General features: G+C 34.3%; 5 protein-coding genes and 1 non-coding gene across 7 annotated transcripts; 4 read left to right on the top strand and 2 right to left on the bottom strand.

Annotated features, from left to right (window-relative positions):
• Nucleotides 1-27824: 27824 nt before the first annotated feature.
• LOC116114202 (homeobox-leucine zipper protein ATHB-6) lies at nucleotides 27825-30054 on the bottom strand. Its single transcript, XM_031400358.1, has 4 exons — nucleotides 29476-30054; nucleotides 28837-29213; nucleotides 27982-28727; nucleotides 27825-27930 (listed from the first exon to the last, which is right to left on the bottom strand). The coding sequence occupies exons 1-3, from the start codon at nucleotides 29537-29539 to the stop codon at nucleotides 28221-28223; spliced, it is 948 nt and encodes a 315-aa protein (XP_031256218.1). The 5' UTR covers nucleotides 29540-30054; the 3' UTR covers nucleotides 27825-27930; nucleotides 27982-28220.
• A 24570-nt stretch (nucleotides 30055-54624) lies between these two features.
• LOC116114211 lies at nucleotides 54625-54731 on the top strand. The gene has a single exon (XR_004125521.1). It is a non-coding gene; the product is annotated as a small nucleolar RNA R71 (small nucleolar RNA).
• A 31742-nt stretch (nucleotides 54732-86473) lies between these two features.
• LOC116114208 (bifunctional riboflavin biosynthesis protein RIBA 1, chloroplastic-like) lies at nucleotides 86474-93170 on the top strand. The gene is made up of 8 exons (XM_031400366.1): nucleotides 86474-86610; nucleotides 86745-86970; nucleotides 87004-87084; nucleotides 87162-87383; nucleotides 88273-88595; nucleotides 89683-89812; nucleotides 91716-92012; nucleotides 92428-93170. Exons 1-8 carry the CDS (start codon nucleotides 86558-86560, stop codon nucleotides 92695-92697), a joined length of 1602 nt encoding a protein of 533 aa, XP_031256226.1. The 5' UTR covers nucleotides 86474-86557; the 3' UTR covers nucleotides 92698-93170.
• Nucleotides 93171-124033: 30863 nt separating this feature from the next.
• LOC116114193 (ATP-dependent RNA helicase DEAH12, chloroplastic-like) lies at nucleotides 124034-132521 on the top strand. Of its 2 annotated transcripts, XM_031400347.1 has the most exons (4): nucleotides 124814-124956; nucleotides 125808-125859; nucleotides 126126-129255; nucleotides 131184-132521. In XM_031400347.1, exons 1-4 carry the CDS (start codon nucleotides 124946-124948, stop codon nucleotides 132395-132397), a joined length of 4407 nt encoding a protein of 1468 aa, XP_031256207.1. In that variant the 5' UTR covers nucleotides 124814-124945; the 3' UTR covers nucleotides 132398-132521. The 2 variants fall into 2 exon arrangements, with proteins under 2 accessions (XP_031256206.1, XP_031256207.1); XM_031400346.1 differs by lacking the exon at nucleotides 125808-125859 and having other exon boundaries at nucleotides 124034-124956.
• A 160-nt stretch (nucleotides 132522-132681) lies between these two features.
• On the bottom strand, nucleotides 132682-134739 carry LOC116114200. Its single transcript, XM_031400355.1, has 3 exons — nucleotides 134668-134739; nucleotides 134365-134460; nucleotides 132682-133266 (listed from the first exon to the last, which is right to left on the bottom strand). Exons 1-3 carry the CDS (start codon nucleotides 134737-134739, stop codon nucleotides 132682-132684), a joined length of 753 nt encoding a protein of 250 aa, XP_031256215.1.
• Nucleotides 134740-141663: 6924 nt separating this feature from the next.
• Nucleotides 141664-143373, top strand: LOC116114210 (RING-H2 finger protein ATL52-like). Its single transcript, XM_031400369.1, has one exon. It carries the CDS (start codon nucleotides 141796-141798, stop codon nucleotides 143089-143091), a length of 1296 nt encoding a protein of 431 aa, XP_031256229.1. The 5' UTR covers nucleotides 141664-141795; the 3' UTR covers nucleotides 143092-143373.
• The last annotated feature ends 806 nt before the right edge of the window (nucleotides 143374-144179 follow it).

Genomic DNA, 144179 nt, shown 5'->3' with positions numbered 1-144179 from the left:
AAACTTTGACTATCACCACTCACCCCGCCCCCTGCCACCGATCAACACACAGACTTAACCTGTCTAAAAGATTCAATCGCCCTTCCTACCCAACCGAGCCAGCACATTGCAACAGGTCGGCTCCTGTAACGAAGCTTACACTCCCATGCTTCACGTCCAAGAGATTCTCCAAATCTGGGCGATTGGCTAGGAGTAGTCTCGCACTTGTTCATCCTCGAGGTGATCAAGCCAACGAGTCTCGTCCATTCAGTCTTCCATAGCAGACGAGTGGGCAGCCATGGGTCAAATGTTTGCGCATTTTGTTTGGCCTTTTGGCATCCAGTAAAAAGCGCCGTGGAGTCACAAGCGCAAGTCTTACGGTCCAACAAGCCGACCGAGCCGATTTCATCCCACTCGATCACCCGAGTACCCCAACCGAATGAACCTTTAATTTAACATCGTCTCCAACTCATTGACCCGACATACCGAGCGGATACCCCTGTCATGGGATTTTAGTTCATTTCTCCAGACTGCAGGACACACCGAACGAGCACGTGAGCCCTAGAAGTCTCGTTATCTCAGTCCCTTCGACCCTTCACACCGATCGGGCACACCCTCTTGGGGTGATTGCACATTTCGGATCAGCTTTGATACCGAGCGACCCTTAACTACGAATCACCTACATCAAACTGGTCAGCTACGCCGACAATCGGCCGTCCAGGAAGGGAGACTGAGTGCCCATCGATCACTTCCTACTCTCTGACTTAAGAAACTCTTAACTCAGAGAGTGGGGGGCAAACTGTTAGGGCCAAAAATTGTCATTGGCCCGAATAGGAAAACGGGCTCGACACTGAAGAAGAAGCCAGGCCCAATCCTGATATGACCCAACCAGATTAGGCCCATTCGGTACAAGATATAGCCAGCCCAAACCACGTGGACACGAGCCTCCTAATCCTAGTCCATTTCCTAGGTCCATGGGCGAATCTAGAGCCCACAACCCCCTCAGAATACTTTCCTACTCCTGATCAATCTCCCATTCAAGATCACCTTCCTATTCCTGATCACTTTCCTACTCGGAGTTACTCTCCTAATCAGAATCACCTTTCTATCCGAACACTGGTAAGACAGCTTACCATGACCCTAATTCTTCTAGGGTTTGCATCAGAGTCATACTAGGACTCCTACTTCTACCAGGATTGGGATACCAGACGACCACTATATAAGCAGAGGCCAACCCTCTCACAAAGGACAGATGACATTACACCTTCACACTGAAAACTCTGACCTGAGAGCTCCACATCACCGCCGTAGTCACAGTCCCCGACTAGACTTCCGATAACCTCTACTCCCTAACCCTCACTATATTAGCCTCTCTCAGCCTTGCTGACTTGAGCGTCGGAGTGCCTACGGCAAACACCACCCCGGTGTTTCCCGTTCGCTTCATGCATGTGTTTCTCTACGTGTGCAGGTGCAGCGGATCGCTAGTGGCCTTAACCTCACGGGATCAGACCCCCCTTCTGTACAGGTAGATTTTTACGTCTACAAAACCCCCCATTATTCACAAATATTTCATTGGAGCCCAGGTTCCAAAACAAATTCCAAAATAGGTTCCAAAAATCGGTTCCAAACAGGTTCCAAATCGGGTACCCGCTACAGGTTCCAAGTCAGGTACACGTTTCAGGTACTTTTTCCAGGTTCCGGTTCCTGCACACATAAGAACCGGAACCAAAACCGTACAGTGTCAGTTCCAATAAAATGGAACCGGGACCTACCCGCACAATACCGATTTCGAGTAGGTTTCGGTTTCGGTTCTACCCGCTACCTGTGCTCACCCCTATCCATTGTGCAAAGGGTAGAGTTTCTCTCCACCAAGTACTGATTCGCCTGAATATGGATCGCCTTCACCTCTGTGTCCAGAGCTGTGAAGTCCTGTTTCAGCTTGGTATTCTCTTCCCTCAACTTGTGGAACCCTCCAACAGAGTCCATATCGATCTTTTGTTAGGCCATATGCAAGGCGAGTAGGGACTGCATGAGAAAAGAAATAAGAGTTAACCTCCATTTTCCCGAAAATCATAAAAGTTAGAAAATCCTCGGCAGGAACGAGCTGTTTTACCCGGCTTTGTAACTGAAGCGCAGTAGCCACCAAGTCCGCAGGTCGGGAAGCCACAAAGTCCTCGAAGGCCGCAGCTAGTTGGCACTCCAACAGAGTATACACCACCGGCTGTAGGTGCTCCGGGAGTTGCCCCATGGAATCCAACACAGGCGTGTCTGACCCTAAAGGAACTGGCATCTTCTCGACTGCGACCTCCCCTTCTCCTCTGCGCGAGCTCTCAGCGACCGTCGAAGTGTCAGGCGCCCTCCTCGGGGGCACCCCCGAGCGGAAAGCTTGGTAAGGTTACGATCCCCTCGGCGGCACCCCTAAAGCCCTCCGGCTCAGACTCCGATTCCTCCTCAGCAAGCAGCTACTTCCTCTTATTGGTTTTCTGGCCCATAGTTTTCTGCTTAGCGACACGAGTAGCTGCAACCCGAGAAGCTTCCCCATATCGCTCTATGGGGGTTCGCCTTTCGGTGCCAATCTGTATCCCTCCTGTAGGGATATCGTCGGGATCGCCTCGACTAGCTCAGTCAAGGCAACCCGGGGAAATACGAACCCCCTAGTCCTCGTTGACGGCCTTGGAACCTAGGGTGGCATGGTCGCTACGCGCCATGAAAGCATGTTAGCAAAAAGGTCACCTAAGGCAAACGAAAAGAGTTCTAAGTGTGAAGATACTTACGAGCTAAGTGTTTCAAAAATGCTTTCGGATTGAAAAAATCGTACTTTCTTAAGTTGGCAGTAGTAACGAGCAGTCTCACGTCGAAACTCTATTTGGGTAGACAACCAAATGTCACAATTCGGTTAAAATCTGTCAGAGCCGTCAATCTGGCCATCTTATTTCCTGCAAAGAGACAAAAAATTCGTTAAATACAAGAGCTGAAGAAAAAGGAATAGTTCGTAAATTGAAGGAAAAGAAAACCTACTTGGCTCCTTAAATTGGCAAACGCCATCATATTTAAAAAGGAAAAATTTGGTCTCATAAGCCCCAACGTTACTGGGGTAACCAAATATTCCTCCCTCGATCATGGATCGCTTCAAGAGGTAAAAAAAATCTTTATCTTTGCTCTTCTTCAAATAATAAGCGCATGCGAGCTCCAGCGCTGTCAGCTCGCAAAGACCATTTTCGCCACACGTGATGTACATAGCAATCGCTATCATATAAGCATTAGGCATCAATTGTAATGGCGCGACCTCAAAGTGGTCGAGGCTCGATCTAATGAAGCGGTGAAAAGGTATCAAGGCCCCACATTTAAAGATCGCCTCGGAGATCGCAGCCATTCCCTCTAAGGGATTCCAAGCTATGTACATCATATGCTGGTAGACATCCACGCTAACTGCGAACTGGTCCATCACTTTCTTTATCTCGTCCTGGGTAGCCACTGATAAGGCCTCTTGTACGGGACCTGCTGGAGCACCCGATGCTTGTGAGCTCGTCCTCTCGGCTACTCTGGTCGCTAAAGTATCCATTGCTCTTAAAGTCTTAAAAAGGGGCGACATGCAGAGATAACTTAGTCTCTGTACAGTGTTCCGTATGATGACGTGGAAAAGAAAAAGAAACCCTAATTTACTTTCCTTAACCCCTAGAAAAACCCTTGGTAATGAATCCCCAAGGATTCGTGCCCTAAGTTCTCAGTTTTTATAAAGAAAAAAGTTCACTTCTTACCACTGTCCAAAAATACTCACCATGTAAGCTTACCAGGAAATTCATAGCCACCATTACCATAAAGTCAAGCTATTAACAAAATAATAGAAGAAAACGAAGGAGAAGTCCTCCTTACCTCTTGACTGTTGGGAACGAACTTCATGTTGTAACGGAGAGTGCGCATCAACTAGAAGAAGAATGGACTGATTTTGCGAGTGCAAGAGTTTTGTTTTTCTCTCTGAAAATGTGAGTTATGTGATAAAACTTGAGGCGAACCTGGGGTTTTATAGGGGGGGAAACGACAATTGGTTTCCCTAAGCAAGCGACGCTTGGGCGGGATACATTTCTCGCCATTGATTATGACCACGTGTCGTTAATCTGCGAGAAGAGTAACCTTCATGCTTCGTTGATGCCAATCAACGTTTCCCTCTGTTGGAGCAACCAAGCGTCGGCGTGGTTACCTCCTCCACATTAAATACGCCCTCATTCGCATTTAATGCTCTGAAAGGAAATGTCGTTTCAGCATGACTTGCATTTAATATGCATGGCTGGCACTTATTGAGCAATAAACACGTCTATCAGAATAAATATTATTTTATTGACCAGACTAGCTGTCAAGCACAACGGATAACATTTGGAGAGGTCGTTCGATTAAAGCACTCTTTGCCATGTATCGATTTCGAGACAATGTGACTCCTTGCTTTCGGTAAAAATGTGCTAAGTATTTTCAAGTCGTGAGCTACGGATGAAACTCAAAGCAGGTTGGTATAGCACTGAGTAGGGTCCGACCCAGGTCGCTGAATCTGTGGGGGAAAGCCAGCTCAGGTCGCTTGTGCTAGTCTTAGAGACCTATGCTGCGACCTCCTTACAGCTTGATGGTCGTGTTAAACCGCTAGTTTCACATTATCTTAACTGTTTGTCTCATACAGCTCGATCAAGCGTCATTCGGGATAAGTAAGTCACGATATAATCATGAAGTTCTCAAGGTTCAATCCTTAAACCTTAAAAACTGGGGGGCTTCTGTTATACCTAAAAAATCAGGGCTGACGTAAGCTCACGCTAGCAAGGGCCAATCAGAGTTCAGGAAGGTTTAGTGCCATCTAAACGTTGCCACGTCGCGCAAGGATGGAAGAGGTAAGGCTATCATCAGTGTGGCAGGTGAATGCTAGGCTTGTGAATGGTTAGAAATTGTCCACCTACCCAAGCCCTACGCGATTAAAGGATGTCTCCCGTGTAGACAACCAATGGGAAGTGGGTTAGGAATTGTATCACACATGCCCGACTGCAGAATCATGATTATTACCTTGAATCCCCCAACTATAAATAGAGGGCTCCTCTCTCATTTACGAGATTGGCTCATCTTTAGTCTTCAAGAAGCATACTCTCTCTCTCTCTCTCTCTCTCTCTCTCTCTCTCTTAATATATTATAATATATATATATATATATATATATATATATATAATATATATATATATAGATATAAGTTCTCTATATTGTAATTCAGCTCGCTATACGCGACCTGACTGTAACCATCTATTAATACAATCACAGTGGATGTAGGATTCGCTTTTGAGCATCCGAACCACTTTAAAAACCGCTTCTTATTTATTCTCTCATTGCATATTTTCATATCACGTGTAATTTCTAAAACCCTCTTACCACTTTGCATGTGTGAGTCGTTAGTGTCAAAATCAAGCATCAACAATCTCTAATCTCCACATCGCATGTAAAGTCCATCATTTCTTCAGTTTTCACATTGCACCCTACTCACTCAACCAAAGTACCAGTTAACGCACGAATCAAAATCAGCAGCATTAGAATTTCATTGGAGGTAGGAAACTGGTATAAAAGTTATTTTTCTATTGAAAGCATGGGAAACATGTAGATTTAGAATTCTAGAGACTCATGAGAGTTTCAAGCCCTCGCTAAGTTCCTAAGACCTTCTATAGCGCCACTACTCCTCCAAAACCTCACTAAGTTCTTTCTTCTCTTATTTCTTTATTGTTGGTGTAGGGATAAAATAAAGGAGAAAGAGATTGATTTTGTGGTATTATTCATAGGGTTGAGTACGAGGAGGCTAGTGTTGATAGTAGTATTGGAATTTGGTGATGTAAATATGGGTGAGGAAGTGAGAACATCTAGGAAGGAAAAGCAAAACTATGTTTGATGAACTCTAGGATGGAGTTCTAGAGATGGTTCTTTTTTCTTTTTCTTTTTTTTTCTTATTTAAATTTTAGTCTAATAGTCTCTATCGACATTAGAGCTGAAGGGTGGTTGTTGACTATTTCGTATACAAGTTCCATAAACTTGATTATGAAACCTAAGGGTTAGCTTGTGGAATTCTCCTTTGAATAAAATTACTGCTAATGACAAATCGGCTATTCACATTTCTCAAAAAGCAGGAAGACTATTTAGGCCCAAGTCTAACATTACACGACTAGGCAAATTTAGAAGTATTCATTTAGTATCACTATTCGGAGTTTCAAATGAAAGTGTACAAACTTGAAAGTGTCGCCATTCGGAATTTCAAATGAAAGTGTACAAACTGAATAAACCCAACCTTAAAAGGCCCAAGTTTAAAAGTTATAAAACTCATAAGTAGCCCAATCTTTACAGGCTTAAGTGTTTTCAAACATTGTGGACTTATGTCCGTCGATTCTTGGTAATAACAATTTTTTATGCAATAGCCTCCGTTATTCACATCAATTCATCAACAGGGACATTACTTTAAAAAACCTTGTCGTCAATAACATTCCAATAAGAAATAATTTTATTCTCAATGCATATATATATACAAAACGAAAAAGTCCCTACAGAAACCTTTACATAGTGAAGCTTTTTCTGTGGGGGAAAAGGGCTTTTTTATTTGGTTTGTACATTGTCTTTACCATAAATAATGTTGAGGGTTTTTAATCACTTCGCTAATGTTAGATAAAATAAAGTTTACCATATTGATTTTACAATAATGAAAACTTGAAAATCATTGAATAAGGTAATTGATCCAATATGAATAAGGGTTTAAATTCAGATTGACTGTTATGATACCAAAAAATGAGGTAGCTAATGGGTTGAAATCAGAAGAAATGGTGAATTAGTGATGCCCCTACTGGGATAAGTTTAAGTTTAATGGTTGGCCTACCAGTTATCTTGTAAGGGAGCTTTCAGCTTTTAGTCCATTCCATTCAATATTGGAATTATAATATTCATAATCAGTTCAACAAATGGACGAAGTTTGATGAAGCTTTCACCATTTGGAAAGCAATTTCAGTTTGTACTTATTTGTCAAAGTAGGCCCAACCCAAATGATTTTCAAATATACATGTACTCTGGATTACCTTCGCTTTTTCAATTTCAATTTCCGTGTTGGGATCATTGTTTCATTCACCGTGGTTAAAGTGTGCTGCAATTCTCCAAGTTATTATTTAAATGGACTAGATTTTATGCATATTTTGAAGTTGTTTAATCCTTTTCAGCTACTTGGAACACAGAACTTTGGTTTATGTTTTGAGTAGACTATTGAGCTTTTAAGTGTTGCTTCACCAATATAAATTAGGATTTCAGTTCTACAATTTTAAGTGAGAACAAAAATTGTCAATAAAACTGAATTTCAGAAGAATATTGTTTTAATTATCAATAAAAACATTATTCGGGTTTTATAAAGGATAGCAAATCATTCCAATTTATCTTTTATGCTTAATTTCATACGTCTAAATGGTAAGCAAGCTTTGAGATGAGTATTCCCCTATTTCTATTTCTCCAAAAATTTTGCCAGTATAACAAGAAAGCCACAGACTCTCTATAATGGAACGACTAAAGTTTTGAGAATTTAAAAGAAAATCGTAATGTGACAATTTATTTATAATCGTAATAGGTGTGAATATAATGATGTATGCAATTGAGGTATTTCATATTTTATAGTTGGTATATAATGCATAATATAATTGTATATAAAGCTAAAATTATCTTTAATTTGATAAATATATATATGCATATATATTATCCCTTATAATATAAGGGAGAATGGACCAGGTGTTTAAAATGCGTGTGGTTTAGCTAAACCTAAACTTTGAACAAGGATATAAAAATAAAAAGAAAAAGAAAAAGAAAAGAAAAAGGAGCTGGGTGGGTTGGCTTATGAAATGAAGCCAGCCAAAAAAAAGGAAACAGTGGGCACAAAAATCAAGGGGCAGCTCCAGATGGGTATTGGGATCTGTGCTATAGAAAATGATAGCTTATGTATGAGTCAAACATGTGTGACTCTTTACAAGATAAGATTATTACTCTATATTTTTCATGGGTCCCGTCCCCTCCCACTCTGTCTTGTCTTCTAATTGATTTTCCATTTTACGACTTGTATTACAATTACGGGGTATCATGTAATAAATATATTGTGTTCATGTTATGGAAAATGTGTTATAAATTAATCACATTTTTTTGCTCTAACAATTTAATGTCATATGAAACCATTCTTTTTTTACATATAATTTAAATAAATAGGAAACAAATATCTTCAATTTTGATATAATTAGAGTATATATAAAACTATTGATGAAAATCAATAAAACTTAAGGGAGATGAAAATGAAGTAGGCGAATGCAAACAAATTAGAAAAAAAAAGAGTTGATGTTGGGTGATTCAAAAGCCAATATCCTCTTCATCTTCATCTTCAATGTCACTATCATATGTGGATTGTGGGCTCTACTTCCCACCAACCATTTCATCCTCACGCGCCTCTTCTCAATTTCTCCATCAACTCTATTCTTTTTTTAACTCACGCGCTACTCATTGCTATCTGGATTGGAATTGTGGGAGGGCAAGCAGGAGGCGTCAGCAATAGCTTTCATTTGGGCCCTTTTGTCCGGGCTTCTTGGGCGCCGTGGCAGGTTGGGGCCCATATCGGGCCCACAGTAAAAGTACCCTTTCTAAAAATGAGTAAAGTCTCTGACTGGCCCAACCCCATAATTCTTCTTCGTCCCGTCACCACTACACTTGTTTAAATTTTTCAAAATGGTTTCTATACAATCAACACTTAAATAGTTATGGAAACCATAGGGTTGTCTAGAAATGAAAGATGATGCAGATTTAAGAGAAAATTTACAAAGAATATTATTTTTATTTTATCTCAAACCATGTGACAGGTAAATATGGTTAAACATTAACGACAATAATTATTTTATCTATCATCTTAATTAATTAAGATGATTAAAGTAATAAAATTCAAAAGTGAACCTAAACCATCACTTTTGGGTACCAATACCATATATAGTAAATTTACTGGCCCTTATTTTGAGTAATTTATCTTCATATTTTAGTAAGCTTTGTGATATTTTCAAGCAACTTACCACTTGCTTGGCCATTAATATTTTAATCTGGAGTTAGCAATTAAAATTAATTTCATATATACCCGTGAAGATTCGGTGACACAAAAGTCAAATTTTCATTTTATTTTATTATATTTAAGCTATGGTGGAAAGAAAAGAAAACATATGACATATAATTTAAATTAATAGACCCTTGTTATGTTATACTTGTCTTCTCTGCCTAAAATATTGTCAAAATTTTTAAAAGAGAGAACCTACCGCCTTAACTCATTAAATTATATTAACAAATGCTTAAACTAATTATTTATTGTTAATATATATTTTTAAAATCGAATTGGGTTTTAATTAAATCAGCCTTCACATGGGTGTATATGTTTGAAAATTCCAGAGAATAAACCTGGGATCGGCTGCTACATAACACTAAGATGTATTTGTCAGAGAATATTAGCTATTAAAATTTTTTTACTCTTCCAATTAAATATCAGTTTAACAACAAATCCAAGACAAAGCAAAAGATTTTATGCTTTCTAAATAGATCCTCCAAGCTTATACTGTCATATTATATACTTGAGAATTGCCAGTAACGTTATCATTTTCTGAAAATGAAATGGATAAACATATTATAAATTATTAAATTCCCTTATATTATCCTATACAAGTATGATTTGATTTATAAGCAAATATGAAAACAATTCACCGACAAGTAGGAATGGGTGCACATGTTTAGTTTGGTACGTAGGTCGGCAGCATGCAAGCATCAATATTTGAAGTTATTAATTAATTAAAATGCGAGACATTTTGTTCACATTACACAAAGATTTAACGTTTATAGGAATTTTAACATGTGCATCTCTTCAAAATGTCAAATTTGATTAGCTTAACAACCGGAATTGTTATTATTTTACAAACCAAATTGTCCGCTTCCTATGACAATAACTATTTAAGTTTCAGATTATATTATAGTAATCCTAGTTATATAATATTATTATAAAATTTTCATTTTATGATTTATATTATATCACAGCTTCAAGGAGGGAACTCTGATTATTTAATTAGAGTGGGGTGAAGTCTGAAGTTGTACTAAGATTAAATTAAATGAATATTTAGTAAAGGTAGTACAAAAATCTGAATCCTGTTGACATCTGGCCATACTCATATTAAATGGCATTTATAACTTAAACTGATGTATCAAATATATTTAAAATAGGTCAGGATGATGGATATTTGTAGGTTAATTTCTTACTTTAAAATTTTAAGAAAAAAAATTATATTTTCAACTATATTAATCTAGGATATAGAAATGGCATTATATATTTATAGATGTGAAGCTGGTTAAAAGGTCCATTAATTAAGCTTAATTGAAGAACCTTGGTCATTCTAAAAGAGAAATAGACACGATCTTAAGCAAGTATATATAATAATGAATCGTAAATCAAATCACAAAAAATAAAGAAAAATGAAGGGACATATCACATTGGCAATCAAATCAGATGCTGCCATTGCCAACCAACATTACAAGTATGTAGACTACAGAAAAAGTGAACACCACATAGTGTTTTTTTGTTTTTGGCAGTGTTATAAATATTTCTCTATCAATAATAATGAATCTTGAAGTTAAAGTGTGAACGACCTGAAAAGGGAAGTTGTGTGTATTGTCATGTCGCTGTGTTTTTCAATTGCCAACTTAACAGATAATATCCTTTTATTAACTTGTACTATGTGACTAAGAGTTCATAATTTTGCATGCTATTTATGATAATAACTCGATAGATTATAAGAGGCTCTCAACAATTTCTAATATTTAATTATTAGCAAAAATATTGAAAAACCCATGCAAGATATCCTTGGAATATAATTTTATTTTTGTTATATAGTTTAGGGTTCGTTTATCATGCTTATTCAAGTTAAGGTTATAAAACAATAACTTATATGAATAGAGCTTATGAAAATATATAACTTTTGTGAAGATTTTGTTATTGTCTAGTTAGGAGAATATGAAAGAGTTTTCTAGTTTTAATTTACTAAAAAAACATTTTAATATATAAAAATAAATTAAGTCAAATTTATAAACTAAGATAGGAATCTTTTGAAATTTCAATACTTTATATAAGCTCAAAAAGAATTGATGAGAGATGCTCAAATTAAATGATGGCATAAGTTGTAAAATAGTTTATTTAAACACTTTTGAAATGCAACCAAATAATCTACAAAAATTTCAGAAATGCTTATAATTTCAAATTTCGTTGACTCATTCTCTTTAAAATCAAAAAAAAAAAAAAAAAAAACAAATTGGAAGGAATAAAAGACTAATTTTCTTTCTTGTGTTTTTTTTTTTTCGTAATTGTTAAGAATTCAGCGTAGAAATTTAATTTCTGAAAAATAAATAAAAGGAGACATAGTTGAGATGCTGGACGGTGCATGCAACCAATGTTCTAAAATTCAATTATAAGCTAAGCCGAGCTTAATTAGATTAGCTCATGGCTTAGTTGATCTCTGACAATGACACATTTGATGGAGACCTTAGTGTTGCTTTCTCTAATCGTTTTTTAAATTAAATTAAAATTTGTTCTTCTAACTTTTCAATTTCATGTCCCCACTCCACATAGGTTAACTTTTAAATTTTATATAGTCGAATCCCAAACAGGGAAATTAAATAATTCTCAGTTTAATTAACCTCAATCGTACATCAGTTTGATTTATAAAATTATTAGCCAACGTTATTAATGCAAACGAATTCTTTTCTAAAAGAGTTTTACTATAAATTACTGAATGTAATTACTTTTTAAGTGGGTGAGAATGAGAGGTAATAACTTTTTCATTTGCAATACAAAAACAACTCAAAACGTGCTTAGTAACAAGTATTTTAAAAAGTGATTTCAAAAAAATCCAACAACACAATTTTGATGCTTTTGGTGTCTCTAATCTTTATTGGAAGTTGGAACACCCAATATTTTAACAATTTTAGTACAAACAATAAATTAAGAGCTAGTGAAAATGTTTCAAACGTCTTAATCGAGCTGTAGGTATTGATTTGGCATAGAGGTGCCATGTGATGGAGCAGTGGGAATTCAACTGAGGAACCAGGGTCCGAATTTGTGATGTTATATATGAAGGACAAATTGAATCAACTGATAGAGAGATTCATTGTTAACTGGACAAAGGTTGGTTGAGGAAGTGATGACAACTTTTAATTTGATGAATTCTATGGATGGTTTGGATTATAACCTGTCAATTACTTTGGCACCTTTGTTTGAAAATTATAAGATGTTAATTTTAACGTGTTCTAGCTTCTAGAATATAATATNTTATTGGAAGTTGGAACACCCAATATTTTAACAATTTTAGTACAAACAATAAATTAAGACCTCGTGAAAATGTTTCAAACGTCTTAATCGAGCTGTAGGTATTGATTTGGCATAGAGGTGCCATGTGATGGAGCAGTGGGAATTCAACTGAGGAACCAGGGTCCGAATTTGTGATGTTATATATGAAGGACAAATTGAATCAACTGATAGAGAGATTCATTGTTAACTGGACAAAGGTTGGTTGAGGAAGTGATGACAACTTTTAATTTGATGAATTCTATGGATGGTTTGGATTATAACCTGTCAATTACTTTGGCACCTTTGTTTGAAAATTATAAGATGTTAATTTTAACGTGTTCTAGCTTCTAGAATATAATATGAACCATTTTCTTGGTGAATTCAATGATATACTAACTGTGTGTAAAGTTTTATGCTTGTACCTAGCACAAAAATAAATGGGCGACGCGAAACCTTCTTCTACTTTGTATATCAATATCGATTATAATAAGCCAATTCATATTTGCAAGGATCAAGTCAAGGGTGGTCATTCCAATTAACTTTTTAATTTTTATAATTAATAGGGCTATCAAATGTAAATTAGTTTAAATTTCCAATGTGATTTCGGAAAATTTCAACTACATCATGAGTCACTACCACTTGAGACTTCTCTATCTTGTTTTCTCTATAATACCTAAGTCTCTTTAACCAATGGAGATTAGGAGAAGAAATTTTTATACACGTCTAATTAATTAATTATGAAATATTTTATATTTTTTTATGTTTATATGACATACTCTCATTGATTGATTATTTGTATGATATACGTAAATAACAGTTTCTGTTAAACAAGGATAGGACTTAAAAAAGTCACAATATAAGGAGATTAAGTTCCTTCTGAAATTGATTAGAGTTTGGTAGAATTAATTTGATTTAAGTGATACAATAATATAATTTATATATTAAAAAAAAGTTGGGCAACAGACAGGAATTACCCGAAGTCAATGGGAGTAGAAATCAAAAAAGGTACCATTGAGCACGTGGCGAAGAAAGAGTGGTGAAAAAAATGAAGCTTACTGATTAAAAATATAAAGGCCCCGCAGGAAATGATGGTGATGGTATAAAGAAGAGTTGATCCAGAAACAGTGTGATTTGTCTTGAACGGCGACGTCTTACTCAACTTTTGTGAATCTATCAATTATACTGTCACTATCCAACGTTGTACCCTCTTCCACGCCTCTGTGGCTGAAAGCTCACCGTCCACTCTTATTTGTCCTTTTCGATTGCCCTATCACGAGTATCACGTATAGTATCATCCTTATTGTTTCCACCACATTTTTATCTTCGTCTTTTTACGACTATGTAATATTTTGTAAAATTATCTTTCGAGGTAATAGTTAAAGATTTAATTCTCCAAAAATTTGATTAAATAATAAAAATTTTCTATAAGCTTTATGAAAAAATGTATAACTATTTGAGCTTTAGATGTTCAAACAAACAATAATATTAACTCAATAAGTTTTTATTAATTCATAATAATATAAGTTTTGATGAATAAACGGTTGACTTAGAACAATAAGATTGTTGTTATTTTAAAAAAATTGTGAGATTTTTTGTTATTATATAAATTTCAAGGGTTGATGTCTTTAATTCTTATTGTTTAATTATAATTTTGTTCTCTGACTCACCATTCTTTTTTTAATAACAAAAATTCAAATGTAATAGTAAGTTATTGTTATGATTAAGCCATTAAGGTTTATTATTTAATTTTGATAATTTAATTAACTATATAATAATACTATGGAACTCAAATTTGTATCTTCCAATTTTACATTGAAATTTATGTCCTTAATTGTGATTGTGATATGAATTATATCATTGTTTGAGTCATGGTCTGTTGGTTTGAAATCTAGATTAAGGACATTAAATACAATATTCTTAAATATATTAAATATATGCAAGTGAAGAAATATTAATATGTCTAATTAGTAATTTGAAAATAATTCTCAAATGCTATAATAAATAGATAAAAAAACCAAAAAGATTTATTTTGTACAAATATTAGCCTATCACTTCAGAATAAGGTATGATAGGAGAAAAGTTTATAATTGCAAACCTTAATTAGTTCAATGAAAAGAGAAAAAAAAACCTTTGGGGAATTTTTTACATTTCAAAATACATTCGATATTCATTAAAAGAAATCTGAAATCAAATTTCTTTTAATATTAATTTCAAGTATGAAATAGTAAAATTAATTAATTTAAAAATAAAAAAAAATTAGATGCCAAAATTATTCTATTCAACAACTCATCCTTTCAAATAACCTAATTAAACATCTGTTAAGATTTTAGGGTTTATGAAAACCTAAAATCAGTGGTGAAATAAATCTCTAATCAACAATCAAACATATGACAAATGAAGATATAAGAAAAGCAAGTATAAAACAGGACACAGAGAATTATAGTGGTTTGGCTTTGCAGCCTACATCCAGTCTCCAAGGCTTACAATAGGGGATTTCATTATCAATCAATATAGTATAGAGAGAATGACTAAATCAGAACATAAGAGATTACAGACAAGGAAGGAACACACCAAATCCGTAAAATCCTAGATTTCTCAATCCGAAATCTGCCCATTCCTTTAGCATCAGCATGTGTTAAATACACATGCTCCACTTCTGGATCATCATCTACCTGTCTCTGATTCTCCATAACCGCAAGATCACAAAATCAATTCTTGAACTTTCTTTAGGGTTAAGAGCTGTCGAACCAAAACAGAAATGAGAGAGAGAGATGAAGTCTGCGCAAAAGTGTGATAGCCTAATCAGATAATACATTAGGTTTGGCCAAAACGATGTCGTAGGAGTATTTGACTTTAACAAAAAAATAAGTTGACTTCCACCATGGCAAATGAGAAGCCACATCATCACAATTCTCTACCTTGGCTTCTTGATTTGTCACCCCCATGTGGCCTTGGAAATTCATCAGTTCACTCTTGAACTTGAAGCAGGCTCATACAGAGCTTGTGTTTTTCAAATGGAACAAATTTAGTGAACATATCAGCAGGATTATGAGAGCCATCAATTTTTTCAATTTCGATTTCTCCCCTTTCGATCATTTCCCTAATGAAATGGAGACGAACATCTATGTGTTTGGTTCTTTCATGGTAAACTTGGTTTTTGCAGAGATGAATTGCACTCTGGCTGTCACTATTAATCTTCACTGTCTGTTGCTTAATACCCAACTCATATATCAATCCTTTCAGCCAGGTAGCTTCCTTTGCTGCCTCAGTTAATGCAACATATTCTGACTCAGTTGAAGACAGGGTAATCATATGTTGCAGCTTAGATTTCCAACTGATAGTGTTTTCCCACAGAGTAAAAACAAATCTAGATGTAGACTTCCTTCTATCTAAATCTCCTGCATAGTCTGCATCACAAAAACCCTCAACACAATCATCACAACTTTGGTTTTTCTTAAAAACAATTCCTGCTGATCTGGTTCCCTGCAGATATCTCATAATCCATTTAAGAGCCATCCAGTGAGTCTTTCCTAGATTGCTCATAAATCTGCTTACCAAACTTACAGCAAAGCCTAAGTCTGGTCTTGAGCACACCATCAAGTACATTAAGCTACCTAATGCACTTGCATAAGGAATTTCTGCCATTTCAAGCTTCTCTGTTTCAATTTGTGGGCTCTGCTCATGTGAAAGTTTTAGGTGAGCACCGAGAGGAGTCTGAACAGATTTAACATCTTGCATATTGAATTTCTTCAGGACTTTCTCAGTATAATCCTGTTGTACTAGTTTCAGACTTTCAGAGACTCTGTTTCTGATTATAGAAACACCAAGAATTTTCTGAGCCTGACCCAGCTCTTTCATTTCAAACTTGGTGTTCTGTAACCTCTTTAGTCGACATAGCTCATATTTATCTTGGCATGCCACAAGCATATCATCCACATACAACAGTAAGAAAATATGAGTCAGTTCAGAGATTCTTTTAAAATAAAAGCAACTGTCAAAATTACATATGTTAAACCCTATTTCTATCATAAAAGAATCAAATTTCTTATACCACTGTCGTGGTGACTGTTTCAAACCATATAACGATTTTTTTAATAAACAAACTTTACCTGTAGCACTGTTGTATCCTTCAGGTTGTTCCATTAGAATGCTTTCTTCCAAATCCCTATGCAAGAAGGTTGTCTTCACATCAAGTTGTTCTAATTCCAGGTCGAACTGAACTACAAGAGAAATCAGGACCCTGATGGATGTATGTTTGACTACAGGAGAAAAGATTTCATTATAGTCAACCTCATCCACTTGTGTGAATCCTTTTGCAACTAACCTAGCCTTGTATCTAGGTGCATCCCGAGTTGTTAAACCTGGTTTCCTTTTGAAAATCCATTTATATTTTACCATTCTACAATCTTCTGGTTTGTTAACCAGTATCCAGGTATTGTTCTTCATAAGGGAATCAAATTCTTCTTCAATGGCTTTCTTCCATTCCAATTTTTCAGATCCTGAAATTGCTTCTTGGAATGTCTTAGGTTCATCATTCATCTCTCCCTCCACCTGAAGTGCATATGCAACCAGGTCTGCATATCCTAGTCTATTGGGAGGTCTGATTGTTCTCCTAATTCTATCTCTTGATAATTGATAATCTATCAGGTTTGAAGTATCAACCCCTAGAGTATTCTGGCCTACTTCATGATCAGTAATTGGTTCTTCCTCATGAGTACTTAATTCCTCAACTCCACCTTGATTCAAGCTTGAACTGAAACTAGAGTTCTTCACTTCTAGTTCTAAATGTCCTACTTTTGACTGGGAATTCTCAAATTCATCAAGGTTGCTTCCTAAACCAGGTTGGGTGTTTTCTCTGAAGATGACATCTCTACTCACAATGCATTTCTTAGAATCTAAACTCCAGAACTTATAGCCTTTAACCCCATCTGGATATCCTAGGAAAATGCATTTAATGGCTCTAGATTTTAATTTTTCATCCTTTGTATGAACATAAGCTAGGCACACAAACACTCTAAGGTTTTTCAGGTTTACAGGGTGACCAGTCCACCTTTCAAGAGGAACTCTAAAACCTATAGCTGAAGAAGGTGCTCTATTTATCAAGTAGACCACAGTATGGGTTGCTTCTGCCCATAACTTAATAGGAAGTTTAGAGCATGACAGAATGCTTCTTACCTTTTCTAGAATAGTCCTATTCATTCTTTCACAGAGACCATTCTGTTGTGGAGTGTGTCTCACTGTCTTATGTCTAACTACCCCATTGATTCTACAGTAGTTATTGAACTCCTCATTAACGAATTCCAAACCATTATCAGTTCTCAATTTTTTTAGTTTCTTTCCACTTTGTTTTTCAACCCTGATTTTCCATTCCCTAAATCTAGGAAAAGCTTTGTCCTTGGTTTTAAGGAAATAAATCCAAACATGCCTAGAGTAGTCATCAACTAAACTTATAAAGTATCTACACCCCCCAAGTGAATAATGCCTAGATGGTCCCCATATATCAGAATGCACATACTCAAGTGGTGAGCTAGAGTAGTGCTGTCCAGTCCCAAATTTTACCCTGCTTATTTTCCCAAAAACACAGTGTTCACAAAAACTCAGGTTCCCTGTTTTATCCCCACACAGTAGGTTTTGTTTACTAAGTTCTCCTAAACCTTTTTCATTGACATGGGCAAGTCTTTGATGCCACAAGATAGTCTTATCTAGTTCCTCAGTTGACCCAAAATTAGCCACTCCACTATCAGTCCTACCTTTCAACACATACAGCCAATTCCTTTTTTCAGCCTTCATAACAACCAAAGAACCTTTCAAAACACTAAGACTCCCATTAGCAGCCTTATAACTCAGACCTATAGAGTCTAAAGTTCCAAGAGAGATAAGGTTTCGTTTGAGGTCAGAGATATACCTAACATCAGTAAGTGTCTTAGTTAAACCACTATGGAGATTCAGCTTAACAGATCCTATTCCCTTAATATGACAGACATCATTGTTTCCCATCATCACTGTCCCACCATCTAAGGGTTGAAATGAGCTAAACCACTCCCTATTAGGTGATATATGATAGATGCAACCAGTATCTAAAATCCACTCATTACTAGTATTGCTATCTGAAATAACTAAAACCTTTGAACTCTCATAACCCTCTGACACTGCCCCTACACTACCTTCATCATCCTCTTTCTCATATTTCTTCTTCTTTCTCTCAGAACAGTCTCTCCTAAGGTGACCCTCCTTATGACAGAAGAAACACTTCCATTTCTCAGGTTTGGATTTGGACCTATGTCTACTCTGCCCTCCCTATTTCCAGTTCTTCTTCTCAGACCTTCCTCTGACTATAAGACCCTCACCATCACTCACATTTCTATCCCTAATTCTATTTTCAGTATCTTTAGCTGAGATAGCTTCTACTACTTCTTCTAGTTTCAGAGTCTGCCTACCATATTTCAAAGTCTCTACAAAATTCGAATAGGTTTTGGGTAAAGAATTCAACAGGATCACAGCTTGATCCTCATCACCAATTTCAATAGAAATACTCTCTAAATCTTGTATAATCTTAAGAAAATCATTCTTATTATCTTTTAGTGACTTTTGTTCATCCATCTTAAACCCAAACACACCCTGTTTTAGAAATAACTGGTTAGGGACAGTTTTTGACTAATAAAGCGAATCTAACATGCTCCATATCTCTACAGCAATCTTTTGTTTCTTGACTTCTCGAAGCACTTTGTCACCCAAGCCAAGGATCAGAGAACTTTTGGCCTTGTTCAACATGTCTTGTTTTTCTGTGGTGGTTAAAGTATCAGGTAACTCTTCTTCTCCCTTCAAAGCTAATGCCAAGCCCTCTTTAACCAATACTGCCTCCATCTTCATTTTCCATAAGCCGAAATCGTTTTCACCTGTAAACTTTTCAAGCTCAAATTTAGTTGACATGTCTTTCCCACAGATAAGAAAAACATTCAACAATAGGAAAGAGATCAGTTTAGGGAAATCCTAAACCTGTATTTAGACATGACTAAAAATAGAGAAACCCTAACTGGACCTTCAATCAAGATCTGATACCAATTTGTTAAGATTCTAGGGTTTATGAAAACCTAAATCAGTGGTGAAATAAATCTCTAATCAACAATCAAACATATGACAAATGAAGATATAAGAAAAGCAAGTATAAAACAGGACACAGGAAATTATAGTGGTTTGGCTTTGCAGGTACATCCACTTCCAAGGCTCACAATAGGGGATTTCATTATCAATCAATATAGTACAGAGAGAATGATTGAATCAGAACATAAGAGATTATAGACAAGGAAGGAACACACCAAATCCGTAAAACCCTAGATTTCTCAATCCGAAATCTGCCCATTCCTTCAGCATCAGCATGTGTGTAAATACACATGCTCCACTTCTGGATCATCATCCACCTGTCTTGATTCTCCATAACCGCAAGATCACAAAATCAATTCTAGAACTTTCTTTAGGGTTAAGAGCTGTCGAACCAAAAACGAATGAGGAGGAGAGAGAGTGAAGTCTGCGCAAAAGTGTGATAGCCTAATCAGATAATACATTAGTTGGCCAAAACGACGTCACAGGAGTATTGACTTTAACAAAAAAATAAGCTAACTTCCACCGTGGCAAATGAGAAGCCACATATCACAAAATCTAATATATTTTTTAAACACAAATTAATTGGTAAATGGTTACAGATTTTAATCGAGACACATTAATCACGAGCTCAACACAAATTTTGGGGGCCAAAATCACATAAATGAGAGAAAATATGAATGTATTAGTGGTAGGATCTATTTGAAGAAGAGTTTTGTTTTGAAGTTGGAGCTATGAACATTCTAAATGAAATCGAAACCAATCCTTATTTATTCTGCTTAACTAATGAAGTTTGATATAACAATAGGAAGTCAGAATGGGTGAAAGTTGCTAAATATAAAATTAAATAATAGAAGAGGTTTAAACAAACAAACTGTTAAATCAATTAAGAAAACTTGACCATTGCTTGCGCAAGTAATGGGCCAATAATTTCGGAAATTGAATAATAATTCTAATCACTTTGATTTTGATGGTCTATGGAGTCGTAATCGAAGTTTAATTTAAAAGCAATGCTTCATTCATAATGCCTCCTCGTTATAAAAATAAAAACCTCAAGCAAGATTCTCGATCTTGTAAATTATTTTGAAATGTTCTCTTGTGTTGGGTTTGATCTAGAAGATATACGTGGATCGATATTAGCTCAAGCTATGCTTCCTTATTGTTTTCAGAGCATATCTTGGGGGGTAGGGGTAGGGGTAGGATATATGACCACAACATCACATACCTTAATGTTTTTCTGGCTTAGAAAACGACGACACCTCATGTTCTTCTCTTCATGTGCGAGGTTTTAATTTGGGTTCATATTTTTTTTTCTGCGTTTACTCTTCCTTAATAAGGACCAGCAATGACTTATCAATTTAACAAGTTAAAATAATTATTTGAATATTAATTCACATTGACTTTTATACATATATAAGATTCTTTAGTGCGAAATAAGATAATGAAAACCATTGAGAGATAAAGTATGAATCATGTGTATATGATCAAATTTAAGAAATATGGACAATTTTTATAATCTACAAATTATAACTCATTCTACGTGGATGAATTTCACCACAAAGAAAGTATCGCAATAAATGATCATCACATACTCTATATCAATTATAATATGAAAATTGTTTTGTTAATCCGTCGTTTTTAAGGTTTGCCCTTGAACAGTTTTCTTGATACAAATTAATGTCTCAAAAAGATTATTTCAAAAAAAAAAAAACATATTTCGTTGTCACACTAGTCCTTATATTTCGATGCAAAATGTAGGTATCGATGAAGATAAATGACATGGCCATAAAGTTGTTGCTTCTATCCTTGATCAAATTCTTACTGAGTTTTGCTTTTACAAGTAACTTAGATATATTAAATATAAAATCCAATATTAAAGAGAAGTAACCTGGGAATTACATCATTCAACAAGCTATATTTTAAATCATATCACGGCTGCAGCCGAAAAATTAATAACTGACATGATATATTTTACAAGAAGATTCCAACCTTCTCTTATGACATCAAACTTTACCAACTTTTCAATCTCAAAATTCAAACTACAATTCATTTCATCCTCCACTTGTTAAGATAAGGAGTTTCTTAAATCATTCCATTTCACCCATCCATCAACCTAGTTTTGACTTCATCTCCATATATACATCAGTATAATCTTATCTTCTCAATTGGGTACATTAATTATTATTATTCTCATTATATTTTTTTTCTCAATCATTAGATCAGGCTTATTTATATCTGATGATCACATCGTTGGTTTTTTCCCAAAAGATTTAGGGTTCGAAACTTCTCATGGGCACATATAGCCAAATACTATTGTTTCTCATTTTTCAGATATTATGGAGTTGGTGAGGACTCCAATTTCCACTTTTGAAACCGAAAACAATACATCTAAAACCAAATAACATAAAATATATATATATATATATATATATATATATATATATATATATAGAGAGAGGAGAGAGAGAGAGGAGAGGAGAGGAGAGAGGAGAGAGAGATGAGAGAGAGAGAGAGGAGAGAAGAGGAAGAAGTGGGGGGTGGAAGAAAAGCACTCGAGCTACCTATTTTAGGGTTCTTTTTTTTTTTTTTTTTTTCCATAAGAGATTAATGATAAATTATGCATGGATATTGCATAATCATAATCAAAACGTAATAGTACGTTGAATTTAAAATTAAAAAGCAAATGAAAAACAAAAGCAAAACACCAAAACATAAATGCTTTTGTTAGCAAAGAGGTCAGACGTAGTATTCGTTGTATGAACAAAGTGGAGCATGCCACCTTATGTGTTAGCTGCCTCCAAATATGCCACTTTAAAGTATCTAAAGTAAGTTATCAATAATTAAATCATCATTAATTTATTATTCATCTAATTAAAGTTGGAATTTGTTTAATTTATTTCGAATTTTAAAACTAAAGAGTGGAGGTAGAGAGGTGTATTAAAATAAGTTAACGTGAAGCACCTGAAGTCCTGAACCCATAAAGCGCCATCAAAGAGATTCCCCATTTCCAATTTCTTTTTAATTTATGTTGCAAAGCTCTAGAAAAAAAAAATATTAATCTAAAAATTAAGAAATTTGTTTGATATAACCCTTTTTTTAGTGTGAGTTGAGATATAGCTCGTTTGTAAATGTTTAAAAAAAAAAAAAATTATTTTAAAATTTTAGAGCTAATTAAACTAAAATACTCTTTCTTAACCAAAAATTCTTACTGGAACCAATTAATAAGGTATTTATCGATAAATGGTTATTGGTTTTTATCGATTAACCAATAAATACTTATTGATTGGTTATCGATAAATTGGGTTTTGGTTTTAAGAAAAAAAAAGATATTTTGATTCAATAAATACTGAAATTTTAAAACAAAGTTAGGTTGAGACCCAAAAAGGGTTATTTCATAAAAATTTATGTTATATAATTCCATTAATTTAAATTTAAATTATTCTATTTTGGGATAAAAGTAAAGGAGATAGGGTTTCACCAATGGGCTGTTGACAAAGAAGCAAGGTATAGACATTCCAATCGTCCAGCTTTGCTGCAAATTTTGATGTGATTGTGACCTTCGTGAAAGCGACTTCTTTGATGCATCAAGGGACCTACCTCACATGCCTCCACCAATAACTTGCACAAAAAGAGAAATTGAAATGGGCCCCACTCTAAGATGTGGGGACCACTACTTTTGGTGGTACCACAGCTATGATTCTCTATTTTCTACTCTCTACTAATAAAGTAGTATTGACGTGTGTTCACCTTAAATTAAAAAATATTTCTTTAAAATATTGAAATAAAATAATTTTTATATTTTCGTAATAATATTTAGAAGAAAGACTTTGATAACATTATTCTTCTCAATTGTTGAAACACTGTCGGGTGTATGTCTCTTTATTTTGGGTAATATTTTTAAAATTTTATTCAAAATATATATTTATTTTTCTTTTTTAAAAATCTAATTATATTATATTTAATTATTTTTAAATTTTTTAAATTTATTAATTTAACTAAACACTTCCAACAAAAAAAAAAAAAGTTTAGAAATTGATAAAAACACTGTAATCCAACTCAATTTTTTCAACAAAGTCCAGAAATTGACAAAAAATTTTAATGTGTGAGTAGATATATTTTTGTTAATTTTTAATATTTTATTATAACAGTGTTTAGTAAATTAATAAACCTAAAATGATGTTTCTGTTAATTTTTAAATTTTATATTGTAATAATTATTCAACTTAATTTTTTTTTAAAATCCTACCTAAAATAATAAATAAATCATAATTTTAAATTTAAAAAAGATAATCTATATTCACAAGCAAGATAACGTGTTAGAGATATATCCATGCTCTTTCAAAAAGGAAGAAAAGAAAACAAATAGACGGTGATTCTACTGTGCTCCCTAGAAGAGAGGCTAGACTAGATTGGTTGAATAGTGAAAGGGGAGGGACCATTTCTCCATTGTTCTCCTTTACTTAAACTATTGAACTAGGAATTGAAAAGTGAACCACCTTGTATAAAAAGTAGTACCTCATTGTTTCTAGAACCTAATTTAAAATCAGCCTCTTCCACACTTGTTAAATTTCAATTTGAATTAACTTAATAACAAAGCATGAACATTATTTCTTTAAACATATTTGTGTAATTAAAAGATTATGCACGTGATATATAACCAGCAATTACCATAGTTTAGTGTAATTAGCATGGTTGTTACTACCCAACTCTACAAATATCCAACGAGCGACCCTTTTTCTATTTTTTTTTTTTTTTCAAAAATTGAATTGGTAGTAAAATCTCTTTATAATCATAATGATGGGATCAAACTGATTTATTACTATAAGGAAATTATAACTTAATAAAGTTGTAGTTACAAAAATTATTGTTTTGATTTCTTATTTTATAATTCACATTTTAGTAATATGTATTAGGATTTCAATTCATTATTTCAGTAGTATTAGAATTTCTTATTTACTTTTAATATTACTATATTTTTTATTTTATTATTCATGTTTTAAATAAATATTTTATTTAATCTTAAACTAATATAACATATATTTTTTTGTAATATACAGATAATTATTACTATATAGAGACAACTTTCTTAAGAAGAGAATTAAAAAAATGATAGCTTACATAATACGGAGTTTATTCTTATTTATTACTATTCTAAATTGGGACTATAATTTTTTGTGACTACATAAATGTTATTTATATATAGAGAATTACTATAGAGATGTTTTATTATTAATTTTTAACTTAATTTGTTGTAATCATTTTCCAATAAATGATATTGAAAGTTGCTGATTAAAAATAAAAAATATTAAGGATTTATTTCATATGCTTTTTATGGGACTATTTAATATAAGTGTATTCAAGCTTTTCGAAAATTATAAAAAATAATTTTTTTGTGATTATTGTTGATACGAAAGCTCATACCAACCAGAGAGATCCGATTGATTTTGACAAAATCAGAACCTTTATTGTAAACCAATAATGCAATGTAAATATGCGGTAAAGTTAATAAAACAAGTGAAATTTTAAAGGAGTTTGACAAGTCAGAACTTAAACTTACGTCCGTTGTTCTCTTATTGCTTTTGGACAGCTTACAAGAGAAATAAATTGAATGCCCGGAACAAATTGCTAACTCCTCTTTCATAGTTTGAGGGGGTATTTATATAAGTTTTAGTAAAAGAAAAGAGAGATAAGTTTGGAATTGCGATCAAATTTTGTATGCAATCTCATGATCTTCATGATTGAGCGTTGAGATTATGCTGCCAACGGTGTTGATCTTATCTCTTCCGAAATACTTGAGATTGAAACTTATCCTTGGTCTGTCGAATAACTATTAGGATTGGTCGCTATGACAAACTTCAATTGGATCAAACTTACTCTAGATCGTATAAATTTTGGGTCGAACTTGTTTTAGGTCATATTTGATTCTGGGTTGAACTACAACTTTGCGAACTTCTGCGATTTACGAGCTTTCTAACACACAACCATTATTATTTTATACTTAGATTAGTAAAAATCCTCCCAGGTGCTTTCAACAATTATAAAAGGATTTATAATAGTTTTCGAAGACTTTAGAGGTACTTAAGATTAAACGACCCTACAAAAATATGTAAAAGAAACCCTAAATTACTATGTAATTGAAATAATTAATTAAAAGGATAGAAGGAGAGAGATTTGATGATGTAAAAAGAGGTGATCAGAGTAGTGAGATATGATGATACATATTTGCAGGGGATCGAGGGACAGAGGCCCCATCACCGTACACGTGGTGATTATAAAGTGAACAGAGTACGAAGGCACAATAAAAAAAATACGTCAGACGATGATCAATAAAAACCAGGCCCCATGTGCCCTCCTGTATTTCCCATCAGTATAAGCGGTTATTCCGCTTATTGCCAAAACCATACATTTATTTAAATAAAAAAATATATTAAAAAAAAAGCTGATTTGCTTTTTGAAGAAGCGATTTAATGGAATTCGGAGTACGTGGGAGCAGGTTCACATGATGAAATAGTCTTCTCTTTTGGGGTTTAATTGTAATTAGTAGTAATTAATAAAGTGAAAGATGAAGCTGCGGCTCCAAACAGACACGTGTATATTTTGGTATCCAATCATGTGGCGTGTCTTTTTAGATACTCCTTTAATCGTCTTTTCTCTTGTCTTTTTCTTTTCGGCATTTCATCGAAATTTGTTACATGAAATCAAATTATTATTTACTAAAATATATTTATAAGTTTTTTGAAATATTTTTAATTTGTTTGGAAATATTATTTATTTAAACAAATGTTTTTCCAAAACAAAACATTTCTTTTCACGGAAAGCAAATGTCTTTGGAAATTCAATCATTTCGATTCACCTTTTCTTAATCAACCCATCTTATTTTTCAAACTTACTGTTTTCTTTTTCAAATTCATCATCACATTAACTCAATATTTTTTTTTAAAAAATATCTAAATTTCAGACATGTTGTCTAAATAATGCTTAATTCCAAAGTTTTATACACTACTTGAAAAAAAAAAAAAAAAATTGGAGATTAAAGAGGCATTTATTATATATCTGATAATTAATGTGATTGATAGCTAGATTGATCAAAATGTCTGTGATTAATTGATGGTTTTCGATTTCTTATAAATGTTATATTATAAGTATTATCAAGCTTGCTTTTACAAATCATAGACATCTTTTTGAAAGACAAAATTTTTAAATATCTTAAAACTTTAAATTTTGAATATAAATGCCTTAATTTTGTCATGACTATATTTAAATACCATTGAACTCATCTTTAAATATCATTTCAATACAATGATTATAAACTAGTTGTAATAGATAATAACAATAACGAATAATAGATAAATAAATATGATTTTATTTCATTAGTAAGTGTAATAAGTGAAATTTAAAAAAAAAATTCTTTTATTTCATTGGTTTTTACCATTAAAATGAACATAAACTTATTATTAGTTTTAAGTACTAAATTTAAACTACCAATAAATTTATTAATATGAAAATTTAACTTTTTTATTTTATTTTTAATATTAAGAAATATAATAACAATTTCCGAGGTAAAGAGGAATATGAGGACCAATAGCATTTCCATACAACTATGGACAGTGTATTAATTGTATATATCAAAATATGAATTATGATTTGACAATTAAATTTATAAACATTAACATCCATTTTCAATTTGCTAGGCTATCACTACTATATAATAGTAAACAAAATAGATTATTTTTGTTGATCATACAAAATTTTATCATTATTTTTGTGATTGATATATTTCTTTTTATTATTTAGGATAAGGCCAACTTAAATGTCAATGTTGAAATGTTTTTTTTTTTTTGAATTAAATTTTTAATCTTTTAACTTGATGTAAACATATACCCCTTAGAAAATTTGAAATATGCATACTCAACCATATGTGATATGTAAACTCATATATTAATTACATTCAATTGTAAATCATTTTTATCATATCTTTGCTTATAAGTCATCACTGATTTTTTATTTATTTATTTTAATTATATAACTTAAACCTAATTTTTTTATTTTTTTTTGATTAATTGAAGTGTTTGGACAGTTTAATCGTACTTCAACTAATCTTTAAGAAAAGCTATCTCACAGTAAACCTAAAAATTTTCATTTACCTTCTCTTATAACTTATGAATTTAAAAAATGGAACATTTATTAGCGTTTTCCTAATTAAAATATATAAACTTGAAAACAATTTGAATTTTTGTCAGGAATTCATTTTTGCCGAGCTTGAAAAGGGAAAATAAAGATGTTGTTCATCATAAGTGATAACCCAGGTTTAGCAAAAGAAAAAGAAGCTGAGAAACATAGATGCATAAAACAAAAGAGAAAGTAACTAGAAAATGATTATTTCTCCATTAACCCGGTGGGTTTGAAAATATTTTCAATCTTTTTCATCTTCTTTTTTTTTTTTACAACAAAAGAGCCTCTTTCAATTACGACCTAATCATTCCCACACTCCTCTCTGAATAATCCTCTCCTTTCAATTACGACCTAATCATTCCCACACTCCTCTCTGAATAATCCTCTCATCCATCTCCCACGTGAACCTTCTTCCCCTTCTTCATCTTCATCTTCCTCATCATCACCTCTCTTCTCTTTTGTCTCTTCTTCTTCATAATAATATTCATTATCCTCCTTCATTCCTTTTTCCACTTATGCAATACCTTCTTACCTTCTTTTCTTAGATCATTCAAATCATACATACTTTTTTTTTTACTTCTATTCTAGCTTTATATGTCTAGCTCAGTACAGCACCATTGAAGAGTTGGAGGTTGGTCATCGCAGAAGAAATTACAGGCGTCCTCTGCAAAGAAATTGTGCTCTTCCATTTTCACAAACTGAGTTTGATAAGTTGGTGCTTTTGAAAACTGGAAGCAAGATAGTGATTTTAATGAAGAAGATGCCGGAGACATCAAGAGACTGTGCTGCTGGTTTTGAAGGATCCCAGATGAGGAAATGGCCGCGTTTGGGCTATTATCTTCGTTCAAGATTGCACTTGAGTCACTGTCTGATGACCCGTCTTTGAAGTCCGGGAAGATTGAAGCCACTCCTCCATATTTGAGAACTTCTTGATCAGTCTCAGACACAGCCAGTGAAGAAGTTATCACCGGAGGCGGTGGCTTACTTTCTTCAACAAGTGTTTTGTTTTCAGTTTCAGGCACAATTATTTCTTCTTTCACAGAAAGATTATTGCTTTCACTGTTTTCTTCATTCAGCTTTGATTTCAGTTCTCTTATCTGCAACATACATATAAATATAAACTCAGAAAGATGAAAAAGAACTCTTTCTCTAGCTAGGTAGAAACTTGGGCACATTGACCAATGATTTATTAAGTACAGATTTTACCTCTTTGAGTAAAGCTTCATTGTCGTGTTGGAGAGCATCATAATTGAGCTTAAGAGCATCATAGTTGGCTTTAAGAACGCCATAATCTCGTTCTAATTGCTTTGTTTTCCAGCGAGCTCGACGGTTTTGGAACCAAACAGCAACTTGTCTCGGTTGCAACCCAAGTTCTTGAGCAAGTTTAACTTTTCTTTCAGGTTCAAGCTTGTTTTCAACCTCGAAATTTTTCTCCAAGGCCTTAACTTGATCTACGCTTAATCTTCTCTTCTTCTCTGTGATGTGAACCCCGCCTTCGTCTATGCAACCTTCTTCATCTAAACCATCCAACATGGACTGAAATTCTCTGCTGTAAACATGATTGGTTCTTGGACTGTGGTCATCTGAACCAATGAAAACAAACAAACATGAAAGAATCAGTACTACTACTGGATCAATCAATCTTGAAATAGAAAAAGAACCGAGAAAGGAAAACTGATTACTTTTGAGTCCACTTCTCAAAAGTTATTGTTAGAGAAGACTATTTTAAAGTGATTGATCATCAAAGTAAAAATATATATACATATATCTGAATCTTTGAAATGAATAAATATGAATTAGAATTGAATAAATTAAAGTTAAGTTAATGGGATTCTCTATAACCACCTGTTGTTGGGCAGATTGACATCAAAGCACCCAAGGAATCTGAGCTGCCAAGTGATCTCTTCATGACTGAAGTAGTGAAACAAAAACTGTTCAACAGATGGATCAAAACCTCTTTTAGGTCTTTGTTTAGTGTTGTTTGTGTGTGTGTTTAGAATTTTTCAGTGGATCTTTAAGAGCTCAAGCAGTGTTTAGAGCAAGATTTTCTTTTTCACTTATACAAACAACTGACATGTTTAAAACTAGACCACCTTTTACAGTTGTTTTGTATACTAGAATTGTACCACAACAACAACTCTCTCTTAGCTTCCCCATACTTCTTCTCCTTTTTCACAACCTCTTCTCCCTCTGAACCCATGCAAAAATCAAAACTATTTATTTAACAAAACCCAAAACACACACAAAGAAAACAATAAAATCAAATCCAAACCCACAAGAGAAGTAAACCCACTATTTCTCTATTCACATCATTACTCAATTCAATAGTCTATAGACTGTTTATCTACAAACAAAAATAAATATGAGAGAAATATTAAGAGGAGAAGAGAGATTGATGAACCAGTTTCACAACACAGCTGGCCTTGGCCTTGCTCTCTCTTTAAATAAAACAACTTGGGTCAGGTTTAGGGTTAGAATCTGACTGGGGTTAGGTACACTGCAGTTTGTTTGCCCAAATGAAATTACCCCAAAATTCAATTCAAATGCAATTTTTTGATTACCGGCTGTACCCAGTCACCTTCTGGTTTTTGAGACGAGACTGTGCGATATGAACGTTGAACCAAGAAATTGGTAAGGGCTCATACGGCTCCGCTTTAGAGGCTCGGCTCCGCTAAAGCTCACGAAGATTTTGCTGGCGTCACCATATCATGCCTCTCACTACGCCCTGGTCGGTGCGATTAATCGCCGATTTAATAAATATTTTTTAAGGTGAATTTGCTAAGATTTTACGAAATTATTTTCATAAAGTAAATTTAAAACAATAAAAATATTTTAAATTTTAAAGAATGAAACATATGATAGAAATAATATTCTTGATAACATATTTATGGCTTTTATCAATTACTACCTATGTTTTTCTTTTATTTATTCTTTAAATTGATACAGTTTTGTTAAATTTGTGAGTGAAATAAACTATATATTTTATCTACATAATTAATATTTGCTATAGATAAAATAAGACAACCACCAAGCACTCCTTAAGTTAAAAAAATGAAATCACTTATCTTATTTCATATGTTATTATAATCCTTCAAGAGGTTAATTATGGAGGTAAAGTAGTCATTTCACCTACTGGTCTTAGCATATATTTGATGATTTTCTTAGATCTAAGCGGTTGATTGATTAAAAAATGTGTAGTTTCTGCAAACTTGGCAAATGAAAATGAAATTAATTGATAAATCTCCTTAGATTGTGGAAACACATATTTATAATTAAACATTATAATAAAACTTAAAAATATTCAAACTTTGATAATTTAGCAATCTGTGTTCTTCACTGTTGTATAAAAATTTTGTTTTGTATTTATAGTATTCAAGAACAAATTTTGTAACAATTTCTCAAATATTCTCATTAAAGCTTTTTTTTTTTTTCACAATTATGTCCATAAAGTTAAAATCTCAACTTTGGATCCCAAGTATTAATACCATATTAATTAGAGTATTATCATTTAATAGCTATAAGCAATAAGATAAAAGATCTCCAGCAAGCATGCTTATGAATTAAGAAACATTTATAACTATACAAACTGTATCATTTACATTTTCATACAAATTTTGGTATAAAATCTGTTAAATCAACTTGTATGATCTGGTTTGGCGGTTGCTCGATCTGTTACATATCGAATTACCTCCAAATTTTAGATTCTTTTTTCTTTTTACGATGAAGCAAGCATGAACCTCGGTTTTCTATGTGGTGGTGGGAGTTCGGGTTCCTATGATTAAGTTTTTGGAGCAAAATTGGCTTAAATGTTTAGAAGATTTCCTAAATTTCTGGTTCCTTAATGTACAGTCTATATTTAAGATGAGTAATTTCTTATTAAAAAGTAATTTTTGATCTTCCAAACTATATTATAATAGTAGATACACAAATTAATTAATAAGGTATAGTATGTGAGAAAATTAGTAAACAAATATATCCTTTATTTCTTAATTTCTTAATGTTACATATTGTCTTGTGAAAATAGTGCCACCAATTAAAAGGTCGTCGTTTGTCTCTTGTTATGATTGTTTGTTTCATTGTGTTGTTTAATGTTAATTACCCTTCCTTTATGTTATATTTATGTTCGTATTATATATTCAATATATTGTTTGATTAACATTTTTTTTTTTTTTTTGATAAAGGGATTTATGGCGTTACAAATTAGTAGGGCATGTGATTGTGAAATTTGTCAACAACCAATTTCTAAGTTAGCATAAATGGTGTACGTTAAAACACAACAAACACCTTTTGTAGATCAATAACATTTTTTGCATTTAATATCAAAAATAAAATTTATCCGTATGTTTGAATGTGTGACAATATATAGAAAATATATGATACAAGATTAAGCTTCGTCAATCGTCACTGTACCAATTGCACAACCCCGCAGCCTACTTTGACTTCAAAAGTTTGGAGTTAGAAAGATATTACATTGAGATTTACAACAGTGTCTGTTTTCTTGATTGTGAAGATGCATTCTGTTCAGATTTTTGTTATTTTGTACTTATTTATTACATATTGCAGTTAGTTAATTAAACATCATACACAGTTGAATAGAAAATTAGCGAGTTTGTATCGATCACCTACAGTTTCTTCTTATTATTTCTCTATATATTTCCGTTTTATATGTGTTCTTATTGCTCTAAGGTTCTGTCCTTTATATACAGGATGAAATAAGTTCATTCCTCCTTGTTTTCTTGTATTGTTGATAGGGCATCTCCAACCTAACCCCATTTTGGTGTAAATGGTGTAGAAAATGTACTCCAATCTAACACCAAAAATTACACCAAATTGGTGTAAATAGACAGCCAAATTTGATGTAATACTATTCATCAACACCAATTTGGTGTGGTACTATTCATCTACTATAAAATATATTTTATTTTCTTATTTTTAATTTTTATTATTTGTATTTATATTAATTTGATTATTATTTATAATAATTATATAATTCAAAAAATGATGAAAAATTAAAAAAAAACTTGATTCAATGCAAATATTAAACTACAATAACTCAAAATAAAAATTAATACTAATTTAAAAACACTAAAATTAAAAGAAAATACAACATAAACTAAAATAACAATTTAGCATTCCGGTATATTAGTTCCGGATCCTCTAAGATCATCAAAATATTGAAAAGAACTAGAGCTATTTTTTTTTGTGGCATTTTATATTAGATGTAATGTTTTTTTTATATTAAATTCAATATTTATGTGATTAAATAAATGCTTAATTTTATTAAATTAATATAATTTTTAAAGTAATTATTATTCAATAAAAATATCATTCTCAATATTTAATTAATATATACAAAAATAATTAGTAAAATATATTAATTGTTGATTATTAATAGAAAGAAAAAGAAAGAGAATATTCTAAGAAATATTTTTTTTGGTGTAATATTTGACGCAATGGGTTGGAGATGTAATAGTAAAATATACCAAAAATTACACTAATTTAGTGTGAAACTTGCATTAATTTGGTGTTTATGGTTGGAAATGGTCATAGTGGAAATTATTGAATACTTGTCCAGATTATAGCTAGCTAGCTAGCTACTAACAGATTAAGTGAAAGTACTTCTGGTAAATACAAATACAGGGAAGCAAAAAGCATTTTAAATATACCTTAAAGCAATCAATATAATTGCCATTAATATTCTCAATACATCCCAATATTAAATGTAGTGTGAGAGATGGACGAAGAAAATAAAAACAAAAAAGTTTCCCTGGTTATTCACATGAATATTTTTGTGTACATTGATTGTTTCAATTCTTTCAGCTAAGTTGAAACAAAAAGGAACATATAGAACATGCATGACCTCAACTCGCTAGCTCTTTTTTTGTTTGCTTCTCCTCGTGACCATATTTTATTATTTATTTATTATATCTACAGGTGGAAATTATTATTATTCTTTCATGTATATTGATATTATACACTGAGGAGAAAGGTTCAATTCTTTGCTATAATAGATGATTCACAACACCACCAGGTCCACCACCACCACCACCGAGAACCTAATCATCACGCTGTTCCCTTTGCATATATATAGCTACTGAAAACCATGCCAAGAGCTAAAATATGTTACGGATGGGAAATTATGATAGTGTTTTATAGAAAAAGTCTTTGATATTACAAACATGTAACGGAAATTCCATCTAACTATAATGTTTATCAGAATAATAACATAACTAGTATATATAACGAATAGATCTTGGGCTTGTTTGATTGACATCTTAGTAGCCTGAAATGTGTATTGACGTTTTCAAATGACATCAGATAATCTATGACTAGATTCTGATATATATTAGTTGTTAGGATCAAACGCTTATTACACTAAGCTAAAAAGTTACAACTATTAGTACTGACACAATCTTATTTCCTTAAATCATTTGTCTTGCACCCACAGTTTTAGGTGACACAATCCCTTGACCTCCATCATGACAAAATATTGGCCTATCTACTCAACGATATATGATATATCTCGATCGTTTGCAATTCTATTAATTAACATAATTTGAGTCTCGAGAAGAAAAAAAAAAAAAAAAAAAGTAAAAAACATTAAACCAGTATAACAACGTAACCTAATTATATCGAATACTTAACATATTATGCGTAGTTCCCTTGAGGCCCACTACAATTTCACCATAAAGTTCCAACAGATCAAATCGATCCATTCGGGAACACCTTGTGGTGAACAGGAATCCATGAGTTGCTATCATAGCAAGCTCTTGTATATGATATGTATGGTCAATTTATACATACTATGCTAGCTAGCTTTATACACTTTATATATATATTTTTTTCTTTTTTAATATTCTCTCTAGAAAGTCCGGAGACAATGTAAAGGCATATAGGCAAATTCAATTTCCCAGTTCCCAAGCTGTGTCAAGTGGGATTTTAGCTGTAACATGGTATGGAGAGCAGAAATAAGAGCCCACCACACCTCCACTGTGATGAATTTGTTGCCTCAAATATATGCTATATGCAAGTGTAGCATTGTCCCACAATACTATTTTTTGATGACAACAACACGTGTGAGTTGGATTCTTTCAGGTTCTTAAGTTTCAGGAAACCCCACACAAAGGGTTACTGATGAGTTGTGTGCATGTGGGAACTTGCAGTAGTCCTTAAAAAAAGTTCAAAAATCGAATTGCTTCGTATCCAGGAAGACACTTTCACAGAAAGCTATAGCTAGCTCCTTTGTCCTGACGTACTGATGATCTTAATTTGAACATTATTATTCAAAATAATACAAATTTTAATTTGTACCACTGATTTAATGAATTAACCTTTTCTTTCAATCACTAATCTTATCTTAAATGAATTTTATCACGAACAGTTTTTTTCGTTTTTTAATCAAGGCTTCAATGATTAATAACAGGAAATAGTGTAATATCTTTTTCAGCACAGGTTAATCCAATACTTTCATTGTTTTGGGAGAATATTATACAGTCATGCTCCGTTTTGTCTCCCTTTTTCACTATGGGAAAATTAACTCCCCTGTTGAGAGTAAGCTAGCTAAAATACAAGTACATGGTATTGCTTTTGAAATTCATGATTCAAAGCTCTTCCAGAATTTAAAAAATTATCATAAACCCACCTTAAAATTAATAGAGATCTAGACCCTCCATATATATATATATATATATAATATAACATGTACCATAGAGGTAAACCTTTTGTAATACAATTTATCAGAAAATCTTCCGCAAAAAAGGTTTTCTGCCAATTTTGAAAATCGAACTATATATCTTCTCTTATAATTGGATAAGTTAAACCCCATAGAGGTAATTTAGCTGATTTACTTAAGTTTCCCCTTCTTTGCAATGATGCCTAAAATGCATTGCATGGCATGTCTCTGATTGTTAAATTTTAAAATCAATCACTATATGATCCACTGTACACACTCTCTTTCCCCTATTGTCATAAAAAAATGCAGGCAAGGCATCGAAAAGAAACCAAGTAGTAATAATAATGTTTTTATTTCAGAAAATGGTTGCTCTGGATCAAGATCAAGATCTACACATGATACAAACACAACTGCTCTAAATTTATACCCACCGCCCCCCCCCCCCCCACAAAAAAAAAAAAAGCAGTAGAGGATAAGAGCTGAAAAAACTATATATAAATTGGTATGGAAATTGGAGAGAAGACTTTAGCCAGATGAGAAATAAGTATGGGACATATTTATTGATGTCGCTGACTTACAAAAATAATGCCCAGTGCATAATAATCTTTGATAAGAAACGCACAACTTGTAAACACACTTTCTCTTTAATTAAAGTGATGATTTAACCTTGAAAAAAAATATACAACTAGAAAATGCCTGCCTGTCCACACATAATGATTTATTTCCCGAAGATATGGTACTGCCCAAAACCCTAAAACTTTTGCTGTTAAGCTCTGAACACATCACATTCACTTCATAAAGCAATTTATACTGATGAATTTGATGAAAATGTGTGGGGCTAGCTCACGAATTATCCAATCTTTTCTCATCTTTCTGAAATTGCTCACAGTAATTGGTCTTTTGTTCCAGCTTGAGTTTTAACACATTAATGAGGAAGGATCAGAATTTTTTTTTACTTATAATTGATGAGATGCTTTTCAATAATCGAATTCACATGATGCTGTATTGCTTCCAAGAAGATCCAAACTTTAATTTAAGATAGTTACACTGCAGTGGCTTCTCATTTTAATTATTTAATGTCTTTTTGATTAAGGAACTGAAAAGTAGACCTCTTCACAATGGATTTGGCGTTTTTAGGATCTTAATATATCTAGTATCACTTTTTTGAAAATAGTAATATGATTATAGAGCAGAAAAAAGGCAGCCTACGTTATAATTCTATTTGAAAGATATTTAGGAAAAAAACTATTTCTTTTGTAAAATTTTATGAAAACAAGAAAAAGAAAAAAGAAATGACATAGTACTTTAGGACTTGCAGAAAACAGAGAACAACATTTTTCATTTTCCTAAAAGGTTTTCTAAATATTCACTGCAAAAAATGTATCATATATATATATATATATATATATATTTAAAAAAAAAAATTAAAATGTTACTATCCTACATCAATTAGACATGTTTAAGTCCACTGATTTATAAGTGGAGATAATTCTCTCATTCAATAAAGTCTTATTGGGTAAGAAGTCAGACCCACCTTAAATTCTATCATAAAAAAGATTCAAAATCGGCAACTAAAAGCAAAAACCAATGAAACACCCTTGACCTAATTAAAGATAGGCAAATCAAAGCGAAGCTTTAATTAGTTAAACAAGTACCTTTTTCTATTGCAAATTAGTTTGTAATCAACCACCGGTCAAATTAATTTCACACATTGAAAATGTTCGAAGCTTGTCGGGAATCAATTAGTGGAAATTAGTACAGCAAGTAGAGATTGATACTATGAATATTAACTTTTTTCTTTACGGCAGCCAGCTAAAGTAGGCCCAAATTTAGTACCTCAATATTGAATTGATTATTGTCATCATCCGTTGATGGAGGTTTTGTGCTTAACCTCATTTGATTTTCTTGATCTTCTATATTCAACAAAAGGGTCTTTAAAAAAACATCTCTGGAAAGTGAAAACCAACCCATGAAAAGGATTGAATTTATATCGAGAGTAGGTAATAAATCTTTAATTAAAATAGAAAAAAGTGGACTTGTAGTTTCTATAAAGACGTGCATGTAAGATTCTGTAGTAGGTTTCCAATGATATACTAACCCAATCATACATTTAAGAAAGAAAAGATAATATTATAATCCCCCTTTATTAATAATATGTAAGACATGTCAAACATCTTAATAACAAAAGATATATATATATTTTTTTAAATAAAAACTAATTCTTTCTATTTTAATCCATTATCATCCATTATGGATTGGTTTGAGTTACCTCTTTTGTTTTAATCATAAATTATAGTAGTTAAAATGAAGAATTCAATTCTCTTCTAATCTGACATTTTAAAAGTTTATAATTGATAGTTACATGAACAATAATGCACAAATGTCATGAGATCCTTAAAAGTTTAGGTGAGCTCAAATCAGGCTAGGATCCTTATCTTAAAAGGAAATATAATACATTTGTTACACTCATAACTCTTGTATAGTTAGCCAAAACTAAATAAAATTATGAAACCAAGGGTGATCATGAGGAATCATATATATAACTCTATTGAGAGGGCAATTCTATTTGGAAAAGAAGTAGAGGATGGATAGGCAGGTTTGAGTAGGCTGTTTGAAAAGTGATCGATAAAAGAGAGAGGTTTGAAGAAACACTTGAATATTGTTTCCGGTTGCCATACTTTAGTGTTTAAAGAGTAGGAAAAAGAGAGTTGGTTGTGTTAATTTCTGTTTGTGTTTTGGGGCTATGAACAAATTATGCGCATGGAATCTAAGATGGTGTAAAACAAATAAAAAAAGCAACAAATAAGAGTAAGATTTTGGTTTGGTGGGGTGAGTTTTTTAGAGTGTAGACCCCTTAGTGGAAGGCAGCTTTTTTTTTTTCTTTTTGGGTTTTGCTTTCCTAATTTTAATTTGAGTGCTGTCCAAAAGCTGTTGTTGAAAAGTATGGAAAAGTAGAATCTTTCTAAGACTTTTGTGTTCTTTCTACCTCCTTTATACATCAAAACATATTGACGACTTATGAAAGAAAAGTTCTATTTCCAGAATTTTTTTTCGATATTATTATTTTGATTTATAATTCCATAGTTTCCCTAAATTAATTTTGAATTATTATTTCAATATATACAATGGCTAGGTCTCGAGCACATGAGAGTGGTATATTTTCATTGATACTTCATTTAAAAAGAACTGTCCTACTTTATTTCTTTTTTAAAGTGAGGTTATATAGTGTGTTTTGAGATACTCACATCTCTCAATCATTTAAAAAAAAAAAGTATAAAGAGTTAATTACTTTTCATGACAAACAACCATTTCATGTTAAATATGGACTTAAAAGAACTTAATTTGTTAAATAAAAAATATATATGTTATACTATATATGATAAAGATATAGTGATTTCTTATAAAATAAGTAGACTTTTAAGAACTTCTCAAATGATATTTATAAATGTTCCAAATCTACACTGAAGCAACGCTAGGAACAAATCATGAACACAAGAAAAGGACCAAAAGTCCCTTAAGATGAAATTAAGTGTGCCGCAAAATAAAAAAAGTAAGACCGAATTTCCTAAACATGAACTCAACGTAATAATCATGAAAGCAACTAATTACATGTTTCTTTAATTACATATTTCACTATTCTGTTAAAGCATAAAAAAATGTCCAATAATTCTAAGAGTAGACGATTCAGTATATTGTTACAATCTTCAGGTTTCTCCCTTTGAGATTAAAAGAAAAACAGGTTGCTAATTCGTTGTAAAAACAACCAAAAAGTTGCATTTCATCAAATATTTCTAATCAAACATAACAAATTTAAGTCACTAAGTAGAACCCAACGAGAAGAGCTCTCATCCATTCCCGTTTTTTCTCTGAACACTGCATATTTTCTCATTGTCCTTGATGAACCATCTAAATGATCACCAGTTGGAGGCATCTGTATTTGTGACATAGATAGATTCATGACTGTCTTCTAAATCATCCTCTATGTTTTTATTGTTAAAACTTCAATTAATATCTTAATGTTGGATAGCTAGAATGAGTGAGTTTGAACGAACTTCAAGGTAACTATAAGCTACAACCATGATATTGTGATCTGTAACCAAGGTCTATTGGCAAGCTCAATTAGGTGATTATTTTCTGCACCAACAAAGTATTAGTGCTAAAACTGAATTTTAGCTTCTCTTGTTTACCAAGAAATCAGAAAATACAGTGTAAGAGATTTAAAAGAAAAAGGGTTTACATTCAAGTAACCAGAAATATGCTCCAATTAACAACTCGTACTATTAGCTACACATTTCACACTTAGTCATTCAATCAAAATATTAGGTTTGAGTTTTAAAATTTGATTATCACTAATTAATGAAATAAAATAAAATAATATAAAATAGCTTTCTATGGTTCCGAATCACTGAATTAACCATAGCGAATTCAACTTCTGTTATCTATTCTTACCAGTCATACGAAGAAAGGCAACTCTTAATCAACACTCTGTCCTACTTATATATGATCACAAATTCTAAGTCATTTACTGTTAATAAAAATGTTTTAGAGCATAACATGGAAAACATGCCCGTTTAATTAAAGCCATAAACATAAAGTAAAACAACAAACTCAGTCAGTTTAAAAAGTCAAATAAACTATGATAAAATATAATATTGTAACAACTCTAAACTCATTGGACAAAACTAGCAACGGCTTAAGAAAATAGGATGAATAAAAAATGTATTAACCAATGAAGCTGGACCTAACTAACAGTAGATTGCTTTAGACCATTAGCCCAATTTTATAAGGCTTAATCTCGGGCAGCCAGTAAAGCAAAATCTAGTGCCACGCCAGAAAACAACTCAACCTTCGCCATGAAGTTCACTCCACCTCAATCATTTAATTAGAAAGGCATGTGAAACTACCTAGCAGTGTTTTGAAAGCCAGATCGGCTGGTCCAATTGGTCGACTGGGTTTTGTGGCCAACTCCGAGCCAAAAGCAACATAAACTCGGTTTTATGCAATGAACTGCTTTGGATTGCTGTTGGACTGGCGTAATAGTGATGGACCGCTAGTCCAACTGGATTGGTGGATAAACCGGTTCACTTTAAACAAAATCCCTAAAACCCCAATTCCAATTCCAATTCCACTTCCACTTCTAATTCTTCAAATAAAATCCCAATCCGATCAACGTACTCACTACTTAGGCCATCTTGCTCTTCAAGGGTGCTCTTCTTTCCAGTTTTCAGGTGTATACAGATATTAGGTATACTAGTAGTGAGATACAAGAGACTTCTTATCATGCTCCTATACAACTTTGTATCTACTTAATTTCTTACCATGTTCATCAAGTTAATTTCAAGGTAGTGCTCATTGGAGTTTTAACATGCTTAGCATTTTCAAGATCAAATCTTTTCAACATATTTTGTTTGAGAGTGAAACATCCCATTTTCAAGTTGTTTAACCTGAAGTCCTAAAAACATGCTTAATCCCCCAACCATACTCATTTGAAACTCATTTTTCATCAAGGAAACAAATTCTTGAGACTGTGTGAGACTGTGTGTGGGATGCGGAACCATAAATAATATCATCTACATAGAGTTGTGCACACAATACACCATCATCAAAATGCTTAATGAAAAGAGTTTTATCAATAGCACCTCTTTTTAGTCATGATAAAGAAGAAAAGAGGTAAGTCTTTCATACCAAGCATGTGGGGCCTGTTTCAAACATAAAATGGTTTTCTTCAGCTTGTATACATGATCAGATTTATATGGATCTTGAAATCCAATAGGTTTCTCCATATAAATTTTTTCCATCAACATTCCATTTAGCAAAAGCACTCTTCACATCTATTTGAAACAACTTTATTTTCAACTAGTAGGCAACTGCCATTATCAATATGATTGACTCAAGTCTTGCAATTGGTGTAAATGTCTTGTCAAAATCAACACTTTCTACTTGAGTATATCCCTGAGTTACAAGTCTAGCCTTGTTCCTTACAACATTTTTGAATTCATCAGACTTGTTTTTTAAGATCCACTTGGTTCCAATGACATTCATATCCTCAGGTCTCGAAACTAAACTTCATACGTCATTTCTATCAAAATTTTCAAGCTTCTTGTGCACGACAGCAATCCAACAATCATCTTCAAGAGCTTGTTTGACATTCTTGGGCTCTGCAAGAGAAACATAGCATAAATGATTAATTTCACTCAATCTTTTCCTTCTTGTAACCATTACCTCATTGGGATTTCCAATCACAATTGATGGTGGATAAGCCTTCTTGATCAAGATGGGTGGTCCTTTTGTGCTTGAAGTCTTTTTTCTAGGTAAATTCATCAATTAGATCAACAGTTAGTTCATGTTGGATATGATGTATACTTCCCTTAGCCTTGACAAATTGTCTGCTTATAGCGACTCATTCGGGGTTCCTTTCACAGTAAGCCCAATGTCTAATTGAGTTTAGAATTAATTTACTAATATTTGAGTTTGGTCAAGTTAGATTCAGGTAAACTCAAATGGGGCTAGGTTTCTACTATATATTTTCTATAATAGTGAAAAACCTAAGTGTGAAAAAATAGAGAGAAGAGTGAACTATCGTTGTAATTGCTATAGAGTTTTGATACTTAATAAAAATTCTTTGTTTGAATACTGGACGTAGTTCTTTAATTGGAACGAACTAGGGTAAATCCTTGTGTTATGTCTTTATTTTATACTTTACTTGTGACATGTTTGGTTTTCGGTTTCAACATTTGGTGTCAGAGGCAACGATTCGTGGTAGGGGTTTTTGACTTGATTGAAGACAAATCCATCATTTTCTGGAGGGATGTCGATTAGTCAAGCGCATTTGGAAGTTAAGAAGTTTAATGGACATAATTTTGAGTTATGGAAATTGAAGATGGAGGGTTTGCTCGTTGATAGAGATCTGTGGCATGTTATTGAAGATCCGAAACCAACGGTAGAAGAAACTTTGAAAGCTACAGAGGAGTCCATGTTAAAGGAGGTCACATAAAGCCAACAAAATGGGATCGACAAGATGAGAGGGCATGAAGCACGATTAGAATGTGTCTAGCGGATTATGTGTTGGTGAGTGTTTAGGGTCAATGAGCTGTAAAAGATCTCTGGAACAGAGTAGGAGCACTTTATCAAAGTAAGTCTCTCGTCAACAAATTATTTTTATGAAAGAAACTGTATAGTTTGTGTATGAGAGAAGGAGATAATTTTTCTGCACATCTGAATGTGTTTAACACGCTAATGGGTCAGTTGCAATCGGTAGGTATAAATTTTAAGTGATGACGATAAAGCCATTACACTGTTGTGTTCAATACTAGACTCCTGGGATAATCTGATTGTTGCTGTTGGTAATGGAAATAGTTCTATGTCATTTGAAGATGTTGTTACAACTTTGTTAATTGAGGAAATTAGACGACAGTCTATGGACAGTTCATCCAAAAAAGCTCTTGTTGTTAGAGGGCAATTTACTGATAAACATAAGAGAATTGGTGATAGGGAAAATCGAAAGGAAGATCTAAGAGTAGAGACAAGTTTGGAGTAAAGTGCTAGAAGTGTGGTAAGTAGAGGTGGAACATTTAGGCCGGGTTAGGCGGGTCAACCCTAACCCATCCCGTAAAGAAGCGGGTTGAACCTGGACCGCCAAGATGGCGGTCCGGGTTGACCCTAACCTGGCAGCAACCCCCGGGCAGGCCAGGTTGCACAATGGCAACCTCCAACTTGGCGGGTTGCTGTTTTGTCTCTTTTGCAAGAGACCCGCCAACCCGCCAGGTTGGCCAAAAAAAAATAAAAAAAAATTTTATTTTATTTTTCAAATTACCCCTTTACCCTTGAAATATAGCCGTTTTATAGCTGTTGGAGGGGTCTTTTTCGTCATTTTTCTTTCCCATTTTTTCCTATAAATTGGCTCTAAACTCTCACATTTTTCTTACAACTCAAATGCTCTCATTCTCTCATATTCTCTAATCTCTAATCTCTCAATTATTTATTTATTCTCTTAATCTCTTTGTTATCAATTTGCTCGTATTTTAAATTTTATTAGTTTTTGCAATTTTTAATTCATATTTCCAATTTTCCAAATTCCAATTCTCTTTCTTTAATTTTTATTTCTTCTACATCAATTTTTTTTGTTTCAACTACAATGGATAGATATTTCTCTCCCATCAATTCAATGATGACGGAAACTACTATCCTAGTCCTAGTCCCGCTGATTTTCTAACATAAATGCAGGAGAGATTCAAATAGTCCTGCTTTCCCATTCTCGAATCCGATACACCTCAAAATATGCCCCCGATTCCAACAGCTCCCAGTGGTCTAGAAGTCGTCCTCGTAATCGTCATGCTCGTCCACTTCATCTCAAGCTGAGGCGGGATCATCAACTGCCGTCGAAAGTGAAGACAGACACACATCAGCGTTTGGGTGCATTTCGACAAGTTTTACGAGACAGAAAATGGCGTTCAGTCGAAAGCGAGATGCAATACTGTGGAAATATTTATAAAGCTGATTCAGGTAATGGTACTAGTACTTTAAAAAGGCATGCTAATAAACATATATCACATGGAAATAGAGAAAGCAATCAAACTCAAATAACTAATATGGGTACTAATTGGCGTTATAATTCTGTTGTATATAGGGAACAGTTAGCTTTAATATTGCTGCAACTGATCAACCTATTAATGGCTGAAGATAAATATTTTGAAAGATTTGTTCAAAATTCATTTTTTCCAGGATTTAAAAGTTATTCTAAAACTGCAACTGGAAATGATTTAATAAAATTGTTTAAAAAAATGAAATTAGAATTAAAAAATAAAATACATACTTGTCATGTTAGTGGGCTCTAACTGCCAATATTTGGAGTGGTAGAGCAAACAAGTTTATATCTGTGTGACTAGTCATTATTTTGATAATGAATGTATTAAATAAATCTTTATTAGGATTTAGATTAATGGATGTTGATCATAGGTGAACAAATTTATAAAAATTGTTGAAGTTTTAGAAGATTATGATGTTGTTAGTAAGTGATAAGTTTAACTTTAGATAATGCAAGTTCTAATAGTAAAGCTATAGATTATTTTCAAATTAATTATCCTTTATATAACAATTTGAAGTTTTTTCACCAACGTTATGTATGCCATGTTATAATTTAATTGTGAAAAGTGGTTTGAAAATAATTAAAGAAAATATTATAGAATTAGAGATTGTTTGCTTGGATTACTAGTAGTAATAAAAGAAATGCTAATTTCAACACGTTTGTATAAAATCAATATTTCTCCTAGAACTTTTGCATTAACATGCCTGTTAGATGGAATAGTACTTATTTATGCTTGATTCATGTTTACCTTATGCTAATAAATTAGTTATTTTGTAGAAAATAAGAGGTCCTCATTTTTGTAGAAAATGATTGGCAAATAGCTAAAGTATTTCATTCTTTTCTTAAAACTTTTACCAATCCACTTTACAACTTTCTGGTGTGTATTATCCTACAGTCCATTGGTAATACATACAATTATAAAAATTTTCGAGTTTTTATAAAAAACAAAGATAATGTAATTTTAAATGCACCAATAAGTAATGATTTTTTTTTTTTTAAAAATATTGGAACCCATTCCTTTTCTTTATTGTTAGGTGCTATATTTATCCGAGAATTAAATTAGCAGATTTAGAAAATGGTTTTGACAATTTATGTGAAAATTTACAAACCGAAGCATATGCCTTAAAATAGGAGGTAAAAAATACACTTTTCGAAGTATATTTCCGGTATGAAAACAGGTTGAACCCGCAAAGAGGCGAAACATCTAGGGAAGCTGCATCAAAAGAAACAAAGGAAGACTTCTACCGGGGGTGCACTGAATAGGCCGAAGGGGACTCAATCCGAGCACAACGTCCTCTTCAGAAGCTCCACACAACACAACACTAATGTACTGTCTTCCATGTAGTCGCAGAGTAATGAGCTTCAACAATATTTGGCAACTCCTGAAATGTTACCAGTAGATCCACAACAAAGAGCCAATATTGATCTCTTAGACTATTGGAGAGCTAGAAAATGTATTTTTTCCGTATTATCAAGACTTCCTTGGATGTTTTCGCTGTTCCTGTCTCAACCGTCTCATCTGAACAAACATTTAGTGCAAGTGGAAGAATTTTAAATGAAAGAGGACTAAACTTTCACCACAAATGATTGAAGTCCTCACATGTCTTCGAGATTGGGAACGGTCCGAAACCCATCAAGGTCAATACGAGGTTGTCGACGATACTTTAATAGAATCATTTTAATTTTGTAATATAGATGATACGGATGAGGGAGGTCCTAGTGAACCCCAAAATTAGTTGTTTTGTAAATTGTAACTTGTAAATTAATTGTCAATTATTGCACTCTTTTTTCCTTACCAAGTTTTTGTCCTATTGGGTCTTTCTTGGTGAGGTTTTTAACGAGGCAATAATTATTGTAATTTCTTATTTTATTTTTTAATAAATGAATAAATTTAATTATTCTTATATTACAATTTTAATGTATTAAAATTGAATTAATATTTGGAATGTTAACAAAAATAATAATAATTTAATTTAATTATTGATATTTGAAAAGAAATTAACAATTAACTAAAAACAATTACATTTATTCATTTATAAATTGTTAATTATTCATTTGAAAAGAAATTAACAATTAACTAAAAACAATTACATTTATTCATTTATGAATTGTTAATTATTCATTTGAAAAGTTAATTAAACATTTAAACTTAAACAAAATAAAACAAAAAAAAATAAATCAAAAATAAATAAAATCAAAAAGCGGGTTAACCCGGCCCAACCCGCGGCCTAACCCGGCGGGTTAGGGTTGGCGGTCCGGGTTGGGCCAGCCAATTCCCTAATATTGGCGGGCCTAACCCGGCCCGCCAATGTTATCGGGCGGGTCAGGACCGACCCACCATTAACAGCAACCCGCCGAGGGCCGGGTCGGGTTGGGCCGGGCCGGTTGCTTTTCCACCTCTAGTGGTAAGACTAGGCATTTTAAGGCTGATTGTTGGAGAAAGTAGGATAATACTAGAAAAAGAAATTCTGAAGCATCATCATTTGACTAGAAAAATAGAGAAGATGACAGTGATATAAGAGATTTATATTTCATGGCTTGTCTTGAAGAGATTGATCAAGATGCTTAGATCATCAACATTGGTGCTTCCTTTCACATGACACCTAACATAGACTAGCTCTATGAGTATGAAAGCTTCAATGGTGGAAATGTTCTATTGGGAGATGATTTGGTAGTTCGGATTATTGGTCGTGAAAAGACGAAACTAAGGATGCATGATGGAACAATTAAGGTGCTTCCTGACGTGAAGCATATTTCAGATTTAAAGAGAAACTTGATATCAGTGAGTGCAATGACAAATGCTAGTGTTAACTTCAGTTGTGATAAAAATTTTTGCAAGTTAACTTAGGGTTCAATTGTAATAGCTCAAGGTGTTCGTTCTGGTTAAAGGAAGTACAATACCAGGTAAAAGGAGCAACAGTCTTGTAATGGAAAAAGTCAATAGTGAAGATGAATCCTCAATGTTGTGGCATCAACAGTTGGGCCATATTGGGGAGAAAAGGTTATAGCTACTTTCCAAAAAGGAGATGGCCGTAGGAGTTCCAAACTGTTCTATGGGATTCGGGTTTTGTGAACATTGTCTACTTGAGAAACATAATTGGGTAAGTTTTTAGTCAACTGGTACAAGGGCAGAGGGGATTTTAGATTTAATCCACAGTGATGTGTTTGACCCTGCTCCAGTTAGTCTCTTGGAAAATCTCTTTATTATGTTTCTTTTACTAACGATTTTTCGAGATATTCGTGGATATTTTTCATGTAGAGTAAAGCTAAAGTGAAGTGTTTGAAAAATTTAGAGAGTTTAAGGCTTTGTTAGAGAATTAGAGAGAGAGAGAATTAAGGTTTTTAGGACAAACAATGGTGGAGAATTTTGCTTAGAGAAGTTTTACAAATTTTGTGTTGATAATGGTATTACACAACAGAAGACTACTCCCAATACCCCATAATAGAATGGAGTGCCAGAACATTTGAATAGGTCAATCATGCAAAAGGCAAGGAGTATGCTGAGTGGTGTTGGTTTATCAATTAATTTCTAGGCTAAAGCAGTTGCTACTGTGTGTTATTTAAAGAACAAGTCTCCCTCATCAACATTACAAAATTAGACACCTTTTGAGGTTTTGTTTGGAAAAAAATTGAGTTTGTCCCATGTCAAAGTTTTTGTACGTGATCATATGTCCACGTACCAAAAGAAAAGAAAAGCAAGCTTGATAGTAAAATTACAAAGTGTGTCTTCATTGGGTATAAGGATGGAGTCAAAGGGTACAAGTTGTGGAATCCAAAAACCAAGACAGTGGGTGTAGCAAAGATGTGGTATTTAGAGAATTTAGTCAAGAGAAGGAAGTTCATGAGCTTGATCAACCAGAGACAGTTTAGTTTGAGTTATCAGAGTCCACTTAGAGTGCAACAGAGGAAGAGTCAGATTTTGATTCTGACAATGATGAAGTTGAAGCTCAGCAATTTGACAAAGATGTTAAGGATTTAGTGCAAGAGTCTAATTCTGAAGATGATACCCCCACGTGAGCCAATTCTAAGAAGATCTACTAGAACTAGGAGGCCACCTGAAGATACACACTTGCTGCATGTTCTGAAAATTCAGTCAATGATGATCCTAGTACCATTAAGGAGGCAAGAAGTTGGGATGATGCAATTGAGTGGGAGAGCACTAAAGGAGGCAATGAAATCTTTACATTGGAATAAAATATGGGATTTGGTAAAATTGCCTAAGGATAGAAAGACAATTGGGTGTAAGTTGATATTGAAGAAGAAATTTAATGCCAATGGAAAAGTGGAGAAATATAAGGCACAATTGGTTGTGAATGGATACTCACAGATAGAACTGGTTGACTATGGTAAGGTTTTTTCTTCTGTTGCTAAATTAAATTCCATCAGATGTGTGTTGTCTATTGTTGTTGCCTATGATTTAGAATTAACAACTAGATGTGAAGACAACATTTTTGCATGGAGATCTGGAGGAAGAAATATTCATGAAGCAACTTGAGGGGTTTGAAGCCAAAGGTAACGAAGACTATGTGTGCAAATTAAAAAATCTTTGTATAGGCTCAAACAATATCCATGGATGTGGTATTAGAAGTTTGATACATATGCTCTTTAGATTGGATTTCAACGTTGCAATGTTGATCACTGTATTTACATAAAAAGGTTAGGAAATGAATTTATATTTCTGACTTTATATGTTGATGATGTGCTATTAATTGGAAATAGTAGGAAGATGATTAGCACTATGAAACAATTATTGGCAAAATAGTTTGACATGAAAGATTTAGGGCTAGCAAATTTTATTTTAGGGATACAAATAAAGAGGGATCATGAGAAATGAAAATTGTGGTTGAGTCAGAGGGAATATATTGAAAAAATTCAATATGTCTTATTTTAAGCTTGTGAAAGTTCCTAGGTCTCTGGGTTCAAAATTATCTATAGATTAGTGTCCCAAAGGTGAAGAGAAAGATGAAGAGATGAAATGTGTGCCTTATGCTAGCGTAGTAGGGAGTCTTATGTATGCAATGGTATGCACAAGACCTGATATTGCTTAAGCAGTAGGAGTCATTAGTAGGTTTATGTCTAATCTTGGGAAAGAGCATTGGACAACAGCCAAAAGAATACTACGTTACTTGCACGGTACTTCAAATTTTCAATTGTGCTATGAGGGAAAAGAGAACTTTAAAAATAATAAAGTTCTTGATCTTAAAGGTGTAGTAGATGCTGATTGGGCTGGAGACATTGAAAATACTCAAAATAGGAGATCCACAAGTGGATTTGTCTATTGTTTGTTTGGTGGTGTTGTGAGTTGGATGAGAAAGCGTAAGCGTCAAAGTACAATTGCTTTATCATCTATGGAAGAAGAGTATATGGCTCTCACACATGCGGAAAAGGAAGCAATTTGGCTTCAAAGATTGTTCCAAGATCTTGGTTTTGTGCAAGGAGCAGTAATCTTAGGATGTGATAGTCAAAGCGCCATATTTTTGACTAAAAATTTGGCATGCCATTCATGTACCAAGCAAATTGATATTCCATTTCACTCCATCAGAGAGAAGATTGATGAAAAGTTTTTTTGCATGGAAAAAGTTGGCACGACAACCAATAGTACATACTTCTTAACCAAAGTGGTAAGTGCATCAAAATTCAAGTGGTGTACAACTAAGATGGGTTTGATGAAGAGTGAAGGTAGCAAGGCTAGTGCATTGATTTCGAAGTATTCACCAAGTGGGAGATTGTTGGATATGGTGTATACTTCTCTTAACCTTGATGAATTGTCTGCCTACGGCGACTCATTCAGGGTTCCCCTTCACGGTAAGCCCAATGGCTAACTAGGTTTAGAATTAGTTTACTAATATTTAGGCTTGGGTCGGGATAGATTTGGGTAAGCCCAAATGGGGTTAGGTTTCTATTTAGTATTTTCTGTAATAGTGAAAAACTTAAGTGTGAAAAAATAGAGAGAGGAGTGAGCTGCCATTGTAATTGCTGTTGTTGTAATTGCTACAGAGTTTTGATACTCAATAAAAATTCTCTGTTTGAATGCTGGACGTAGTTCCTTAATTAGAACGAACCAAAGTATATCATTGTGTTTTGTCTTTATTTTATACTTTACTGGTAACATGTTTGGTTTTCGGTTTCAACAGTCCAATCCCTTCATTATGTGAAAACATTCAGAATTCGGCTCTACTTCTAGTTGAGCTCCAGTTGTGTTCACATTTGATGAAGATGTTGGCACATTTTTGTGAGCTTTTGGTGCTTGAGGTTCATATGTGTTCACATCCTCTTGACTTGTGGTCACATTTTGTGGAGCAGTCATGTTGATAAGAGCTTGAAATACATGATTATTTAGTGATTTATTAAAATTATTTGTGGGAAAACTAGTTTAAATCATGGAATTTGAGTTAATTATTTCATAAATATCTTTTATGGGATAATGGGGCTGTTTTGAGTGTTTTTAGGTTGAAAATGGTTGAAAAGGATATTCAAATAAAGAAGAATGATGTTATGGAATTTGTGACAAGTAGAAATGAACGGTGCAAGAATTGGAGTTGAAACGCGAAAGTTATGGTGTGTTGAAGATGGGAATTGGATCCTAGAATTTCTTCAAGATGAACATACTTCAATGTTTTGATCATAACTTGAGTTGTAGACCTCAGAATTGGATGAATCTTGTGGCGTTGGAAAGCTTATGCAAAGCGCTACAATTTTTGTGTTGATAACTTCATAAAATTCTAAATATATAGGGCTCATTGGATGGGAAGAACGATCGCCATGGTGACCATTTCTGTTGCTGCAGCGATGGAGATTCGGACTAGGATAATTTAAACTAATTTTCCCATAAATAATCTCAATAAATCACTAAATAATCATGTATTTTCAAGCTCTTATCACAACCCTCAACCAGCTTCTTCCTAGTCTTTAGTAAGCTAAGCGATAAAACAAGTCTTTTAGCTTGAAAAAAAAAAAAAAAAAAAAAAACTAAAACCTATATCTAAACTATCCTAAATCACTTCCGTAGATTGTCATGGTTGCATTTAGCATATGCAATAAGCCTTTAAACCCCTAGATAGCCCTAGTTGGATGAGTAGTAGTCTCGTGAGGGTTTCCAGTGATGATATCCACAAACATTCACACTAAACATAACCTAGACTCCAAAAATAAAAACAAAAACTAACAAAAATTCTTGGATCAATTATAAAGTTGTCTAAAAAATTGCATATACACATAACAAAATAGAATAATTAAAAATCACCTAAACCCACAGACAATGCAAACATCAATTCCATTTTTGTTATTGACCCTAGAGCATCCATACAACCTCAAACCATTAGACTAAAAACCTGAATGATTTTATGCATAACATTCATAGACAAAATTTTGATCTCTATATTTGGCTTATGACTCAAACATGAATCATGGAATCAAACTCCATAGGCTCACTCTTCAAACCACTCTTCACTAAAGTAGAATTTCACACTACCTTGGATCAATAGGTTTTTGTAATGGTTGTAACGTTAGGCCAGGGTATGGATTCATGAAAGAACATAAATGAAATTCAACAAAAATTAAGAGACTTAAATCCTCATTCCTTCTCATCATTATCACACAAACATGCATATATCTCCCCTTTTCACTCAACATCTTCCCAACCTTTATTGAGCTCTTTCTTTTCCACACTCATACAAACCCATTTACATATTTTTCACATTTTTGCAATGTTTCTCAATGCTCACTTCTTCCTCACTTTTCTTTTCTTCCTTCTTCTTTCAATTTTTTTTTCTTTTTCAATTTTTTTTTTTTTTTTGGTTTCATAGGAAGAAAGTAGACAGCAACAAACAGCCCCACTTTGATCTTACAAGCACTCCACAACTCCCAACCTATTTCTTTGCATTATATCCTTGTTGTGGTACAGACTTTCACATCTTTCCACCTTTTATCAAAATTCTCACCAAGCTTTGTATTCAAATCAAGTCTTTTAAAATAAGACGGGTAAGGATCTGTTTTATGCTCATAATCAATGTAGGTAATAATAAGCTTTATGAAAGGAAAAAAAGGCTCAAATGTGTTTACAAATGGCTCAAAGGGTTAACTAAGTGTAATTTAATAAATGGTTGGCTTGAACGGCTCAATCGATCCAAAAATAGCCTAAATCATTTCCTAAGTAATGTGAGTCCTAGGATTTTGCCTCAAGTGGTTCTCAAGCAAGTTTTAGAGTTTGTTGAGATCGCAAAAATGTCTAATGAAAAATTCACACATAAAACTTCTCTAAGTAAATAGACTAACCACTTTCAATCCACAAATTGCTAGGGTCTCAAACTAGACGTAACTAATATTCACAACCATCCCTAAGCAAAGGCAAAAACTAACGTCTTCTACATGTTACATATTATTGCAATTACAATACTGTCATTGACATACAAGTTAGTCCAAGAAATTAAACAAAATTCATAACAAAACACAAAAAATTTCCTCATAGATCCATAAATTCCGAAATTTTTGGAAGAGACTCCCCTTACCCCCAACCTAAAATCTACATTGCCCCCAATGTACAAATGTATACAAAAGGAAAAAGAGAAAAATAAAAGTTACCCCCTTTTGCAATAGTGAAGTGCGAATAAGCGTGAAAGTTTAACCACCTTTCTTGTTTCATACCATCATTGAAATCAAATTCCTGCAAAACAAAGAGACTTTCGGTGTACCTTATCGGCAATACACATCACTAGTTAAAATTCATGAATTTAGAGAAACTCACACAACATCACTGTTAGTCAAACTAAAAAAAATGCAGAAAATAAGAATGACTCAAGTATAAACCAACACAAATTCAAAATAAAAAAAAATCAAAAGCAAAGCAAAGAGCTTAGGTTGCCTCCCAAGAAGCATTTAATTAGAGTCGTAAGCTTGACTTTTCTTTATCTTTAGTCTGGATTGTCAAGGAGAATCACAACCCACTCATCTTCTATTCCACCATCTTCATAAGGGTTCAATTGTTGATCATTCACTCTCTCATTTTCAATTTTGGCCTCTATAGTCCTAGAGTTAACTAAAAAATTTTCTAGGGTTGTTTTCTTCTAAATTTTTAGCCATTATGTTATCAAGAACACTAATCTCAAAGCATGTATCTAACTCGAATGGGCACTTCATGGCATCGAAAACATTAAATTCTACTCACTCATCTTCAACTCTTAAGATTAGTTTCCCTCGATGAACATCTATCAATGCTCTACTTGTTCCTAGAAAAGGTTGTCCTAGGATTAAAGGTTTTTCTTGATCTTCCTCCATGTCTAATACTATAAAGTCTACTAGGAAAATTAGTTTATCTACCTTAATTAAGACGTCTTCCACTACTTCCCTAGGGTATGTTATAGACCTATCTGCCAATTGGAAAGAAAATGTGGTTGCTTCACTTCTCCTAAGCCAAGTTTCTTGTAAATTGAGTAAGGCATCAAGTTAATGTTTGCTCCTAAATCACATAAAACTTTATCAAAATAGCAACTACCAATAATGCAAGGAATAGTAAAACTCCTTGGATCTTTTAGTTTAGGTGGTAGTTTCTTTTGTAGCAACGCACTACATTTCTCAAGGAGCATGACCTTCTTGTGTTCTTCAAACTTCCTTTTGTGGGTGAAGATCTCTTTTAGAAACTTTGCGTATTTTGGCATTTTGGCATTTGTTCCAACATGTCTACAAAAGGAATATTAATTTGCAAGCTCCTAAACATGTCAATAAACTTACCAAATTGTTTGTCCAGCTTCCGATTCTTCAATCGGTATAGGTACGGAAGGGTAGCTTCACTTTTTCCATTGACATGAGAGTCATTGGATGAATTCTCTGCAAATTCACGCTCGCCATGGTAACAATTTTTATCACTGCGGCAATCGTCATTGACTGAGTCTTTTTTGTGAAATTTTTCACGCACTGCGTCGTCATGGCGTGAGTCATTTTATGCACTTTCCTGTTTTGCTTCTTTTACTTCGATTTGGCTTTCATCCCTTGGTTCTTCTAAATGTTTACCACTTCTCAAAATAATGGCATCGACTTGCTCCTTAGGATTCTTCTCCATATCACTTGGCAAAGATCCTTGAACTCTCCTCGATAAAATATCATGAATTTGCCCCATTTGAGTCTCAAGTTTTCATATGGATGCGGACTGATTTTGCAACAATACTTCAAACTGTTGGAGTCGAGTTTCATTCTTGTCAAATCTCTTGCCCAACTCCTCCATGAATTTAGTGAGCACGTTCTTTAAATTAGATTCATCCTCTTGAACTTGAAAACCGGGAGGTGGCTTAGGATCATTGTTATTATTCCAAGAAAAGTTAGGATGATTTTGCCATGTTGGAGTATCGATTCCCTTGCCCTCTTTGAAAATTGTTAACATAATTCACTTGTTCGGGTTGAGCAAACAGACTCCCTACTTGACAAGTGATTTCTTGCACAAAATTCACAAGTTAGATAAGAAGATTCAATAGCATTAACTTTGAGAGCTACACCTAATTGCTTTTGAATGGCTGAAAGTTGAGTGGCTAATGCTGTGTAGACATCGACTTCATGCACTTCCGCTATTTTCCTTGTTAAATTTCTCTTTGAAGGCGTCACATAGTTATTGCTAGCCATCACCTCAATCAAGTTGTAGGCTTCCTTAGGTGATTTATTGTTCAAAGAACCCCCACTCACTGCATCTATCATAACTTGCATATTTGGAAGCAAACCATTGTAAAACATTTGCACTAGCAACCACATCGGCAATCCATGGTGTGGACACTTCTGTAAAAGCTCTTTTTATCTTTCCCAAGCCTCATAAAGCGACTCCATATCTTGTTGGAAAAAATTTGTGATGTCACTTCTCATCTTAACAGACTTAACAGGTGGAAAGTACTTCTTAAGGAATTCTTGAACTAACTCATCCCAAGTAGTAATGCCCGTTAGAATAGGTGCCCTAGAGCTAATGCATTTTGTAATATTGACTATTGTAATAATGTTTATAATTAATAAAAGACATTTTCTACATTATGTAATTCATATTTATTGTATGTTATAATGTATGTCCTTAGAATGGTAAAAATGTGACGAGGGTATCAAGTGTTTCAAATAATGATTGTGAGGGCCCTATGATCATATATGATGGTTATTCTAGAAATGTTCGTAGCCCTGATATTATTCTGAATAAGGACACATATAATACAGTAAGATTATCATAGTGTTGAATGACCTTGTCGAAAGACAGTGACTGATTTCACTTGTTAAGGTTGTTTGTCGACAATCTGGTGCAACATATGGGTGCTTGTCATAGGCGAGTTCACTAGACAAACCCACCAGAGGATTCCACATAAATGGTAACCCTAGTGTCTATGGAATAAATTCTCTGACGAATGGTGATGCATGTGATCCTTAGACTTGAGATCAACGAAGCGCCTTGAGCACCAATTGGTGTAGTTTGACACTAGCCCAACGTAGTTCTATTCTGAGTTATCAAAACAGTAGTGATTGGCTACATGGAGAAGTGTATCAAGACTATGGTAGATTGACAAAGGATTCATCACTCTCAGGTACAGGACAAATTATCTCACTAAACAATTCGGTAAATGGCAATGACACTAAATCTGTGGCCACAGTGGGATTGAGTTGTAGCTAAAATCCAATCTAATTCTGGTAATTGGTCCAATAACTGAATACTGAGATATCAAAGATATCCAAGGTTGACACTACTTCTGTACCTCGGCTTTGATGAGATAATGGATGATGAAAGGATTAAATTACACGATAACCATATTGTTGATAGGTAAACTGTTTCACTAAATCCGAATCTATTGAGTGGCTATGATGCTTTGCTAGAGACCAATCTTGGTCTGTTTTTAGTACACATATTTTTTTTAAAACTTAAAAAAAGCAATAATTAAATATAGATAAATACATAGACATAAATATATAATTATGACATTAATTATTGACTCTAATATTATTGAGAATCCAAAAGTCATATTCATACTAAATATCTATTTCTACTTAAAAACACGATGGTTACAAAATGTAGTTTTGAAGTTATTTTTTAACTTTTGTATTAATAAATAACTATTCCAAATCTGCTGCACATTATCTGAAGAGTTGTTTTAAACATCAATAATCAGTGTGTTCTTTAATGAATAGTTGTATGTTCATATTTTGTCTGTTCAAATCCTTTGTTTATGAAACGTCATTCAATGATATTCATTTTGCAATGATATTGATCACCATGCTGAACAAATTATTTGTCAACTGCTGACAAAAAAAAAAAAATATATTGTGTGGCGAACAATTTTGCTCAAAGGTTACTATAGACACTTGCCGAATGCCGAACCATACTGACAGCATAAAATCCTATGAATTTACTAATGCAATACATTATTTACTTATTTACTATAATATTGCAAAAATATAAACTACCATTTAATTTGCTATTGATTGTTTAGAACGTATGCACAACAATGTTTAATTGAAATAAAAATGTTACCGAACCAAAACTACAAATAAAATGAAAAGACTAATAAAAAATAACAATAAAAAATGGTTATGCTTCTTGGTAGCATAAACATTACACTGTTCAACAAGTTTATAACAATATAATAATTAAAAAATGAGATAGAATAATACTTTACCATAATATGACATTGTGCAACGAATTGTTACAAATTTCTTTTCTGAAATATTGAACAATTGTTAAATCAATCAAGTTATTATAATTATTTCTTTATAATATAGATTTTATAACGTTTATATCTAATTCATTATTAATAAGAATTTATCTATGACTAACTATATTGCATAAATTTTGTACATATATTCTTTTAAAAACCAGAAAAAAGTAAAAATTAAATATAGATAAATACATAGACATAAATATGTAATTATGATATTAATTACTGACTATATATTATTGAGAAACCAAAAGTCATATTCACATTAAATATCTGTTTATACTTAAAAACACAATGGTTACCGAATGTAGTTTTGAAGTTATTTTTAACTTTTGTATTAAATAAATAACTATTCAAATTCCGCTACACATTATCCGAAGAGTTGTTTTAAACATCAACAATCAGTTGTCTGTTCGTATTTTGGCTGTTCACACACTTTGTTTATGAAAAGTCATTCAATAATATTTATATATATAAGGACAACCCAATAGAATTTTTGATACATTCAACAAGTCGTACACGTTCAAATTTTTTTATTTTTTTATTTTTTTATTTTTATTATTTTATTATTTTTATTATTTTTTATTTTTTGTTTCATTCACATATCATTAAATAATGGCACACAAAAAACCAACTATTGACAATCCAAAAGCAAAGAAAGCAAGAGCATACGGTAATTTATGTTGAACAATTTCTCTTATATTTCTTCAGTACATCTACTCTGATATCTATATATGTAAAACTTTAATAAATTAATACGATTTCATTGTTTGTTTTCCTCAATCGAAGCGACAATGTTGGATAGACAGGTTGAACTCAAAGATGTTCTAGAAAAAGTTAAAACCAACTTAGAAAAACTGACCGCTGCTAGAGAAAAAAATAGAGATACTATGAATGGTTTGTTAGAAATAGCGTATTCAATCATGAATATTATCTCAGATTTAACTCGGCGAGAATTTCTGATTGCTGCCAACTCGACGAGAATTTCTGATTGCTGCCAAGGAAACGTTGTTCGATATCCGTCAGACAAAAATAAACAACCTCCATGTACACATTTTATTATGAATAAAATATATAAAATATTTACAGTATATTGCTTTCCATGAATTACAATATGACACAGTAATATAAACATTCTTTACTCTACAATTGACAACGTAAAATAACTGTTAAATATTATATGGCAAAAACTGAATACCTAAAGTACGATCAATAAACATATCAAAGGAAAAGTTAATGCAACAACAGGAATTAAAGAATTTTTAAAGAACTTACAAACATAATATATTAAACAATCAAAAACATTATTGTTCAGCCTGTAAATTATCATAACTGACTAATGTTTGAAATATTTGTTTTAATTATATTTAGTTTAATGCTATCATCAATATAAAAAAACAGACCCTACTAATATCATATATTAAGAAATTAATTAGTATAACACTGAATTACAAATGAAACCTAAAATTATTACAATGTCCAAACTTTCATTTAAAATACAATTGTTTATTCAAAAAGCAAGTCTAACAATGTGTAGTTGAAAAAAAAAAAAAAAAAAAATTAAACCCACCAAAATTTAAAAAAATTAAAAAATAATACAACATACAAAAAAAAAAAAAAAAAAAATCGTTAGGCTTCTGGTTTCATAAAAGTTACATTATTCACCAAAAATATAACAATAATATGTTTGGCACATGAAACAGAATAATGCTTTTCAATAATATAACATTGTTCATTAAACATTTGTCAAATCAATCAATTTATCACGTTTATTTCTTTATAATTTCTATTATGTAACGTTTATATTTAACATATCATAAATAATAAAAATCATATATATTAAATATATATATATATATGTTCCCTTGGTATGTGTTCCCTTGGTATCAGAGCCGCAGGAGGCAGGATTTAGGATTGTTAAAATTTTGTTTATAATTATTTTGAGTACCGAGTCATTTTGGTTGTGTAGGACTGTAAGATTTAACCGTTGTAAGTCCCTTAGATCAACCATTGTAGGAAACGAAATAGGTGATATACAAATGAAAAACTTTTCTAGATCAATGTCTACTTCCAGTTCAAATACTAGAGATAAACAGATTGTTCATCAAGAAGAGATTTGATAAAACAAATGACAATATAATTGAAACAAGTCATGCTTATACACAAAAAGATAAACAGGTCATAAGACCTCAAGATTTACAAAAACATTTTGATAAATGGAATATTCCCAAAATTTCGGTAACAGATGTTTACAAAGAAGGAAAATTATCAAGTCTCAATAGAGTTAACCCTTTAAACACATCGAAATACATAATTAAAACAGAAGAAAAAACTCTTAAGATAAACAATTCTACTCAAATAACTCAATTATTATCTAGGAATAGGTTAAAAAATACAAAAGAGTTATAATTACTCTCATATAGGACTTGTCCAAATAGGAATCAAACCTCTAAGCATTGAAGGCTTGGACACTGCCATCTTTGCTTGTTTAAGAGATTGTAGATGGCTGAGATTTAGAGATTCTTTATGAGGAACAGTAGAATCTAGCCTGTCAAATGGACCAATTTATTTCAATTGTTATCCGATTTCACAGTCTGCTTGGATGACTAAAATATACTAGACGTTTTAACTTAAATATTAAAACGTTTAATTATGACTTAAAACCAGGAACCATCCCTATAGCAGCCATTTATAGGATCCAATATAAAGTAATGCAATCAGATTTTGAAACTAGAGCCATTAATCATGACAAAAAAGGCCACACAGTGTTATTTCAAATTGATTTAACAAGATCAAACATAACAGTTCCATAAACAATCATTGGGACAAATAACTTTACCAAAGGATTGGGGATTAGCTAACACAGTCATTCTTTAGAAATGAGAATTCCTAAACCTTTAAACCCAACTAATCCAAAATACAGAAATCGAAAACATAACTGAAAATTCTGATGGAAGTGTTCGATTAGGTTTAGTAGGCCTCCAATAATAAGTTTGATGACTCACACTTATCCTCATCCAGATTAAATCCCAAAGAACCTCTAGAACAAAGAAGATTTCTTGTTCAGTAAGATACCCCCTAGACCTAGCCAGGTTAAAATAAATATTCAAGGAATTGATAATCCTCAACAATACCACAACCTTATAATTAAGTTCAAACACCCTCCCAACAAGATGGGAAGAAACATCACAAACATCACAAAGAATGTCTCCAACTATTCCAAATGACAGATTTGCCAGAGTTAAACATTATTGAAAAATTGATATTGATAAAACCTCTTAAGAAATGATTTTTATTCAAAAGATAATCAAGAATTAAGAGAAACATTCTTCAAAAACTTTAAAAAAAAGAAAGAGATCTAATTCAATAAAATATTACAACTTTATGAAACACACCAAATTCTATACCTTTCTTCCAATGGTTTGATAGTAACAACAATCAATGTCCAAACAAAAACAAAACGAGGAAAATAGCAAGAGGAAAAGATAATGAAGAGATAGAGTCAATTCATCCACCTTTAATAGAAGTAACGATTCCCTATAAAGGAGTAAAATTGAGGCTCACCTTTTAAAGTCAAAGAAAATTTAAGTGAAATATCAGGAAATGATATAAGAAATATTTATCAACAAAATAATTATGCAAACCAATGTTTGAATACTATTAGCGAACAGGAATAGAATTGAAGACGTTGTAGCAAAACCCATCCTAAAACCTATTGACGAAAGGTCAAAACCACTAAAAATGTTGATAACAAACCTTTATTATTCCACATGAAATCCCTCCAAACACACTAAAACTTTAACAACAAAGAAGAATTTATGCAGAAAATGAATAGAAAACTCAACTAGATAAAAGAAGATTCTCTAATGTTGTCGCACCAGACACCCCCCAAACTTCTAAACATATAAATTTTATTGGTAAATAGATTCATCAAAATCATCAGAAACTGATGATCAAAATACTTCCTTAAGTGATAATTCTATTCAAATCAAAAAATGAATTGGAAAAAACCTCCGAAAGTGTATTATCCAAGAGATTCAGCCCCAGATTTAGTTTTGGAAGAATCCTCTCAAATACAACAAAGAAAATACAATGCCAATTCTATCTATGAATGGAAAATAGATGGCATGTTTGATTAAATTATATATGTCTTACAACAAATGACTATGGTCAGTCAATAATGCTATAGGACTAAACATAGTTCAACAGACCAAGCCATAGCCCACTTGTTGGTAATGGCTTCACTGGCTCTCTCAAATCCTGGTGGATAGCCACCTACAAGAACAAAACCAAAGTGAAATTCTTACCGCAATCAAAATTGATGATAATGGAATACCAATTTTGGATGAAGATGGTAATGAAATTCAAGATGCTGTTAATACCTTTTTTTTTGCGATAACTCTCCACTTTGTAGAGGACCCTGCAAATGTAAAAGACAAAAGTCAAGCTGCACTAATGAACTTAAAATGCAAAACCCTTCATGATTATAGATGGTATAAGAAACATTTTTTGTTAGGGTATGCAAATGCCTAATAGTAACAAAGCCTATTGGAAGGTTAAATTTTGGCCGTTTACCAACATCTTAGCTGAAAAGGTTAGAGAAAAAATTAGGAAACAATATTATGGTACTATACCACTGATAATTACTTATGGACAATTACTTAGTTTTGTCCAGAAAGTTGGAATGAAAATTTGCAAGATGAAAAACTCGCCTACCAAAGGCAGAAAGAAAAAAAAAAAAACAGTTAGAAAAGAATTAGAAATTTTTTCAACAATGTGACAATCATCACAGAAATTCTTTTAAAGAAAGAAAACCAAGAAAACAATAACCTGCAAAGGTCAATGTGATAAAACCATGAATAATCGTAATAAAACCATGAATAATCGTACGAACCATACATACAAACCCCATTTAGGAAAAAAACCTTTTCAACAAAGCAAATTTTCTAAAACAGACAACCCACAAAACAATTCAGTGCTTTAGATGCGGTAAACAGGGTCATATCGCTAGATATTGTAAAATTGGTAAAGGAATTAGAGAATTAAGCCTTGATGATGAGCTCATACATAAAATTGAAATGATCATGATACAGTCCTCTGATTCTGATTCAAGTGAAAAGAAATGTCTAACGACAACCAAATTGATGAAATCGAAACCTCCAATGAAAATGAAATAAATGTTTTAACCAAAGACCAAGAATTCCTCTAGAAGCCGTTAATAAATGATGATCCTCTTTTGAGAAAAGGTATCTAGAGAGACTAAAAATACCTTTGAAAAAACTGATAGGAAAATAGAAACCCATAAGCTTATAGTTTTCAAAATATTATCGAAAATTCAAAAAACAAGAAAAAGGAAAGTAACACTTGAAGATTTAACAAAGAAATCCACAACTAAAATTGAAGTTAAAGATTTAAAGACAACAAAAACAACATTCGAAATTACTTGTTGCCAAAGAAGAAGATAAATTTGAAGAATCTGAAGATGATGAAGATCATAATGAAGATTTCATAAATATGCTAAACCCAAATAACTTATCAAAAATGGCATATTAAGATAAAACTCTTAATCATGATGAATTTACCCTAGAAACAATTGCTCTATTTGATACTGGAGCAAACTTCAATTGAACTAAGAAGGATTAGTTCCTACAAAATACTATGAAAAAACACTAGAATCTGCTAAATCAGCCAATGGCTCAACACTTTTTATCAATTACAAATTCAGATGTTAAAGTTTGTAATCAAAATATTGTTTACACACCTCATTCTTATTAGTAAATTTTTTGAGAAGAAGTATGATAATAGCGAAACACCTTCATTAGTTTAATACAACCATTTAGTGTAGATGATTCGGGGATATCCACTAAATAATGGGGGAAGTTCTTATCTTCAAATTTATACACAAACCCATCCAAAGAAACCTTAATATCTTCCAAGAATACTCAACGTCAAAGAATGAAATTAATCACCTTATCCTACATAAACAAAAACATAAATACTTCCTCCAAGAAGAAGTTAAAACTAAATGAATCGAATCCCAACTTCAACAGAACGATATCCGCACAAAGATAAACAAATACAAAAAACTATGAAACTCAAATTTGCTCTGACCTACCTAATGCCTTTTGGGATAGAAAAAACATATGGTCAGTATGCCTTATGAAAAAGATTTTGATGAAAAAGAAATACCACAAAGCCAGACCAATACAAATGCATAAAGAATTAGAAGAACATTGTAAAAAGGAAATCGATGATCTTCTCAGAAAAAATTAATTAGGAAAAGCAAGTCTCCTTGGAGTTGCTCAGCCTTCTAGTCAGTTAAAAATGCTGAACTTAAAGAGGAGTTCAAAGGCTTGTATAAATTATAAACCTCTTAATACAGCCTTAAGATGGATAAGATATCCAATCCCAAACAAAAAGATTTATTACAAAAACTATCCAATTCAAGAATCTTTTCCAAATTCGACATGAAATTGGATTTTGCAAATCCAAATAAACCAGAAGATAGGTATAAAATTGCATTTACTGTACCATTTGGTCAATATGAATGGAATGTAATGCCCTTTGGTTAAAAATGCCACATCACAATTCCAAAGAATAATGAATGATATATTCAATCCATACTCTCAATTCCTTATTGTCTATATCGATGGTTCTTATATTTTCATCTAGTATAATCAAACACTTTAAAATTTAAAAACATTTACTCATATTGTCAAAAAATGGTTTAGTGTGTTTCAAAAAAAAAACAAACCTTTTCTAGACAAGATCCGATTTTTAGGACAAATAATCTACAATGGTACAATTATACCTATTCACAGATCATTGAATTTGGTAAAAAATTCCCTGATGTCATCAATGATAAAACCCAGTTACAAAGATTCTTAGGAAGTCTTAATTATGTAATGGACTTTATCCTAAACTTAGTCAATTTGCAAACCTTTATATGAAAGGTTGAAGAAGAATCCAACACCGTGGACAAACCAACACACTAATACAATCCGACAGATTAAAGCCCAAATCACCATTTACCATGTTTGCATTTAGTAGACCCATTAGACCTTCAAATAGTTGAAACAGATGCCTCAGATTTAGGTATAGAGGTATTCTCAAACAAGTACAAGATAACAAAGAACAAGTTATCAATTTACTTCCAAATTTTGGAGAATGAAACTCAACAAAAATACTCCATTTTATCCATTGTCCTATGCATTTCCAAATTTCAAAGTGATTTACTCAATCAAAAATTTTTACTTCGTATTGATTGTCAAACTGCTAAACATGTTTTACAAAAGGATGTTCAAAATATTGCATCAAAACAAATTTTTGCATGTTGTCAATCAATTTTATGTGTGTTTGATTTTGACATTGAATACATCAAAGGAGAGGCTAATTCCCTGCCTGACTTCCTCACAAGGAAATTCCTTCAGGGGAGATAACCATCATGCCTCCCAAAAAGACCAACCCTCCAATCACTCTAGAACAATCAAAGGCTTCTTATACCTAAAAGCCCACAAACACCAAATCATGGTATGAACTCGTATGTGAAGAAGAAGCCCAAGAAAGGGCCCAACAATCAAAAGGATAAGGCATAGCCTCAACAAGCTCTTCTCAGAGCCCGACAAATACAGAGCAAATCCAGAATTGGATCAGCTCTTTTCAGCAAAGTCCAGAAGCAGCCTTAGCTATGATTGGGTTAACACCAAATTTACCAAAAAATGAGATTTTGAAATTTAAAGAATCTCAAACTTTTCCAAAAAATTCCCAAGAATTTTCCCAATGTGAAAAAATTTCACTAAGCACATTGCAAAAGGCAGCTCAAATTGCTATTTCAGAAAACAAAGAACTTATTCCTGCAGCTACACCATTAAAAGCCCTTAAACCAGAACAAAAATATATTAAAAAAGGAATTGCAACTAATCTTTTGGTTTTCGAAGAAGGATATGATTTTGGAAACCCTAAACAATTAGTTCAAAAAATTTTTCCAAAAAAATTTCATTTTATCCCTGAAGATTTAAGGAAAACTCAAAATTTTTATGAATTTCTTCTTATTGATTCTGACTCTTGTGAGTTTAAACACTATGAGGATAAAAACCAACCAGGATTTATCACTCATTCAACCTTTCTTATTATGAAAATCCTTAGTCCTTCTGGTTGGGGATCCAACCCAAACCAATTCAAAAAATTTTCCCAAAATTTTGATCCGCCTGGATATAATTACTGGGACTATCAAAGGGCCTGGAACAGATCACTCTTTCTCCAAAATAGTCATCACAGGCACTTCTGGATGATTTACTTCAAAAGGAACACTTTATTCAAATTTCCCAATTGGTTTTCCCAATGGTGGGATCATTTTGGATTAATTCCCGAAATCCTACCCCTAACTGTCCATAAAGGATTCAATGAGTTCAAGCTCAAGTTCAAAGTTTCCGAAGCAGATTCAAACTTCCCTCCATCACTTCATTTCTCAGCAAAGTTCTACCTGTCGTGGATTTTACAATGGGAATATGAAATTGTCCAAAATATTAGCAATCTCCCTAATTTGATCCGAAAATTTAAAGTTAAGTGGTGGGATAAATTTGATGCATCCCGTGTGTCCAGAGAAAAAATTCAACTTTGTCTCTCAAGTTCACCTCATCAAACTCAGGCAACTACCCCTGAAATTGCCATTTTTTTACAAAAAAAGACTGTGGCATCAGTATCCTTAGCAGGAGCCAAGACAAAACAAGAACATAAAGACCACCTCAAGACTATTCTTTCACAACTCCAAAATGAAGAAGAAGAAGCACAAGAAGAAGATGGAGAAGAATCTTACCGAAGCTCTAGTGCCTCGGTCAATCTCACCCAGAGCAATGAAGATGACTGTTATGGAATCATCTAAGTTATTCGAAACAGTTCGAAATTACCGCTTCTCTAAAAAAGAAGACTGGCCAAAAAACCGACATCAGCTTCAGAGAATATCTGGCATAATATTGAAGAGTCAGAGATTCCCTGCAAAAAGAGACATTTAATGCTTTTTTAAAAAAAAAATTATTCTTAAAATATTTACTCAATAGTATTCATGTGATGCTATAGTGAGATAAGGTTTCTATAAATTAGGAGGAATCGTGTAATGTGAACCAAGCTTTACAAAGCCAATTCTAAAACTTTCTCTTTCACTCTCTTTTGATGTAAACCTCTCAAAGCTCTCCAAAAAGAAAGCTTTCATTGTAAGTTCAATTTCTTTCAATAATCATTCAATGTTTAATCTTTCAAGTTCTTTGATTATTCTCTTTTAATCTTTCAAGTTCTTGTTCTTTTATTAATCTCTTCATCATTCATCATGTTTGGTTTTAAAGTTTATTTAAGTTTTTATTTGTGTTCTTTGTTTCTTTAAATTTTTGTTCATCACTTAATCTGGTTCTAATGCGGCATTGCCGCCGTTACCTAGTTCAGTCTTAAATTCAACAACATGACACATTGGATCTATGATTGTCATGTTGTTGAATTTTATTGGTGATTATGTAGTCAATATTAATTGCTGCATTGGTATTCCAAAGTCTAAATAAATAGACATAAAGATGGATTACATAGGTGCATTGCATTATTTGTATTAATAATTAATAATAATACTAATTATATAGGTACATTGCATTGACATTCTAAAGGTCTAACCATAATAACACTTTGGATTTGTGATTGCCATGTGGTTGAATTTTATTGGTGATGATGTAGACAATATTAATTGCTACATTGGTATTCCAAAGTCTAAATAAATAGACATAAAGATTGGATTACATAGGTGCATTGCATTAGTAGTAAAAACAAACCTATTTATTAATAATTATACAGGTGCATTGTATTGACATTGCAAACATTTCTTCTTATTCAATTCATATTTAATTGTGTTGGCATTCGAAAAGTCTAAATAAGAGGTTATAAAAGGGACGTATATTCAGTTGTGTATTATCACAATATGTTAGTTGGTGTTAACAATACGTTTGGTCTTTTGTTAATTGTTTATAGGTCATGTTAGTATAACACCCACATCAAGGTACGTAATTTTATTTATGCCCTAATACCCTTAGTAGGATTTCTTTGACGTTACCTTAGACAAATGTGAAGGAAACTCCTTAAAACTTCATTAGGGGTAAAATGGTATTTTCACTCCTAATTAGATGAAAAAGTGGGGAGTGAAAGGAAGCAAAATAATGTGAAGAAGATAATAAAAATGAGGGTATTTTGGTAATTGACTAAAGGATATAGATGGGATTTCATAGAAAGTGCAAGGGCAAAATGGGAATACATGGATATATTATTAGATATAAGGTTTCATTAGAAGAAACCCAAACATATATTCAGCCCTTGTACATGCCACCCTTACCCCTTTTTCTCTCAATTTTCTTCACTAAATTTCAAAGGGAACTCATAGGATTTGGTTTGGATTTTTATAGATTTTCAATCCTAAGCATCTAAAGGTAAGATTCTAGCACAAGGTATATGATTAACCTTTAAAGTTTTAAATTCTTATGGTTTTTATATGATCTAGGTCCAAGAAAAAGAGACTTTTAGCAAAAGGAAGTGATATCACAAATTCAAGGTAAGCAAACCCAATTTTAGCCTTGATTTGAGTAAGACTTGTGTAGAATGATTCTTGCATGTTTGTATGTGAGAATTGTTGGCTGTTTTTATGTTGAATGATGTGCAATTTCCAGTCATGAGAAGTAGTGTATGAGTATTTGGTGATTTGGTGAAGTTATGGAAGAATTAGTGTCGAAATTTTGAAGTGTTGAGATTTGTTGAAATCGGCTAGGTTTATGGCTATAATTAGTGAGTTTTTGTTCAAATTTTGGTGGATTTAGAGAGATGTGGAAGTGTAGCCAACTTAGTAGTTGCATGTGCATATGAATTATTTGATGAAAATCCAAAGAGAAAATGCATGCATGAGTTGGCTAAACCCTATTGAAGAAAGGGTTAGAGAAAGACAATAATTGAAGTAGAAAGATTATGTCGGGCTTAACCAAGTGTAAATGTTAGTATTCAAGAGAGCATATTGTTATGCCAAAATTTAGAATATCACTTGGTCATGTTAGTTCCATAAGAGAAATGACCCTTCGTGCTTGGTTCTATTTACTTGAACCTTTACTACTTCTTGAATAGCACATGAAAGTGTTAGAAAAGAATTGTATGTTAAAGTGTTCCTTTGATATGGCATTGTTGATAAAATAGTAGAATATGTTATGACATACCATTATGCCATAATGAATTTTCAAGGTTGTGTATGTGAACTTGGAAAGAACATCAAAGAATGGGCTTGATCATGCATATATTGTGCATGTGATTTATTTATATATAGCCTTGATTTGGTAAATGAGAATATTAAAGAAAATGTTAGCAAAGAATGAGAAAAGAAAGAAAGAAAATGGCTTATAGATTCTTTTTAAGCTAACATGCAAATATGTATATTTTCTCATTTACTAAAGAATGCAAGTGTAGAATTTCCATAGCTTGGAAATTCATTTAGAAATGTGTATAGTATCTCTTTCTATTCTCTTTCTACAACATGTTATGTTATAAGGTTGTTGCGATGGGGAACTCGTGAGTGACAGAGATGCAGAAAATTCCCACATGCACGCCGCCATCAATAAGCGGCCTCAGCATAGAGAAACAACATTTGTATAGTCCGTCAGCAGTGCATGTGAATGAGGACTGTACCTAGCAGAAAATACATACATGCATGCCGTCATCAGTGAGCCACCTCAGCATAGCAGAACAGAATTAGTACAGTTCGTCAGCAGTGCATATAGATGAGGACTGTACCCAGTATACACTCACATGGCCAGGGTTCCAAATCCATGCCTTAACCTAGTCCGATCGGCAAACTAGAACAGAATAAGAAAGAGAAATAGAAAAGGAAAGAAAGAGAAACAAAATAAGAAAGAGAAACAGAAAAGAAAAGAAAAGAAAGAGATACATCATAAGAGACAGAAAACAGAAAAGAAAATTCTTTTCTCAGAAAAGTTTATTATTCTGCATTTGTATTATGCTACTTACAGGATTTAGTATTTCTTATGTGCTCGACAATGTACAATTTTATAAATTGTCTTTGCACATTAGTAAGTAGCAAATCAGAATATCATAAAAGAATGCAGAATAGCAGAAAAGAATGCAAAATATCAGGAAAGAATGTAGAATATCAGAAAAGAATGAAGAATATTAGCAAAGATTAGAGTGAGAAAAGGAAAGTCAGAATATGAGTAACAGAGGAAAAACAGTAGTGCAGTTTGGTTTACTTACTGAGCAATTAGTGCTCACTCCGTTATTTTACTGTTTTGCAGGTATTAGATTATTTACGGTCGGGTGGGATGTTAAGAAGCGAAGGAGTTTGGCAGCATTGTCCAAGATTATTTTGTACTTATTAAAGTATATCAGTTATTTTGTGTATATATTTATAGGAATTAAAATTAGAACTTTCGGATTTTACATTATATACCTATATATATATATGTTTACAAAAGTTATTTAGTGGATTTTTGTCATATATTTCTCAAAGAATTATAGCTAGAGAAAATATTACATTAGTTTGTGTCAATAATATATCTGTTTTTCATGATTTTGTTAATTGATGATTTTTTATTTATTTATGTTTTTGTTGTTGTTTACAGGTCAAAGATTCATGAATTGGCATGGAATAAAGGAAGGATGTCCGATTGACATTGTCAAATGAGTTGTTATTTTGATTTGTTCTTCTGAACTGTAAGTATATTTTCTAACTATTTTAATACGAAATTGTAAGTATATCTCCTAACTATTTTAATGGTATTATTTCGTTGAATGATTGTTTTTATTCGGTCAATCTATTTGAATGATTGATTGTGTTAGTTGTGCCGAACGGTAAGTGTATTCCTTAACAATTTTAATATAAAGATTAATTAACTTTTGTTGATTTCGTTTTCAGGTAACAGTTGTTATACGAATGAATAATTGTTCCTTAACAATCTTAGCATAAAGATCGATTAAATTTTGTTATGTTTATTTTCAAGGAAATGTTCATATACTTTACTAAGATCAAATCGAGGATGATCTTATTGTCAGCCGAACTGTGAGTATGTGTCATATCTATATTAGTAGAAACAGTTCATTTGTGTTGAATATGTTTTTTGCAAAAAACATTCGTGTATTTTAATTTGTTATATGAATGATTAATTGTTTATGTCCTACAGATGTGCGAGTATATATGTTAAAAGAATTAATTTTGGCTGATTCCGTTTTCCAATTACTAGGTGTTATTTGAAATATTTCTTATCAGTCCTAATTGTTAGAGTCATGAAAGTGACTCTATTTTGTTGATAAAAAGATCCTATATGTAATTGAATTGAAGTTATACTAAGACAAGAGAAATTATGAATTTATGTATAAAAATCATATTTTGAGTTTTTCTTGCTAATTTAGCATATTTGGGATGAATTTGGAAATTGTCTAAGTTGATATTAGGTTGTGGTTTATGGATTAGGGGTGATTTATATTGTTTAGGGGGTAAAATGTCATGTTTCAAGAGGTTGATTTTGTCACTTTTTAATCATACAGGGACCAAATGGAAATTTGCCACATTTTGTATAAAAATGCAACGCATGGTCGCAGATTGGGTGGCTGCCGCCCACCAAAACCCTTCACCTTCTCCAATCAAGTTCCGATGACCCTTCGTATTCTGCTTCACCTATCATCTCCATCGTCCCGGATCACCACCGTGATAACGCATCTCCACCAAAAATCACGTCGCGTTTTCCGGCGAAGCTTCGCATTCCATCCATGTTGGGCCATTTTTCGATGACGGTTGGGCTCCCCAAGACTTGATCTTCCTTCCCCATAGCCGGATCTAGCACTTCCAAGCTTCAGCCGCCGCAAAAACTGTCGAAATCTGCCAAATAGCTGCCACGCCTCTTCATCTTCCAACCAAGATCTCACTCATTTTCGGTGACCTTTCACCTCCCCAGGACCTGATCTAAACTCCCTATCACCAGAGATTTCCATCGGTACCTTCGGATCCCATTTCTGCCACCATTTTTCGGAAGACCCGCTGGAAAATTAACGTTTTCCAGCGAGTGCGACTGTTCGTATTCCAGGCTGTCCGTTGGTCGTTTTTGCCCCTTTTTGCATCATATCGCTATCGGTTACTTCCTCTCTGTCATGATTAGCTTCGTTTCCACCGTTTCAGCCTTCGTCATCACCATCATGAGCGGTTGAGTTCCCGGTTGTTTGTTACGGTGTAGGAGAGATCGAGATTGACTCCATTGATCTCCTCATCAGCTCTCGACTAGTTGGATGAGCCCGAATGTTGGACATTTGGTTAAGTTTCTTGTATTCAGATTATATTTGTTTTCGTTTAAGTTTGTTTGCGATGCTTTAATACTATTCTGATGCTCGACGTGCTGAATTGATAATGTCCATTGAGAATGTTTATCGATATATAACTTTTTGCATAATTGAATATCGGTTTGAGATTATTGAATGTTGATTATGACTTTAAATTGCTTCGGTACTGATTGCAATCAAGTTGTAGTAGTGTTTAATATCATTTCCACTAGGAATGCATTTGTTGTGTAATTAGTTGATTGGATGATACAGGTTGATAGGTTGTACTTGTTAACGTTGTACCAACTAGTGGTGTTTAAGGGTTTAGTGTTTTTCGGTTAGTCGATGATAGTCTTTAACCAATCGATCTGTAACTAAGACGACGGGAGACAGGCTACTCAAATATACATTAGGTTGTTAGTCTTGCTCTCTGTGCATTCGACCTTGCTTATCACTAACTACGGCATTTAGGTTTAATTTTGTGGCCGTGACGACCGGTTCGACACTAATATGATAATCCCTTAAATTAGGGTCAAGTAAACCATTCATTTTATCATCATATGCATTTCGATTTCCACTGAACAATCAGTAGTAAATTGATCATAACTTGCTCAATAAAAATCCAATTGATGGGAGGATTGAATCTTTAAAAACTAGACAAACAGTGCTTTAATTTGATTTATTATATGCTTAATTTGGATAACTATAGCCCCACCGCCGAACCATTCCTTTCACCATCACACACATTTCAGCTTCTATTAAACAGTCAGTAGTGAATTGACCATAACTTGCTTAATACAAATCCAATTGATTAGAGGTTTGTATATTTAGAAACTAGACAGTTAGGGCTTTAAATTGATATGTTATACACTTAATTTGGATAACTGTAGCCCCACTTTGGAATCATTCCTTTTATCATCACACACATGTCAGTTTCTCTTGTTTCTTAATTTTCACTGAACAGTCAGTAGTAAACTAGCCATAACTTGCTCAATAAAAATCTAATTGATAAGCAGTTTAAATCTTTGAAAAATAGATAGATAGATCTTTAATTTGATATATTATAAACTTAATTTGGATCACTGTAACCCTACTTTCGAACCATTCCTTTTATCATCATATACATTTCGGTTTCCACTAAACAATCAGTAGTAAATTGACCATAACTTGCTCAATAAAACTCTAATTGATGAGAGGTTCAAATCTTTAGAAACTAGACCGACAGGGATTTAATTTGGTATATTATATGCTTAATTTGGATAGCTGTAGCCCCACTACCTAACCATTCCTTTTATCATCATACACATTTTGGTTTCTCCTATTTCTATATTTCCATTGAACAATTAGTAGTAAATTGGCCATAACTTACTTAATAAAAATTCAATTGATGAGCGGTTTGAATCTTTGGAAACTAAAAAGATAGAGCTTTAATTTGATATATTATATGATGAATTTGGATAACTATAGACTTGCGGCCAAACCATTCATTTTATCATCACACACATAAAACCAATTCAATTTTAGTGATGACAAAGGAAAACAAATATTGATATATAGTTTTAATTGTATTTGTTCTATCTCTTTTTGCTGATATTTTTTTATGTTACATACATATGTCGAAAATAGGGTTTTGTTGGATATAACAAATTTTATTTGTATCACAAATATCATATGATGTTTGTTGTCGAACCATGTAGCTTTAGTAGACCATTCATAATATGCTGAACCACTATTATTATCCTTAAAGGATAACAAATATTGATATGTAGTTTTTATTGTAATTGTTCTATCTCTTTTTGTTGATATCTTTTTATGTTACATACATATATCATGAAAAGAGGTTGTTGCTGAATATAACTAATTTTATTTATTTAACAAATGCATTTCAGTTTCCACTGAACAATCAATATTAAATTGACCATAACTTGCTCAATAAAAATTCAATTGTGAGAGGATTGAATCTTTTGAAACAACACAGACAGTGCTTTAATTTGATATATTATACGCTTAATTTAAATAATTGTAGCCCTACTGCCAAACCATTCCTTTTATCATCACACACATTTTAGTTTCCCCTGTTTCTCGATTTCCATTGAACAGTCAGTAGTAAATTAGCTATAGCTTGCTCAATAAAAATCCAATTGATGAGCGATTTGAATATTTGAAAACTAGACAGATAGAAATTTAATTGGATATATTATATGCTTAATTTGGATAATTGTAGCCCCACTACCGAACCATTATTTTTATCATCACACACATTTTGGTTTCCACTGAACAGTCAGTAGTAAATTGACCATAACTTGCTCAATAAAACTCCAATTGATGAGATGTTTGAGTATTTTGAAACTAGACATATAGAGCTTTAATTTGGTATATTATACGGTTAATTCAGATAACCTTAGCCCCACTATCGAACCATTCCTTTAATCATCACACATTTCAGTTTTCACTAAACAGTCAGTAGTAAATTGACCATAACTTGCTCAATAAAACTCTAATTGATGTGAGGTTTAAATATTTAGAAACTAGACAGATAGTTCTTTAATTTGATATATTATACACTTAATTTGAATAAATGTAGCCCCACTTCCAAACCATTTCTTTTATCATCATACACATTTTGGTTTTCCCTGTTTCTTGATTTTCACTGAATAATCAGTACGTAAATTGGCCATAACTTATTCAATAAGAATCCAATTGATGAGCGGTTTAAATCTTTGGAAACTAGAAAGATAGAGCTTTAATTTGATATATTATACGATGAATTTGGATAACTATATACCTACGGCCAAACCATTCATTTTATCATCACACACATAAAATCAATTCAATTCTAGTGATGACAAAGGAAAACAAATATTGATATGCAGTTTAATTGTATTTGTTCTATCTCTTTTTGTTGACATTTTTTTATGTTACATACATATATCAAAAACAGGTTGTTGCTGAATATAACAAATTTTATTTGTATCACAAATATCATATGATGTTTTTTGCCGAACCATGTAGCTTTAGTAAACCATTTATAATATGCCGAACAATTATTATTATCCTTAAAGGAAAACACATATTGATATGTAGTTTTAATTGTAATTGTTTTATCTCTTTTTGTTGATATATTTTTGTGTTACATCCATATATCATGAAAAGAGGTTGTTGCTGAATATAACTAATTTCATTTATTTAACTAATGTCAACTGATGTTTGATGCTGAACCATGTAGCTTTAGTAAACCATTCATTTTATCATCACACACAATTAGGTTTTCACTGAACAGTCAGTAGTAAATTGACCATAATTTACTCAATAAAACTCCAATTGATGAAAGGTTTAATCTTTAAAAACTAGACAGAAAAGGCTTTAATTTAATATATTATATGCTTAATTTGGATAACTGTAGCCCCACTATAAAATAATTGCTTTTATCATCACACACATTTTGGTTTCCATTGAATAGTTAGTAGTAATTTAACCATAACTTTCTCAATAAACATCCAATTGATGAGAGGTTTGAATCTTTAGAAACTAGAAAGATAGGGCTTTAATTTGATTTGTTATACACTTAATTTTGATAACTGTAGCCCCACGATCAAGCTATTTATTTGATCATCATACACATTTCGGTTTCCACTGAACAGTCAGTAGTAAATTGACCATAACTTGCTCAATAAAAATCCAATTGATGAGAGGTTTGAATATTTAGAAATTAGACAGACAGAACTTTAATTTGATATATTATATGCTTAATTTGGATAATTTTAGCCCCACTATCAAACCATTTCGTTTATTATCACATACATTTTGGTTTCCCCTGTTTCTCGATTTCTCAATAAAAATCCAATTGATGAGCGGTTTGAATCTTTGAAAACTAGAAAGATAGGGCTTTAATTTGTTATATTGTACGATGAATTAGGATAACTATAGACCTGTTCCTGAACCATTCATTTTATCATCACACACACATAAAACAAATTCAATTTTAGTGATGACAAAGGAAAACAAATATTGATATGTATTTTTAATTGTATTTGTTCTATCTCTTTTTGTTGATTTTTGGATTGATTTATGTGTTTTACAATTATCGTCTTTCTTTAAGATGCTATCATCAAATGCTTTTTTTGCTATAGGTGGTGGTCAATTCTAATTGCAGCAAATAGATTTGTGTCATAAGATCTTTATCTTCATGACTTCTTAAATGCTTCAATTAAGTTGCCTTCAGATTATACTATTGGAGTTGTTGTTGCCTTCTATGTGAGTTCTCTTCTCAACATTCTTAACTTTTTTTTTTAATTTCTAAAATAATAATAATAAAAATAATTCATTTTCTCTTCTCAACAATCAAAATCAGTTTTTTCCTTTGGCTTTGCAACTTTTAATCAAGGTTTCTCTTTCTCTGATTGATTTATAGACTTATCAATAATACATAGTGGGTTATCCTACAAATTTTTTTTGCTTTTCTTGACAAAGATTTAAACTTTGGTTGCAGATTTTAAATGGTGACATATTTGAGAAGAACCATGATGATATAAACTTTGAGTTCAATTTGTGGATGTTTTATTTATTGATTTTTTTTTTAATTATCAATTCAATATAAAATGAACTTCAATATAGAAAAAATATATTTAAAACACAAAAAAACCAATAATAATGTAAAAAAAATATATAATAAACATACTCGTGCAACGCAACTTGAAAATGAATATAAGTTACAGAAATTGCAGAAGGTCAGTACAAATTTTAAGTTTAAATAGTTGATCTTGATAATATTTAGGTAATCTTAAATATCATACATGATTCATTATAAAATACTCACATCGAATATCAAAGATATGTCTACAAAAATAATATCAATTCTACAAGGTGATGATTATGAAAATATAATTAGACCTTATAATATTCAAGTGATCTTCTCAAGTTGGATGAATGATTTAATGACATCTACTTATAATTGATATTAATAATTATATAGGTACAATTATTAATTTTATTTTAACACAACTTTGTATATATATAAAATTTGTATAATTTAACAATTATTATGTTTTAATTTAATTAATTTATTTTGTTAGAACAAATTTGTTTATAATCTATTTTAAAAACATTGAATAAACATACCTACAAAACGCTCGAACCCCATGTGTAGTTGTATATATATTCTTTAACAAACTAAAACAAACAAAAAATTAAATGTAAAAAATAGATAGACATAAATATATAATCATGATATTAATTACTGATTCGACATTATAAACAATCCAAAAGTTCCTTCAGCAAACACAATTAGAGTGTGAACTTTTGATGTTTTTTAAACTTTTATATTAAATAAATAACTATTCAATTTATCCTACACATTATAATATTAATTATTATTCGACATTATTGACAATCCAAAAGTTTCTTGAACTTATTTAATCTAGAACCATCCACATAAATATAAACTCTTCATATTCACATTAGAAATCTATATTTTGTGAAAAACAGACCAATTACAGTGTGTATTTTAGATGTTTCTTAAACATCTATATTAAATAAATAACTATTCGGTTTCCACCGCTCATTATCCCAAGCATCGTTTTAAATATCTTCAATAAGTGTGTTTATTCATGAGAAGTTGCCTGTTGGTATTATGTCTATTCAGTTTCTATTGTTTTCTATATAAAGATAAGAAAATATAATTTGAATTATCAGACAATTACAAATATTGTTTTTCTTTCAAGTCTTCATTTCGCAATGGCAGAGAGACAAGAAAATCTCGACAAACAACAATAAAAAACAACCACAACATTCGGTAATAAACATTGAACAATTTCTAGTATATTCATTTTCTATAAATCTATTCTCATAATTGTCTGTTATTTACAAATGAAGCAGCAGTGTCACACACAAAGGCGGAGATAAAAAAAAAATGTTAGCACCAACATGGACAATCTAAACGGTGCTAGCGAAAAATTGAAAGATATTATCCATAGATTGTTGGAAATAATTAATTCAACCATGGATATTATCTCTGATTTAACTCGACGTGAGTTTTGATTGCTGCCAAAAAAGTTGAACTCCAAATCCGGCAACAAAAAGATTAGACAACCGCAATGTACATATTTCTTTATCAATAAAGAAATAAAAATAACAGTATATTGCTTTCCATAAATTTCGATACACAAATCTAACATAAATAGTCTTTACTTTGCAATTAATGATTTAGAAAGTCATCAACTCATACCATAAGAAATAACAAACTGATAATTCAAATTGAATCAATTGATTTCAACCACAAATGATTTCAAGAAACAATGCAAAAACAACTAAGAGCAAAAAAATAAGACGACAACAACAATGTACACGGTTCTTTATCAATAAAGAAATAAAAATAACAATATATTACTTTCCATAAATTTCGATAAACAAATCTAACATAAATATTCTTTACTTTGCAATTCAAGATTTAGAAACTCATCAACTCAAACCATAAGAAATAACAAACTGATAATTCAAATTGAACCAATTGATTTTGTTAAATGTGAAGCCTCAAAGCGACACCGTTTAACTTAAGCCAAGAAATTCCAAAACGACACCGTTGTGACTTAAACCGACGCTCAATCCTGATCGTTGGTTTGAATCTAGATCTAACGGTTGAAGACTTAAGCAGAGTCAAACCTATAAAAGCTGGTGACTCTTCAGTTTTTCATGAACGCGTTTTTTCTCTCTGTTTTGATATCTCTCTGAGTTACAAATTAGGGTTCAAGATTAGGGTTTGTTCGTGTGGGTGTAAATCTGCGGGAAATCTGTCCATTGAGTTGTGTTTCTTAGTGGGGAGGGAACCTGGTGTAGTGTTCTTATCTCAGATTGTAGGTTTACTGTTGTTGTTCTGACAAATCCTGGTTGATCTTGGTTGAAATCTTGTAAGAGAGAGAGGTTGAGGGTTGTAACCGTTCTTGATCGAAATAGAAAGTATAGCGAACATCCATATTCTGGAGCTCAACGTGGACGTAGCTTGTTCAATATTGAACAAGTGAACCACGGTAAATACTGTGTGTTGAATCTGTTTGGTTTGTGTTGATTGTGTGTTTGTTGGTTGATATTTGCTTGATTTGTTTAAGAGTATTTACAACAGTGGTATCAGAGCCTTGTATTAGGTCTAAGGTGTATCTAGGTTTAGGAATCTTGACGAATTCGAAAATTAGGGTTTGGTAGAATTTGGGGGTTTTTTGATTTAAAGGTTCCTAGATCATTAGGACTTCAAATCTTGCTGAATCGTGGGGTTAATTCTTGAGATTAGGTCACAAACACAAGGGATTGACGTTTTTGGGCAAAAATCAAAATTAGGGTTTCGCTAGAATTTGGGGGTTTTCTTTCAAATTAGGGTTTCGAATCATACTGCATCTGTTTAAGAGTATTTCAGCTGGAACACCAGTGACCGCCTTAAAAATTGCCTGGTAGTACTTGGCAACCTCTGGTATAACAACGCCACATACTTCTTAAACTATTTTTCTTTTTGTTTTGCCCTGTCATTACAGTATAATGAGCACTACTCGTATGGAGATCTCCCAATACGATGGGAAAATCGACTTTAATACATGGAAAAAGAAAATGAAGGCTTTGTTATCACACAACAAAGTTGAGATCGCACTTGAAAAGGATGAGTCCAAATGGCCAGAAGAAAAGAAAAAGAAAAAGACAGAAGTGGATGAAGAAGCATACAATTTGATCATTATGAACGTGTCAGACACTGTGCTGCGAAAGGTGGATGGTGTGGAATCTCCAATTCCACTCTGGGGTAAACTCGAGTCTCTGTATGCTCTTAAATCTGCCCCTAATTTAGCTTTCTTGAAAGGTGCTTTATTTTCTTAGAAGATGGATATAGCTAAATCACTAGATGACAATCTTGATGAATTCTTAAAAATGACCCTAACCGTAAAAGGTACTGACTAGGAACTAGGAGATTCAAGCCTTGCTATGATTCTGTTGAATTCACTACCTGAAGAATATTTAGTAGTTAAGAATGCACTCCAGTATAGTGGGACAGTACCTAGTGTGGACCTGATAGGTTCTGGACTAAAATCTAGGGAATTAGAATTAAAGATCCAGAAGCGTAATGGTAGCAACTTGTTTGTGAAAGGGAAAGTTGAGGTTGGGCAATCTAGTAAAGACAATGGAAAGACTCATCAGAGAAATGTACACTTTAAAAATAAGAAGAACAGTAAAGGAAATGGTAGAACTAAGGGGGAATCTAGGAAATGTTTCTTCTGTAACAAGGTAGGACACCTAAAGAAAAATTGCTATGATTGGATTAAAAAGAACAAACATAATAGTACAGAGACAAACCTAGCCGGCTCTAGTAGTAACCTAGAAATATCAGAAGCCCTTACCATTTCTAATACATCCAGAGGCAGTGAATGGGTACTAGACTCAGGTTGTAGTTTCCACATGAGCCCTAACAAGGACTGGTTTCAAAGACTTAAAATTGGGGAGCAGGAAACTGTTTTTATGGGGAATAACCACTCCTGTGAGGTTCAAGGGATAGGGGATATAACCATTAAGCTGAATAATGGTAAGTTAGTATTACTAACTAGGGTCAGGTTTATACCTGAATTAAAACATAACCTAATTTCCTTGGGAACCTTGGATGAATCAGGCTGTTCTTATAAGGCACAAAATGGTTGTATGGAAGTCTACAAAAATGGAAATGTGTTAATGATGGGGGTTAAGAAAAATGGGCTCTACATATTGTGTGGACAGTTCTATTCTGATGTTTCTAATTTTGTTTTATTGTCTACTAACATATCTGCTGCAGCAAAATGGCACTTGAGATTAGGCCATATAGGCCAGAATGGTATGAATGCATTGAAACAGCAAGGTTATTTTGGTAGTGATGTTGTAACATCTCTAGATTTTTGTGAAACCTGCATCCTTGGAAAACAGCACAGGATGAGTTTTCAAAAGGGGACTCATCATGCTGCAAACTGTCTAGACTATGTCCATGCTGACCTTTGGGGTCTAGAAAAGGTGAAGTCACATGGAGGTAACATATACTTCCTCTCCATAGTGGATGATTACAATAGAAAGGTATGGGTATACCTCCTTAGGACTACGGATGAAGCCCTAACCAAGTTCAAAGGTTGGAAAACCCTTGTAGAAACATAATTGGACAGAAAGGTCAAAGCCCTTAGGACTGATAATGGTCTGGAGTTCTGTAACCTAGAATTTGACACCTACTGCCAAAATCAGGGGCTACAAAGGCATAGAAGTGTCAGGGCAACCCCTCAACAGAATGGGGTTACATAGAGAATGAATAGGACTCTCCTAGAAAGGGTCAGGTGTCTTCTGTTCACTGTTGGGCTACCCAAGACTTTTTGGGGAGAAGCCCTAACTACAGCTGTTTATTTGATCAATAGAAGTCCATCCAGTTCAATAGGTTTTAAATGCCCTAAAGAGAGATGGTCTGGAAGGAAACCTAACCTAAACCACTTAAGGGTCTTTGGGTGTGCAGCATATGCACATACCAGAGAGGGTAAACTTAAACCCAGGTCTCTAAAATATGTCTTCCTAGGGTATCAGGATGGTACAAAAGGTTATAGGTTGTGGGAGAGAAATGCACCAGGAGTTAGGATCATAATAAGCCGAGATGTAGTATTTAATAAGCTAACCTTCCCTTGTAAAGTGTCTATTGATAATGCAGGTAACTCAAAAATAGATTCTGAACTGCTTGATCAAACAGAGAGATCACAGTTTGAGGTGGAGCCACAAAACCTGCCAGAGCACTTAGAACAACTTGGACAAACAGAACCAGAAAATGACACACTGCAAAACATTGGGGATCAATATGAAGAAACTGTGCAGCCTGAGAACAATGAAGAAGAACAGGATGAGAACCTAGCAGATTACCAACTAGCCAGAGACAGGGTCAGAAGGGAAATAAGGCCCCCAAACAGATACAGTTATGTAGATTTGATCTACACAGCTCTTGTGGCTGGGTTAGAAACACTGAGATCTGAACCAGAGACATATCAGGAAGCTGTGAGTTCAAAAGACAGTAAAAAGTGGCTGGAAGCAATGAAGGAGGAGATGAAATCCTTAAGACAAAACAATACTTGGACTTTGGTCCTAAAACCTACTGATCAGAAGCTAATTGACTGCAAATGACTTTATAAACTGAAGGAAGGTCTAACAAGTTCAGACCCTCCAAGATACAAAGCAAGACTGGTGGCAAAAGGCTACACACAAAGGGTAGGTATAGACTTTACAGAAGTTTTCTCTCCTGTGGTTAAGTTTAAAACAATTAGACTTATGCTAGCTGCAGTAACTCAATATGATCTAGAACTAGAACAGTTAGATGTTAAAACAGCCTTTTTACATGGTGAACTGGAAGAGAAAATTTATATGAGTCAGCCATTAGGGTTTAGAGACAGAAACCTACCTGAGCATGCCTGCCTGTTGCACAAGTCCTTGATGGACTCAAACAATCTCCTAGGCAGTGGTACAAAAGATTTGACTCCTTTATAGTGGGAATTGGGTTCATTAGGAGTGCTTATGATAGCTGTTTGTATTGTGCTTGCTTTAATAACATACCCATGTACTTACTGCTATACGTAGATGATATGCTAATAATTAGTATGTCCAAACCTCAAATAGATGAATTAAAAGCAAAAATAAATGCTGAATTTGAGATGACAGATCTAGGATCTGCAAAAAGGATATTAGGGATGATGATTGATAGAAATAGAAAAGAAAATAGACTGAAACTACATCAATTCCCATATCTGCAGAAACTCATATCTAGGTTTGGTTTCATTGGTGCTAAAATTGTAAATGTACCCTTAGCAGGTCATTTCACCTTAAGCAAAGTTCAATCCCCCAAAACTGATGTAGATAGGATTAAAATGGAAAACATCCCCTACTCTAGTGCCATAGGATTAGTGATGTATTCAATGATAAGCACTAGGCCTGATCTTTCATTTGCAATATCTCTATTAAGTAGGTTTATGTCAAATCCAGGAATAGAGCATTGGGTTGCCTTAAAATGGACACTTAGATATATTAACACTACAATGCATGTTGGATTAGAGTATTGCAAAAGAACTCCTGCACTTGATCTTGTTGGGTATGTGGATTCTGATTTTGCAGGAGATCGTCATTCAAGGAAGTCCACCACAGCTTATTATTTCACTTTAGGTGGAAACTGCATTAGCTGGAAATCCTAGCTTCAACCATTAGTGGCACTGTCCACAACAGAAGCTGAGTATGTGGCAGTAACTGATGCTTTCAAAGAGGCAATCTGGCTACAAGGGATTTTGAAAGAGATAAACTTGATGAATGGCCCTGTGACTGTATATTTTGACAGTCAAAGTGCCATTCATCTAAGTAAAAACCCAGTATACCATGAGAGGACGAAGCATGTGGATGTAAAGTATCATTTTGTCTGAGATCAGATTTCAAAGGGAACTGTCAACCTGCTAAAAATTCCAATTGAAGAAAATCCATCTGATATGGGAACCAAAGTTGTAACTGCTGTAAAGTTCAAGCACTGCTTGAACATTCTTCACATCAACTGAATTCAACAGAGCAAAGAAGGAGTATGAGAACTGCTTGCTGCACCTGCTGGTTACTGACAAAGGAAAGAATAAGGCTTCAAGGTGGAGATTGTTAAATGTAAAGCCAAAGCGACACCGTTTAACTTAAGCCAAGAAATTCCAAAACGACACCGTTGTGACTTAAACCGACGCTCAATCCCGATCGTTGGTTTGAATCCAAATCTAACGGCTGAAGACTTAAGCAGAGTCAAACCTATAAAAGCTGGCGACTCTTCAGTTTTTCATTAACGCGTTTTTTCTCTCTGTTTTGATATCTCTCTGAGTTACAAATTAGGGTTCAAGATTAGGGTTTGTTCGTATGGGTGTAAATCTGCGGGAAATCTGTCCATTGAGTTGTGTTTCTTAGTGGGGAGGGAACCTGGCGTAGTGTTCTTATCTCAGATTGTAGGTTTACTGTTGTTGTTTCAAATCCTGGTTGATCTTGGTTGAAATCTTGTAAGAGAGAGAGGTTGAGGGTTGTAACCGTTCTTGATCGAAATAGAAAGTACAGCGAGCATCCATATTCTAGAGCTCAACGTGGACGTAGCTTGTTCAATATTGAACAAGTGAACCACGGTAAATACTGTGTGTTGAATCTGTTTGGTTTGCGTTGATTGTGTGTTTGTTGGTTGATATTTGCTTGATTTGTTTAAGAGTATTTACAACAGATTTCAACCATAAATGATTTCAAGATGCAATGCAAAAACAACAAGATATTGAATAACTGCAAAAAAACACATTAAAATATAAAAATGTGACAAAAACCGACAACACAATATAAATTTAAACTTGCATAAACATCAAAATGTCCATCAATACAAAAGTTAAAATGTCGTCAAACATAACAAAGTAAATCAAATAGGCAAATATCTTACACACAAATGAACTTCAAAATGAAATATATTGGCTAAAATCTCTGTTTTTTTTCTCCCTCTTTTTGACGGTTTGCCTCTGCCTCTGCATCCAGTTTTCACATTTTTTTGCTTCAGTTGATATATTTGCTGCATTTTTATCAAACGTTCTTTGATATGAATAGAAAAACATATCCTTCATTTGCTGCAACACTTTTGAATAATATTTTTCAGCCTACAATAAAAGAAATCATTTTAAAATTATATATCAACAAATTAAAAGTTAAATAAGAATACATTACATTTAGAAACACATACTGTTTCAAGTTAGCCCTGCAAATTTTCTAGATTCAAAGCCAGCTGATGTTTTTCATTTGCTAAGCTTTCCATCTGTGTTTCAATTAAAAAAAAAAAAAAAAACATAAAAAATACTTGATAAAATATGACATTTAAAGTCATTAAAAAACAAACATATTCTAAAACAATGTTGATACCTTCTTTCGTGAATCAAAATACAAGCTTTTGTATTTTGCATGACAAAGACACACATCCTCGTGAGGGGAATATTTTGTCTATTGACTTTGTAAAAGTTCTGTTAAGTAGTCGACTTTGTCTTCCAACCTCTTCTTTTCACAAACTGGTACATCCTGTGCCATTTCCTCAAATACAGGAGTTTCATTATCTCTCTCACTTTTACTAACAACAACTGAATCAATCAAACGATCAATATCCCACTACCAACTATGTGAAACTGAACCTTCAAGCCTTACAGAGCGTCTAACATTAACACTAGGGGTGTTCGGTTTTGGGTACCCTGCACTTTTTGAAGGAACGGGAACCGGAGTCGGAACTGGAACCGAAACCAGAATCGGAACCAGAATCAGAACCGGAACCGGAACCGACGGTTCCTTGAAATTTGGAACCAGAACTGGAACCAACGGTTCCGGTTCCTAGGTACCCAGAACCAGAACCTGTAACAATGGTTCCGGTTCTGATTCTGGGTACCCTGTAAAGTTTACATGACCCCCTAAAAGTTTTTAAAATGGCAAAAAAACCCTTAAAAACTTACAAATACCCCCCCACCTGGCACTTGTTAACAAAAATAAAATTACAAATTATAAATTCAAAATGACAAACTCCATTACTTTATAAAGGTAGATTCTCAAAAGTCAAACCAACTTACTTTAAATATTATGAAATATAAATATAAATGTATTCACATTACTTTTTCTACAAAAGTTTTTATTAACCCCCTTAATCTTTAATTTTATTTTATATTAGTCTTGGTTCCTGGTTCTTGGTTCCTGTTCCAAAAATTTGGAACCAGAACCTACCCATCGACGACTGGTTCTGGGTAGGAACCAAAACCAAATCCAGGGTACCCGCCGGTTCCGGTTCCAACCGGTTCTTTTGAACACCCCTAATTAACACTAATGCCTCTCTTCTGTTTCCTTTTTTAAGAAACATTTCCAAAATGAACTTGAACTTTAGGTTGTGAAATTACATTATACACAAACTTTTTTCTTTGCTCGATTCTATCAAGATTAAAACTTTATTAGAAACACACACACACACACACAAAAAAGAAAAGGTCCAACAACAATCAAACTTCCCTTAATTTGCTTACAATACAAAATCCCAACCCTCTATTTTCATTCAGCATGAAAAGGAAAAGAACGGTTCCATTATCTAGGATTCTCTTCAAGGTTTCTTTTTAACAAATTCAAAACTTCGAATTCACAATCAAACTACTCTCTATAATCTGTGCAGTTAACAATAGTAATAAAAAACAAATCTAACCAAAGTGTGTAATATAACAAAAAACACGACAAAACTTAAAACAAACAAAACACAAGAAAGGAAAAAGACAAACACTGTAAGCATCTTCAAAGTAAATTACAACAGCAGCACGAGACGAAGCTAAAATAATCTTCACAGAAAGAACAATTTTAACAGTGAGAGTGAACAAATGAAAGACACAAAACTAAAACATAACAAATAAAACCCTAGACAAACAAATAAACCAGTTTAACATCCAGTAAAAACAAACCGGCTTAACACTTATAAATAACTTGAATAAATGTAATATTAATTATTTTGTATAAAATATTTCCACAGCAATACTAACAATTGCATCCCTGAAATTTAGCTTTAAGTAAAGTAACTTTAATTTAATAAATTTTCTAGCAATGTTTTGGTCATGATGATTACCTTTCGTCCTAAAATTTGTCAATAATAATAAATTAAAATGTAACTGTCAACAACCAAATCTTACTAAAATATATTTCTCCTCCATTGCTAATATGATAAATTACTTCTGACAACCCGCTCATAAAAACAATAAAAAAAATTAAACCAAATTTCAAGGACGAAATCTTATATTCCAATTCATCAATGCCGAAGATAGTATAATAAATTTTGTACACTGAGACTTATGGTTGTTTCTCTTCCCTTTCTTTACTGGAAAAGCAACAATTAAGAGCATGTTTGCTTAACGAGAAACTTTATTTTAATTTTCTTTCTAAAATTGGATAAATTTAATATTGCTTCTTTTGTATATAATATTTCCATTATTTATTATATATAAATCAACAATAATGAAAATAAATCTTTTTTTACACCAACAATAAATATGTACTATTTATTTTGGATATAATATTTTTATTATTGATTTCTTTAATTATCAATTCAATATATAATAAACTTTAATACGGACAATATATATTTAAAGTAAAAAAATGAAAAAATAATTACATAAACAAACCGAACAACGAGCAGACTTTAAATCTAGTTATATCATATGGATAAGCGAGTTTTTGTATTTGAGTGATGCTTAACTGGGCTTTTTGTAATTATCCTAACAAAAGGTGGAAAGATTCAAAGATAAGAAATGAGTAGTGCGGCGGTGGAGCTGGTTCTTGAAAGGATGATGCATATAAAAAATGGGTAATGTTATAGTTACGAATAAATCTTATAAAATCTTAAAGTGATGGGTAAAAAGTGAATATATAATGAGTTTCACTTTTTATTTTATTCTTTTATTTATTTTTTATTACCTTATTTTATTTCTTTGTAAATATAATATTGTGGATAAAAAATAGCCAGCTAAAAAACTAGATACATCTCCACACAATCCTAACTAGACTAAGGGTCTCTTTGGTTGGTGTTGCTGTCCTGATGATGATGGCCGTAACGCTCAGCTAACGAAACTCAGGTTTAATAGACTCTACGGTTTCCATTTTCAATTCATAATAATGTCTTCCTTCAATCTCTCTTCCTCCTCCTCAATGCTTGCCTCCTCTTCACAGTAAGCTTTCTTTTTCAAATTTTCACAATTCAACATTTCTCTTTATTTAGTAATCTGCATCTCTTTATTATTAACTTTTGTTTAGAATTAGACCAATTTTTTTTCTTTTAAATTGTTTGTGTTGTATTCTTTAGAGTGTATGGTGGTTCGCGTTCTGTGAATTTATTGTCAGCAAATGGATGCACGTCGGATTTGTTATGGAGTCGAAAACTGTGCTTGAGTTTCAAAAATGTTGGTAGAATTACAGCTGCTTTGGTTTCTGGAGAAGGAGAGATATTATCTTATCCGACGAACAATACACAATCATCTGGTGTTGAGGTACAACCTGATGCTCTTGGTTTCGGGACTCTTGCGGCTGAAATTACTCCGGCGACTAGTGGTTTCTTTGTCGGTGATGATGAATATGACCTCGATCGCCCCACTGAAGGGTTTGCTTCCATTCCGGAGGCTATTGAAGATATTCGTCAAGGCAAAGTTAGTGGAATTTTGATTCATCATTTTGAAAATTTGTGTTTTGAGATGAGGTGTTACTAATTCTGGATTGTTTGTAGTTTGTAATTGTTGTAGATGATGAAGATAGAGAAAATGAGGGAGATTTGATAATGGCAGCGTCATTGGTTACCCCTGAAGCTATGGCATATATTGTCAAGCATGGAACGGGGATAGTGTGTGTGAGCATGAAAGGTGAAGACTTGGAGAGGTTGGAGCTTCCACTGATGGTGACACAGAAGGAGAATGAGGAAAAGCTTCGCACTGCTTTCACAGTGTCAGTGGTATGTGATTTGCTCTGATTATGTTTAGAATCTGGATTTCGTTAAAGAATTTGGAAATATTTTTCATTTTCTTCATTGGGGAAACCATGATCGGACTCCCATTCTTCTTTCCCCGTCCTAGTCTAGGGAAACCCCTGAGTGAAGGCTCTCGGAAGGACAAAAAAGTTAATGTAACTTGCTTTGTGGTTAGATATATACGATTTTCTTCCTTTTCCTGACGTTTCCCATTTCTTTTTAAGAGCATTATTAGTCCACCTTTATTCTTTCTTCGTCTTTTGAGTTGTATTGATTGCTTTTCAGTGTTGAAATGGTTGAAATAGGGTCCAAAACTTACTTCTGATTTCGCGTGTAGAGAGAATTGCAATAGTTTACTCTGTCATTAGTATTTAAAGACTCCTCGAGTCACTGATCAGTAAGTTTCACAATGGAGGTGTAGGTATTATTCACATGGAAAAATTTATCAAATTCTGTTAGCATGTTTTGATGTCTAACTTGCTGATGGTCAAAGTGTATTTATCTCAATATTAGACTTCCTGGCCTGTATGTTCCATACTAGTCCAATAGTATTATCTAAAGTTTGAGAAAGTTCTTGGTTAGACCAAGTGACCTGGCTATATTTTGAAGAGACAAGAGAAGAGATAAAAATAAGGTGGTTAGATACATTTCTATTGACATTGATACGATATAGTTTTTCTTTCTTTTTTCCTTGAAATCTATGGGTTTAGAGAGATTGAAATTTTCAATTCCAATATCTTTTTCTCATTGATGATGATGATGATGATAACCTTTCTCCATGAAATTGATTGGATTTGCAAGTCTTTCTCTTACAAGATGGCCTCGATTAATATCACTTATTTTTTCTCTCATTGACTGTATTGGGCTTCTACAGGATGCAAAGCATGGTACAACAACCGGTGTTTCTGCTCGTGATAGGGCAAAGACTGTGTTCGCTCTTGCATCTAAAGATTCAAAACCTGAAGACTTCAATCGCCCAGGTCATATTTTTCCCCTGAAATACAGAGAGGGAGGGGTTTTGAAAAGAGCTGGACACACAGAAGCTTCTGTTGATCTTGCTGTCCTGGCTGGGCTAGAACCTGTTGCTGTTTTGTGTGAGATTGTTGATGATGATGGTTCTATGGCTAGATTGCCTAAGCTTCGCCAATTTGCACAGGCAGAAAACTTGAAAATCATATCCATTGCTGATTTAATCAGGTATTTCAGTAAGTGTTTCGGGGTTCCTTTGGAGTGGCAATTTTATCTCAAAGATTCAGTGACTTGCTTTGATTTTTTTTCACCAAATTACCGCTTATTTCTCTATATTTCTGCACATAATAATTTGAACTATGCCAAGTGATAGTAAATTTAATTGGAAATCTCTTGAGAACTAGGAACTAGTATCATTGTGCATATACCGTACTTTATATTTTAGGGAGTTCTGCATCGATCAATTATCAGGTTTAATAAGACTTTAAAAACTGCTAGGCCTGCTTCATCTATTATGGAATCTGAGTCTATCTTTGTACTATTCCGTGAATGGATCCTTGCCCTATTTTTATTCATCCTATTCACTGTTGGACCTGCATAAAGGAAGTACTAGGGAATCCTACATAAATTAAATCATGGTTTGATATGGTTTCATGTATCCATTGGAATCTTCCATGTTATAATTGAAGCCTTGTGTTCTGTAATGGCATCCAAGCTTGTCATATTAGTCCCAATATTCTTCATCCTTGCTTTCTTCTATTTATATTGTGTATACATTTGTTTATAATTTTAACCCTCAAATTACTTTTAAGCTTTGCGTCCCCAACCCCCCATTTTCTGGCTTTCACACCATGGTCTCCCAAGCTCAAGAATCTGGTTCTGCCCCTACACCACATGTTTGGCTCATTCTTCTATTGGTTCACATTGCTAGTGGAGCTATAGGGAATTACTTCTCAATTAAAATCTTGGGTTGAATGGGGTTTCAGATACATGTTTGGTTCTTCCACCTGATAACTTGAGCTTTTGGCTTGGACTCCTTGTCATGTTTTCAGAGTATGTCCATTTTAGGGCATATTCAAGAATTCTGCCTTGCCAGGTTCTTATACTTCCATGTATGCCCTGTTCAAGTACAGGCTCATTTCAGGTGTAACTTCTATCATATATTTTAGTTGTACCTAGAGATGTTGTTACTTCTTGTCTTATGTTCTTCCCAGTGGAATAATTGATATTTGGTACTCAGATTGTTCTTATTCTTCTGCTTTTTGGGGAAATGTAATGCCCATTCTAAAACTTGTTTGTAAATTTTAATTGGCAGATATAGAAGGAAAAGAGATAGATTGGTAGAGCTGGCTGCTGCTGCACCGATACCTACAATGTGGGGACCATTCACTGCATATTGTTATAGGTCATTACTAGATGGGATTGAGCATATTGCGATGGTTAAAGTAAGCAATTATCTGAATTAGCATGATTTTCTGCTAAATCTATTTGACATTTACGTTTATTGGCAGACAAATGTCAAATTTACTGTTGTGATGGTAAGCATCTAAGGTCATCCTTGCCATTGTAATAGTGATCCAGTTTGATTTGGTAGTAAGAATGTATTTTCTCATGCATCAGGTAACTCATAGTGTCTTTTAAGTAACTAAGAAAAATAATGGTCTGTTAGAATTGATTGTGTACAATATTGAGACCTTCATTTCTTCTGTTTAACTTCTAGCATCTGCATTCCTTATAGCCATGAGCACATAGTCGGAGGCCCTTCTTGCAGGTTTCCTTCTCAAATAACTTGTACTTTTGGAGTACATTTATGTACTTGTGTGAAGTGTTCCTATTAAATATACAATACTTTTTCTCAATGGCCTTTTTATTTAACTTAATGCCGGAATAATCCTCTTTGTTAGTCTTGTAAATTGGAATTTGCAAAGGCCTTGAGGAAGTTGTGGTAATCTATATCATGGCCCATACATGAAAATGTTTTCAGAAAGGAAGGAACCATGACATGACAAATTTGTTTGTGGAAATCATTGATGGGAAATATGCTTCTTGGGAACTGTGGCGAGAAAGCCTTAAGCTGAAACTTTGAGCATAACCCGGCAGATATTGTGCCAAATATAGGGCTCATGTCCAATGATTTCAATGTCTAATTATGTCTCTTGATGCATCTTGCATGTAAAACGTGGTTACAGGTTCGTGTAAAAGATTGAAAATTCATGTGGTTTACCGTGACCAACTTTTTGTCTGCAATAATTAATATTTGATATAAAATTTCTAATTTATTAAATCTTAAGGGCTCATTTCACATTAATCATTGCCCCAAGGGATAGACATAGAGTACATATTTAGTGCACTTGTCTCCAATGTAATTTTCTTTTAGCTTTATGTTCACACATGATTCCATTGAGTAGGTATATTAATCTGTATCCCTTGTTGGAGAAGTGAATACTTTGTTTCTACTGCTCTTATAATAATAATAATAATAATAATAATACTTTGTTTCTACTGCTTTACAACAAGTTATTGGTTGCAAGCAAGACGTCTAATGAGGAACTAGAATAATTAGGAGGCTTGAGTTTTGATGTTTTACATTGAGATTTCTTTCTTCATGAATTTGTCATATTGTGAACTTATTGCATAATTATTGGTGTCTATATCTCCATTCAATAAGACAGGAAACAGCAAGAATTCAGAACAGGAACTGGAATAATTATGAGGTTGAAATATGATGTTACATTGAGATTTCTTTCTTCATGAATTTTTTATCAATTCCTTGTGAAAATTTTGCAATATTGGTAGAACTTGAAAGTTGTTATTAGTTGGAGAAAATTTCTTCACCTCATTAAAGTTTGGTTAAAACAAAACTTATTTTTCGGAGTCTTACTTGAATTGAAAGCTGCAATAGTTGGATGCTTTTTCTTTACCAATCTCACAGTTTTTGAAATTGATCCATTGCATGGAGTTTCAAATCAAGCTGCTACTAAAATGTGAACTTAGAATTAAGTTATGCCAGTGTCCATTATGCACATTACAGTTAAACTTCTGGCATAATTGGATCATTAAGAGACAGTTGCCCGAATGCTGGCCAGAGAAAATAAATAAATAACTCTATAGATAGCTGGACATGCAGGTTGACCATTTCCTAGTTATGCATTGTAAATCCTTGCAACAAATGTGGAGTAAAGTCACTGTGACATGCTGGATACCAAGCTTGTGACGAGTCCATGGAAAACTAATGCTCTTGTATCTACTCCTCATACAGTGAAAATCTCTCTACTTTTTTCTGCCATTATGTTGTGTTTGGGATGCAGATACTATGAGTATGTATTCACAGAGTTGTACTGCATACAGGGTGAGATTGGGGATGGACAGGATATTCTTGTGAGGGTGCATTCTGAATGCCTCACTGGTGACATTTTTGGATCAGCCAGATGTGACTGTGGAAACCAATTGGCATTGGCAATGAAACAAATTGAGGCAACTGGTCGGGGTGTATTGATCTATCTCCGTGGACATGAAGGTAGAGGAATTGGTTTAGGCCACAAGCTACGTGCCTACAACTTACAAGATGATGGTCGTGACACAGTTGAAGCAAATGAGGAACTGGGATTACCTGTTGACTCTAGGGAGTATGGTCTTGGAGCGCAGGTTTGGGTTTCTTAACAACTTATTAATTCTTGTTCATTGCATTGATTGCTCCCACATTATTTTCTCTTAATCACCATAGATAAAATTCAATCTAGATTTCCACAATCACAAAATGTTAGATTCTAAAAAGATACTTACGATTGAGAATTAAAAACTTATGTAATGACTGCATGGTGACTTAAAGTATTTTTCTACAAATCTGTTGGGTAGAAAAATATAAACATGGTAAGGAAAAATAAGTGGGAATTTGTGAGATATATTTTAAGGGTTTCAAAGAAAAAAATGAAAGTAACAGCGAAACCATCTATTGTTTTATTAAATTTTAATTTATATGTATCATGTAAAGAAATTATATTGCTATTTTTATAACATTTAGTAAAAGTTTATTTTCTTATCACCTCTGATTCTGAAGCAGATACTACGAGATCTCGGTGTCCGGACAATGAGGCTGATGACAAACAATCCTGCCAAATATGTCGGCCTCAAAGGCTATGGTTTAGCAATTGCTGGAAGGGTTCCACTGTTGACACCAATAACTAAGGAGAATAAGAGATACTTGGAGGCCAAACACGCAAAAATGGGACACCTATACAGTTTGGATTCCAACGGCCATGTTAATCGCATCAATGATGAAAATGGTAATTCTGGCATTGACAGCCCATCTGATGGTGTATCAAAGGTATAAGCAATTCTCTCGCAACAACTTGTATTTAAGTAGGATATTTTGGTGTTTCTGCCATTGCACCAAGTTTGGTGGAGTACTTGAATTTTGTTTACAGTGAGAAAGAAAAATATATATTATTTTCCATTGATAACTTGGGTCATATACATGTGTTCACTCGAGTTAAATTGTGAATAATTCATCAAATGAGATCTTTTTTCCTCTATTGAGAAAAGAGATAGTATATACCAGTTTCTTCCTCCATTTGAGTGGCTGTGCCAATGACTCTACCGTTTGAAATTCTGATTGCCATTGTTTTAAGGACAAATGGATTTTGTGGGAATTCTAAAATTTAAAGGTATAAACAGTTATCACACACCGAGAAATTTGCTTCTGTATTTTTATATATGTTGTAATAGTTAATCCTGGGTTGAGTTTTTGCTTTCAAGTAAAAATGCACCGGGGTTTTATATTGTATGGTTACACAGAATTGACAATTATTGGTTTTGAAAGAATGATTCATTCTTTCAATTATTTGCATGTGTTTTTGCGTTTTTTTTTTTTTTTTTTTTTTATTTCAAAAAATTCGTAAAGGTCACTTACAGAAGTGGTTTTTGATTAATGTTATAAAGTTTACTCTTGATGAATTTTAGGAGAATTTTATGATAATCTGCAAAACTTCAGGAGAATTCTTGTGGAAGCTGAATGCTTTTACTAACTTTGAAAGGACGTCGTTGCTAGGAATGAGTACTTAAATTGTTTCTGCAAAAGCTTCTGAGTTAAGAGGAAGAGATAGTGTATTGCAGAGGCATTTTTTCATCATTAAAGTTGGGGTGGTTTTTGTGACATAAAATTTGGTAGTGAAAAATGAAAATGTCCTGTGTTCTTGGATTCTTTGCACTTGATTGTTTGGTTATCCCAGAAAAAGAGAAGTTTTTGATTAAAAATAAAGAGTAAACGTCATGTTCCACACGAAGTTTAGCGAAATCCCAAGCTAATACCTTTGGTTATATTTATTCCGGATTTCCTCTTTTAAATTAATAGAACATCGTTTAATATAACAATCAAATGCATTGCATTAAATCTGAAATAGAAATGAAAATTTCAAAATAATTCACCATAGCTAAAATTCCTCTTAGAAGCATCCTCTCTCTAAAAATCAGCTTGTATTTTATCGGAAGTGTTGGCACTACCGTCGATCGGTTCGGGTCGATTCCGATGAGAAAACTGGCCAAAATCAACTCCTTTTTTGCAAATCCAACCCTTTCCTACCTCAAATTAGACTTGATCTCACCATTTTGTCGTCAATTGCCTCCTGTCTTTCCAAGTCAGATTCCGGTCAAATCCGACGACCAAAATAAAATCTTCCACCACCTTCTTAACCGCTGGCCTTCACTTTACAAAACCCTTTAAACCCCGTCACTTGGTTTCTCTCCGATCGTCGGTTGTAGGGGTGAAATTCTAGTGTTTTAGTCAGGCTCAGCTCAACAATAGTCGAGTCGAGTTCGATCACGATCCAACTCGAAAAGCTCGATTAAGCTTGATCAAAACTCGATCATCCGAGCTCGAGTTCAAACTCAAATTCTAATTTCAGGTATCGAGTTCGAGTTCGAACATGATTCCTCAAGCTCGATCAAGCTTGAATTCGAACTCGAATTCAATACTGTAGCAATCGAGTCAAGTTTGAGTAGCCAGATACTCGACTTGATTTCACCCTTAGTCGGCCGTAAAGTGTTGCCGTCTCGTTGCTGGGTTTTTGCCTCATTTTGGAGCTTTTTAAAGGCTATTTTTTTGTAGTTTTGTGTTGGTTGTTGCTATTGGAGTGTTAGTGTTGTGTTTTTTGGACTGATTGTGGGTGTCTGGGTTTCCATCATCCCCCAACCATTCCCAAGTCTCTTCCTTTCGGAGGCACGCCAGGTGCTTGAGGAAAAGACCTAGACAACGTGCGCATGCACGGCTAGCGATTTGAGGGTGCATTGGGGAAGGAAAGTTTGTAGTGGGTGATGTGGGAGAATCTGATGGTAGTGTCAATGGTGGTTTCCAATGTCAAAATCGACCAGAATATGGCCTAAAAAATGGGAAAACGGGCAAAGGGATAGTGGTCGTCGGCTGGTGATTTGAGGGTGGTCTAGGGAAGGAAAGTTAGGGGTAATCTGGCTTGAAAGACAAGAAAACGCACGAAGGGACAATGGTCGTCGTCTGACGATATGAGAGTGCACTAGGGAAGGAAAGTTAGGGGTTTTGTAGTGGGTGATGTGGGGAATTTGATGGAAGTGTTGAGGGGGTCGATGTTGCCAGAATCAGGCCAGAACTAGCCTAAGCCGGCACTCAGTTTGGCGGCAGTGGAGAAAAGAAGGGGAGATGAAGGAGGAGGTCTGAGGGTAGTTTAGTAAAAGCACCCTCTGCTCCCATGTAATAATCCATTTGTCACTACCAACGTCTATTTAAGGGTGGGAATCTAGAATTTATGAAACCAGGGATACCAACTTGGGATTTTGCTAAACTTTGGGTGGGAATATGTCGTTTACTCAAAAATTAATAAAAACATCTTTGATTCATTAAAGTCGATGACAACACAAGATTGGAGCTTTCATTTTTATAATATTTTTCAGAAATGTGTATGAACAATTATCGCCAAGTATTATAGGGTTGGGCATGGGTAACCGGTAAACCCGAAATCGGTGGGTACCCATATGAACTCGAAATCGAAATCGAAAACGGAACCGGAACCGGAACCGGCCCACACAAGGTCGGTTTTGGTTCCAAATTTGGTGGAACCAACCTTGTGCAGGTCCAAGTTCAATTACACCACTTTAAGAACTAGACCTGGAATCAAGAACGGGACCCAAAACGAGGTTCAAGTACTCACGATGTATTTGTAACTTTATAAACTATTAAGGGTGTATTTGTAATTTTTAGGGGTATATTTGTTATTTTTTAGAACATCAGGAGGCATAGAAACTTATAGGGTACTTGGAACCAGAACCAAAACCTGTGTTTCAAGTTTCGGTTCCAAATATAAGGAATCGACCGGTTCCGGTTTTGGTTCTTTGAAATTAGGTCGGGTATCTGATCCGCTCAGCCCTACCAAGTAAAATTATATCTGAATCTTTATTTTCTAATATTTCTCAGAGTATAAGGATGCTTTAGAGAAAGAATCCAATTCCATGATCTGATGATTTTAGAAAGAATATTCACTAATTTATATAATATAATAAGTTGAAAGATGAAAATAAAATTTTACTTGAAATATTGTATCTTGAAAGAGTTTTCAGGGTTGGAGTTCATAATAGCATATATTTATATATGGGAATATTATACTTACAACCCAATCTCACAAGTTTTTTCTCACAATCCTGATGTGGCAGCTCATAATGGATCTCGTCTGTCTGATTGCGAGCTGCCACGTTGGGACTGTGAGAGAAAGTTTATAAAATTGGGTTGTGAGTCAATCTTTATTGTTTTTATATTTATATAAAACAATTAATATGCATTTTTCAGAGAAAGTTTATAAAATTGGGTTGTGAGTCAATCTTTATTATTTTTATATTTATATAAAACAATTAATATGCATTTTTCATAAAATAGCCTCCAAGTTTCAAGCTATTAATAAATGTTTATTATCTTATACTCATTGATTTATCTAAATGATGTAAAGACTTAAAATACGAAACTTAAAAGGTAAATATTAAATGAAAGAACAAACCATTAGGTGATCTGCTGGTAAAAGAGCAAAAGGAGGTTCTATGAGCTCCTGAGTTCAAGTCTCCCCAGGTATTAATAGGGGCGACTATTAAGGCTCTTACACGACCGGTAGTTCTAAGATCTTGATATATTAGTTGAGGTGCGTGCAAACTAGGTCAGACACCCACGATGATAAAAAAAATATTAAATGAAATTTGATAAATACAAATTTAGAAAATACATATATATGACTACTTAGGTATGTTTTAAAACAACTATATTTGTTACAAGACTTTTCTTATATTTTAATATTTGTTGTAAAGAAAATGTGGATCTACCACCATTTGACACCTTTCACCATACCATTGCCACCTCTTGACACATGGTAAAAGGTGGCAACAATTTGTGGCACCTAATTGCTAAATGTCATGTTTTGATTAGTTTGGGGGTGGCAGGAATTACTATATAAACCCTTCCCTCCTTTGTAATTTGAGAGAACTACTATGAGAGATAATAAATTTCGACCCTTTATTGTTCTTTTATTTGCAATAGTCCCTTATCTTTCATTTGTTATGCATTAGTCCTTATAATTGTTTTATATTTTGGAATTAGTTTAACACGTTATCAGCACGAAGAGCTTAACAAGTGTAACATTGCACCCCTATTGAAAGTACGTACTTCAATCTTACATGTGTTCTTTAATTTCTGTTTCTGCCTTTATGGTTGGATTTATTTATTATTATTAAATTATGCCTCTATGGTCGAATCTATTTATTATTGTTAAATCATGTCTCTATGGCTAGATCTATTTATTATTGTTGAATACCGCCTTCATGGTCAGATCTGTTTATTCTTGTTGAATACAAACTTTTTTGGTTAGATCTGCTTTTATTATATTTTCAATAGCTAAATGTGATAAATGAACTTGAAGTTCCATAAATAAATACTGTTTCAAAACTGAAGTTCTAAATACTGATTACAAACATGAACTTTGTAAAACAGAGACAAAAAATGAATTTAAAAGTTCCACATCATGAAGATGAAGTTCTGTAAACATCTTTACTAATGTAATTTTTTTTTCAAGGATGGACTTCGAAACTGGGGCATTGATATCTAGTAATAGTTGAGATATTTGTATAGTAGACAGTGCGACAACGCACACCATCCTTTGGGATAGAAAATATTTCTTAGGTTTGACCTTTACTGAGGCTAAGATAAATACCATATCAGGATCTGCAAAAATAATTGAGGGCTCCGAAAGAGCAACACTTGTGTTACCAAGCAGAACTAAATTAAGTATCCATGATCCTTTATATTCTAGCGAATCCAGAAGAAATTTGCTTAGTTTCAAAGATATATGACTCAATGGATACCACGTTGAAACTTTAAATGAAAAGGATGGAGAGTTTCTATGCATCACTGCTAATATTTCATGCCAGAAGCATGTACTGGAGAAACTCGTTGCTTTCTCATCAGGGTTATATTACACATTCTTGAAGAATATTGAAATCTATGCAGTTATGAACCAAAGGTTCACTGATACTAAACTTTTTAAAATTTGGCACGACTGTCTTGGTCACCCATGATCTACTATGATACGTAGGATCATAGAAAAATCACATGAGTCACCCATTAAAGAACCTGAAAATTCTGTCACCTAATGAGAGAGCTTGTATTGCTTGCTCACAAGGCAAATTGGCACTTAAGCCATCCATCACTAGAGTTGGTCTAGCATCCCCCTCATTTTTACAAAGAATTCATGGGGACACATGTGGACCTATTCATCCACCAAGTGGACTTTTTCACTATTTTATGGTATTGATTTGACGCATTGGCAGGACGGTCACATGTTTGTCTATTATCTACCTGTAATGTTGCCTTTGCTAGATTGTTGGCAAAAATTATCAGATTATAGGCACTTTTTCTAGACTACCCAATTAAAGCAATCCGTCTAGACAATGCTGGTAAGTTTACCTCAAAGACATTTGATGACTATTGTATAGCATTGGCAATTGATGTTGAACACCTAGTACCACATGTACATACCCAGAATGTTATGGCAGAGTCATTTATAAAGTGTATCTAATTAATTGGATGAACTTTGCTATTACGTACACAATTACTGACTTCTGCCTAGGCTCATGTTGTTTTATATGTTACGACATTAATTCGCTTAAGACCCATTGCATATCATCAATACTCTCCAATACATCTTGTATTTGGACATCAACCTACTATGTCCCATTGAAGAACTTTTAGTTGTGATGTGCAAGTTCTAATTGCACCCCCTCAGCGCACCAACATGGGACCCCAATGTCGTTTGGGAATATATGTTGGCTATGACTCACCATCCATCGTTAGACATCTTGAGCCCTTAACAGGTGATCAGTTTATTGCACGTTTTGTGGATTGCCATTTTGATGAGACAATATTTCCTCTTTTAGGGGGAAAAGGTAAAGCCTCCTAGAGTAATGCTTGAAATTTCTTAGAAAGTCAATTATATGTATCATTTAGATCCTTGCACATCTCAATCTGAAATTGAAGTGCAAAGAATAACATATTTACAAAATATTGCCAACCAAATGCCTAATGCATTTACAGATGCAGCAAAAATAACGAAATCATACGTTCGTGCAATTAATACACCAGTAAGGATTGATGTTACCAATGAACAATCCGTGCAGGCAACAATCGATTCATCTATTACATGCTAGAAGCGTGGTAGACCTATTGGAGCCAAGGAATTGTTTCTAGGAAACGAAAGGCATAAAATCAATTAGGTGTCAATATTGACAATACTGGAATAATTGACAATTCCACATCTTCTAAACTAACTCCAGAAGAGTTAATAGTCCATGAAAGGACACAAGCCCCTGAAGAGGTACAAATCCTTGAAGGAATGCAAGAACATAGAAATGAAGAAATTTAAATAAACTATGCTCATAGTAAAGAAATGTGGAATCGTGAAACAACTATTGTCGATAACATATTCTCATATGTAGTAGCTATTGAAATCATGAACGATGAGTTTGAGCCACATTTTATTAATGACTGGCAAAAGAGACATGATTGGCCAAAATGGGAAGAGGCAATTCAAGCATAATCAACCCCCTAGCAAAACGTAAAGTATTTGGACCTGTAGTCCAAATGCCTGAAAATGTGAAACTCATAGGATACAAGTAGGTATTCACAAGGAAAAAGAATGAGAAAAATGAGATTGCTAGGTATAAGGCCAGACTAGTGGCTCAAGGTTTCCTACAGAGACCTGGAATTGACTTTGATGAGATGTATTCACCAGTTATGGATGCGATCACATTTCGATACTTGATTAGTTTATCATTCTCAAAAGGACTTTATATGCATCTCATGGACGTTGTTACTGTGTATTTGTATGGGACACTGGATACTGATATTTATATGAAAATCCCTGAAGGATTCAAAGTGCTAGAAGTAAATAAAATGAACATGTATTCACTAAAATTGCAAAGATCGTTATATGCATTGAAACAGTCAAGACGAATGTGGTATAATTGTCTTAGTGAATATCTGATGAATGAAGGATACATCAATGATCTTGTGTGTCTGTGTGTCTTTATAAAAAGGTTAGAATCAAGATTTTTAATTGTGGTAGTATATGTTGTTGACATGAACTTAATAGGGACTCCAGAAGAGCTCACAAAAGTTGTTGAGTACTTAGAAGGAGAATCTGAAATGAAGGATCTAAGTAAAACAAAGTATTGTCTCTGCCTACAGATCAAACATTGTTCAGATAGAATTTTGCTCCATCAATCAAATTATACTGAAAAGATCCTTAAGCGATTTAATGTGGATAAATCTCACCCGTTGAGTACCCCAATGGTGGTTCGGTCTCTTGATCCTAAGAAGGATATATTTCGTACTAAAGAAGATGACGAAAAGATACTCAGTCCTGAAGTACCGTATCCAAATGCAATAGGTACATTATTATATTGGGCACAATGTAAGAGATCAGACATGGCATTTGCAATGAATCTGTTGGCAAGATTTAGCTCTGCACCAACTCGCCGACATTGGAATGGAATCAAACATGTCTTTTGTTACCTTAATGGAACAAAAGACTTGGGATTATTTTATCTAGGGAAATCTGATAATGATCCTAAATTAGTTGGTTATACATATGCTAGGTACCTTTCTGACCCTCATAAAGCCCGCTCGCAGATGAAATATGTTTTCATTTCCAATGGTACTGCAATATCATGGCGCTCGACAAAACAAACATTGGTTGCCACTTCCTCCAATCACTCCGAGATTCTTGCGCTTCATGAAGCCAGTTGAGAATGCGTATGGTTAAATTGTCTTGGGCATTACATGCTGCATTGTCTTCATTGATAATTGTTGGAGCACTTGAGGTATGTGGCAATTTGCATGTGCTTTCAATATGATGACTGAACCAAGCATAGTTAACCGAAGTTCTTTTACACTCACGAACTCCAACAAAATCGAGAGATTGATGTCAAACAAATACGCTCTAGTGATAATCTTGCAAATTTATTCACTAAGGCCTTACTGACATCAACATTTGAAAAGTTAGTGTATAGAATCGGTATGCAGCGACTCAATAAGTTACTAAATTAATTTTGCCATCATGAGGGGGAGCATGAATCCAGAGGAGTTTTCAAAAAAGGTTTATTGTATTGGATAGATGCGCATTGTACTTTTTTTTTTTAATGATCAAGTTTTGCCCCACTGGGTTTTCCTAACAAGGTTTTTAACGAGGCAGTATTCCGCACGTCCAACACCATTATACAATTCATTATGTAATTTTGTTTCTTTGCTTAAGGTTTTTTTCCCACTGGGTTTTTCCTAAGTAAAGTCAACTATAATCATCTGTAAGTGGTGGATTTTATTTGGTGGAGATCCAAGGGGAGTGTTGTAAAGAAAATGTGGATCTACCAGCATTTGACATCTTTCATCACACCATTGCCACCTCTTGACACATGGCAAAAGGTAACAACAATTTGTGGCCTCTAGTTGCTAAAAAGCATGTTTTGATTAATGTGGGGGTGGTAAGAATTACTATATAAACCCGTCCCTCCTTCATAATTTGAGAGGACTAATATGAAAGATAATAAATTTCAGCCCCTTTATTGTTCTTCTATTTCAATAGTCCCTTATTTTTCATTTGTTATGCAGTAGTCCTTATAATTGTTTTATATTTTGTAATTAGTTTATGACAATATTTTCAATTTTCCTTCCAATTTGTAATAAAACTTACCAATTATCATAGGATTTCCTTCTTTTTTTTTTTTTAAATTTCTTTTTCTCTCTCAAGTTTTTCCTATCAAATATTGTGCTCAATTCTTTGATCCTTACTATAACTAATTTGAAACTTGTCATTGTTTGATAGTACAAGAATTCATTTGACCTAGGGTTGGCAATTTCCAAGACCCCGCCCCTGGAAACCAAATGTAATCCTCGAGCCCATCCTCATCCCTGAAATTTAGGGGGCGAAGATGAGGGTGGGTAAACCTGCACAAAGGAAGTAAAATTCGTCTCAATGCCCATGCTCATCACTTCCTAGAAAATTTCAAAATATATTTTTTGAAAATATAGAAGATAAATTTAATAATAATTATAATACTCTTTAGGGATGTATTGGATTATTGTTGGGAAATCTTTGGATTGACTATTGGTCACTATAACGTAGTTGAAAAAAAAAACAACAATTTTAAAGTTTGCTATTAGAAACTAACATTATTTAAATTAAAAATCACACCCACCATATATATTAAATAATTAATTAATATATTTATAAACTAAATCAAAATTATTAATATTAATAAACTATTAACTGGGGACAGAGAGGGTTATAGGTACAATTTTTTGCAGGTAAACAACTATACTCAACCTCGTACTGGTCCCCATTACTGGGACGAAAACTTTCCCAATCCCTACCCTCGCCTCCAACCTCGAAATGTTCCGGATAAATCCCCATCAGGTGGGAGCAGTTTTTTCTTCTGGTACCCAACCCTGTCGGATTTTATTACCATCCCTACATTTAAGTATTTGTTCGAATAACTTATTTTTTAACAATAATAGATGAATAGAGAATACTTTTATCTTAAACAAAAAAATCAGTAGAAAAGAACATAAGTTTTATTTTTATTAATAAAAATGGAATTATGTACTCGTTTTTGAGTTTAAAAAAAATATATCATATAATTATAAACAATAATACCCTTTTTAATAAATGACTTTATTCAAAAATATTATAGTAATGGAAAATAGAAAATTGAAATTTCATGTGCCTTAAGAAAATTTGATGAGTAATACTATATGTACCAATTATACAAATTATTCCTTACAAACTGATGTGATAATTTTTTTCCCGTATTTGTTTAACTTTTCCAACCCTAGTCTATTCTACTATCTTCTCCTAAAAAATGAAAAACATGTTTGTTTTAATATTGTTCAAAATTCAATCATATTTTATTCAACTCAAAAAATTTAACAACTACTTGTCTCAATAAAAGTTTATAAATTAACAAAAACATCCCCCTACCCAAGCTACAGTCGCCCGTTAGCAACCATCATTGGCTGGCGTTGGCACCGAAATGACACACGATCGCCAGATACAGCATATCGTGCACCATTCCGACAACTTCCGGGCATTGTCTGACGGTGGTGGCCAGTTTTCGGTAATCAGTTAGGTGGACGGGGCTTTTTTTTAATTTATAAACTTTTATTGTGGGGGGTGTTTAGTTAAATTAACAAATATAGGGGGTTAAAAAACAATATAAGTATTTTCAGAAAATGTTTTCCAAAAATGTATTAAACACATTCTCAGAATCTTATCATATTTAATTAAATCATATTCTATCCTATTCAAAATAGAATATTATTCAAAAAATTGTACCAAACGATGTTTGGCGCATTGTTTCATCTAATTTGTTAAATTTATCTTTAATTTAAAATCATTAAATCACATTAAAACATATAAGTTTATATAAGAAGTTTGTACATATAGTATTATTCATTTTTTATATCACAAATTTATTAAAGAGCTATTAACATCAGTAATGAATAAAAAAATTCAATAATTTTTTATAAAATATAATATATATCAAAATAATCAATTATTTATCCGTTAATTGTCTTAACTAGAGCTGGTTAAGACTGGTCCTAGGCCCATGAGCAATTTCAGGACTCGGACCGGTCCTAGGCCTATAGGACCTACAAAATTTCATTTTCTCCCCTATCTTTTTTTTATATTTTAGGGGCAAAATGAGATTCTGTAGGGGGGTTTATGTAATTTTTAGGGGTAGATTAGTAAGTTTTTTAAAGTTTAATTAATTTTAAAAATAATAAAATAATAAATAAATTAGTAGTTAATTTTAACATAAATGTAATATTCACACAATCACACATTCACGCTTCACAAAAAAATAATTAAATAATTTTTTATTTATTTAAGTATTCATCTTCATTGTCAACAATATTTAAATCATTAAAATCTGTGTTTCTAAAGAGTTTGAGTAGTTTAGAATCTTCAGGGTGTTGTTATAGTCTTCTCTCTGCATGAGTCCAATCCCGTAAACATGTTATCACTTCAATCATCTGATCGGTTAAAGAGCATCTTCTGTCTTCAACAATCCAACCACTCATTGAAAATGCTGAATTGGATGCAATTGTAGAAACCGGCACAAATAAAATGTCGTGTGCCATTTGGGCTACAATGGCGAATCGACTATGATGTTGATTCCACCATTGAAGCACATCCATCTCACGTTTCTCTTTCTTCATCATGTAGGACATGTCCATTTGTAGGTAGCGATTTAGCTCATTTGGTCCATATATGTATGAGCTGGAGTTGCTACTTCCGTCATGTTCCATATATGTCTACATGCTCGATCCTTGATGGAGGTATTCATCAGGCTCCTGATCGTCTCTCCTGAATGTTCCACTTCCACTTCCATTGTACCTGTTCTGATATAAAGAAAAAAGGCTTTCCAATTTTTGCTTAAAGTCAATCAAATAAGACGTATAATCATGTCCTAAATGTTGGCCTATCTCAGTAATTACATTTAACTACGTGTAATTTAAACCTAAGATCTACAACAAGGCCTAATCCATATAAGAATGAAATATCTAACCAATATTTCTAGTATTTTTCTTCCATCTTTAAAACAATTTCCATTAAAACGTCATTATATCTATATTTAGCAAAAGTTTTAGAAATTTCAAGTAAAATATCTAACGCTAAATTAGTAGTCGGATAATAAATACCACTTAATGTATTAGTGGAATCATAAAAAGTTTTAAGAAATAAATAAAAAAGTTACGAACCGCCCAATCATCATAGTTGACAACTTCCCCTGGATGGTTCTTCCGGTTGACCAAATCTGTAATTTGTCTTGCGGTTGACAAAACTTTTTCCAACGTCATGTATGTGGAGCTCCAACAGATAGGCATGTCTATACAAAACTTCAACGGTCGAATTGGTGGGTCCTCTTGCCTAAAATATTTGACGTACTCCTGCCATCTTTTGTTGCTACTACCGACGATAAATCTGATAGCCGCACGCACCCTCTCCATGTTCGAATGTATAGCATCTAAACCTGCTTTAACAATCAAATTGATGATGTGGCAAGCACATCTCTGGTGAAAAAATTTGCCTTCACCACGCAGATCCAATCTCTTTTCAAATAAAGAGATTGTCGCGGTGTTCGCAGCTGTATTATCAGGCGTTAGCGCTACAACTCTATCAGTTAATAGATATTCTTGCAAAACTTCAAGAATTGTAAAATAAATAGTGTCAGCATTATGTTTTTCCTATAATGGTTTAAAACCCATAAATTTTTATTGTAAACACCAACTATGATCTAAGAAATGTATTGTGACAGTTAAAAATCTGTTTTTGATCTACAAGCCCATATGTCTGATGCAAGTGCAATAGATATATTCCTAAAATTTTGAAATTCGATTTTAAGTTTATTATTTATTTTGTTATAAAGTTTTAGTATATCTCTTCTACTTGTACTTCTACCAACAGGGGTATATGTTGGACAAAATGCAGTTTTAATCATGTGAATAAAATAAGGATTTTCAGATAAACAAATGGGAGAGTCCGTAGCAACTATGAATCTTGCTATTTCCTCTCGTGCAACATGCGCATTGTATTGTCATGTTGAGAGAGTTGAGGATTGAGGATTGTGGATTAAAATTAAATTGAATTTGAATTTGTCTACTTGATCCCGTTGAAGATGTATCGGACAGCTACGTTATTTGGAGGTGCTTCTTCTCCAAGTGTTGTCGCATTGTCGAAGTCTCATTCTTAGCTCCAATAATGGTTCCACCGAAATTAAATATCCCACACAATTCTTCCCCCTCCCCATTTGTCTTTGGCCGTTTAAATTTGGTGAAGTGTCACCATACATCAGACATGATCCTCTTTGATGGTCAGGGGGGTTGGGCCATGTTGTGCCCGTTAAGTCGCAACTCACTTGTGTTTGGCTGCACCTCGTCCCAGCCGAATGTGGTTGTTGAATTGTAGTTGCTGCCTTTGGAGGAAATGGTGAAAATGGATCGAACCCTTCTATTTCTTCGGTGGATGGAACGTAAAAATTTCGGGAATCCATTATGAATTTATGATAAAATAATAAATAATTAAAATGAGAAAAAATTAAATAATAATATGAATAAGAGATGATATTGAAAAATTAAAAGAAATTTAATAATATAAATAAATAGTATTAATAAATTATAAATATAAATATAAATTAAATGAGAATTTGATTAGAGATTTGGAGTAGAGAGTAGAGAGATTGAGTGGTGTGGAAAAAATGAGAAATTTAGGGGATATTTATAGTGTAGCATTGGGGAGGGGGGTGGGGTGGGGTGTGGGGTTGGGAATGAAACCCGATTATTGGCTGCCAACCAATTGTTATTAAATGCAAAAAAAAATTTTTAATTTTGTAAAATTTTATTTTAACCCTTATAATTTTTGTCTATTTTAAAATTTACAGAGGGTTTTATGTAATTGTCTAGGGGGCTTAAAAAAAAATAAACCAAAAGGGTTTGGGCTTGGGCCTGGGACCTTGGAGGAGGGCCCAGTGGAGGGACCGAACCCTCCTCTTTAGGCTTGATCTAGTTTTGGGACTAGGCCTGTTAGGACTGGTCCTCTTAAAGATTAATCCTAGGACCGGGTTTTTGGGCCGAGTCCCAAATGCCCAACTTTAGTCTTAACATATATCGCTAAAGCACAAAATTATGAACATATAAATGCATTGAGAAATGCAAAATTTTGTCACGTTATGAAGAGGATGTTGATGTATCGTAACATGTTCTTTGGCACATATCAAGAGACTTCAACAAAAATATCATTTTGATTTTATTAGATGTAAATAGCAACTTAATTTACCGCATATAAATTGTGACTTAAATGGCATCGTTCTTGTTATGCCTAGGAAAATAAGGCTGACGTGGCGCCCAATTAAGTGCGAAAGGTCAGACCTCGAGAAGAGTTTACTGGCATTCTGGCGTAGCCGCGTCGTGTGATCATGGTTACACCCACAGCTTGCTTCCGTCAGAATAATGGGTGCACGTCAGGCCAGCCAGGAGCTGTGATGATCCCGCGTGTCCAATCCCTGCAGCAAATCACATGAATTACTCTAGAAGATGGATAATGTGACATAAAGAAGGATTTGCACGAATCATCTCACCAACATACAGATTCAGTGATCATTACCTCAGTGCATCCCACTATAAGTTGAGAGCTCCTCTCTCATTAAAGGGATTCGCACATTTACTCTTGACCAACCTCTCTCTCTCTCTCTCTCTCTCTCTCTCTCTCTAGAATAGACAACATTTGATACCTTGCATTACCAGTGTAAAGTCAGTCGTCTAAAACGACCTGACCTTTATCATTAATAAAAACATCAGTGGACATAGGACTTGCCTCCTTAGCATCCGAACCACTTTAAAACTCCTTTTTCACTGCATTTACTGTCATTTTTCTTTCCATTCACGTGTGTCTTTTGGGTCAACTCAACATTTCACATGTGCGTTTCGTTGGTGTCAAAATTGCGCATCAACAGTTTGGCGCTAGAAGGAAGGCTGATTTAGTGTTCATCCTTCATCAAGAGAATCTCCAACCTACCAGTCCTACAACAACAAATGGCCTGCCAACCAGAACCTGAGCAAACCAACCAGGGCGCTGAGAGGCTCCCCCAAGTTCAGGGGAACACTTCTTCTAAAAAACCTTCAGCCCCGCAAAATGCTGCAGGAGATATCCCGTCAAGTTCATAGCTTGACCTCGCTATAAGAAGTTACCTGTAGAGGTTGGACCAAGGTGTGCCATCCAAGTCAGCTGTGGCGGTGCAACCACAAAAAACGCCTGTAGGTCACGTGAAAGCACGGCAAAGGGAAATAGCTAGTCTCGCGAGCATTGCAGCACGTAGACGAAAGGGTAAGCAAGTAGCAAAAAACAAGCCCACGGGCTCCAAAGGGCCAGCAAACTCCGACCACATCCCAAGCAGAATACCAGTCTCGTTGAGACTCGGTGAAAGGACGCAGCCCGAGCTATCCCATGCCACGTCGCAAGTGCACACCTATAAAAGTGTTGGACGGGGTGATTCCTATCACCGCCAGCAAAACGATCCTAATTGTCACCGTGCGAGAGGGTCCCACATTTCGTGGGGCGGTTCTTACCACCGCGAAGGTCGTGAAAATACCCCGCACCTTTCATCGCCATCACACGCCTCTAGCCAGCATGTGTTGAGAGTGGTCAGAACCGCCGGCCGAAGCGAAGAGGAACCCGACCTCCGAACTTTCCTCAATCGTAATCGCGAGGGTCGAACTCGCATGGGTGAAAGCAATCCCCAAGCGGCTCCATTGCCACAAATTGAGGAGCTGCAACAAGCTCTAGACAGACTACGAGCTCAGCAAAATAAACAGGGGCAGGTCGCATCTGCGTCCCCCTTCTCTACTGAAGTGTTAGCCGCTCCACTCCCACCAGGATTCAAGATGCTCAACATGCAGGCGTTTGATGGAAACTCTGACCCGCAAGATCATTTATATGAATTTAAAGACCTAATGGAGCTTCACCGGGTCTCAGATCTAGCAAAATGCCGTTGTTTGGCAATGACTTTGACCTCTCATACCAAACGGTGGTTCAGTTCGCTCCCAACGGGATCAATCAGTTCATGGCCTCAGATGAGCGAGACGTTCCTAAGGCATTTTCAAGCAAATCGAAATTTCTCGATGCCTTTGAGCTACCTTAGCAATATAAGGCAAGAAAGGGACGAATCCCTCTAGTCCTACATTGACCGCTTCCACAGAAAACTCAACAAGGTGGCTCATACTCCCGAAGAGTCTGTTCAGACTCTCATCATAGCTGAAGTTCGTCCACAGACCGACCTGTGGAAAGAATTACAGGCTGAGGACGATGTTTCCTTCACTGGATTCTATAATCTTGTGGAGAAGTACCTCCGGATAGAAAATTCATTGGCGGCACTCCGCTGCCGTGGCCCCGACGCTTTGGGTAGTACACCTGGTCAGCGGGATAGTAGAAGAGCTGATCACAAGGGGGACGCAGACGATCAGCAAAGAGGGAAGAAACCTCGTTACGAGCCCAAAAAGTCCTATGCTCCCATCCCTCGTCGTGATTGCAACAGAAACCAATATACTCTACTGAACGCATCGATATCGGCTATTCTTGATAAATCTGAGGAGGCCAGCCTGCTCGGAGAGCCTAACCCCATGAAAACTCCCGCGACAGCCAGAAATAATAAAAAATATTATCGCTATTATCAGGATAATGGGCACCGTACCGATGAATGCTGAGCTCTCAAGCAGGCGATCGAAAACCTTATCAAGCAGGGACATTTCAAGGAGTATATTGATGACTCTGCTCCCTCACAAGAGAAAAATCAAGGGGAGCCAAGTAAGAAGCGCCGTGATCAGAAAAGAGTGTGCACCCTCAATTTAATTTTTGGGGGATCACACTTCGCGGGGAACTCGCGAGGTGCCCAAGAAAAGTATGCTCGCGAGGCACATCACGAGCCCGACGAGGATTGGGGAAGTTAGCAGGTCTCAATGCACATCTCGGGACTGCTATGTGAAAGCAGTGCAGATGGCGTGCAAAGGCAAAGGCACCTCACGCGGCGATCACAACAAGACAATGGCGATTAGCCGGATTGAGCCACAGCCTGGCCCAACCAAGAATAATATAGATCCTCACATTCAGGACTGCCTTTCCAGTGGGCCAGTTGAGGAACTGACTGAAGTACTGGTCGACCAGAATGAACCAAGCAGGGTGTTAAGGATCGGTAAAAATCTCAATCCCTAGCTCGCTACCGAACTGAGCAGCTTCCTCAGGGAAAACATCGATGTGTTCGCATGGTCGCACGTAGATATGGTCGGGATCAGCCGAATGTTATTTGCCATGCATTAAACATCGACAGTGAAGCCATGCCAGTTCGCCAAAAGAGGAAAGCAATGGACCTGGAGCGATATGTTGCCTTGAAGCTTGAGATGGATAACCTCCTCTGAAATGGATCCATCCGAGAAGCACTTTATCCGACCTGGGTTACTAACCCAGTTCTAGTAAAGAAGCTTAATGGCAAATGGCGGACCTGCTTCGACTTCACCGACCTCAACAAGGCGTGTCCTAAAGACAGCTTTCCCCTACCAAGAATTGACCAGCTCGTGGATGCCACCTCGGGGCACGAGCTGATAAGTTTTATGGACACATACTCGGGATATAATCAAATTCTGATGTACGGGCCAGACGAAGAGCATACATCTTTTATTACAGATCGGGGACTGTACTACTACAAAGTTATGCCATTCGGCCTCAAGAATGCTGGTGCAACTTACCAGCGACTGGTTAACCAAATGTTCTCCGAACAGATAGGTAGATCGATGGAGGTCGTAGACGACATGCTGGTGAAGTCGTAAGTCGCTTCAGATCACGTAGCACATCTCGCTGAGATGTTCGGCATCCTCCAACAGTACCAAATGAAGTTGAACCCCCTCAAATGTTCATTCAGAGTATCCTCGGGAAAGTTCCTAGAGTACATGGTTAACCAATGGGGAATTGAGATCAACCCCGAAAAAATCCAAACTCTCCTCGATATGAAGAGTCCGACCAACAAAAAACAGGTATGAGCTTGAACGGGCGTATAGCGGCGCTAAGTCGCTTCATATCGAGGCTAACAGATCGCTGCTTGCCATTCTTTAATGTACTCAGGGCCAATAAGAAGTTCGAATGGACTCTCGAGTGCGAACAGGCCTTCCAGAGAATAAAGGAACACCTCGGGAAGCTACCACTTCTGTCCAAACCTCTCCTACAAGAGATCCTCCTTTTGTACCTATCCGTCTCGTAGTTCGCGGTTAGTGCAGCTTTAGTTCGGGAAGAAAACGGAACGCAATAGCCAGTATATTACACGAGCAAGCGTCTGTTGGATGACAAGATGCGGTATCCAAAAATGGAGCGGTTAGCCTATGCCCTGCTGACCGCTTCCCAAAAGTTACAACCTTACTTCCATGCCTATACAGTTCACGTATTGACTAATTACCCGCTCAGGCAGGTCCTTCAAAAACCGGAGGCATCGGGTAAATTGCTCAAATGGGCCATGGAACTCAGCCATTTCGATCCCCTTTACAAACCAAGAGCAACTATTAAAGGGTAGGCTGTTGCCGACTTCATATCAGAGTTCTCGCATCATCCTGCGAACGAGTTGGAACAACCCAACGAAGTCATCCAGGAAACTGTTCAAAATCTCTCGACCTGGACCCTCTACGTTGATGGATCATCGAACAAAAAGAGGGTCAGAGCGGGTCTTCTATTGTTGAGTCCCGAAGGGGCCCGCATTCATGACATTCTCCGGTTTGGTTTCAAAGCAACCAATAATGAGGCTGAGTATGAAGCTTTGCTCGCTAGACTCAGGTTGGCCAAGGAAATCGGTGCAACCGCGATGAGCATCCACAATGACTCCATGCTGGTTGTTAACCAGATTTTGGGAGAGTATCAAGCCAAAGAAGATAACATGATCAATTATCTGAAGAAAGCTAAGGCCGCACTCGAGCCGTTCAAGCACTTCACAATCACTCAGATTCCCAAAGAAAACAATTCTGTGGCGGACGCCTTGGCAAGGATAGCCTCATCATTAGACTCGGATGCACTAGAGAACATTCCTGTTCGATTCATCGAAATCCCCAGTATCAGCCCAATCGAACAGGCCATGAATGTAATGGGTTCAGACTCATGGATGACCCCCATTCTTGCCTGACGATAAGGTCGAGGCAAGGGTTCTGCGAACAAGATCTACTTGCTACACCCTCCTCGGAGACCAACTGTACAGGCGAGGGTTTAGTGCCCCTCTCCTCCGATGTGTAACCAGCGAAGAAGCGGATTACATCATGAGGGAGATACATGAAGAGATCTGTGGTAATCACACCGTCGCAAGATCTCTTGCGAACAAGGTTGTTCGTCAAGGGTACTATTGGCCCCGAATCCAAGATGACGCCTACAACTTTGTCAAAAGGTGTGATAAATGCCAACGGTTCGCAAATATACTACGAGCTCCTTCTCACGAACTGATAACCATGACTAGCCCCTAGCATTTTTCCATTTGGGGGATTGATCTCATCGGTCCCATGCCAGTCGGTAAAGGGGGAGTCAAATATGTCGTGGTCGCGGTAGATTACTTCACCAAATGGGTGGAAGCCGAACCGCTAGCCTCGATCACGAACAGAAAGCTCAAAGACTTCGTTTTCAAGAATATCATGTGTCGCTTCGAAATTCCTCATACCCTCATCTGGGATAATGGGAAACAGTTTGACAACGAGGAATTCAAGCAGTTTTGCAATGAGCTGGGCATCCATAAAAAATTCGCCTCAGTTGCAAGATCGCAAGCAAATGGCCAAGTTGAGGCTGTCAACAAAACCATCAAGTACACTCTAAAGGCCAAACTTGGCGCAGCCAAAGGGAATTGGGCCGACGACCTCCTCGAAGTCTTATAGGCGTACAGAACAACTCCAAGAACCTCCACCTCAGAAACAACTTTTTCGCTAGCATACGGATGCGAAGCGATGATCCCTGTAGAGGTGGGAACTGGTTTGCTTCGAAGGGACTTGTACAATGAGGCCGACAACGAAGCACTTATGAGAGCAAGCTTAGACTTTGTTGAAGAACATCGCAACAAGGCTTCACTAAGGATAGTAGCCTATCAGCAACGTGCGAAGAGGTTTTTCGATTCAAAGGTCAGGCGAAGAGACTTCCAGGTCGGCGACCTTGTGTTAAAGGAAGTTCTTCTCGGTACCAAGGAACCAAGTGCGGGAGCGTTAGGACCAAACTGGGAAGGTCCATACCGCATCGACAAAGTGATAAGACCGGGGACTTATCATCTCAAAAGGCTGAACGGTTCCAAAGTACCCCGAGCTTGGAATGCTGGGCACCTTCGACCATACTATCAGTAATTCCGAACTCAGTTTTCCTTGTAAATTAACTTGCGATTTGTGTAAATAATTTCCTTGTAAAGTGTCATTTTGTGCGCTTGTAACAATCTTCGCATGTAATCTTGTTCGTGTGAATGTGTTATGTTATCACACTTGTTCCAGTAAATGTAAGCAATCAGGAAGTACTCGTGTATAATAAAGCGAACAGAAATTGTAAAAGCAAAAATGTATTTCATTAATGAGGAGTACAACAGGCAAAATGGCCCTAATCCGACTCCTAGAGGGTCGACCTCATCGTCCTAGGACTAGTCGGCTAAGGGTTTATCCGAGGCATGTCCCAAACCTCCTGCTCGGGAGGCCGCCGCTTCATCATCCTCTCGCGCCATGGACATAAGTGTATCCCGCCAGTCTTCCGAGAGGTCGGAAATATCAAGTCGCGGATTCTTTGGTCACAAGGCATATATAGACTCGATCGCCCATTCAGCAGCCTTCTCCTCGACCTCTGCTGCCTGATTCTGCATCTCTTGTGTCAAGGAAGCAACTTTTTCCTGACTTGCCTGAAGATCAAGTTCGAGAGCTTGCCTTCGCTTCTCGGGGGCGTCCCTCTCTTGTTCTGTTCGCAAGGCCTACAGAGAGGTCGCTTTGAGCTCCTGGTCCTTCTCCCTGGCCTCCTTGGAGAGTCTGGCTATGTTCCTTTGTAGTTCCTTTATTTCCTCTCCATGCTTCTCAAGCTGTGCTTTTTGGAAGTCCACCGTACGAAGAGTCGCGTCTCTTTCGTTTAGGTACCAATTCGTCAACTCAGAAGACAGGTTTCTCTCTGTTTCGATGGCTTCCAGGCTTTGTTTGAGCATTGCATTCTCTTCCTTCAGAGCAACGTCTCCCTTTGCGGCTCCCAGTTGAACCTTTTCCAAGGACATTCACATGGAAAGAAGAGCTTGCGAACAAAGAAAGATAGAGTTAGCTAATCAAAAGAAGCTAAGGGTAGTCCTCGCCGAGGACAGTTCGTTCACCTTGCTTAAGTGTTGGACCGATGTGGACATTAGGTCCACGTTGCTGGAATCTACGAACTGCTCAAATGATTCCGAGAGTCCGCATTCTAATAAGGCGTAGACCACCGACTGCAGGTACTCCAGCAGATTCCCCAGTGAGTCCAACACTGGAGTACCCTTCTTCGCGCCTTCCGCAGTGGTCGTGTCGTCTATCGGTTGCTTACCCGAACTCCTCACGTCCGGCCGTGACCCCTTGGGTTGATTGCCCTCAGATTCGGTCTCTGACTCTTTGACCTGAATCTGCCTCCTCTTCTTTCGCTGAGCCGTTGTCTTCAGCCTCGGGCGAGCAGGCGACGGTTGGGAGACCTTCGTGGTTTGTATTGGTGCGTCCTCTAATAGTTGCAGCTGAGGAGTTCTAGAAGGTCACGCTGGTAGGCCCGATGTTAGGCCTTCAGCCGAGGGAACGGTCAGAGCAGCATTTGTTGCCTTGGCTTTTCTTGACCAAGGGAAATTAAGCGGCCTTCGTCGCGGCTGCTCTGACTCTTTCGGAGGCATGGTCGCTGCATGCAAAGCATCATTAGCAAAGATATCTCATTTCACGACCAGAAAGGGACCAGTCAACAAGACTTACTCAATGAGGGCTCTAACAATGCGTTTGCGTTGAAGAAACCGTATTTCCTCAAATTCGCAGTCGTCACGAGTTTCTTCGTGTCGCGCTTGTCCTCGAGTAGGAGCCGAAATGCACGATCCTACTTCTATCGAAGAGCAGCCCTAAGTCAGTCGTCTTGTTAACTGTCAGAAAGGAATCAGGTCGTTAGAAAGAGCACATTTCGAATGTTCGAATTTAATGAATTCGTCAACCAAAAAAAAAAAAAAAAGAAAAAAAAAAAAAGGCCTACTTGATTCCTGGAAGCGGCAATGACCATCATAGTGAAAGAAGAAAAACTTCGTTCCATAAGCCCCCACGTTACTCGTGTAACTATGTATTCCCTCGGCGATAGTAGATAGCCTAGACAAGTAGTAAGAGTCCTTGTCCTTGCACTTTTTCAAAAAATAAGAGCAGCCGAGCTCCGTCACGGTCAGCTCGCCCAGCTCGTTCTCATGGCACGCAATGTACATTGCAACGGCAATGACGTACGCGTTCGGAGTCAGCTGCATCGGTGAGACCCCGAAGTGGTCCAAAAGCGACTTGATGAAAAGGTGGAAGGGGATCAGTCCCCCACCCTTGATGATTTCCTCGGAGATCGTGGCTAGACTGCTTAGCGGGTATCGCGATGAGTGTGCCACGTCGAGGAAAGCATCCACCTTGATACCATACTGTTTTATTACCCTCTCGAGCTTATCCCTGGTAAGTACCGAGAAGACCTCGATAGAGATACTTGGAGCACCCTATGGGGACGAACCGGTTCCCTATTCGAATCTGGTTGTAAAGGGGTCCATTTTGCTGGTCTGCAAAACTGACAAGCAGAAAGGTCATTTAGCCGTCGTACGCTATTTCATATGATGATTTGGGAGGAAACAAACTCCCTAAATCCCAAAGAAAACCCTAACGGCATGATTCGAGCTGCCATTCATGGCTCGAACCCGACCTAAGTATCTCGTCTCTGATGGGCTATCGGAAGACAGACGACATTCAACCATGGAAAATAATGAAGCAAAAATAGAGAGAATCTCTTACCTCTCGGAGTATGAGAATAGCTTCTGCTTCAAATACTGGAAAAATACTGGTTTGAAAAGCAGAGGTTCCAGGTTTGCGAAAATCTTTTACTCTCTAAGAAAAAGGCTCTGGTGACATTGCCTGAGAAAGACTCGAGGTCTTTATAGCGTATGAATCGGCGTTTGGATTCCTTGGAATCGAAACAGCGTTTGGGCAGCAAAGGTTTCTTACCGTTGATCACAGCCACGTGTCGCTCATCAGCGGGGAAGAGTGAGCGTCACGACTGAAGAAAGTCAAATCTTTGTCTTTCTATTGAAAAGCTCAAACGACGGCCATCTCTCTCTCAGAGTATTAATTGCCTCTCAATCTGCATTTAATGCTCTAGTAAGGGACGTCGTTTCAACATGCCACGCATTTAATGTCTTGATAAGGCGTACTGTGTCAGCGTACAATGCATTTAATGCATCTAGTTGGCATTTATTATGCACAAGACACACCTGTCAGCACAGAGACTGTTTCATTAAATGCGCCTATATCAAAAACACAACAGGTGACGTCTGATGAAATCAGGTCGCTCATCCTCTACGAACAATGATCATGCGAGGCCGTGTTCGCAAAAAAGTGTCGTCCTGACCTACTTTCAAATAGGTCGGAATCACCAGAATTTCCAAAATTTCCAGAATTTCTAGGAATCATCCAATTGCGGCATGACTTGTAGTTTCCAAGGTTCGATTCTCAAGCCTTAAAAACTAGGGGACTTCTGTTATGCCTGGGAAAAGAGGGCTGACGTGGCACCCAGTTAAGTGCGAAAGGTCAGACCTCGGGAAGAGTTTACTGGTATTCTAGCGTAGCCACGTCGTGTGATCATGGTTACACCCACGCTTGCTTCTGTCAGAATAGTGGGTGCACGTCAGGCCAGCCAGGAGCTGTGATGATCCTGCGTGTCCAATCCCTATAGCAAATCACGTGAATTACTCTAGAAGATGGATAATGTGACATAAAGAAGGATTTGCGTGGATCATCCCACCAACTTACAGATTTAGTGATCATTACCTCAATGCATCCCACTATAAGTTGAGAGCCCCTCTCTCGTTAAGGGGATTCGCACATTTACTCTTAACCAACCTCTCTCTCTCTCTCTCTAGAATAGACAACATTTGATACCTTGTATTACCAGTGTAAAGTCAGTCGTCTAAAACGACCTGACCCTTATCGTTAATAAAAACATCAGTGGACGTAGGACTTGCTTCCTTAGCATCCTAACCACTTTAAAACTCCCTTTTCACTGCATTTACTGTCATTTTCCTTTCCATTCACGTGTATCTTTTGGACCAACTCAACATTTTACACGTGCATTTTGTTGGTGTCAAAATCACGCATCAACAGTTCTCTTTTTAGAAGTAGAGATCACATGAACATTAAAGACTTCAATAAAAAAATTATTTTGATTTTATTAGATGTAAATAGCAACTTAATTTAATCGTAAAATTTTATTAAAGACTTCAATAAACAAATTATTTTGATTTTATTAGATGTAAATAGCAAGTTAATTTAATCGTACATAAATTGTGCCTTAAATGGCATCGTTCTCTTTTTAGAAATAGAGATCACATAAACATTAAACCTTCCTCTTCAAAGTTAGGTGATGAAATAAAATAAAATAAATAGAGATCAAATGACCATATGCATAATCAATAACGGTCTCATTGTTTGTTTAGGGTGCAGTTGGTTCATTATTCTAATACTTTTTATAATAATATTTTGAAACAAGTAAAATTGGGTGCGATGTAAGATTTGAAAATTAACAAAAACACCCCCACCCACCCATTAAATACCAATAGTTGGCCACCACTGTCGGAGGGTAACCGAAGTCGCCATGTCAGCACACGACTGGCTGGATCTGGCCAGTCGTGCGTCGATATGGCCTTTTCCAGCCAGATTCACGATGGATCTAGCCGAAAAAGGCCAGATCTACGGCTAGTCTGGCCGCATTTGGTCATCAACGATGACCAAAGATATGGCCGTCATTGATGACTGTCTACGGCCAGATCTTTGGCAGTAGATCTGGCCTTTTTCGGCCAGATCCACCGTGGATATGGCCGGAAAAGGCTAGATCGGTGCTCTACCGGCTAGATCCAACTGGTAGTACGCCATTATACCAGATTCTGGCCAGCTTCCGGTGGTAGTGGCCAAAATCGGGTAAATGTGGGTTATTGGAGTGTTTTTGTCAATTTCTAAATTTTTTTTTTTTGGATGGTGTTTAGTTAAATTAACAAATTTATGGGATTAAAAAATAATTGAATAATATAGAATAATATTTTGAGAATAAGGAAATAAATGTGTATTTTGGATAGAATAAGGAATAGAGTAGTGAAAATTTGTGTACCAAAGGGGCCCTTAACTTTTTAAAAGTCTATTCTATTATCCTATTTAAAGTAAACAATAAAAAACACGTTGGTTTTAATATTGAAAGAATTTAAATCAAAATTCAATCTTATTCTATTCAACTCAAGACATTTAACAATTACCTTCCACAATAAAAGTTTATAAATGAACAAAAACACCCCCACTCACCCAAGCCACTGTCGACCGCCAACAATCACCGTCAGCTGCCAGCCTTTGCCGCTGCTATTGCCGGCAGCTAGCGATCGCCAATTTAGTCATTTCCGTGGATCTGGCCAAAAACGACTAGATCTATATGGCCGTTGACGACAACCATATCTGGGTAGTCGTTGACGGCCAGATTCTGGCCGTAGATCTAACCATTTTTGACCAGATACAAGATGGATCTAGCCAAAAAAAGCCAACGCCATTCCAACGACTGCCACCGGCTATCGGTTGGGCGGGTGAAGATGTTTTTGTTAATTTATAAACTTTTATTGTTTTTTTTGGGGGGGAGGGGGGGTGTTTAGCTAAATTAACAAATGTATGAGGTTAAAAAATAATCTAAATATTTTCATAAAATGTTTTCCAAAAATGTATCAAACACATTCTCAGAATCATATCCTATCCTATTCAAAATAGTTTCCCAGAATATCATATTTCAAATAGTATACCAAAGAGGCCCGATATTTTTTGGTCAACCTTATACATATAATAATGTATGTTTAATGAAATTATATCAAAACTTTTAATTATAAAAATTTTAAAATTTATTTATTAACAAATAATTTATTCATTTAATATATCATGTGTTTAATAAATATTATTAGCATATATATGTTAAATTTTAGTGGTGTAATTGCAAGAAAATAAACTAGGAAGAACTGAAATGTAAATAAACAAAATAAAGAGGGCTGAAATAAGAAGTTTTTGTTAACTCTTTCTCTTAATAAATATTCATTGCCAAGACAAGATACAAGTGTCTTCAAGTAGAGATCCATGGATTATGAGTCCATTTAGCAAGCAAGGTGGCAAATGGATTATGGTTAGAAAGCCACATCTTTTATAACACTTTGCCTCCGATTTCCACCATTTACAGATAATTGAATTTAACCTTACACAAGAAAAACCTAGTGTGACAAAAACCTATGTAAAAAAATAAAATTCTATAATGAAACTATAAAGTGGTGTTGGGCGTGCTTTATACTGCCTCATTAAAAACCTTGTCAGGAAAACTCAATAGAACAAAACCTAGTTAAGGGAAAGAGAGTATAGTGCACATATGTCTAGTACAATAGTCTTTTCCAAAACTCCCCCTAATTGATGCTCCCCCTCATAATGACAAAATTAACTTAGTTAGTTATTAAGTCTTCGTATATCGATATCATACACTAACTTTTCAAATATTGATGTCGGTAAGGTTTTAGTAAATAAATCTGGAAGATTATCACCAGAGTGTATTTGTTTGACATCAATTTCTTGACTCCGCCAAAGTTCGTGAGTGTAAAAGAACTTTAGTGAAATATACTTAGTTTGTCTCTCTTGATATACCCTCCTCTAACTTGAGTAACATATATTACATTGTCTCATTTATAATTGTAGGAGTATTTGAGGTACATGATAACTTGCATGTATTCTCAATATGATGGATGACAGATTGAGAATACATGTTAATGTCATACACTAATTTTTTAAATGTTGATGTCGGTAAGGTCTTACCATTATGTCAAATGTGTTCAGATCAAACACTTACCACTAAGCTAAAAGTTTTAACTCTTAATATTCCATCAATGACAACGTTGAATCCCATACTTAACGGTGGACAAACATGAGGGATTTTGTAATGCACATATAAGCACATCAATGGGTTGATGTAGTTAAGCACCAATGTCACGTAGATAGGTCTCCCCATAGTGTCCACATGTAAACGAGTCCATTGAAAAATTGTTGGCATAATAACCATGTGTGAGTTCGAATCTAGAAATAAATGGTGGGGGGAGGATGGGAGGAGGAGAAGGAGAAAAAGAAAGAAAGGGAAAGCTGAGAAAAAAAGGAAAGGGAAATAAAAAAAAAAATATGAGTTGTCATAAAAAAATTTGAAAGGTCAATAATAACCATATCCGGGAAGAAAATCTCAAAAATACTTATAAATTTATGAACTTTATAAATAACAGTAATTATTATTAATTTCATAAGATTATGACAACTAAATATAATAACTACATTATATAAGATGATATTATGTTAATAATAGGAGATTACCCAACCAAACACACAATAGGGTTAATATATATTTTGTGATACTTTTTTAGGGTTTACTAAAATTACGTCTTTATTTTATTAATGTACGCTTTCCTTAATAAAAATATTTTTTTTTACAAATCTGTTTTCTAAAAACTATTGGTAGTCACATCACGTCAGTTACAAGTCAATTGCAAATATATTATTAATTTTTCTCTTTCCTCTTATCAATGATGATCATAAAAAAGTCCAAGCTTTTACAGTTATCTAGATTATTTTAAACGTGTGCGCTCGCGATTCGTTTTTGAAAAGTGTCAGGAATTTATTTACGATAATAACCATTCTTATTCTGTGTTTTTATTTGTTTAAAATGATAATTAACAAATAAGATAATTACGACTACTTAGCATGCAAGTCATTTATAATCAAGATAATATTATCTTAATAACCTTTTTTTTTCTTTTTTTAGTGATAATTTATTATATTTATTGCTTTAAAATGAACCGAGCATAAAAATTTTCTTAAAAAATTCAAGAATTATGAAAAATAATTTTAAATTAAAAAAATTAATAGGGAAGAAAGAAGAAATCATAGTATAATTTGACCATTGGCTAGTGCAAAACTTGAGAGAAAAAAAAAAAAAAAAAAAAAAATGGAATCTATGTGATAATGAATAAGTTTTAGCTATTTATAAATGGGAGGAAAAGAATAAAAATGAAAATTCTAGAATAAAGTTTTCAAAGAGATGTGATCATCTTAAAATATGCCCAAATAAATTTGTATTTTTATTATTTAGAATCCATATTCAATAAGATTTCATTTAATTGTTGCTTTTTAAGTTTCATATTAATAAATTTCTACATTTTACATATATTAATGAGTATAAGATAATAATTACAATTATTTCATCATGATTAACATCTGGAGAAATTCCATGAAAAACTTCAATAATTCTTTAAGTAGTGTAGTTCTTCAAACAATCCATTATCCCTATTAATAAATGAACTTTAACATAATATAATGCCTTCCATTGTCATAAGTTGTTTTTAAATTTTGAAAATTGATTTTTGTACTTCAAATAATAATAAATATTCTAACCCCTTATTCCCAACTGACTCTTGCTTCTCCTTTTATATATTCTCATCTTTGATACAAAACTTAGAATATATAACATTATTCCTTTTAAAGAATAAAAATACAAACATAAATTTGTTTACACTATTATAAATTATAAATATTTACTGAATTACCCTCCTTCTATTTTATCAGCTTTGACCACAAAAATTTCCAATTATACCCTTATTTTCATTATTGAAATTTTATTAATTTCTTAAAAAAATTATGATTTAGATGAAATTTTAGGATTATTCTTTTTTATATTTGATGATATTCTTAATTCACTATTAATTGTTATTTTCCCTAACTTTCATTTGAAAAATAATTATTCTTCTAATAATGAAAATAAGGGTATAACTGGAATTTTGATGATCAAAGCTGGTCAAGTAAAAAAGAGACGGACAAATAGTAACTTTGGAGGAAACACCCAGTAAATTAGGGGTAATTATGTCATTCGACCTTAATTGGGACTAGTAATAGTATAGTATGAAAATTGAAAAGATATAAAGCAAGGAGCTTTAAATTGGAATTGGAGAAGGGAATCACTTTCTAGGGCATAAAAGCTTCCGCTAGATTGACAACTTATCTGTGGTCTGCCGCTATTGACTGTAAAAAGTCTCTTCACCACACATCAAAATGGAAGTAGATGGTGGTGAAGAGTTAAAATGATCGATGGCGTTTGGTCATTTTGTGCTAAGTGTTTTGGAAAATGATTTAGGGTGTATTTAGTTCATTATTTTGGATAGGATTTTAGAAATAATATTGGGTAGTTGGATAGGGGAGTATTACGAGGTAAAATTTAAAAATTTATGAAAAAGCCCCTAAGTTTGCTAATTTAATTAAACACCCTAATATATAAAATGACAAAAACACCCCACCACTTGCAGTGCCAGATTCTGGCCACCACCGCCGGAATCTGGCCAGAAAATCGCTTTACGACACAGACCGGTCGGATCTGTGTCGTAACGCATCGTTATGGTCTGTTGTGGCCGTGACGGCCGGAAAAGGCCAAAGACCGTCAACGACGACTTGACGATCAGATCTGGCCTTTTTTGGCAAGATCCATGGTGGATCTGGTCGGAAAAGGCTAGATCGGTGAACTTCCGACCATTTCTGGTCGGCAGGTAGGCCGTTGTACAGATTTCGGCTACCACCGATGGTGGTTGTCGGAATCTGGCAAGTATGGGTCGCGGGGGTGTTTTTGCTAATTTTTAAACTTTTTTTCATGGGGTATTTAATGAAATTAATAACCTTATGAGGTCTAAAAGTAATTAAAAAAATAGGCTAATATTTCTGAAATAATGTGCTAAACATTATTTAATAAATCAGATCCAGAATATGAATAATAATAATGAACCAAACACGGCCCTAGTTTTTGTCCATTGAGTGGAGATTTTCAATGTTGTCAAGTCCCTTCAGTTTTTTTGGAAGCTTTAAGTAATGAAACTAATGTGTTGTACTCGTATTGTAGAAAGGTAGAGAGCGTTAAGTTGTATATATCTTTTCAATTTAAATAAAATGTAGTAATATAAAAATTTTTTTTTTTTTGAAATAATTCACTTAAATATATTTTGTATGCTGTTTTTTAAAAACTACCATGTTAAAAAACTCTACCAAACAGTACAATAAATCTACTTTCTCTTTTTAAATTCTCCAATTCATTTCCTCAAAAAAAGAAATTGAAAAATAAAATTAAACTCACCCTTTATTCTACTCTTTCAAAAAGCTCTTACACAGTAAAGAGAGAGAGAGAGAGAGAGAGAGAAGTGAGCCGCTGGATTTAAGATTCAAGGGCTACTAGAGACGATACTATTGTGTAGAATTGTTGGATTATATGAAGCAAGAAAATAAGACATTGAATATTAATTTAAAGGGTTTAAATTGTCAAAAAACATTATCATAATAGTATCATACTTTTTAACTTTAATAGAGACAGTAATTTTCCTACCACCATCAAAAGTGAACCTCATCTTTTCAAATTCCACTAAAATCACTTTACCCACCAAGGATTTTGTGGGTTTCTTGTAATTTCTGAAGTTTTGCGTCATCAATCACTAAAATCCATGACGCCATTCAACAAAACCATTATTTATTTATTTATCAAAGGATTATTGTGTGTTAATCATTTTGGAAAAATAAATAAATTATACATTCCTAAAATTTAATAAATATTTTTTATTAAAAAAAAAAGGTAGGATATGAATACTTTTAGACCAAAGAATAATATTTTGAGTGTTTAATAGAAAAATTAGTAGGTTTTATGATCATTTGGTTTATAATTTATATGTTTAAGGTAAGAATCACAAAATTTTCATTTCAATATAAAATCCGTAATATATAAGAATGTTCTAAAATTTACACAAATGCTTGTATTATTGAAAACCATTAGATTTATGGATGTATGGTAGAGAATATATGGGTATTTTTTTTGTTCTATAGTGAAAAATGGTTTAAATATTTATGCAGTGAGATTCGACTACCTAAATCACTCTTATAAATTCAATATTCAATCGACTTCTGTAAGATGTATCCAATGAGTGACATGACATCCAGCATTGTCTTTGGCCACGTTTTGGTTGATTTTGAGGAACGCACATAGCAAACATGCTTTGGTAGAATTTATGATGGACCAAATGCTTCGCTAATCTATATTTTGATAATTTCTTAAAACCAGATTTAGGGTGTAAAATGACATAATTCAGGAATTTAATGAGGCCAAATATATTTATTTTTTATTGAATGAGCAGGGTTAGTTTGGAACTTGTGCGGGAAGGCATTCCTCCTTGCCGTGACACTGAAGCTGTAGAATTGTGCCAAATAAACACTCACACACATACGAACTATTTTCAATAGCGAATCAGGAAACAAACTCTCCCAATTCTCAATTCTTCTCTCTCTCTCTCTCTCTCTCTTTTCTATTCCAATTCAATTCATCTCTATGCCATGAAGAGATCTTTTCACCGTCAAAATTCCCACTACCACCCGCCCAATTACAACTACCACTACCGTCCCAAATTGCCACCCAATCCCGTCCCTCCCCAACGACCACCTCCGCCCACCACCACTCCCAACTTTGTTATTCACCTTCCTTTCCCTTCCTCCGCTTGTTCCAAACCCCACCTCCAAAACATTGTTTCCAAGCTCAATTTATGTCACCAGAAAGCGGTTCCTTCCCCCACCGGCTGCTCTTTCTTCTTCGGGCAGTGGGTGGACACCCTTAACGCCATGGTCAGTCTCTGGGAGTCCCGCCTCAATGGGGTCCACAACTTGACTCCCAAACTCGTTGCAAACGTCTTCGTTCCGTCTGATAAGGACGAGCTGGTGGAAAGGTTGAAGCTTTTGTTCACTGATCATATCAGGCGTTTGATGGAAGGGGAGACGGTGAAGAAGTGGCAGAGGAAGAAGGATGAGAAATCAGATGAAATTGCCGCGGTTTCGGCGAAGATGAGTGGTAAAAATCGGCTGAGTTTGAGTTTGTTTAATGAGTTGAATGAGGAGAAGAAAGTTCTGTTGCAAGAGAGGGACTTGATTGTGAGGCGAGTGAGGGAGTTTAAGAGTGCTATGAGGTGTCTTTTGAAGTGTATAGGGTGTCAAAGTGTGGAGGATGAGTGTGCAGAAGCGGGCTTGGGTTTTGAGTTGTTTAGGCTTGAGGATGAGCGATTTGATTGGGGAAAGATGCAAGCTTTAATTTTTAGGGAGTGTAAAAGGCTTGAAGCTGGGCTGCCTATTTATGTTCACAGGCAGGAGATTTTAAAGAGAATTTATGATGACCAGGTATTTTATTTTATCCTTTTTGTTGAGTGTTTAGTTGTTATTCTTGTGTTAATGGGTTGTTGGTAAGTGGCTGTTAGTTCTAAGTTTTGGAATTGAAGATAACAAGGAAAGAATCATAAGAAATAGATTTTATTCAGCTTCTTAGTTTTGGCACAATTTCAAGAGACCCTACTGTATGGAGAATAGGCTCTGTATTTCTACGCTGAGAAGGTTGTGATTATTTTAGTGGACTTCACTACTCAGAACCAAACAAAAGAACATTGGATATATGAAAATGGATATGAGTATCGTTTTTGAAGATTGTATTCATTATGAAATATAATTTAGATGTTGGATTTCATGAATATTAGACTGTTGCACCTTGACATGAATAAATGTGAAAAATTGCACATGTTAGTGTGCAAGCTTGCACTATTTTGTGTGAATTCGTGTATACTAGGATGTAAAGAGGTTGACGGCAAGACCTAAATCACTGAAGAATGAGGTTTTGTGCAGTATTTGTGCATATGAACAGCTGGAAAGTCACACAAACCCCATTTGTGTGCTATTCATGTACACTCGCCACTAGAAAGTTGCACGAATCCCCTTTTGCGCGCTGTTCGTGTCCACATGAATGGGCACAAGATTATTGTTTCCATGAAACATTGCAGTAGTAGAGCTTGCACAATGTCGCATGAATAGGCAGAAGATCATCTGAAAGTGCATTTTTTTCTACTTATATTCATCCAAAATAAAACAAAAACACATGTATAAACCCTTAAACCATGCGAATTGGATATTGATATTTCAGTCAACAGGGGGTGTTTCAGAATGTCATGCATATTTTAAAGTTCTCTTTTGTAATTATGCAGGGAATTTCTACCTAGCTTTCCTTCACATATGGCCACTCATACAGAATTAAATGTCTCTCGACTCCACCTCTTTGCTCCTTACATTTCTATTTACATGTTATTCAACCTGTTGATCACCTTGTGTTTTGTATTGTTTCTTTCTCATGAATCTTAAATGCCTATCAATAATGTGGTGTGGTTTGTGATATCTAGTCTGTTGATTTATCTTTTTACTATTGTAATTTGATAACAAATTGATTCTCCAATACAACCATGTATCTGGACTTTTATTCTGTTTGATGTGCTTTTTCATCTTTCTTCTGAATGTTATTTGGACAGGTGATGGTATTGATTGGAGAGACTGGTTCTGGAAAGAGTACACAGCTGGTTCAGTTTCTTGCTGATTCAGGAGTAGGTGCTGATCAGTCCATTGTTTGTACTCAGCCTCGGAAGATTGCTGCTGTTTCATTGGCACATAGGGTCAGAGAAGAAAGTAGTGGGTGCTATGGGGATGATTCAGTCATATGTTATCCCACTTTTTCATCAGCTCAGCAATTTGATTCAAAGGTAATATATATGACAGACCATTGTTTACTGCAGCACTATATGAATGATAGAAATTTATCTGGGATTTCGTGCATCATTGTTGATGAGGCTCATGAAAGGAGCTTGAACACTGATCTCCTTTTGGCATTAATTAAAGATTTACTTGGCCGGAGGTTTGATCTAAGGCTTGTGATAATGTCTGCAACAGCAGATGCAAACCAGCTTTCGGATTACTTCTTTAATTGTGCAATCTCTCATGTGATGGGAAGAAATTTTCCAGTGGATGTCAGATACGTCCCTTGTACTACAGAGGGAACTTCTGTTTCTGGTATTGTCGCATCATATGTTTCTGATGTTTTGAGGATGGCTACAGAGGTGCATAGAACCGAGAAAGAAGGAACAATTCTTGCTTTCCTTACTTCTAAAATGGAAGTAGAATATGCTTGTGAGAAGTTTAATTCTCCCTCGGCTGTTGGGTTACCGTTGCATGGAAAGCTTTCTTTTGAAGAGCAGATTCGTGTTTTCCAGAACTACCCTGGGAAAAGAAAAGTTATATTTGCCACAAATGTTGCCGAAACATCACTAACAATTCCTGGGGTCAAGTATGTGATTGATTCTGGTGTGGTCAAAGAGAGTCGTTTTGAACCTGGCACTGGCATGAATGTTCTTGAAGTTTGCGGGATCAGCCAGAGTTCGGCTAATCAACGAGCTGGTCGTGCTGGGAGAACAGAACCTGGAAGATGTTACCGACTATATAGCAAGTGGACTTTCGATTTGATGCCCCCCAATCAGGAGCCTGAGATCCGCAGAGTTCATCTTGGTGTTGCTGTTCTGAGGATACTCGCATTGGGAATGAAGAATGTACAGAGTTTTGATTTTGTGGATGCACCCAGTGCCAAAGCCATTGAAATGGCAATTAGGAATCTTCTTCAATTGGGAGCTATTAAGCTGAACAATAATGTCTACGAATTAACGACTGATGGTCGATCCATGGTTAAATTGGGCATTGAGCCTCGACTTGGTAAATTGGTTATCAGTTGCTTTAATAATCGCTTGGGCCGGGAGGGTGTTGTTCTTGCTGCTGTAATGGCAAATGCCAGTAGCATATTTTGCAGAGTTGGTAGTGCTGGTGATAAGCTAAAAGCTGATTGCCTTAAGGTGCAATTTTGTCATCAAAACGGTGACCTCTTTACTCTGCTCTCTGTATACAAGGAATGGGAGTCTCTCCCCAAAGAGGAGAGAAATAAATGGTGCTGGGAAAACAGCATTAATGCCAAATCCATGCGGAGATGTCAGGAAACAATCAAGGAGTTGGAGATTTGCCTAAGAAAGGAACTTAATTATATCATTCCGAGTTACTGGCTCTGGGATCCTCAAAAATATACTGAGCATGATAAGCTGTTGAAGGAGATTATACTCTCTGCCCTCTCTGAAAATGTGGCTATGTACTCTGGGTATGATCAACTCGGTTATGAAGTGGCGTTGACTGGACAACATGTTCAGATTCATCCGTCAAGTTCATTATTAATATTTGGTCAGAAGCCAAATTGGGTTGTTTTTAGTGAACTACTATCAGCAACTAATCAATATTTGGTTTGTGTTACTGCCTTTGATATTGAGAGTTTGTCTACCCTTTGTTCTGCTCCTTTGGTTGATGTGTCTAAGATGGAAAAGCAGAAGTTGCAAGTCAGAGTGATGACTGGTTTTGGCAGTATCCTCCTTAAAAAGTTTTGTGGGAAGTCTAACAGTAGTGTCCATTCCCTTGTATCATGTGTTCGGACTGCCTATATGGATAAAAGAATTGGTATTGAAGTCAACGTTGACCAGAATCAGATTCTTGTATTTGCCTCTTCACAGGACATGGATAAGGTTGTTGGCCATGTAAATAATGTGTTAGAGTATGAAAAAAGATGGTTGCATAATGAGTGTGTAGAGAAGTGCTTATATCATGGAGCTGGTGTCTCACCATCTATGGCGCTGTTTGGAGCTGGTGCTGAAATCAAGCATTTAGAACTTGAAAAGAGATTTTTAACTGTTGATGTATTTCATTCAAATGCAAATATCCTGGATGATAAGGAGCTTTTGATGTTTCTTGAGAAAAATTCCTCTGGTAGTATTTGTGCTGTCCACAAGTTTGCAGGCACTGGACAAGAGAGCGATGACAATGAAAAGTGGGGCAGGGTAATGTTTCTTACCCCTGATGCTGCTAGAAAAGCTGCAGAGCTGAATGAAGTTGAATTTGGTGGTTCTCTGCTGAAGGTACTACCGTCACGGACAACCTTTGGAGTTGATAAAACTTATTCATTCCCTGCGGTCAGGGCGAGAGTTTCCTGGCCTCGTAGGCACAGTAAGGGGGTTGCAATTGCTAAATGTAACTTTCATGACGTTGAATTATTGATTAATGATCTTGCTAATCTGACGATTGGAGGAAGGTTTATTAGATGTGAAGTTAGCAGAAAGTGTATGGATTCTGTTGTGATAAGTGGATTTGATAAAGAACTTTCTGAAGATGAAGTTTTAGATGAATTGAGGAAAGTTACTGAGAGGAGATTTCTTGATTTTTTCCTGGTGAGAGGAGCTTCTGTCGAATGTCCACCATGTGATGCTTTCGAAGAAGCACTATTAAGAGAGATATCTCACTTTATGCCTAAAAGAAATCCCCAGAGTAACTGTGTCCGAGTCCAGGTTTTTGAGCCCGAATCAAAGGATGCTTTCATCAGAGCTCTTATCACTTTCGATGGAAGATTACATTTGGAGGCAGCAAGAGCTTTGGAGCAACTGGAAGGGAAAACATTGCCTGGATGTCTTACATGGCAGAAAATAAAGTGCCAGCAGTTGTTTCATACCTCCTTATCCTGCCCAGTGTCGGTCTATTCTGTAATTAAGGAGCAACTGCATTCTCTGATTTCAGCCCCCAAAAAAGGTGCTTTTACTTCCTCGTTTTTATAGGTATCCAGATATACACTGACACACATATGGCTAGAAGTCTGTAATTTTGTTGTATTTGTTTATCTTTTCTCTCTGAATATTACATTTTTCCTCAAACCTTTTCATTCGGCTGGACTTAGCAGAGGAGCTAGGATTTTATTTTGGGGAGGTGGAGAGGGCAAGTTTTTGTAAGTATAATGTAACACATACACCTTGGCTTACAACAAACTATTTAAAAGAAATTAAGAAATACATAGATAAGTAGTTAGTTGTATTATTATTACTGAATAAAAAATTATTGCAATTATCATAGTGCTCCTTAGTCTTGAATTTAAAAGTATATAAATCTAATTATGAGAATAAACTATAAAATTTTATGAATGATTTTGGACTATTAAAATAAATTAAATGATAATCAAGTTGGCCAATTGATTTTTGGTTAAGAAATTCAATAACAATAGTTTTTATTAGGAATAATGACGAATGACTGGTTATTGCATAAACTTCAAGCCAATAATGAACAAAAATTATCTTTTGTTGAGATTTTATTTTACACAAACAAGCACCACACACATTAAATACGTATCTAGGGAAGTGATTGTTTTGAGTTTGAATTTACCTCATGAGTTCATTTAATCGGAGTAACTGTATTGTTATCTAGTTCCTCTATCTTTGAGTCAAGTTCTCTCTCTTTTGTTTTTTTAGTTTAGTTTTTTTAAATTTTCTACTTTTGGAACCCTTAGGCCATGTTTGGGGGGCTGGGACTATCGGGTGGGATGGACTAGACATGTCTCAATCTTTGGACTGCTGTTTAAGAGATTGGGACAGAACTATATTTAGTTTTATTCTCTTCATATTGTCCCAAAAGAATGGGGTTAGTTGGCCGATGCAAAGCATGGGTCTTCTAGTCCCATGTTGGGACTAAACTTTATTTACATGTTATACTCAAAATATAAATACTATACTGGTTTAAAATTAATATTATAAATATATTTTTTAAATATTATATATCAAGATTAATCGTATCTTACTTAACGAATGTTCTTAAATAATTCATGCTCCCCGTTGACCTCTTTTCCACCAGTGACTGGAATGTAGATAATCTTCTGCTTTCTTAAACGGTCATGTTCTTGAGCCTTTTAACAAATGCATAAGTTCAAAGTATAGGTTCATTTTACTGTACATTTACACTATTTATACATTTGCCATACATAGATGAGGTAGCTTAAGATATCTGTTGGTCCCTGCTGATTTTCATCCCCTTTTGATGATATTTTATCTTTCTGTACTATTTTAGTTTCCTACAAAATAAAAGGAAAAATAAAAAAAACTTAGCTACCCTGTTTAAACTTTTGAGTAAAGATTCCAACATTATCAATACAATGGATGACTTTGTAGTTGGACTTGGGAATAGCGAAGTTCGTATTGTCACTCTGATAGCATTTGAGTCCATGGTGGTTCATACAACCCTTGTATTAATGTTGGATAACTATCTTTACTTGTAAGTTATCATCATTGATCCCCAATTGTCCTATTTTTGGGTTGCTGAGGATCTTCTAATTTTGTGGTAGACTAAAAATCATGTTTATAGCTAGGAATCATTGTCTAAGATTTTGGTAGTCAATTTTTATTCAAGATTAGCTTGATGGATCAGGGAAATTCTTCTATCTGATCAGGCAGTGTATGGCACTACCATTATTTGGCCTCTGTATGAGTTTGGTTTTTGAAGGTCTTTTGTTAGGGTTTCTATATGAGATTCATGTTTTGGGTAATTCCTATGAGTAGAATCACTGGTTGACTATTACACGGTTATTCAATTGCCATCATTTTGATTTTATGCATATTTAAGCAGTATAATTTAATGGAATTCCATTAATGTTTCTGAAATATTGAGAGATGACAGTTGAATTTTTTCATTTGCAGGCGCAGAATGCCGGTTAGATAGAAATGATAATGGTTCCTATCGGGTGAGAATATCTGCCAATGCGACTAAAACTGTAGCAGATATGAGACGACCTATAGAAGAGCTTATGAGAGGGAAGACCATAAATCATGCAGATCTTACTCCATCTATTTTACAGCATCTGTTCTCAAGAGAGGGCATCAATCTGAAGAAGTCACTTCAGCAAGAGACAAAAACTTACATTATCTTTGACAGACATAACCTTAATGTAAGGATCTTTGGCTCTTCAGATAATATTGCTATTGCCGAGCAAAAATTGATTCGATCCCTTTTGGCTTTCCATGAAAGCAAGCAACTAGAAATTCATCTCCGAGGTGGAGTTCTTCCTCCTGACCTAATGAAAAGAGTTGTTAAGAAGTTTGGGCCAGACCTTCACGGGCTCAAAGAGATGGTTCCTGAGGCCGAGTTTACACTCAACAGCCGCCGCCAGGTCATTTCCATGCAGGGAGACAAAGAGTGGAAGCAGAAAGTGGAAGAGATAGTTTATGAGATTGCCCAGAAGAGTGATGGCACAGCTGAGAGAGTTGACAGTGAATATGCCTGCCCCATTTGCTTATGTGAAGTTGAGGAAAGTTACCGGCTTGAAGGTTGTGGACATACATTTTGTCGTTCATGCCTGGTGGAGCAGTGTGACTCGGCAATGAAAAACTTGGATAGTTTTCCAATATGCTGTGCTCGTGGGGGTTGTACGACTCCTATTCTACTTGCGGATTTGAGGTGTCTCTTGGCTGGTGAGAAGTTGGAGGAACTTTTTAGAGCTTCACTAGGCGCATATGTGGCATCCAGTCGGGGTACCTACAGGTTTTGCCCATCTCCTGATTGCCCGTCGATATATAGAGTTGCAGATCCAGAAACAGGAGGGGAGCCATTCTTCTGTGGAGCTTGTTTCGCGGAGACTTGCACCAAATGTCACTTGGAGCACCATCCATTCCTATCGTGTGAAAAGTATATAGAATTTAATGAAGATCCAGATGTATCACTGAAGGAGTGGTGCCAAGGAAAAGAAAATGTGAAGACTTGCCCAGTCTGTGGATACACAATTGAGAAGGTAGACGGGTGTAACCATGTTGAGTGTAAGTGTGGGAAACACGTTTGCTGGGTTTGTTTAGATTACTACAGTACTGCTGAGGACTGCTATGGCCACATGAGGGCTATTCACATGTCAATAATATGAAATTAAACTACCCTTTATTATGTAATATATGTTTATATTTACTCATCTAATCATTGTAAATACCAATTGCACACATTTTATAAGTATAGCTGTGGTTACTTGTTCCTGTTCTCCTTTATATTAATATGATAAATAAAACATTAAAAGTAGTCCGAGTTTTAGTTTCTACAAGTTTGTATGATCACATATACAAGCATTTCTTTTTTCTTCTATAGACCGTCTTGTTTTTGCAATGCCGAACCATTACTCTACCAAAGATGAATAACAAACAATCAAAAGCAAATTCAGAACAAATATTTGCACCCAAATGCAAATCCCACACTAACTATCCCTAAACAAAGTGCCAAAGCCATAAACAATGACACCCCAACTCCATCTTCCCCATCATCATCTCCCTCTTTGCCAGCACCACAACAACACAATAAATTACTCTCTGTCTTCTGCACCTTTGAAACTTGAACTTCAAGCAATCTCATCCATTGTCGATAAGCAAATATCCGCATTGAGTCCTCCAAGAAAACACAGTACAGACTGTCCCTCTCCTTTGCAAAACTTGCAGCTCTCTTCTCGGCCTCCCTTGCACGCGTCTGTGACAATCTCAACGCCTTCACAAGCTCCAGCTTTTCACTTTCACCACTTCTACACGCATCAAAATCATACCTCTCTTCCTCTTCTCGTCCCATCACACCACATATCCTATTCATAGGAGATATAACCATCTTATCCGACCCAGAAAAAACCTTCGAAGGAGGCGGCAAATCACAATTCTGCATGAGTTCAATCCCAGATTTTTGAGAAAGCAAATGACCCATCACCATATCATTGTGGTTGTTTGAAGATACTGATGCCCACTTAGCCATGGGAGATGACTTCATGCATAAAGTATTTGAGTGGTTTTGTTAATGAAAATTTTGATCAAACAGTTGAAATAAGAGAAGTTTAGAGATGGTTAATTAAATTGAAGCGTGGAAGGCAAGGAGGTTGTTGAGGTGGGAGTAGTGGTTGGATTGAGGGAGGCATGAGATAGATAACAGAGAGAGAGAGTGGCTCAAGCAACCATTGCGTATTAGAAAACAATAAAATGGGAGATATTAAAATGGTAAATGACATATCAATGGAGAAAATTGTCTTTTTCTTTTTTGAGGAAATTCGTTTCTTGCGTGTTTAGACAAACTCAGCAAGTGCTTTACTGTTTCAACTTTCAAGATTCTAATGTAAGCCAACTCATACCGATTTACATGGGCGGTTACCTTATTAATTTTAAATAGGTTTTTACATAGATAACCCCAAGATTTAGTGAAAGAATATCTTTTAATTTCTCAATCCATCCTTCACTCTTAACACTGTTGGCCACAAGGGGTAGTTTATAATTGACAAATATTTGTGAAAAGTTAATTTTGGGTAAGATGTTTAAAATATCAAAAATATTAAATGATATAAAAATATTAAAGTTTGACATTTGATAAGATATTCGAAGAAAAAAAAAAAACTTGTATTTTTTATTGTGTTGTCTGTTTTACTATTGAGTAATGCTACAGTCACCGAAGTTGTGCACCGAATTTATGCACCGAATAATGTGGTAAAATCCTGACCGTTGATTAATATTAAGTTAAAATTAATCAACGGTTAAGATTTTGTCACGTCATTCGATGCACAAATTCGGTGCACTACCGTCGGTGGCTGTATTATTTTCCTTTACCATTATGGTAGTTATTAATTTTTTTTTTTTACAAGCATTTATCAATTACAAGGGTGTAAATGTTCATTTCTGAAACTTGTGGGTCTCATTTTTCTTTCACTAAACCTTGGGGGCCGGGAAAAATAAATATAATCTCATAATTCATAAATGTTTTTTCTTATCAATTTTAAACGATTTTTTGGGTTTTAATCAAGGTTTTAAAACCCAGTCTGGGGTGAAACCTGAGAAAGTGGCTAGGTCCCGGGTTGATCAGTTGAATCAGTTTGACCTTTTCAGTTAAACAGGTGACATCAGCATGTCCAAATGATTGAAATCCAACAAAAACACCCTTAAAAATTTTATAAGTCCCTACAAGATTGAAATCCTGCAAAAACACCCCAAATTACACCATTAGCATCAACAACCCATGCCAAATAGAGTTTGCTTTCGGCATCAACAACACACCCCATCACCACGAAAACTCTCCCCTAAGCCTCCTAACCAAAACCCATCTCGTCCCACAGCCGTTTGCCTCGTTTTTGCCATCAATAGATTTTTGCAATTTTCGATCGTTTCACTCATCGAAAATCACCTCTATCGCCACCTTTCGACTCACTGACCCTTCCTCTTCAAAACCCCCAACATCCCAACCACCAATTGTCATCTTAATTTCTAGAGTTTGTCATGAACAATCAAAATTGTAACTCAGCCCGATGAAGGCCCTAGGTCCTGGTTGAACCGACCAAGCCAAGCCGAATTTTGAAACACTAGTTTTAATGCCTTTTTCATTTTAATTAAATATTATTATTATCATCAAAATTTTATGAGGATTACAATTTTTTTTTAAGTTTTAAAAATTTTATGGTGTAAGTGATGAAGATTTTATGGAGGTTGAAGAGAGTGATTAGGACATTGACTACGGTAAGTAATATCTAATGAAATTTTAGATGAGAATCTAATATTAAATTGCGTATCAAAGACAAAAGAGGAAACCTAAAAGCAATCTTAGGAATTTGAAGTTAAGTTTGAGAATCTTATGTGATTCTCTACCCCATGAAGGGTTTGTTTCCTTTTCAAATGAGCATTTCTTCCCTTATGGGGCTTCCATAAATACATATGGGTGAATTTCACATATCTTATCAAATTGGACTAATTTATTGGGATATAATTGAATTAGATTAAATGGGATAATACAAGATTGTAGTATATTAGATTGGATTAATTTTACGCTAAGGCTGGAAGTCTTTGAAATATGATAAACTTTAATCTCTTTATTATATTTTAGGTCATCATTTTAATTGTTTTGATAAGTCTTTATTTGATTTGTTTTCCTATATATATATAATCTTATTTCCGGGATGTCATAAAGAGCATCAAGCGACTTGATTTTTCCTTGCACCTAATGTGTTCATCGAAGACCTTGGGTTCCTCAAAACAACCAAAACTTTTGGGCCTGTTTGGTATGTTATTTGAAAAAAATATTATTCTAAAATACTATCTGAATAGAATATGATAGGATTAAATCAAATAGGGTAAGATTCTGATAATGTGTTTGGTATAATATCTGAAAATTATATCTGAGTTGGATAAAAATTAGAATAGTTGTTTGGTACATATTTGGAAGATATTTTCTGAAAATATTTGGATTATTTTTTAACCTCTACATTTGTTAATTTAGCTAAACACTCTCATAATAAAAGTTTATAAATTAACAAAAACACCCCTACCCACCGAAAAACTATCAACAGTCGGCTACCACCGCTGGACGGCAGACGACAATTGTCAGATCTATTGGATCTGACCTTTTTTTTTTACTAGATCTACGATCAGATCTCTTACCGTAGATCTAGCAGTTTCTAGCCAGATCTGGCCAAAAACAGCCAGATCAGCACAGACTGGCCAAATATGGTCGATCGTGCATTGTTCTAGCGTCGGCGGCCGATGGTGGCAATGACGGCAGTCAACAATGGCTTGGGTGGGTGGGGGTGTTTTTGTTAATTTATAAATTTTTATTGTGAAATGTAATTATTTTTAGTTGAATAGAGTTGGGAAAATATTAGAATAGAATAATAGAAAATAAGTCCCACACACTTTTCATTTTCAATTGAAAAAATCTATTTGATTCGGATTGATTCTCAAAATAATGATCCCAATAAGTAAACAAACACAATTTTTTTTTTTTTTAATCCAAATAGGATAACATAAAAATGATTGAAAAGAGTGAAACAAACAGGGGGTTTAATTTTCTCTTATTTGTATTTTTTCCTTTTCGTCCTAAATCTAAATTAGGGATTGGATATAGTGGATAAAAATGGATCATATTATGTTAGATTGAATTGAATTATATATAACGTTGTAGTGTTTGGTATTTCATTGTATTACACTATTTTTAAAAGGGTTATTATCAATTAGAGGATACTATTTTTTTTCTTTTTTCTGAATATACAACATATACAAAGATTGCATATAATTTTTTTTATATAAATTGATGTGATACAAAGATTGCATATAATTTTTTTTATATAAATTGATGTGACACAAGATGAATGAAAGAATCAACATAAAAGTCAACTTTAGTAAATGCATAATAAATTAGGTTGAATCATGAATGAAGTATGAGGAGAAAAATGACCCAAATATACAATTAACGGAGAACAAAATAGTAAAAATCCGTTAACATGGTTGTTGAAAATGACAAAAATAATCATTTTTTTGATGTCATCTATGATATTATTGTTAGAAAAAAAATTAAGTTAGTATACAATTAAATAAATTAAAAATTAGAAAAAATATATAATTAAAATAACTTTAGTCAAATATATATATATACATATATATATATTGTGAATTTGTTTTTTTATGTTCTTAAGTTCTTTCACTAATTAATGGCAACAAATGATATTAAGGTATAAGGTATCTGTGATTTAGATATGATATGATATAAACTATTTCCTCCAAGTCAAATTAAACATATCTATCTTCAAAATTAAAATATTTATCAACAAAAACATCCCATAGTCCTACAATTCTCTAAAAAACCTAATTAAACTCCGGTGAGATATCATTAATTTCTGCTATAAAGCCACCTGAATAGTTATAGATAAGTGTTAACCCCTTTCACAATACCATCTTGAATACATACATGAGTAAAAATAACAAAAAACCGTCTGTGTAGTGTCATATTAGCCATTAAAACAAAAGTAGATACCTAAACTGTCATTGAGAAACCTCCAACTCTCTAATGACTCTGGGTTGGTTTACCTGAATCACCATCTCTTAAAACACCATTTGTTGATCTTATTAATATGATGTTCTCTAAACTCTAAAGTAGTACAATAACAAAAAATCAATTAAAAAGAATAAAATAATTCTGAAATTTTATAATTGGAGAGTAGAATAGTTAAAATTGAATTGTCCATATGCTTGAAAAAATTAATACTGACTGCACAAAACCAAGAAAGAAAAGGAAAAGGTCATTTTCATAAGTTTTCCTAAATTTTATAAATAACCTAGCCTTATGGCCATTGTTAACGACTGTGAACAATAATTATAATTAAATACTTACTGTTGATATAGAAACCTGCACCAACCAGAGAATTCTGATCGACCTTGATGAGACCAGAATGAATGTGCGTGTGATTACGGGTAATCAGCGATGGACAAATATTAAGTGCAATAAAAAAAATGACAATGAGAATTTTTAAAGTGGTTCGGCGAGGTAAACTCTTGAGCCTACATCCACTGTTTTTTGTATTTCTTGTGAAAGCTTACAATAAGAATTATGTGTCAAAGTCATAACCCCTTTTTCATCATTTTGTGTGGGTTTATGTATAAGGTCATCTCTCTCTCTCTCTCTCTCTCTCTCTCTCTCTCTCTCTCTCTCTCTCTCTCTCTCTCTCTCTCTCTCTTTCTATATATATATATAATATATATATATACTTTATATATATATATATATATATATATATATATATATATATATATATATATATATATATCCACATCCCAACTTTCTTCCAAATCCTAATTGTTTTGAAAATAAAAGTGGTTACAAATCTCTCAATACCTAAAACTATTATTCACTACAAATACAAATACAAAAACAAGTATTGGATAACGATAATACTCTCTTAGTCTTCTTCAAAACTCTTAGGTTTTAGATATGAACATTTTTTTATCCAACTCTCTCTATTTTATTACAATATGAACTAGCATTTTTTATCCAGTTATCTATAATTTATCAATATATAGAAAACATTAATCAAATACAAAAACAGTAAATACAAAAAACATTTTTTGTCCTATTCTTTTATTTTATCAATATTCAGTTAATATACAAAATACATTCATATAAATATACATAAAACATTGATATATGGAAAACATTTTTTATACAATTCTCTCTATTTTATCCAAACAACATTTAGATCAATATACAAAAAACTTTTTATACAACTTTCTCTTTTCATCCACACAACATTCGAATAAATATATAGAAAACTTTTTTATCCAACTCTATCTATTTTATCCACCCAACATTCAAATTAATTACAGAAAACATTTTTTATCAACATATTTTATCACAATTGAACTAGCATATTCTTTGTTGGCGAAAATGAGATAAAATAGTGTACCTTGTATGAAACTTTGTTGAAAATCATGCGTTTCACTTTGGGGGCTTCTCATAAGGGATTACACTGCAAACGGTTCTACACAAGAAAAAAGCATACACAACCTCAGTCATCGTCCACATCCATGCATTTCTACCCAGCTAATATCACATTGCTTAGATAGTCTTCATCTTATTCATACCTTCTTTATATGTATCAACACTCGCGAGATTATTAACTCTATTTTTCATGTTCATAACAAACACAAAAATCTCATTGCACCCATTTATCTATACTCGTATCTCCAAAATCGTAGCTTCATTCATCTCATTTTGTCCACCTTTTATTGTAATGAACCACTAAAGTTTACCCTTTTTTTTTAGCCGTGAAGACGAACGGAAAGAGTTACATGTTTTGTTTTTTTTTTAGAAAAAAGAAATTTAATTATTACAATAAATTAATTTCAACTTTCCAACTTCTATTCTTGGAAATATTGAAGTAATCTACTTTTCTCTCTCATTCCATAATGTCAATGGAGGGAATTGTTTTCCCTCCAAAAGACAAGATTTAGAGCCAAAAATAATTATTTTACTGAATTACCTTTTCCAAAAAAAGTTTTGATTCAGATGAATTGATCCAAATAGCACTGATCCCCAATAATGAAAGAATTCGTTCAAATAACTTTATTTAACAAATAAGAATAGGTTATTTAAGTTACATCCTAAGATTATACTACTACAAAATTATATTAAAAAAACTTCTTTTATGATATTTAATATAAAAAATCTTCTATTTTATTGTAAAACATTTTATAATAAAATAAATATTTTTGTGCCTGAAATTACTTAAAGCACTTAGGCACTGCCTCGTGTTGTTGGCAGAAAACCAATCAACGAACAAAGTCTCCCAAGGTCCCGGAATCACCTAGTAATGTGACAGTTTCTAAATGTGAGGGTTATCTAGCAGGATGTCATCGGCCCAAGCGAGCGGACTTGTTCTTCTTATTGAAAATCTTATATTCACTGAAAACTTAAGTGGGAAGAATTTCTTTCCTTCTTCATTAAGATTTGTTTTAAGTTATTCAGGCGGATTTACTTAATGACGAGTGGGGATCACAGCCCCCACTCAACTTAAAAAACTTAGATTGTATAAATATTTATATTACTTACATTTTACCCCCTATAAGACTTTGATCTTTTGCCCTCACAAATTTTTTTTGTTATTTTTTGCCCCCATCGAGTGAAATTCCTGGATCGCCAATATTTGGCAAAGGTTTTCATTGAACACTCTTTAAGCTGTGTTTACTCTATTGCTTCAACGTTAGAGAGCCTATATCGGCAAAAGCCTTTACCGCTGTACTTCTAACTGTTTTTCGGGTTTTCTAGCCACCAGAGCATAAAAAAAAAAAGACCTGAAGACTTGAAGTTCTTTCACTTGTATCTATTTTAGTTTTATTATAAAGCTTATCTTGCCCTCTTTAATAATTATTAAAAAAAATTATGGAGGTATCTGTCCATCCGAATTAAGAAGAAGATATTAACTGTAATTTTATTTTTATATTAAATATAAAATAAATGACACCTTAAAAATTAGCCCATTTCTTGCTCATACAAACATGCCTTACTCATTATTACAATAATGCAATAGTTAAAAAATAATTTCTAAATAGCTAATTAAGTCATAAAATATAGTATATTAAACAACTCAAAAAAAGTGAACATTAATATTGGACAAAAAAAATCAATAATTGGAATTTGAATGATATGGGCTTCAGAAAAAATATCCAAGGAGCATAATTGGGCCAGAGAAGGGGTGGGGCATCTCAAAGTGTGTGGGGTGTCTCACGTTTACTCTTTATCTTTATTCAGCGAACTTTTTCTAATTGAAAAAATCCAAATCCAAATTCCTTTTAGAATAATGTCCACTTGAGTATTTGACACTTCACTCACTCTTGGATAGTCCCAACTAATGAATTATTTAACAACTTCAAAAATATTCAAAGACGTCTCTAATAAACTTTAAATTATTCATTAAATATCATTTAATATCTTTACAAAATATAAAAAAATAATAAATGGAGGTCTTAAAACTATAAATTGATTTTTTTTTTTTTTTTTTAAAAAAAAAGAGAGTAAAGATATGTATAATAACTCATTTTTGGAAAGATTCGGGATTTGTCAAGTAAACGAAATTACAAAAAATGAAAATTGTAATTACATTGGTCCTTATAAACTTAATAAAACTTTGTATATGGAGGAAACTTATAACTTTTTCAAGAAAAAAGTTGTAAGTTTAAGCAGAATTATAGTCAAAAGAAATTTCAGAAAACAATTTTCATAGATTGTTTGTTTGCTTAACGTTTCTTTCATTTTAATGTTTATAGCAATAATATGAGGGGAAAAAAAATTCAAAAATCTTATCCGAAATCCCTTAGGCCTTATCCTGAATGATAATTATTTTTGGGTAATTTTAAACTCTCCTTTATGTATATGAAATAACAATTTAAAATTCATTTCATTTTTGCGATAGATCATTTAGTATTAAAACCATCAACTTGTTTGAAAATATTATTGGATGATTTTCATACTAAGCAATTTATAAGGAAAACAATAAATCCTAATAATTTATCCTTATTAATATTAATAATATTAAAGAATAGTAAATAACAAGGAAAAGTTGTAAGAGAAATACTAGCTTTACAAATATATACAAAAAAGGATATACAAAAATAAATTTTATTCTTAACTTTTATAATGTTTTTTTTTTTTTTTTTAAAAGACTAAATTTATTTATATCTCTCTTATAATCTATATATATAGATTATATATATATATATATATATAATATATATAAATCGGTCCGGAAATAATAATAACGCGTAAACCGCTGAAGAAGTTGATGGACTTTGAGTGCCACAGCGAGACACGAAATACCAAGAAATGCACCCAACTCCCATCATTCCTGATACTGAATGTCTTACTCCCAAACAAACCTCGGGGAAATTAAAACCCACCTCAATTTGCGCTTCTCTTCTTCCCCATCCACCTCCATCACACACGGTATGCTATGGTTCTTTACCTCCATTTTTTATTTTTTGCTCTCTCTTTCTGATGGCTTTCCCTCATAGAAAATTGTTATTTAAACCATCCATTAAACTTACTGTTGACGCCAAGTCTCTTACCTTCTGTTGCTGTGAACATGGAAATGAAAATAAGTGTTCCTTTTCCTATTTCAAGAGCTGCCCATCTTGTGTTAAGTGCTGTCCTCCTCCTCCTCCTCCTCCTCCTCCTCCTCCACTGCCACGGCGGCTTCCACCGGTTGTGCCTCTGTCACGTGACCCCAATTCAGGCCTGAGAGAATTAGCCATAGCGGCTCTCACTATCTTGGCTTGTGTTATAATTGCTGCACTTCTATTTTGTATTCTATGTGCAATTGGAAGAGCTTTTTACCTGAGGAGGAGCAGATCGAGAGGAAGAAGAGACCCCCCAATAATTTTTGGTACCCAAGAAGATTTTTTTGATGAAGATCGTGGACCTCAACTGGATCATCATATATGGTATATCACCACCGTTGGTTTGCCTCAATCAGTTATTGATTCTATTGCAGTTTTTAAGTATAAAAGTTATGATGGGTTAATTGATGGAACAGAGTGCTCTGTTTGTTTGACTGAGTTTCAAGAAGATGAGAGTCTTAGGTTGTTACCAAAGTGTAGTCATGCGTTTCACATGCCTTGTATTGACACTTGGTTAAGGTCACACAAGAATTGCCCTTTGTGCCGTGCTCCTATAATCTCTGGTGTTGTTGCTCAAGGTAACGAATTGGGGTCGAGTTCGCGTGGTTTAGATTTGAGACACGAAAATGTGGGGGAGAATTTGGGGAATTATGGTGGAGAGGGAAGCAGTAGTGATGCGGGAGAAGGAGAGAGTAGTGATGGGAGAATTGGATGTGATAATAGTCGTGCAATATCAAGTGATGAAGATGCATCTGAAAATTCCAACAAGGGTTTGCCTCTGAAAATTAGAAATGGTGAATTTGATTCTCGGGTACTAAGCGATTTGACTGACAATCGCCGTGTGGTTGAAGGCGATTTACAACCAATGAGAAGGTCAGTTTCACTGGATTCATCTTCCGCCGTGATGATTTACAATGATGTGGCTGGTGGTGTTGTTCATGATAAGCAAAATTCAACTCTAAACAGTCGAATGAACTCCAAGAACTTGAAATCAAAGAGTGTATCCAAACGGAGTAGTGGAAGTTCAGGCATAACCAAATTGATGAAGAGTGCTTCAATTGGTATTGGTACATCATTGCAAAAGGGGCCGATTTCAATGAAAAGGTCATGGTCATCTGGTGGAAAATCTTCATCATCAAGGCATACAAGACGCCACTCAATCCTTTCTCTATGAAGGTAATGTTTGATCCTTTTCGACTTCAGAATTTCATGCCTGATTCTGCAAAATCAGAAATGCTGTGCAATCTTAAGGAGCTTTATATTTTCACCAAATAAAAAATAAACCATGAGCTGAGGTAAATTGTATAAATATTATAGGCAAAAAGGATCATTATACTTTCCTGCATAAATGGTTCTTTTGCAACTTTCAATTTCTTGCAGAATGTAAACATACAACTTCGAACTATGTATTTGAAAATTTTGTCCCTTATTGAGTCTGCTATTTGTGTTTTTACAATTTTGTTCTAAATTACAGAATCCTTAACAGAAAAGGTGTATGATTTGATCAATTTTTTTGCTCAATCTTAACAGAAAAGGTGTATCATACCCAGTTGAATAATGATAGAAATCCCCCCATGGAAGAGATTTATTGTTATCATAAATGAAATGTTCTAAATTGTTGTATTGTTGGATGAGTTAATATAAAAATAAGCACCTAAAATAATTCTTTTTGCAAACAATCTGCTTAAACAATTTTACTGTAATTCAGTTATAATATATACACGTAATTATGCTAATGTTTACAGCTAAGGTCAGGGACATTCTGTCATCCACTTCCAATACTCATCTGATCTTGCTTCTATAACTATTTGATCGTAAACACTCTTGTACTTTATTATTCTTATTATTGATCAAAACAATTAAAAAAAAAATGTCAACAACAGCATCAATATCATGCTATTACACAGTTGTAAAGCCATTTGGAATTTCAGACTCTTGGAATTAAATTAGAATTCAAGAGCAACAACATACTAGTATAGGTCGCTTTCATGCTCATTCATCTCAATTACTGATAGTTTGGTTTCATTGGTGTGAACTATTTGATTTTGATTGTGAGATTTTTTTTTTTTTTATTATTATTATTCGTAAATTTAGGGGTACGGGAATTTACAAACAATATGTATCCTTTTCAAATGTAGGTTCTTATGCAATCCTTAGAAAATATTTTTCAGTTTTAATAATGAAACACATTTTTTACAATCCAAATTAAGGACAACCCCACATGGTTGCCTACTTGCCTAGCCCAAGTGGCACCACCGAAGG

The sequence above is a fragment of the Pistacia vera genome, unplaced genomic scaffold (genome assembly GCF_008641045.1).
Source record: "Pistacia vera cultivar Batoury unplaced genomic scaffold, PisVer_v2 Contig702, whole genome shotgun sequence".
Taxonomy (NCBI): Eukaryota; Viridiplantae; Streptophyta; class Magnoliopsida; order Sapindales; family Anacardiaceae; genus Pistacia; species Pistacia vera.
The sequence above is the reverse complement of the archived record's forward strand: the minus strand, read 5'-3'. Positions and strand labels throughout refer to the sequence as shown.

Bases quoted from the DNA above. Each gene is read 5' to 3' on its own strand.
- LOC116114210 (XM_031400369.1), top strand. From the start codon at position 141,796: ATGGCTTTCCCTCATAGAAAATTGTTATTTAAACCATCCATTAAACTT.
- LOC116114193 (XM_031400346.1), top strand. From the start codon at position 124,126: ATGAAGAGATCTTTTCACCGTCAAAATTCCCACTACCACCCGCCCAAT. The intron at 124,957-126,125 runs GTATTTTATTTT...TTATTTGGACAG, and splicing joins AGAGAATTTATGATGACCAG to GTGATGGTATTGATTGGAGA. The intron at 129,256-131,183 runs GTGCTTTTACTT...TTTCATTTGCAG, and splicing joins GATTTCAGCCCCCAAAAAAG to GCGCAGAATGCCGGTTAGAT.
- LOC116114208 (XM_031400366.1), top strand. From the start codon at position 86,558: ATGTCTTCCTTCAATCTCTCTTCCTCCTCCTCAATGCTTGCCTCCTCT. The intron at 86,611-86,744 runs GTAAGCTTTCTT...TGTATTCTTTAG, and splicing joins ATGCTTGCCTCCTCTTCACA to AGTGTATGGTGGTTCGCGTT. The intron at 88,596-89,682 runs GTATTTCAGTAA...TTTAATTGGCAG, and splicing joins TCCATTGCTGATTTAATCAG to ATATAGAAGGAAAAGAGATA.
- LOC116114202 (XM_031400358.1), bottom strand. From the start codon at position 29,539: ATGAAGAGATCACTTGGCAGCTCAGATTCCTTGGGTGCTTTGATGTCA. The intron at 29,214-29,475 runs GTGGTTATAGAG...TCATTGGTTCAG, and splicing joins GTCAATCTGCCCAACAACAG to ATGACCACAGTCCAAGAACC. The intron at 28,728-28,836 runs GTAAAATCTGTA...TGTATGTTGCAG, and splicing joins ATGAAGCTTTACTCAAAGAG to ATAAGAGAACTGAAATCAAA.
- LOC116114200 (XM_031400355.1), bottom strand. From the start codon at position 134,739: ATGACAATTGGTGGTTGGGATGTTGGGGGTTTTGAAGAGGAAGGGTCA. The intron at 134,461-134,667 runs GTGATTTTCGAT...GTGTTTTTGCAG, and splicing joins GTCGAAAGGTGGCGATAGAG to GATTTCAATCTTGTAGGGAC. The intron at 133,267-134,364 runs GTCAAACTGATT...TTATGCATGAAG, and splicing joins TCACCTGTTTAACTGAAAAG to TCATCTCCCATGGCTAAGTG.